The following is a 144,179-nucleotide window of genomic DNA, read 5'->3' as shown; positions in this document are numbered from 1 at the left end:
GGTGGATTGGCGATTCTAAATTGGCCCTAGTGTGTGCTTAGTGTGTGGGTGTGTTTGTGTGTGTCCTGCGGTGGGTTGGCACCCTGCCCAGGATTGGTTCCTGCCTTGTGCCCTGTGTTGGCTGGGATTGGCTCCAGCAGACCCCCGTGACCCTATTCGGATTCAGCGGGTTAGAAAATGGATGGATATTTGTTTGTCAGGGGATAATATAATTAATTCACTGAAGCTCCTTATTTTTGAACATAGCTTACCATTTTTTAAGCCCACTTAATCCTGAGCAGGGTAACATGGAAGCTGATGCCCAACCCAGCAAGCACAGGGCACAGAGCAGGAACAATCTCTGGACGGGGCATCAACCCATTGCAAGGTGAACACACTCCTACACAGCACCCAATTTAACGTCGCCAGTCCGCCTAACCTGCATGTCTTTGGACTGTGGGAGGAAAATGGAGAACCCAGAGAAAACCCCAACAGATGCAAAATAAAGATGCAGATTCCATGCAGGAAGAACCTGGGACATAAACCCTATTCTCCTTACTGTGAGGCAGCAGAGTGCCACCGTGCTGCCCACTCTTGGACATGGTACATACAATTGTACATAAGTAAAATATTCCTGCTGTAGATCACTTCTTGCTTTTCCTAGTGACTTGACTTTGCAGATAGTCATTGCAAAACACTATATTAGAGGAAACTGTATATTTTTAAGTGCAAACAGTTAATTAGTAGGAATAATTGGAATTCTGGGTATAAATAGAATTTCATCATGAAGAAGAGTCTGTAAAAGTGGTAGCTTCAGTAGGATTTGAATGTAATGATTTGATATGTAATCTTGTACAGGGTTTGGAGTGTTTAGGTCAAAAGCACTATAGACTGAATTATTGTTTCCTTTAACTTATTATATACGATCATAGATGTTTACAGGCTGGACATTTACACATCCCATTGAATGAACTGAACGGTTTCAGCACTGTACAGATAAGAATAGGTTTTTAAAAAAAAAATTAAAAGAATTGTGAACTATAGTATGTGCAGTGTCCCCCAGCTTTATCTGTTCTGTCAGAGCTTGACCCCCTTACTGAACTCTACAAGTGATTAAAATGACCTTGGCATTTCTGTCTGTGCTTTGTGAAACAGAGAGTAGCAACACGTCATGATTGAACCTTGAAGGGGACACCACAGCTCTTTGTAATACTGCATGTATTATACCATTAAGGTGCCCCCACCTTCGTTGAAGTTAATATATATGAGAGGGCTCAAGAGTACAGTCCAGCTTGAGGAGTAAGGCCGGGTTTATACTTCATGCAATGCGTGCTCCTACAGATGCTTTTACACAAGCAGTGTACTGTTTATACTTACATGTGTACTTGACAGAAATCTGCAAGATTCCACCAGGTGGCAGTGCGAGATATCATCATGGTGAGAAAACAAAATTCAGCTTCACTGTGTTGTGAATTGCCCAAAACATCCATTAAATTCCCAGAACACCTTGCCACAATATCTCTGAAAAGATGGATGTTTAATGATTACATCTATCAATCCAGGGATGCATCAATTCCTGGATGCATCGGGTGCAAGGCAGAAACAATCCCTGGATGGGGCATCAGCTGATTGCAAGGTGAAAACAATCACACACATACAGTAGCGTCATTTTAGCATCACCAAATCCCCAAACCTGTATGTCTTTGGAAGAAAACTGGAGCACACTGAGGAAACCTACCAGGAAAACATGCAAACTTCAGGCAGGGAACACCAGGGACATGATTCCCTGCAAGGCAACATCGCTACTGCTCCGCCACTGTGCCACCCCCAAATGTGTAATTATTAACTGTATTCATTATTTAAAATTAACTATTTATCTGTAAAATGTAATATACATAGTTTAATGCATTTTATCATGAAAGTGATATCTAGTATAAATTTAATGATTCCAAATGTGCAGAGAGCTTGAATATCATAAATTTAATGTGTTCTGTGTGGCAAACGCTGCCTGCTGCTGCTGTCAGTTCAGGAGGAATCCCCAGAAGCACATAGCGATTAACAACTGGGTTGGTTATAAGGTAACGTTTGTGACACTACTACTTTAATGTCAAAATAAACTACGAGATTGAAGCAGAAATTTTCACTTTAATCACAAAACAGACCTTTTCACTGTGTCCCTAATTTTTTTTCTCTGTGACTCAAATATGCTGCCGTACATTCTGATGCATATATAAAATATGTGTATGTATACTGTATATGCACATATACTAATAGAGCCGGTTTAAGCGTGTACCATAACGAGTTTGTATGTATAATATGGTGAATAGACAAATGTTTAAATTAAATTTTGAGAAATGTGACACATATATTACAAGGTATCGCTAATGTAGCCATCCCTAAATGTTAGCTTGTACATCCATTGACACTCTTTAACATTTTGACTCAAAATTCCCTTTTTATTTTAACCAACGTCTATTCATACATCAGTTTTCTGAACCTGCTCGTCTAGATTTCAGGGTTGCAAAGAGCTGGATCCTATCTTGCCAGTGCAGTACTCAAAGCAGGAGTTACACCTGCACAGTTAGCAGTCCAGTGCACCAAATTGACTTTTACATATGTTTCCCTTTCTTTTTAGGAAGAAAACGAGAATGGTTTAAAGTAGAAGATGCAATTAAAATTCTACAGTGTCACAAACCAGTTCATGCTGAATACTTGGAAAAACTCAAATTGGGCTGCTCTCCTACCAATGGAAATTCAGTTGTTCCCACCCTATCGGATGACAACTCCTCCCTGTATGTGACCTCCTCACAGACTCCAGGAAAGCCTCCAACAGTGAGATAGGACAAATACTCGTCTGTGCTTGCAGAAAGCCTTCTGCATTCATGTGCATTTAAGGGTTAAAAAGAAAAAAGACTTTAGCGTGAACTCTTGCAGTGTTGACACTAAGTTGTTATTTGGGGAGGGGGGTTTGGGAAGGTGTAATTATTATTGGTGATTGGGTTTATGATTTTTTTTATTGTAATTTGTAAAATAGTATTTAAAAAAGAAAACAAAAACCAAAGCCATACCTGACATTAATTGATACTTTGCCTTATTTGGCCTTTTTAAAGGGTGCTTTTTTGGGAATTTGTATACTCCTGCTTAGCATTGCAAGATGTCAACAGCAAGCAGACTTTTTTTAGAGTAATAAGTATTGTATTCAGAAACTGGAAGGCCTGCAGTTAAACATCCGTTTACTCCTAAGTACAGAGCTGTGTGAAATCATAATATTGGGGAACACGTTTTGCTAAGAGGCATCAAAGGAGCACTATAAACATAAAATAAGTAGCTTTAAGGAAGTTTGTATTTCTTAATTACTTTACTACGACAGGCTGGTTTGGAGAGAATTCATTTTGTTGCTGTTTAGCCAGAAGGTTGCGTAAATGTGGTTCACAGCAAGCTGCTCTATGAACTTAGGTAGATAGAGATCTTTTTTATATTAGAGAATGTTGGCTTTCTTCTTCTACCTCACTATGAGTGCAATCAGCTATCCATTTGATTGGCATATAAAACCATAAAACAAAGGTAAACCATAGTTAAATTTAAATTTAATGTAACTGAAATGGCAAATATTGTGCCTACAAGTTTTTTTGTAATAGTATAAATAAGATGTCTGAGATATGGAAAGACCTAGAATAATGTGTGTAGTTAAAGCTTCGCAGAAGTAGGCACACTTCTAAAACATGATCCTCTTGAACAGCAAATGTAACACATCAGGTGCTATGTATGTTTAATTTTGAAATGATGTCTGGCAGGTGATTTAATGAGAGACAATGTATCCCTGATGAATAAATCACTATATGCTCCTGAAGTGGTGTACATTACTGTAACTATTTGGCAAGAGCTGAAGTTACAGCAAACTTCCTAAAGTTGTTTATGAGCTGCCATGCTTTCTGTGATTTATGAATTCAGCACTTAGCAGATATTGGGGGGGAGTGTTATCTGAATTGTTTCATTTGCACCCTCTCATGTTGAGTGGCACGTACTAATATGTGTCCTAGTTGCATTTTTACAATGGACAGTGGAGCTTGTAAATATTTTGAATCGTTGGACTGGAATGGTTTTGGCAGTTTGTATCTTTAATATGAAAAAAAACAGAAACCTGTTGAATAGTTTTGCATTTTTTCTATTTCTTTTTTTATTATTGTATAATTAATATTTTACTAAAAATGCTGCTGTAAAAAAAAAAAAAAAAAAAAGGCCTAAACACACAGTCGTGTTTCTTCACCCATCCTACTTGTCCCTCTGTCTCCCCTTTTGCAATGAGTGTCACTTTTGGTGCAACTCTAGAGCCACAGTGCGCTGGAAGGAAAACACAGCCATATTACAAATATCATTGTGTGTTTATTTCTGTGTGTAGTCCTACTTCACAACTTGTGCTTGTAAAACAGTATGTCATGGTTTGTTTTTTTTATCATAAAAATGCCAAACAAAAGTACTAAACTAAAGAAAATGAAATGAAGGAGACTGAGAGTGTTACTCAAGGGCTGAGCAAATTTGGTTTTGAGAAGTTGAAACAAAGACCAAGGATACATGGATATGCTGAACTGAACAGTTTGCAAGGAAAAGAAAAAGGTTTTTATTTTGTATTCAAGAATGTGCTTTCTGCAGAAAGGTTAAGGTGACGCATGCAATTTTTCCTTTCATAAATGCCATTACATGTGTATGTTTTCTGTATGGTTTTGTGCCCTTCTTGTGGGGGAAAACTGTTAGGAGAATTTGATTCCAGTTGAACTGAAAGTCAAGCTGTCAATGAGTAACACAATTTTATTGGCTTTAGGAAGGACAAAACTTGCTCACTGAGAGCAATTTACACTGAAATCAAGCCGAGTGAAACCCCATCCAGCACAAGACAAAAAGTGAGCTGTTTACTAGTAAAAGGCACCTGAAAGCTGCAGAAGGCAAGAGAGCAATTGTGGTCATCTGAATTGTTGGCTGGACAAATAAATGAAATCAAAAGTATTTGAAATAGCTTATTACTTTGAGCTGATCAGGACAAAACAAGTTGTCTGTGGGGTATAAGAGAAATATGGTTAACTCCTGTCTGACAATATTGCCTTTATAATTCCACGTGTAGACATCATCAACAAAAAGACAATCTTGTGGTTTGCAGGAAAAGCAAATGTAAAGTCTCCTTTCAAACGTTCAATATAGTGTACACCTAGGGAAACCACAAATTAGCATTATTAATAATAATAATAATAATGATAAGATTAAAAATGTATCACTGCACGCCACCAAATCTTACAAAATTTTTAGTGGAATTTTTAGTTTTTTTGTGTTTTTTTTTTTTTTGGATGTTCCTTTTAATTTTTTGTCAAGCCACGCCTGAGGTTATATAAATTTCAACAAATGCCCCTTTATTTGTGACTGACTATTAAGTGATGTGAACATTTTTTTTTTATTTTTTTTTTAATTCACTTTCTTGGATGGATTTCTTGTAAATATATACTGGCCTTATGCCACAAGGTGGCAGTGCACACTGCACTATGCTTCTGTTACTGCACCACAGCTCATCTGCTTGCATTTCTTGGGAGGCTTTGAAATATTGTACTATAGGCTTTGTCTCATACTGTCTGGAAACTCAAGACTGACTGTGGTTAACTTGGAGAAGCTGGGTATTTGCAAATGTAACTGGATTTGATGAAAATGATAGTTTTTTCTTGGTTTGGGTGTTGCATGCTTACATATATATTTTATGTATATAAGCAGTTCCTGAAATTTGCGAGGCTTTGTAAAATTGTGTTACATCTAGAAGTCAAAAAGATGCTGATGTGCTGATTTTTTATAAGACAATATCATTGATCTTGGGGATCAGATGTTATGAGTTATACAGAAGGAAACAGTTACCTTTAAAATACTATAGCCTGTTGTATACTTAAAAGGCTGATTTTAACAGTATTAGGAGACCACTGTGCCTCTTTATTATTTTTTTTTTTCCTCCAAATTAATATAACTTATTGATGTGTTCTAAATCTTGCTGTTTTTTTTAAGCAGTGTGCAGGTAAATTGCTTTCTTCAGGCAAACTTAAACAATTACAAACGTTAATGAAACCCTGCCATACAGGACTCCGCTAAGACTGGTGAGAGTTTTTCCACAGCACATGACAAGTCTGTTACCGAGCAGAGCTGGACTGTCTGCTCAAATCCATGCGTTGCCGCTGCTTTTTTAATTTCAATTTTTAGAGCATTGGCACTAAAGAACATGGGTGTATTCTTTAAATTGTAATGTGATATGACTGCATTGCATGTCTTGTCTTTTTTTTCTCCATTTTAAAATGGTTGGTGTAAGATACTTTTAAATTTTTATATTTGAAATATTCAAAAAATAAAATGAACAAGTGCAATGAAACATGTCTAAGGATGTGATTTGAATGGGAAGAAAGGAGTAACTTTAATTGTCTCTGCAGATTGAACTAAAATGGTAGCATTGCCAATTGAAGGATTGTGTCAAGGTGAAAACGTTGTTCAGAAATGAGGAACGTCAACAATTGCACTCTTAAAGATGTTTTGCAGTATTCCAAGCAGTCTCTTGTGGATTCCACTGATGCATGACCTAATTTTTTACCTTTTAGCTACTTACTGCAAGGAGCAGGCACAAGAGTGTGGTAGTCAATTACCTGTGAAGTTGTCCAAAATGCATGTTGAGCTTACAGCAGGTAAGATTAAAGTCCTGCTACACAAGGTAACATATTTTATTATTTGATTATTTCATTAGATTACGTGAATCAGGCAAAACAATACATATCTGAATGTTGTAATCTATTGGTTTGACCTTTCTGTGTGCAGTGGTACAGAGATTCTCACTGCTAACTCATAGCTCTACAGTACTGTATTTGAATGCTGTGTGCCTTTTGCACGTTCTCCTTTCTGGTTTCCTCTCACACACCCAGATGTGTACATGGCACAAAGCAGATGGTAAATTCACTGGTGTCGCTGCTCTGTGGATACGAGTGCCCCTAATGATGTATTGGTACCATGTCAATAATCATTTTCTAGTCTACTGCCCAATTTGGCCAGCTTGCTATGACCCTATAATAAGTAGGGAAGGTAGTGTGAATGGCATTGAAACCTGATGACAAATTGGATACAACTTCATGTTATGCAGTTTTAAGTGAATGATACTTTGTAATATGTTAAGTACCCCATGGAGTTTGTAATGGTGCCCAAGAACAAAGTACATTTACAAGCACAAAAATACCACAAAACTATGATGCTAACAGTTGTATATTGAAGTTTGGGCACTTTTTACCACATTAATATATAACCAGTGTATGATACCAAATTTTAGTTCTTCACACTTTTAATGCTCAATTAGACTTCATGTATTTGCTGAATTGGAACAGATTTTAAAAAATGAAAAAAACGTCTCAGTAAGGATTTGGTAAGACCCTCTTTGGAGGATGCTGCTTACAAACACTTCACTTATGTACAGGCGTTTCTGTACTTCCTTTAGTCATTTTTTCCACCTGCACTAACGTGCTGAAGTCTTTTAAATCTGAAATATTTTTGCATGCACTTCATGTCTGAGATCTTCCCACACAATTTTCAGTCTGAGACTGTGGAAGTCGTACCAAATCTGTAATCATTCAACCCAGTAATTACTACATTGTTGATATTTAAACATTTTTAAGCTCTGTTGCTTAAATACCAAAAATTAGTTCAGCTCTAGTCTTATCACTGAATCTGAGGCGTTAACTTAAAATAATTTACTGATTTTTAGTTGAATCCATTCTTCCTTCTAGTGGATGCCACTCAGCTCTAGAGCATAATGCATTCATAATAATTTCATCCTGATGCCTAACAGTTAAGTTGTGTACCTTTTGCAAATTTGGCCAAAAGTTTCTTTCATCAGTAAATTTTCTGGCCTACCTAAGTGTTGCTTTGCATACTTATTAACTTTTGTGATGAACTCAAAGGAATGATAATCTTCTGAACTGTTTTATGGAAATCATTTTTGTAGGCAACACCATACTGTAGGGCTGTGCTCTCATGTCATCTGAACCTTTCTTGAAGTTGTCTGGGTCCTAAAAAGTTTGTTAAATGTGTATAGCCTTCCCATACTTTGTAAGAGTGTTACTGTTCTCTTTGTTTCCATGTCCTTGGTTAGATACTTTGAGAAGCGTAGTGATATTGAGAGGAAGATGATTGTTTTGGAGGATTTACTGTACTGTTTTTGACTAAACTGGAAAAGATAACCAAACTTTTAGTTCTTCTAGTTATTGAGCATTAAGCCATAGAGGAATATGTCCTGTTCAAAAAATTCACATAATTTTTTTTTCAATTTAAAGATGCAGCACAATGTGCAGCTTAATTAATTCATTCATTCATTCATTCATTCATTCATTCATTAAACTCTCTAGCTTTTTGTAAAATGCATATGGCTAAAGTCATCAGTAAAATGCCTGGCCCTCCATTCATCACTTGAATTTGAATTCATCATGAGCTCATATGACAGTTTCATGTTAGTGTTAAATTATAACATTCTAGTAGGTGTAGCTTTAGGCAGCACCATTGGACAGCATTTTAAAAACGGGCTCTGCGCAAAAATGTTCTCAGGTACCTCATTGTCTGCCGCTCTCATTCCCCATTTGCTTGGAAGCCACCAGAAGCAATGGTATCTAGGGCCCTTTGAAATGTTTTATTTTTTCACATTCCTTTATTTTTTTCTTCTGATTTTCGGCTTCTCTATTTTATTTTACTTTGATTCAGATTTCAGTTTTAATTTTTATTATATTTGTACTGTAATAAAGTAGAAATGGGTAATAATAGTGAAATTGCACTTTGTATTCATTTTATTAAAATGGCACACAAGCACAACTAAACTTTATTATACTAAACATAATGGATAGAACTTCAAGGCATAAACTAATGAATTAAAAAAAAAAAAAAGTTCAAGGCATAACTGAACAAATACATACTGTGGAACGGGACCCGGACACAGACAGGCGGACAACAGTTTCTCACCCAACACACCCATTTATTCACCACAACTATATACAATATTTACAAATTAGTGCACGTCCCAGTGCCTCCAGCACCGATCCCCCAAAAGTCCAGGCCTCACAGTCCTTTGTGCCTCTTCTTCTGGCCGCCTCCAGTCCTCTCTCCAGCTCCGTCCTTCTTCCAGCCGACTTCAGCTCTCTAATGTAATGAGGCGGCCCCTTTTATTCCACCCCGGATGGGCTCTAGGTGTTTCCCGGCACTCCTCCTTGGACACGCCCCTGTGTGGCAGAAGTGCTGGCTGCGCACCTGGAAGCCCTCCGGGTGTCTCCTGTCATCTTCCCCCCCCAGCACTTCCTGGTGTGGCGGAAGTGCTGGGCTCCAGGGTTCTTCAGGCACCAGGGTGCCGCTTTGTGGTGGCTACGGGGCCCCCACAAGGCTGGGCTTCCAAGCCCCCTACCCGAGGCCACCAACAAAACCAAGGCGGACGCCACCTCATGGTCGGGAGGAGGCACCAGCCCTCCTCCGGAACCCTTGGGCGTCCCGGCTGGGCTTCACCCCCAGCCCCCTGTGACCGTGCCCCACTGCCAGCGAAGACCCGTCCGTTGGAGTGACACATCCCGAGAGGGCAGCACGTCCCCAGAGTGGGTCCTACTCCGTACCCAGGGCCCACCATGGCACCCTGGGACACACTACTTTGGTACCCCCTCCTAGGCCTTCTCGCCCCTCTGGTCTGCACCGCTCTTGCTTCTACAGTCTCCACCAGCCGGGGCACCATCCGCTCTGCAGTGGAGAATCCTCCCACGAAGCAGCCCGTTCCAGGAGGGCAGGTTCCCAACGGGGCAGGTCCAACGGCTCATCGGAGCTTCAGACCTGTGAATAAAGAAAAGGGAGGGCCAGAAGCGCTGCCTGGATACCCGCACCGGTTGTCCCTCTGAACTCTACACCTGCAGTGCTCCCCCCTCCCATCGGTAGCCCCCGACTTGCCTGTTCGGTGCCTCCACCGTGGGTTCCATGCCCATCCGCTCTTCGTTGTCGGGACATCTCTTGCAGGTGGCTCCTCCACCTGCCCAGGATTCTCCGTCTGCCTCCGCAGAGGACGGCCCTTCACCGGACATGCGCACCCAGCAACACGTCCGTTCCTGTCGGAGGAACCGGCATACACCCTTCGGCTCCTCCTTTCTCTCTTGGACGCCCTGACGGTCTGGGTCTGAGCACAACGAAAGCTCAAATCCAGCCCTGTCTGTGTCCATGCAGACCGACAGGAGACAGCTGCAGGCTTGGACAGCAGGGCGCTAGGACCCGGGGCATTTGTCGGCCCTTGTCCTGCCAGCCCCTGCAATCTCGCTGTCCTCGCTCTGAGGGCCACCTGCACCGCCGCGTCTGCTGTTGGAGAATCGTGTACTTGTTGCCGGTCATCGTTATCACAGCCGTTTTCGGCGACTTCTCCCCTATGCTGTACGGGGAGGGCAACACTCACCTTTCCCGCTGTACTCCTCCGGCCAAAGGCTCCAGCGTCGCACCGTTCCTCCGCAGCCTGCCGCGTCCCAGATGACGCGATCGCCGTCCCCCTCAGCTTCTCCAACTCCACGGAGATAGCACGTAGCACCTGTAATAAAGGCGACTCTGCGGGCCGAAGGGACTCCTCCGGCTCGCGCAGTGCCACAGGCAAAAACAGGGAGACAGACGTTGGTGGGCTTACCTGTCCGTCAGCCGCACATGTCGCCTGCCTCCTGTGGGCCACTCCCTCTGGCCCAATCGGGTCTCTCTTGGGCACAAGACTGACATTCCTTGGTCCCGCCTCTATGCACCTATTGGCGGGCACACAAGACACACCAGCCAATCCCGTGCCTGTCAGCGGGTGGGACTTCCGGTCCGTGGCCATCTTGTCTTGAAATCTCAACTTTTATCTCTAAATTTCCACTTTAATCACGTAGTTTATCTTGTCGTTTAAAGTAGAACATCAAAAACTTCATTTTAAAATATTTAATTTACTATTTTCTCAAATCCAATCATAGTTAAAGTAGCAGGTTAAATGCTTTGTTTTGTATTTGATCTTCTGTGTGCTCTAAGTGTGTGTGTGAATCACTACGTGCTTCTGGGCTTTCTCTTCCTCTGACAGAACACAGAATCCATTACATTTGTGATATTACAGCTCTCTGAATAATTAAAATCCTGAGATGTATACGTGATATCATTTTCATGATGACAAGTGTTAAAGCACATTATTAAACATGGGAACACGGTGGCGCAGTGATTGTTCATGTCTCACGCAAGATGCTGCTGCGCCATGTGCGACCTTCGATGAAATAATTTATTGTAGCAGTACTGTCTCTTTCAAACGTACTAACCTCCAATTCCTGTCCTTACTTTTCTTTCCACAAATACCCAATCGCCACACAGTCAGCTCTGTAATAGACGTTAAGCCATCTGTAAGCTTACAGCGATGATTCTTCAAAACGTTTAAGGAACATTGAAATATCTTCATAGTACGTGTTTAATTATTCCATCCATCTATCCTTCCAGTGTCACGTTGGCACCAGCAAGAATACAGCGCAAGGCAGGAACAATACGTGAACATGCAAGTGCTGCGGCACCGTGTCCTCACATGTTTAAATATTAACATTGCAGATTATTTAAATGAAGTTAGTTTTATGTGTATAATATAATAAACATATTTTGCTGCATTTCATCTTAAAATGATATTGTCATCATATGTAAATACGCGCTTTATAAAGTGGCTCAGGTTGTGCAATATTATAAGCACAATTACCTCACTGTAAACTTGCAATACAGTTATAAGTACAAAGCATTCTACAAGGAGCACTTGATGGACTGATTGAGTGCATTTCGAGTTCTTGGGTTGAAAGGCTTTCTGAACCGCGAGGTCAGTACAGGAAGGGTTTTAAAGTGTTTGCAGTATGAGAGCAGTTCAATAGACAGCATGGCTGAGGCAGCGTGTGCTTGATGCTGTATACTGATAATTCTCTTTCCAATCAGCTGCTGTAAAGCTGTGATTCACACTCAGATACAGTGATATAAATACTCTGAGTGGTGCAGTGAGAGTAATATGGAAAAAGATGATACGCTGTGGCAACTCCTAACGGGAGCAGCTGAAAGAAGAAGGTGCAGTGAGAGTAACAACGCTTAAGCAGTTATGGTATTTAGAATAGTTAGACCATTCTGTGGACCATAATATCGTTACAGGTTAATTACAATCAGACGCATTAAACTAATACACTGAAATTGACAGCATATTGTTTATTTATAAAGCCGCATTAGGGATGTGGATCTGAAAAAGAAAGGGTAACCACACAGGAACAGTAGCACTGCTTTGACGCTGGGTGCCGCCAGTCTGCAAAACCGAGCTCAGAACTTGCATAAGCCAGGGTATGAGCTACCGTGGAAATGTGCGTGACTTTATACCAAGTTTAGGTTTTATACACCGCGATTTCAGCGTGGAAACGGGCTTATGCAACATTTTTGTGCGCCCCAGGTGAAATGCATCATGCAAGTCTTCTATCACTTCTCTCCTCTGTTGCACACCCATCTTATTCAACAGCTCATCAATTTTGATACCAAGTCCATTTTTTGCTGTTCCATTTATCAGGTAGAAGCCTAGACCCTCCATGATGTTGTATGCCGAGACTGCAGTAGGATGGCGAGTGCCATCCAGAATTGTAACTAGCTTGATGCAACCCACTGAGTTGAAGGTTTACTTCCTTTTTTTGTTACACTCTGAGCTGATGAGTTCTCAGCCAGAAGGAAATCTTTGTAGAAATCAATATATGTTCAGTGTGCTTCCATACCGATTTGAGCCTGCAGTTCCACCTGGTGTTTCCTGCCTTGGGAGGGCCTTTGTCTGCATAGCCTCCTTCAGTGACAAGAGGTTACCCATCTTCTTACCTTGGCAGGCTTTATGAATTGTGACAGACTTCACCCACATCACTCTCATTAAAGTATTTATAGTGCTCTCCCACCAAACTGATGACATGACACAAGCACATTGAATGCAAACTGTTATGCATAACCCCTTTTAAAACTTCCTGGTACACTTTTCAGACAATATAATGCATTGTCTATAGCCACTATTTTAATTGTCATTAAAATTTAGCTGGTTGTTTTGAAAGGACTGCTGTCTTTGTGGAGAGCTGTACCTTTTCCACTTCCTTCCAGCCAGTACATCTGCCAGAAAGTGGTGGTCTTCAGTACCTGGAATTGTTAATTCTGTCATTTTATTTCTAATGATTGTAAAACTTTAAATGTTTACAAACTGAAAATGTCCATCATAACATCTGTAGCTTAAAAATCTTTACATCTGTAGCTTCGTCTGCTATACATGTTAAAATAACTAGAAAGCATATGATAACTAATCTGAAAGAGCCTAAATCCAGCAATTAAACAGAAAAAAGAAGTCCTGGTTGTAAGAGCTTTTTGTGTCTGACGAGAAGTCGGCACTTCTGCCCAATTTTGTAAGTGACGAGTTTATAAACCGAATAAGCAAATGTGTACCTTGTATGGCTCGTCACCATTAAGCAAAACATTAAATCCAGAAACATTGCTCTTAATTTGCAAAAGGGAGCCTTTTAACAACCAATGCAGTTCACTAAGAACATTTTTTCTATATTAATACCTGTTAAATACATCAATAACTTACAGTAAATACTGTCTGTACAATCAGAACTGCCTACGTAAGAAAATTACTATACAGCCAAATGTTTTCTTGCCTATCTCAATGCGCAGAATGCTGTGGTCTCGGTTATGGGTGGTTTCATCAACTACAACAAAGATTTTCTTGCCATGAATCTTTTGAAGAACGGTATCCATTTGTTGTTCAACAGTGCTGTTCGAAGCCCATTTGTTGACCTGTGCAGGTGAATAGACATCTCCCCTTATTGTCCATGGCAGGGAAATCCATATTAGACTTCGGCAACCTGTGGGGTGCCTCCCTCGATGTCTGGAGCGTGTGGCCCTTTGTGTATACAACATGGACTTTAAGAAGTGTGTGCACGTTTTTACTTTCATAAATGGTATATCATCTGTGTTGGAATGAGGGGGTATTGAGCCTTAACTTGCATAAATGGCATCCCTCAGATGATGGCACCTACAGTATGTTGCCTAATGGGTTGACTGGCTCTGCAATTCAAAGACACAGAGCAAGTTAAAGACTGCTTTCTTTTTCTGGTTGCGTGCCTCCCGTTTACAGTGCTTAATAGATAGAAGATGCATCTTCGTTACAGTTTCAAGCAGTATTTCTGACTATGCACACAGCCACAAAATCCTCTTCAAACTGGTGTGTTGCATCTGACAATTTTATTTCCTCGATTGTTACCCAAAGGGATACATCCATCCATCCTCTTCCGCTTATCCGAGATCGGGTCGCAGGGGCAGCAGCTTGAGCAGAGATGCCCAGACTTCCCTCTCCCCGGCCACTTTTACTAGCTCTTCCGAGGCGTTCCCAGGCCAGCCGAGAGATATAGTCCCACCCGTGTGTCCTGGGTCTTCCGCGGGGCCTCCTCCTGGTTAGACGTGCCTGGAAGACCTCACCAGGGAGGCGTCCAGAATGCATCCCGATCAGATGCCCGAGACATCCATCCATTCATTCATTGATGTTAATTTCTCCTTGTTCTTGAGATGGGTTTTGAATTTGACGTGGTCATTGCAAGGCTACGGTATGTTGGTAAAACTTGGAGGAAAGTTGGTGTCCAGATTTGTAAAGGTCACCAAGACCTTATATTAGGTATACTCTTGGACCTTGCGATATTGTTGTTTCCTGAATTGTGCAGTTCAGCTTTGTGTTTCTTAGGTTTTTGGATGTAGTTTGGGTATCTGATGCTACTCACTGCGACATTTTTTGCCCGTCTCATGCTGCCATCTAACCTGCAAGTCTTTGCTGATGAAAAAGCCTACATAAACACAGGCAGATAAACGGGCACGACAGGTCGAAGGATTCCAAACTAGTATCTGGATGGTAGAAAGACCGATTACTCAAAGTGTTTAATATATTGGGAAGTTTTGTAATAGTCACTCCTTTTAATCTCTTATTTCCACACATTTTCATGTTTAAGTCTAAACTTTTTTTATGCATGAATTCTGTGACTATGTCCATGCTTTTAGCATAATGGAAATCATAGTGGCCTAGTTCTCCATATTTGAAACTTCATATCAATATTGACATGTATTGGAAGTCACTAAAGGGGATGTCAGGCCCTTCATTGAAGGAGGTTGCCCTGCTGGTACACGTGACACAAAGGAATGGTAGTAGAAACGGAGAACACAATACTCTGTTGAGCCAGTCTGAACCCCAATACAGAATAGAATGGCAACCGTTTCTGTTGGGCCATCTTGTTAATGCACTGCCGACAGATGTGCATTTTTTTAATTAGTATTTTAACACCGAGGGTTTATTTTAATCCTGTCTGATACATGCTAAACGAAACACATTGCTTCTGAAGTTCCTTAGATGGCACACAATGTTTTATTCCCCCTTGAGAGAACTGAAATATCCTGTGGCATTTTTTTCTTTATTTGTGTTAGAGGAGTGATGGCAACTGCTAACCTTAGCATGGCTGCACACATTTCAGTACAAAATGCTTCATCCATGTACAGTTCAGCCTTTTTGGATCCATTATTTTCCCCCACAATATGAAATGCAAGAAGTCCTCCACTTTCAGACATGTCTTACCCTACACATGCTATGTAACATTACAGTATTTTGTGTCACCTTAGGCTGTCCTTGCAAGTGATTTCCTATTTGTATTTTTATGATTAATGAAATGGGCCGCCGTCCGTCCAGTGAGCAGACAGGCTTTTTAGTTTTTCTAGAGGAGATGGCTGGTGTCTGTCTCCCTTTTAGCTGATGAGGTCATTTGATTTATACTTATTAAGGAGAACATGTTCAGATTCTCTGCATGCTTAAACTGATGTAATAAAAAACACACACACGTTGGGTCTCTTTTCAGGAACAACAAGAATTAAAAACCCTGCAGATGAAATCCCCTGTGACACTGCAGTGCTCTGTTTACCTCTTCATGATCAGCGACAAGTTGCGCCCTCATAAATTGTAAAAGCAATGCGGCAAACAAATACATTCTGCTATGTAGAGTTTTTACAAAGAATAACTGCAGAATTAGGGCTGGGTTTAAATTATCAGTGGCCTCATTTCTGCTACTAGTGTGATCTACATCTTTACAAATCTGTGTCACATTCAAAACGAAGTTCATTTTGTGCCAGGTTTGTTTTATTTAAGGCAAAAGCAAATATTAGTGTCATCATTTAAAAAAATTCTTCATACCACTTTCAAGGTTAAGTTTTGTAATTTCAAATTCACTTTATTACTAGGGTGTTGTACCGTGTTAGCCATTATGAATGTAGAGAAAAGCCAAGCAAAATGACACCTTTTATTGGCTAACTAAAAAGATTACAATGTGCAAGCTTTCGAGGCAACTCAGGCCCCTTCTTCTGGAGCGATAGCACTGCTGTCTCGCAGAGAGTTATGTTGCTGGTATTTCCTGCTGGTATTCCACACTGTGCTCTGGTTTCCTTCCAAAGATTTGGGGATTTGGTGTCGCTAAAATGATGCTAGTGTATGCGAGTGCTTGTATTCACCTTGCGATGAGCTGCGGCCTCGTCCTGGGATTGTTTCTCACTCGTTCCCGATGCTTGCTGGAATGGACACATCCCTGGATTAATGGATTTAATCAATAAACCTCCTTTGTCAGAGATATTGCGGTGTCATTGGAATTTAATGGGTGTTCTAGGCAATTCACAACACAGAGAAGACACAGTGATGATATCTCGCACTGCCACCCGGTGGATTCCTCCAGGTGCGTATAAACACTACAATGCTTAGCTGGAGCGTCTGCTGCAGCATGCGTCGTGTCGCGTCACGTGAAATATAACTCCGGCCTAAGTCATCTTGACGTCAGTGGTTCACCGTTCACACCCACCTTTAAAATCACGCTTGCTCATCTGTAGTTGCTCAACTTCAGAGATAGCAACTTAAAGTGGAACTCCAGAAATCGAAAGAAAATTTGGTTAATTCTTTAATGAAACACCCCTTCATAAATCATTCACTTGAAGAAACAAAAGAAGGTAATGGAGTTTGGACTGAACCGACCTGACTAAAGAATTCAGCAGTAGGCAAGTGACAAACTGAGTTGGCTAACTGGCTGTAATGTAAGTAATGCCTTTTTTTCCTATTTTGCCTTTTCCTGTTTCAAAGTGTTGTTACCGAAGCATTGTGGGCAATGACAGGGGTCCGAGACCCTCCTTAAATGCTATAAGTCACCTTGGATAAAGGCATTAGCCTTTAAAGTACATGGAATTGTAAAAACTGTGGTTAATTGGGTACCCCACTTTGCACTGCCGCAGGGTGGCTTAGGACACATTGTGTTATGCCAGTGTGATCTCACACACGTCATTGCAGCAGGAAATCCAGGACATGCTGGAGTCAAACAAGATAAATAAGCATGTATCTTATCAGACGGTGTCCATTTTGTTTGTGCAGTGCTACAGTAGTGCCAGTTTACTTTGAGGCTCCTGTGTCCCCCAAACTGAATGAATGCCTTAAAAAGGCCGCTCCAGAACTGCAGGCTTAATGATGGCCGAGACCTCCTCACTAGTGATGAGCAAACTCTGCAGTGTTCGCTTCGCCTCGAAATCACTAAAGCATTAGTGAATATTGCTGATTTTGTTGAACTACATTAAAGTCAACTGAACTAGATTTGACTGGATTATAATGGAGAAGTTGTCTTTAAAGTGTCCCTAAGGGCCTGGGGAACATCTGCCAACTATACCGGACCGGTTATTGTAGCCAAAAAGGCGACCTGAGCTTTGCAGCAGTGGTGCCAATCACTGCACCACCATGTCTCCATGATATCAAAGAAGAAGGTACGCAGTCAGAAATGCATAATCAGAGATTTTATCAAAACAAAATGAAAATACAGAAATGATAGTCAAAAGTCTGAAAAATCTGTAGGTCTTTTAAAGGCAGAAATTTCAAAGTGGCGTGTCACGACTGAAGCAGAACGCCAGCTCGTTCTATTAGCTGAAGTCGCACTGAAGGCTCTCCAAACTGTCTGTGCTGATTGATGCTTTGCACTTTTCCTTCTATCAAAAAGACAGAAATGTCTTGTAAATAGTAGTAAGTCTGTCATTATCATTATTGTGTTGGGGTGGGGGGGTATCAGGCTCCTTCAAGGTTTGTTTTTTTATCTGCACGTGGCTTAATTATGCATCATAAGGCACGCGCCTCCTTTTCTTATACTGACGTGGCACTCGAAGATCGACCTGCACATTTGACGACAAGCAGACTTAACTAGGTATTTATACATCTTAAAAATCTTCATTATTTATTTATCTGTTCTACCCCAAAGTAAGTGCAAAAGCATCTGTAATGCAGATGATTAATATTGTATACTGGGGGGCAGTCCCATCCAATGCTGGCTGTTACAGCTCTGGGAAGATGGTGCACTGAACTTGCAAAGCAGTATGGGGCTCTGGGGAAAAAAAATTCTCCTAAACCGGCCGAATTATCCTTATATATAATTTGATAATATCCATATGTATGGTGTTCACGTCAATACCTCGACTCAATACAAGTTAGAACCATGCAATGGGACTCTGCTTCTGTAGTCAGAACATAACGTGGCAAACGCGGACGCAGTATTGCATGATTGGCTAAGTACGTTCGAATGCTTCAGTGACGCCGCTGGATAGGCGAGTATAGTAAGTCGGTGTTGGTTCGGGTAGATAACAGTAAGTTCGGTTGGTTTTGGGAACGTTGGTTTGGTGGGGTGTACTTTCCAGGACTAACATCGTCGACTGACTTAAACCCTTCGACAGCTCCGGAACCGTAAGTAATTTAGAACGTATCACCATTTGCTTGGTACGTCGAAATCTATCTTTGTGCAGTTCGGTTTTGGCATCTGTCCTTCTGATATCTATTGGCAAACTGAGTAATGACGGCTGGGTATTAACAACAGTCATTGTTTAAATTTTAGCCGATCTCCGATCTAAAATGACCACGCCAACATAATTATTACTCCAACTCTGATTAGAGTCGTAAAATACGGTTTGTTTTGAAAATTTGTTTGCCAGAAAAAATCAAATGAGGTGCGTCGAAGAGCTGAGTTCACGTCTCGCACCCTCGTTTAAACAGGAAGCTCTTCATTACATCAGCCGAAAAGGTCTATTTTAAGCACAAATCAGTGCCATGATAACAAAATCATTTCAAGGACTTAAAAAAAAAATAATTCTTTGCAGAAAAAGTATGGATTTCACAAACGTAGAATTTGTTGCTCCCAGTCAGTAGTCAGTAAATAATTTGACAAAGAAGGGTGAACGTGAACGCAGCAGCTTCGCTGCGAATAACACTTCAGTGAAATTCACTGATCAGCAGTAACTGAGTGTTAGGTGTATGCGCCGCACCCAACCTGGAAGTGATCAAGGGGCAGCAGTTGCGGGTCTTGTTCTGTCACGGCACAACCATTCACAGTCCGTGACTTTCCTTGGAATTTCCCACCTGTGCCTCACTTGTCACTCCAGCTCAGTCTACCCCTTTGTCTTTCATTGGAAACCATCAAAGATGAACATATGATTGGTTTTAACAAGAGCAGGTTAAAAAAAATAAAAGTATGGCCAAAATGCAACATTTGTAAGTTTAGCTTTCTGAAAGAGTCCAGGGGGTCAAAGGGCACTACGTTAATGAGGTCAGCACCTGCTCGTGTGTGCACAGTCTCGGCGAGTGGCGGTCTCTGCTTCACTAGGTGGTGCAGCTTTTGTGCTGTTTCTCAGAATTGTAAACTGAAATTACATAACATCCCTAATCTCGCTTAATCTGTCCGTCCTGGCAGCATATGGCACTAGTCGCATAACCCACCAAGACATAACAGCAGAGTCTCAATTTACTTAACATACAAAAACACAAAACTCCACGTAGACGACAACTAAGCCCAGGGTGCAAACCTGCGTCTGTGCAGCAGCAGCAGCAGCAGCAGCAGCAGCAGCGTCGTCAGCCACTTCACATCTACACGTGTCAAGCAGATGAAGCAGACACCTTTGGGCTGTGCCAGGATGAGATGCTGGGCCAGCATAACCATGAGCTAAATCAACAAGACTGATGGACTGGACAGTCTCCTCTCATTTGTCAAATTTCTTATGCTTGTGGAATGGCAGGACCACGGCTTAACAATTATTTTAAATAAATAACTGAATGGCCGGCTCGATCTCCATGGGTGTGCGCCCACGCACCGCGCAGGGAGTTGGTGTGGTAATTGGGGCGAGACGTGAGGGTGCAGTCTGTCTCGATTGCTTCATTGGCCTTCTGCGGTGTGCGATTGAGGGGGCTGCTGACATGAGAAAAGGGGGAAGAAAAAAAAAAAGAATGAGAAAGGAACAGCACTGGTGGGGGGAGGAGGCAGGACAAGGAAGCCAGCCAATGTGTGAGTGGCGCTCAAGGGGCGGATCATCCTGGCACCGGAGTGGATGTGATCGACAGGGAGTCCTACCCCAGGGATCCGAGGTACGCCAGGGGAGTCAGAAGGGAGATGGGAGGACGGGCGATGCCGCTCGAGGCAGCTAAGATGGCAGTCTGCAGCAGGTAGTGTCTCCGCCAGTCGAGCGAGCAATGGGTGTGCTGGCCTCATCTGTCCGAGCACATGGGACCCGGTGCCTGTTGGTTTACTCTCGTTTTTTTAAAGTTTTCATTTTAATCCCATGGATAGTCACCTGTTTTTAAGGATTATTTATTGAAGAGAGCGCTGCCCTTTTTTGGACACTTTGATTTGGATTGTTTTTGATAAAAGCACTGGAGCACCCGTCCCTTGCTATGTCTGTATGTTACCTTTCTCATCCGCTGGTTCATCCCTTGTGGACGTTGGCGGCGGTATTGGGTTCAAGAGGCTCCCAGGAGGCAACACTATCACAATATTCTTATCCCTTTTTTAAGTTTCATTTTGTGTTTGTGGCAAATTAACACATCACTTGATCTTCAGGGGGGAAAAAAAAAAAAACAGCCATAAGTTGAAACTAACGAGATTGTTTGTTAGGCCTTTCCTATCCATGGGCCGCAGGTCTGTCAGTCTCGAAGTGGCGCCACTCGCCAGCTCTTTGGTGGCTTTCTCCAAAGTTTCTCCCCATTGTGCGCCTTTCTTGAAGTTGTGCTCTTCATATGGAGACTCCTGTCGTCAGGCTGAAATGGTTCCTGAAGAGCAGACGTAGGCATATGTGAGGGGAATCGCCAGCCCACCCAACACAGCAGCGCTGACGTCTTTCAAATGGTGGCGTTAAAATGAAGCAACACGTCTCTGGTTATTTTTTTAAAAGTGCCTGCCGAGTTCACAGACGATGAGGCCCTAATTAAGAAAAGGTTTTAATTAAATGTCGGCTTTTGAAAGCCCTCTCGGTTTAGTGTTCTGCAGGTTTACATTATTTAAAAAGCTTAAATGTTACCAAAGGGAAGGGATGCATCCATAAGGAGGGTACTGCATTGTGCTAGCAGCCTGGAAGCCGAGCCTTCTTAACGGATGGGCACTGGCTGGGGGTCTGTGATGTTTTAGTTTTGCTATCAAAACAGGGGACCAACACACTGCTTTACCTGGGGGTCTGTGGTGCTAATAAGACAGCCCGTCCAGGAGGAGATGCTCAGCTTGTCTTGGCTGCCGCAGACATAGTGAGGCAAAATTTTAGCATCCATATTGTAATAAGTGCATTTAACCCTACAGGCGGAGGCTACCTGGTTACAGCTCGAAATACTTACTGGCCATCATTTGCGGAGACGTGTCACAACCCAAAGATGTTTGTTACACATGGTTGCAATCAGAAATAATTGCCCATAACCCCCAAGATTAAGATTTACCAATTCCGGTTTATCAAACTTCTAGATTTTGCCTGGGGTGTCGTCTTTAACAGCCGAGTGCTGCATACCATCAACAAAGAATGCGCGTGCCGTAGTTAATATTCCTGAGTAACAGAACATTTTGGTAATGTAGCCAGGTCTCAAATATTCAACACCAGTGGAATATTGCTCTTTTAAAACCTTCAGATAGTTCTTCATGGTATAAAGCTCCATTAAAACACAGCTAGGCCTTTGGGAACTCATCAATGACCCTTCATTAGCTTCAGGTAGGATGCATAAACCAAATCCCACCCAAGAGTTTGTTCAACGCGAGTCACAATAACGGTTAACACTGACAAGCTTTCACAAAAGCACAAAGATGACATCATTTCATTGCACCAAAGGGCATTGGTATAAGAAGATTTCCCAGACCTGTAACATTTCATGAGACACCATCAGGAGCAGAATAAAGAAGTTTAAAAAATGCTGTATGGCAGAGCAAAACCTGCAAACCTGTCTGGCCATGAGAGAAATCCAAAGTTTCCTCAGGAACCCTTAGCAACTGAATCAAGAAAAAAAATCCCCAAGCCCCTGTAAAACCCTGACAGGATGATCTGATGAAGACCAGGACAAGTGTTTCAATGGAAACAAATAAGAGCCGCACACTGAATAAACAAGGACTTCACCGAGGACTCCTAGAAACACTCCACTCTTGATCAAAATGAACAGCAATGGTCAACTTGAATGTGCCAGGAGGAATTTGCAGAGTTTTGAGTGACACTTGTATGGACTGATGAAGCTAAACTGGAACTTTTTAAACACCAGGGGCCTCAGTTATAAACGGTGCGTACGCACAGAAATGTTACGTAAGAACTTTTCCACGTTCAAATCACGATGTATAAAACCTACACTTGATGTAAAGCCACGCACTTTTCCACGGTACCTCATACCCTGTCATACGCAAGTTCTCTGCTCGGTTTTGCAGACTGGCAGCACCCAGCGTGAAAGCAGTGTTACTGTTCCTGTGTGGTTACTCCTTATTTTCCTGATGCGGTTTTATAAATACACTGAAACTAACCGCATATTGTTTATTAGTGTAATGCATCTGATTGTAATTAACTTGTAACAATATAATGGTCCAGGGAACAGCCATAGTATTCCAAATACCATAACTGCTTTAGCGTTGTTACTCTCACTGCACCTCCTTTTCCTTCTTTCAGCTCCTCCCATTAGGAGTTGCTACAACAGATCATCTTTTTCCATATTACTCTCATTCGGAGTATTTATATCACTGTATCTGAGTGTGAATCACAGCAGCAGCTGATCGGAAAGAGAATTATCGGCATACAGCATCAAGCACACGCTGCCTCAGCTACAGCAAAACGTTTTAAAGCCTTTCCTGTACGGACCTCGCGGTTCAGAAACCGTTTCATCCCAAGAACTATAAACACACTCAATCAAGTGCTCCTTTAAGAACTTTTTGTACTTATAAGTACAATCACCCCACTGTAAACTTGCACTACAGTTATAATATCGCACAACCTGAGCCACTTTATAAAGCGCGTATTTACATATGATGATGGTATCATTTGTAAGATTAAATGCAACAAAATATGTTGATTAAATTATACAGATAAAACTTTAACTTCATTTATATAATCTATATTCTTCACTGGGAGTGTCGTAAAGGATAGAATAATTAAACATGTACTACGAAGATACGAGGTGTGGCAGAAAAGTAATGAGACTGGCATCACTGCAAGCGATCTGGCAACGCTGCGCTGTTGTCCTTGATAGATCACGTGTATCAGTACCCTCCCATAGCTCAGTGCGAGTTTCAACTCCTTCCGTTAACTACGTGATTTTTGTGACTGCTATTAGCGGTTGTGTTTTTGGTTGTCGCCACGCAAAATGGAACAGCGGAATTTGGAGCAACGTTGTGCCATTAAACGGCAAGTGTGATGTTTGAAAAGTTAAAACAGGCCTATAGGGAACATTCTTTATCCCGAGCTCAAGTTTTTCGCTGGCACAAATCATTTTTGGAAGGCATTTTTGGACGTTGAAGATGAACACCGTTCAGGGAGGACTTCAACTTCGAAAACCAATAAAAACATCAAACGTGTGAACAATCTTATGAGATCAGACCGTCGTTTAACATTAAGAATGTTGAGTGAACAATTAAATTTGAACAGATTTACCGTTCATCAAATTTTGACTGAACATTTGCACATGTGAAAGGTCTGTGCCAAAATGGTGCCGAAAAACTGCCCTCTCCATAACAGAATTTTTGACCTCAAAACGCATTCCTGTGGTTCCACAGCCCCCTTATTCACCTGATCTCAGTCCGTGTGACTTTTTCCTAAACTAAAAAATGTCCTCAAAGGACGTCATTTCAGGACTTTAGAAAACATCCAAAAGAGTGTAACGGACATGCTGAAGACCATACCAGCTGAAGACTTCCAGTGCTGCTACCAACAGTGGGAACAACGTCTCCATCGGTGTGTAGCTGCCCAAGGGAACTACTTTGAAGGGGATAACATTGATGTTTAAAAAATAAAACTTTGGTAAATAAAAAATCAGTCTCATTACTCTTCTGCTCTTCACCTCGTATTTCAATGTTCCTTAAACGTTTTGAAGAATCGGCGTTAAGCTTACAGATGGCTTAACTTCTATTACAGAGCTGATTGTGTGGCGATCGGTTACTTGGGGAAAGAAAAGCAAGGACTCCTGGGGCGGCCACGCCAATATATATTGAATATAAAACAGAAAGAGAAAATAACAACACAGCTAAAAATGCAGCGACAAATTTCGACAAAAGTTAAATGCTTGTGTCATGAGCACGAGGCGGCAATGCAGTGTCCGCAACAGACGTAGCCATCCACCGTGCATAAACTACCTTACTGACATTGGCGGCGAAGGAGCCACCAATTCTTCCTCTGCCCAGTGCCACCACAAGCCTAGAGCCGCCCCTGAGTACTGCTGCAATAAATTATTTCATCGAAGTGAAACCCATGTTTAATAACGTGCTTTAACTCCTATCGTCATGAAAATGACATCACGCATACATCTCAGTATTTTAGTTAATCAGAGAGCTGTAATATCCGATATAATGTAATGGACTCTGTGTCCAGTCGGAGGAAGAGAGCCGGTTTAAGAAGCAAGTAGTGATTCACACACATAGAGCACATAGAAGATCAAATACAAAACAAAGCATTTAACGTGCTACTTTAATTATGATGTGATTTGAGAAACTGGTTAATTAAACGATTTTAAGATGAAGTTTATGATGTTCTACTTTAATGACAAAATGAACTACGTGATTAAAGTGGTAATGTCGAGATTGAAGTTGACATTTCGTGCTTTTTCCCCACTGTGTTCCTTTTTTTCTCTGTACCCTAATAAGCTTTCATATGACACTCAGACAGTGGGCTGCAACTCACCTTTTCACGGCGACTTTGATATGTGACTTCTTTTTTATTTCCGGCACTGTGCGATTTTGTGAATGTGAGCTTTCAAGTTTCTCCAACACACTATGTCACTCGATCAACTTCATTTTGTTGATTATACCACGGTTTATTTGAACAAATAGTATGTTTTTCCTTTGCCTCCACTTGGTATTCTCTGAAATTCTTATATTTTCCCCGTGCTTTTCCCATTGTCTTTTCACAGAAGGCTGCGCTTAAGGGCGATTTATATTGATTTGCATATTCAAATAGGCGTAATTCTGGGAGGAGTTGGGGCTGTAAATAAAGCGCGTGCACGAGCGTTAGTTTTCACGCTGATCGGGATTTATGTAACGGAAGAACATGGAAGTTGGAGTACGCACAGATTCCTACATCTGGATTTTTCTGTGCGTAAACACATTTCGGCTTTTGTGCTTATGCCATGTTATGGTGTGAGTTCTACGCACGGCGTTATACATGAGGCCCCTGGACCAGTGGCATGTCTGACTAGATAATACCATGCCTATGGTCAAGCACAGAGGTGCCTCCTCGATGATGTAGGGATGGTTTTCTACTGTAAGAACTGACAATCATCAACTTGTAACTGGTTTCATGGATTCCCAGAAATGCCAGGCCATTTAAAGAGGAATTTGGTGCCTTCTGTTGGGAAACTGACCTTAGGTGATCAACGGACTCTCCATCAAGCAACAAAAGCCTGGTTGAGAACAGACCCTGGAATGTTCTGGAGAGGCCTTCTCAGTCCCAGGATTTAAATCAAGTAGAAAATCTTTGGTGGCATTTAAAGAAGGCAGTTGTAGCACAGAAGACAACAAGCATCAATGAGCTGAAGGCCTTTGCATGTGAAGAATGGGCAAGAATTCCAATGGAGGGGTGCAAGAAGCCAGTCGCAAACTTCCTAAAAACACTTGTTAGAAGTTACAAAGGCACCTCCACAAAGAATAGCCGCGTTCCAATGAAAAGCGCAAAGTCAATTTATGTTCTCAAAATAGATTCAAATATGTATCAAGAATTATTTTGAGGTTAATGAGGCTTTTTCTTGCATATTCTACTCTATTAACATCACTATCTCCACACACACTTTGTAAAGCCATTTCAAGCTACAAAATAAGTGGTTTTTTTATTGGTTTGCAGGACAATAAAGCAGCTTTGAAAATTTCTATCTTATGGACTGTGTTTGGAATGGTGTATAAATTGTGCTCCAGTTTCAAATGAAGGAGCGTTTAAACTGCGTGGTGTGTGCCGACGGCCCAACTGTAGCAGAGCCGTGTACAAGTGGAGGATCAGATGATATCACATGCTGCGCACCACCCATGGACCTTCCTTAAAGCGGGCAAAGCCGAGCCTCTGAATCAGAGGTGCCACCAGTTCAGCTTAATGATAAAGCCATCATGGGGATGGGATACACACATCACTAAAGCTTCATTAACTCCTGACTACTGACCACCAAGCTAAACAAAAGTCACTTGATTTAGTTTATTATACCGAGTCATCAGACATTTAAAGAGTTGACAACTTTACAGTTGCTTTTTGGAATTTTGTTAATGTTGGGCAGAACAAGTTTTTATACTAACTTGTTTACTACCTTTCCAAGGATTTCTTTACACATGGGCAAGTAAAAAATCATCAGTACAGTAAAGGTACAGATCCAATCTTCCTATCTTGGTTTACATGAAACTTCTGCGCACCAAGTCTGCCGTGTTCTTTTCATCACAAAGCCAACACAGTTGAGGGCTCCAGAGTTTCTGCACATGGAAAACCCACCTACCAGTTGGATAGCAAATGCTGAAAATAAACCACAGAAACACTTTGGGGGAACTTGAATGGCCTGCATGGACCCCTGACCTCAGTCCTATTGAGCACCTTTGGGATGAATTGGAATGACCACTGAGCCAGGTCTTCTCATCCAGCATCAGTACCCAACCTACCAAATGCCCGTGGGTTTGGAATAGGATGTCCCAAAAGCTCATATACTGTAGGTGTGAAGGTCAGTTTTGGCCATAGTGTACATAAGTGATCTTGAATTAAAGATGCATGACGACAAGTGCTGCCATATCTTGTAATGGACGCCCCTCTATTTGTACTCTTAACCTCTGTATACTCTCCATGTAATTTAATTAAAATCCATGGCGGGATTTCGTTCACGTGTAGCGAGTGATAAGTGAATTTCACCAGAGCATTATTCACTGCAAATTTGCCCTTGTGGTCAGAATATTTACTGATAATTTGGCTGGTTTAGGAAAACTTTTCTACCCATCACCCCATAATGCTTTGCAAGGCTAGTATCAGTCAACACTGAACACCTCCAACACCCATATTAGTAAAACAGGCTGATTATTTGCATTACAGACTCTGTGGGACTTTGTGGTAGAACAAATAAGTAAATAATGCAAGTTCACAAAATGTCATTTGTATGGAACATATACAGCATAAATGTGTCACCAATGTGCAGGCCGATCTTCAAGTTCCACGTCATTATAAGAGGAGGACGTGCCCTATTCATGCATAATTAGCCACGAGATAAAGAAACAAACGTTGAAGGACCCTGACGTTAAACCACAAAAGATATATTACTGTTTATAAGACACTTCTTTTTGATAGAAGTGCAAAGGAATCAGCAAAGACACTTTGGAGAGCCTTCTGCACAACCTCAAATAATAGAACAAACCAGCTACTTCAACCATGACTTGCCACTTTCAATTTTCTGCCTTTACAAGACGTATTTTTTCTGACTTTTGACTATGATTTCTGCATTTCCTCTTTGTTTTGATGAAATATATGATTGTGTGTTTCTGACACCATTTTTTCTTTACTCTCACTGAGGTGCAGTAGTTGGCACCGCAGCCGCACAGCTCAGGTTGCCTTTTTTGCTACAATAAGCTTCCCAGGCCCTCAGGGACCCGTTAAAGATGATTGCGCCAGTCAAATCTAGTTCAGCTAGTCCTTACCCATTGCATTTCGCTGAATTCTGCGAAATTTACAGAAACTTCCATGACTTCTCTGAACTCGAGGCATTTGCTCCTCACTATTTAGGTGTAGTGTTAAGAAGACATCAGTTACTTCTGTGGCCCACTCAATGTCAGTTAATTGAAACCTCACATTCACAATTCAAACACGGAGTCATCCAGACATCTTACATAACATGTTAGATGCAAGTATTCTTCACCCTTTAAAAAGCTTGCATTCCTCTGTCATCACATTATTATTAAACAGTAAGCATGCGGGTGCTCCTGCTACTCAGACACTTACTTGTGGTCTTGCTCAGTGCATGATGGAACTATAGAGATCTGCTACATGACACTATTAAAGCTGGCACAATTTTAGAAACAAATAAGGCGCAATTGGGTGTGGAATTCAATTGTTTTTTGTAATCCAACATGTATTACATTGATAGACTGCAAAATAATACACAAACACTCAACCCTGAAATCCCAGAAAGACAGAGTAACAATACCTATTATTAATCAACAGTTTATTTACAGAAAGAACAAAAATATGAAGGTGGATTGATGCTTTACTCATAACAGTAGGAAACAGTTATCTCCTGTATGGATAGAAATGTATGAATTTACAATCATTAACTTCTTACATCCTTTTCCTGCACCAGTCAAGATAGTAGCAACGTCCTTTACACATGGAGAAAGGCTTTAGATAACATCAGTCTCATTATAGATCTTTCCAGGTATTGCTGACATTTTAAATTTGTAGCTTCAAATTTTATAGTAAATAAAATAAGAAAATCCATCTGTGATGTGCTACGCATTTCCAACTTATATTATGGCCTTTAGAACCAAATTGTATAGCAATGACAGTTAAGAATGAATTCAGCAGGCAAAATAAAATACTAAGACCAAATAGCATAACAACAAAAATATTTTACTAAAACATAAGATTTACAGGATTTTTTCCCCCCCAGACAAGCCATACAAAAGTCACAAGCCGTTTGCAAGATCTACACTCAACAGCAGTCACAAAATTGATACTGATGGCTTTTCTTTTTGAATGGATTTTTAAAGCCAAGCTTTTCTTTCCTTTATCTTGTTTGTCATTATTTTAAATTCAAGGATTCCAATGTATAGCTCCTAAAAGGTTAACCAGACCTGGCTAAAGGGCAAAACCTAACATGTTCAAGTTAGCTGTATAACAACTCCATTAGCATTATCAAAACAAAAAAAGCAACTTAAAACAACACTGTGCCCGTGGTCAACTCTGCCTACCTTCACTCACAGTGCTTGTGCAGTCAGACAATACCAGTTATATGCAAATTAAGGCAGAGGCAGGACAACATTTCAGAGAGAGAGAAAAAAAAAAAAAAACAATTATTTAAAAAAAAAAAAATCAATAAAATTACAAGTGGTGTACTTTCTTGCCTCTGCTCATGCACTGTAAAATGAATAAGGACAAGACAAATTTTTGCTAATGTGCATTTAAATCACCAAAGGACTGATGTTGTCTGGTTGGTTAAATTTTCTTTAGTTTTTATCCCCCTAAGACTGTCCTTAAATGCAAACGAAGAATGAAGAGATCTTGGCAGAACAGAAGGAGACGTTTTCACACTTGACTTGGGATTCTGTTTAAATATTGTTGACAGCATATAGCCTAGTCCATGCTCTAGCTGAAAAACACAAAGGATCAAGTTAGCAACAAAGAACAAACAGCCAACACTGACACCATGTTACAAGTCATTCACATTATCTACATTTTCTTCAAGACGGACACACACTTTTCACTTAAAAACAGGATGCAAGTCGACTAACTAGTTGCGCAGAAACATTCAACACCTCTAGTCATTTATCACTTAAACGTGCCATCTCATGCTCGATGTTCCCAATAAATAAGCTGAATTTAATTCAATAAATTCTGAGCATTAACTTTTTTTTTTTTACAATCACATATCTGAGGTTAGATGCAGTGATATATCCATCTTAAAAAATTGAATATTAAAAAATGTTTAAGGTTCCTTTCAGGTGGAATTGGATATATTAAGAATAACTGATATAAAGTAAAGTAAATAAAAATCAGAATTTTAAATTAACGGTTGATGAATATGGGAAGAGTGGTATGATATTGAGATCTGTGCCATGTTATGGAATGACTGTACTGTTTCTAACAGGAAAGAATTACAAGTAGAACACTAAATATATGGGGGAAACAAAAAATTTAAGTTAGACCTTTATAAATATAAGGTACCACATATAACAGTAGAAATGTTAAACTGCCATACTGCAATACATGGTGCCTCAAATCTTAATAAATTGCTCATCATTTTGCCTTAATATATGTAATTTTTTTATATTATTAGATTTTAACAGTCTTATTTGATTCATGTTTCACATAAATATTGTCAAGTCAAAATAACCTCTCTTTGAAATAGAATTTGATGGAATCTAGTGTTTTCTTACAGCTGGGTACAATTTCATTTCTATTCTAAATCCAGGTAGTGAATTGGAATTTAACATGCATTCTCAACCATTTATTAATGGCCACAACCCTGTTTGCATCACTCTCTCCTCATAAGAGAAAATATATGATTAAATCAATAATATATGTGATGTCAAACATAAAAGATCTGTTCCAGACTGACAGTTATCACTATATAATCACAACATAACTGTTCACAATATTCTGTTCAAAATAAAACAAACCACACACACACACACACACACTACAAGAGGCACAGATTTCCTTAATGCACGAGTGCTAACATTTCATATTAATGTCTTTCGTGGGTCCTGGAGTGTTCAGTGCCATTATACACATCTAGAAAACCAGAACTGGAAGATCACCGCACAAACCATCTGAAAAGCTTAAATTTTACTAAGAATAATGTAAGTTTTGTGACATATTTTGTATGTAATTGAGGCCCAGAACCTGAACAGGTTACACAGAGACATCAATCTTCGTCACCACTGTCCCATGAAAACACAAGATCACAAAATGGTCCTTTCCAATACTTGTATGTCTGTATTGTCATCTTTGTGTTCTGTTCTGTCTTCATTTTGGAGCTTTCCTTTGAAAGTCTCAGGGAGGGTGGTTATAAATTATTTTTACAAAATTAGGGAAAACTGCATATGCTAATGTGTCACAAAGGAGACATTTATGTATTAATTGGGAGAGCTGCCAAAGTAATTTTTGCATCTAACCAAATTTAACATTTTCTATTTGACCTAGTGTCTTCCATATTGGGTATCTAACAGAATAAATCTTAAAAGATTATCAAGCTATTCATTTCTGAACACGAAATAACTATACCTGTTTCTATGGCTTGAGCTTCGTTGGTCTTCCACTGCTCCGCTACATCATTTGCTAATGGATCATCTGGATTGGGAGCACTTAATAAAGCCTGGATTGATAGCAGGACTGTACGGATCTGCAAGGCTGGGGACCACTTATCTACAATTGGAGAAATAACGCAATGTAGAGCAGATTATCTGCTAAAATGGTATTTTTGAATCAAATGCTGCTCCAGTTTTCAGTCAGTTAACACCTTTTTTATATCTTAAGGAAAAAATAATTAACAAAAAGACAATATACCTGTGGTATTAATCCTGTTAGTTTTAAGTTGTTAATTTAAAAAAACAAAAAGTAAAAACATCTTGTTACAGCAGCAAAAAAGTTTTGCCTTAAAATCTAAATAATTGACCTGTACAGTTTAAACTATTTTAAATACAAATTTTTCACATTTTGTAAGATAAACACATATTCTAAAATAAGTATTAAACCACAAAGACAAATGATTCTCCAATTATAAAAAATAACCATGTGCACAGATACACACATGTCAGATGTTTGTTAGAAATGCAACTCCAATTATAATATTTCTGACAATATCAGTGTTTAATAAACAGCTCATTTTTTAATGGATCACTACACTCCAGAGCTATCATCCAAACCAAAAGTGACAGTTTGAATATTTAAATGAAATTCAGTACAATAGTTTTCAATGCATACATTTGAATTTGGGTTAAGAATTCTGGGCGCTTTCAAGCTTGTTTCCATCAAAGTTACAACACTAGCAAGAAGACTACTATGAAAGTTGTTAATTAAGTCAATTGATCACTTACTAAACTATCACATGTTCACTAGGTAAAATAAGCAAAATGTGTTTGAGCAGAGTGCTTCTCAACAGGTCAAACAAACAGAATAAACAAGACATAAGATTTTGGCTAAACTTAAGTTTTAATTTAGTCTTGTCTAGTCCTGGGCGGTATGATCAAAATTCTATATTACAGTATTTTTCAAAATTATTCCGGTTTCATGGTATTCAACGGTATTTTTTTCCCATGCATGAGTGGATGTTAACCACATTTTCCATTGCAATTACTGCAGTAGACTAGCTAAGAATAAACTATTCCACTGTCATGAGTATTTTACATTGTACAAAAAAATTTTAATATGTATTAATACAGGTTTGCATGTCCCCATAAAGTGATAGTTTCAAGGAGGGGGGCACTAATGAAGAGAAGGAATCACACTGCATTACAGTTGCACTCCTTTTTATTGAACACATTTTGCAAACAACTTAAACTATAATTTTGACAACATATTTTCAACCATCCAAAGAAGCATTTAGATTTAGTAAAATATCCAGGGTGCTTGTCAAAAGTTGTATTGCACTGAACATATCTTAGAAAAGGAATAGTGAATATTTTTTGTAAACCAACTATACTTTCTGTTAATGTTAACAACCTCTGTCCACTGACACGTTAGCTATATGGATTGTAATGGCGTTGGTTATCTCGATCCACCGCTTGCTTTTTCTGTCGCAGGCAGTACCTCTAGCAAACGTGTCTACAAGCGACGTCTGACTCGAGTGTCCTCTAGCTTTTTCAGTTTTACCTGAGAACATGGAGGGTGCCAATCTTGGTTCCATACATTCATGGTACTCCAAAGCATCTGTGCAGCTAAGATGGTGCAGCAAATTGCTTGTGATGCTGCCTCCATTTGCAGTAAATAGTTGTTTGGTCCACATCCAACCTTCTAAAACCAAAATATCTCCAGACAACAGACACAACTCCTTTTTTTGGAAAAAGTTCTTCTGTGTCATCATATTCAACTGCATCGTTCAGTTTAGGAATGTTTGCTGTCCATTTTCACCGCTCAAAAGCTCCACTAACACATGTACTCTGTGGCATGCATGTTTAGCCGTGTAGCCTCCTTAAACAGTTTCATGCTGCGCCACGTTCCGAACATTGTTTAGGCTATTTAAACCGGTATTGCGTTATAAGAAAAATGCATATCATAACAAAAATAAAAAATGGTTTTCGGTATGTAACGGTATACCTCCCAGCACTAGTCTTGTCTAAATGTCCCACAAAAACATCTTTTACTCTACATTACATTTTTCTTCTCCATCGTGAGAATTCATATTTACTAAGAATCTGACTTAGTACCCTGTTTTGAAACATAAGGCATCTTGTTCTGGGTTACAATGCCAATAAATATGGATAGCCACTTTGTAGCTAGATGGCACATGCTGTTCTTATTTTAGTTTGTACATCATTTCCATAACAAAAAAAATTAAAACAAAATTATGAAGAAGCTTGAAAAGCTATTCCAAGAACTGCAAAGCTGAAGCTACTTAACTGCATTAATAAAGAATGGCTTAAAAATGTGATCTACAGTATGTGTTAACATTTATCTTCCTCTATGGTCAGCAAAATATACAAGCAACTAACTATTCGGGTGCTTACATTACAATGGAAAAAAATCAGAACACGTCAACAATCGAGAAATGATGGAATCCAGTGAACTTGGCAACTCTTCCTCTTAATGTATTTGGTACATGCATTCCATCTCCCTCACCAGAACATTAATGACTACTGACATCACTATTGCTGCCTTTTTACTTTTACAATACATGTCTAATGGTTCATTAAGTGTGCTATTAATGGCACCGTATTACTGATTTCTTTTGTCTTTTTGTGATCAATTGCTTATTTAACATTATACGACACAACTGTAGAGAATACATGCAACAAATCCAACACCCTAACTAAACTGCCAAAGAGTTGAGGAATAAAACAAAGGGGCTAAAATACAAAGTAATAATAGAACGCTCTAACAAGGATGGTAAAGCCTCAGTAGGCAGGTCTGAGTGAGAAAAAATTAAAGGGGCGGCAAAAATCCATGATTTAGAGGACTGAACAAGTGGTAGACCAGGCCTTAATGGTCTCTGTGGATGCTTTGGCAATCTGAGACAAAGGTAACTTGATTTGCAACATACTGCAAAATGAAGATACCCAATAATCACTTGTGACAAACTCAGGGGATTTCTAGTGTAAATGCAATAGATGTTTAGCAGCAAGGCATTTCTGAGAGGAAAGCTCTAAAAGGTTTACAGTTTGAAACAGCAGTGGAATCTTGATAGTCAAGTAAGAGGAAGAGCAGGATACAGAAGATCCCAAGGGAAAGAAACATGAGAGCATATGCAAAGGATAAAAGCGGAAGGATTTGGTTCCAGATGCATCAATGATAGGGAGCAGGACACAACTTTTATAAAGGATTTTAAAATTGGATTTATTAAGAATTAGGATGTCAGGAACACAGTTTAACTTTCTAGTATATGAGCTCCTAGGCCTGAGGAATAATTTAATTTTTTATTCTGTTATTAAAAACTGAAAACTCTGCATATATCCAGTAAGTAGTGTCTGGTGAGTAATTTATAATTGAGTTTAATGTGAGTATTTTAACACATACAGTTGTGTTAATTAAAAAAAAGTGTTAAAGTGAATAAAGTGAAATATTTTTAATAGCTTTTATTTCAAATGTAGTGGAAACATTACACATTCAATTCTATATCAAAGCTTTAACAAATTTTATCAAGTCTGCATTATTCTTTTACAGGAAACAAAGAAAATGAGTATTAATCTGATAAAAAATAGTGTTGACCTTTTTCTCTTTAAACTCAAGTTCTATAAGTCCCTGTGAATTTTTTGGTTTTGCTCCAAAAATTGCATTTTTAATGTCTCCCACAAGTTTTCAATGGAGATGAGGTCAGGGAATTGAGTGGGTCACTTCATTACCTCAATCCTTTTAGTCAGAAACCAAGATGTTGCTTGCTTACTCATGTGTTTGAGGTTGTCTTGTTAAAATACCCATTTCAGGGGCATTTCCTCTTTGGCATACAGCAACATAATCTCTTCAGGTATTATGATGTATTGAAACGGATCCATGACCAGTGGCATACAATAAATAGGCCCAACACTATAGTATGATAAACAACCCCATACCATCATTTTTGCACAACCATGCTTCACTGGCTTCAGTACTCTGTTTGGGGGTTCATCTGATGTACTTGTTGATGACCACTCGACCCGAAAAGAACTATTTTACTCTTGTCAGTCCACAGAAAGTTATATCATTTTTGTTCGGACCAATCAAGTTGCTCCTTGGCAAATTTGAACAGATTCTGCATATGCCATTTTATTCAACAATTATACGTTATGAGGTGTTCTTCATGATAGCTTTGATCAAATGTCTGACTGTGAAGTACATGCACGTAATTTTACACTATCTTTGATCTTTCTGAAGGTCATCACTGACTGAATCTTTACCATTCTATTAGTTGCTTGCTTTCAATGGTGTGTTTTGCCGTTTTGTTCCCATTTTAAAGCATGTGAGATCTGTTTAGCTGAGCATCCTATAATTTGTTGCACTTGTTTATACATATTCTCCTATCCAATCAACATTTTAATCAACTTGCGTTATTCCTCTGAAAATGCTTGGAATGGCCCATTTTACTTAGCAGTTCAGAAGGAAATATATTTTATAACAATGTGTAAAACATTTGCTTCCCTTTCTCCATAATAAAGCATAATTAATGACACCTGTTTTTTTTCACAGGTTAATTAATTATTATTTTGAAAGTTCCCCTTTCAATGAATGAGTCAATTACTTAGAACAAGCAGTGTGAGTGTCATGACAGTTGGGTCTGTAGTTTTTCAATTTATCTACAGGTAAATTATCTGCCAGGCAGAAATATCACTACTACTAACAACAGTGGTTCATCAGGTTACCGATGTTGTACAGTTTATTTTTTTTTTTTTACCACAAGTCTAGATAAGCGAGTTATATACGGTTCTGAAGGTTTCCACTGATGTGGAGGGATTGGAGGCGGAGTATCTGGGGATGAAGCTATTGGGTGGAAGATAGAGGGGATTTGGTGGGGAAGGGGGTCATGCTTCTACTCACTATAATGGGCTCCCAAAGGCATGTGTCTCTTTTTAGCCACAGATACTGTGGTCCAAAAGTTTATACCCATATCAAAGTCAAAATTTTAGTACCAATCTGACACAACTGGAGAGGACACCACAGGACTGACTTGTGTCACAGACAGAACATAGGAAGCATCAGTTACTGTTTATTAGCCTTATACTGTGTGGCCCCACGAGCTGCTTCTGATGGAGGGAGGGATTTGTTTGTCTCAACAGACAGCTACCATCCACATCAATGTTGGCAGCCCCAAGCCAGTTACGTGCTGTCACATCACAGTCAGCTTTCCTCATCTGTGGCATGGGGATTTTAAAGACATACCCAATCTGTGACACAATTTGCTGAGCTATCCTTACTTATAGGTGGCATCACATGGCTTTATATCACTAATGGGCCTTTTTCATAGCAGCCATATTGACATGACACAGTATTGTAAGCACAGGTGTAAGCCATTACATTAATTAAGGCTCCAATTATGATACACTGAAATTGAGCAGAAGCTTCAGTAATGTTATTAGTGACAGCTGCGCTTGCCATAATTTTTCATGTCAAAATGGCTGCTATGAAACTGCTCCATTTCAATGTGGCTAATGCCAATGCTCCGCCTTCAATTAATCAGAGGGGAGTGAGATGTACAAATCAGTCAGGTGTAATCAATCAATAGCAGATGCTGTCATTTACCTAATGGAGATAAAAGAATTGCTTTTTCTGAATGTCTTTAATAGAGCAGTTGCTTAAGACTCAACCAGAAATCTTGTTGTGACCCTTTCAATGCCATCTCAAGAGGAGATGTGCCTGAGACAGCAATACAGGATCACTCAAGTCTCAATTTAAGGTCAGGTCAGAACATCTGTTGAAACTGCTGTATGAGACTGTCAAAACTCACACCCGAGAACAAACAGATCTGTCAGTTTGACTCTACCATTAGTGATATAGCAGACCCTCCCGATCCTGAACCTACTGCTGGACCCTCAACATCTGGAGATAAAGGTACAGTAACTAGGATGAGTTCAAGAATTTATGCCCAGCACTAAAAAGTTGAGACTGAACTTTTTACATCCTCACAGACCATCTCCATCCTACTCGTTCTAATACCATCTTGATAAACTTGTCATTGATCATTGGGATGTGCTTTTATTAGTTGAACCTGTGACGGCAACAGGACGGACATACATACACACATAATTTCAAGCAAAGACACAATCACCGCATCAAAGGCTGTGATAGAGTATAAATTGAAAAGTTCAGCCACTGTTTATGTTCTACAATTCTCACCTTACCGTTCAAACAGTAGAGGTTGTACGTAACTTATTCATGATTCCACCAAAGTTGGATTTCTTTCCTCACTTTATTTTTCTAAGAACCCATCTAGTTTCAGTTTAATTTTTGTGTTAATTTTTCAGATTTATGAGGAAGGGCTTGATCTACATTTTCTGAAAATATACAATGAAAGAGTTCATGATCTCAAATATCATTTACTTAACTCAAGGCCCTTCTGAAGAGAAAAACTACAACATTTCTGATTTTGTCATTAAGTCTATTTTTTTTTTTTAGTTATTTTGGCATTATAGAGTTGTACAAGAGCTTTAAAACAATATGGGAACCATTTCTGTGCAAATTGTATTTAGGGAGATATAGCCAGTCAAAGTCATATCCCCTAACCCAAAATATGTTCAAAATTTGTTACCTCAAGTCTCCCTTGATATTGATATAAGACACATGCAATTTCAGTTCCATGGGTTACTCATAAGACCAAATCAGCAGGCCAAGTTTCGTTAAAATCTGTGACATTGAGGTCAAAAAGTGTGATGATTTGACATGGAATTCCCCAGCCTTGTCTCTGTTAGTACATGATGGCTTTGAGATAATCTAATAAACTACTGCAGTACAATACAAACAAACAATTCTATAATTCTTGTCAATTGCCATTTCTGGTTTAGTTTACTGTAAAAGTAGTTATGCTAAAAGCACTTCAAACAACCACAAAATTATAAAATTACCCACAAATTTTGGACATAACATTTAAAATTATCTATAAAGATATCACTGTTCAATCTTTGCTTTAGTGGAAATTTTACACATTTGCATAAAATGTGAAAAATATAGATAACCGGGTAAAATCCTAAATCATCACACATGAGACAGACTTAAAAACTAGTATCTCTGCATGTCATGAGCAGAAATAGATAACTACAAAACCAGGTATGCCTTCCCAACCTATCAAATAAGTTTCCGCTTGGCATTTTACTCAGCGTAACTGCATCCTTCATAGTTACATCTCCATAGGAATTAAATCTGTTCAGTATACTTACTGTTATAGTACATCCTGATGGGCAGATCAGCTACTATAATTTCTTATACATAACAGAAAATCAATAGATGTTACTGTTTCATTGAATAAAGTCTTGGAAACATTATGTCTCAGGTTTTTAAAAAAAAAAAAAAAACAGAACTAGTGTAGGTTATGGGAACTGCTAACTATTCTCTGGACAGATGCCAGCCAAAGTCATTCAGGGGCTCTTCAGGACTAACCTTGCCTAATCCTCCACAGGGCTACAACAATTAATCTGTAAAGCAGTGGAAAGTTGTTTAATTTGAAAGTACTTATGAACTGTCTTACATAATAGCCACTGTAAAATATTTCTTTCAGTTTACAATATACACCACTTAAAACCCTGCAATTTTACTTTTTTAAGCAAAAATATTAATAAAATAAATAAATTAATGATTTGCCAAGATGACCCTATATAAAGCAGATTAAAAATTCTTAGCACCAAGGGTACTTGTGGGTTACATAGCAGATATTTAATCATCAACTGTTACCCATCTGTTTCAGTTTTATTATGTAACAGAGAGAGAGAGAAACACTCACCTTTTAAAATATCTAAGCATATTCTTCCCAATTTGTCTACATTAGGGTGATATATTTTGGTCATGAAACGTACTTTTGGAGCTGCCATAGGATATTCTTCAGGAAGGAATAGTTCAAGTTTAAAAGTCCCTCCCTCAAAAGGGGAATCTTGTGGGCCTGCAATGACTACATGAAAATAGCGTGCGTTGCTTTCATCTGGTTCTGCTTTTATCCCAGGTACAGGCTCAGCCAGCAAGCGCTGAGTTTCCTACAGAGATAAGAAAGCAAAATCTTGAACCTCCAAAAAATTGAAAACATGAATAGATCTAAAATGTGACACAATAGAAATTACATTTATTAATAGTATTGAGTTACTTGTCAATAATGGAAAACTGGTATATACAGGGCTTAGAACACACATGACAATGACCAACAATTATCTTGCCCTGACATAGGATTGTGTCTGTGATATAACCGGTATCACAATTATGACAGATACAACAGAAGACTACAAATACAAACAATGGCACAGTATTACAAACAATGGCACAGTATTATGGGTAAGTGTCTTTCCCGTTTATTTTGTACAGTAATTTTCCAGACCGTTGGTGTGTTTTGAGCATACAAATGGATAACGGAAATGTGGGTAATGCAGCAAGTCCTGTTTTTTGCTTTGTTTCCCTGAACATTTTTTAAGATCATTTACCGTTATCCAGCACTGGTCACTATTGGGTCTAGTTCAATCACAATTTTTGCCATGTACCTTGTCCACTCTAAAGTGAGAATAATTTTTTTCGCAGCCATCACTACAAATTTACATGGGGTAAGTAACAATTTATATTTATATTTATATATATATATATATATATATATATATATATATATATATATATATATATATATATATATATATATATATATATATATATATATATATATATATATACAGTAATCCTCGCTATATCACACTTTGACTTTCGGTTTCACTCTATCGGGATTTTAAATGTAAGCACATCTAAATATATATCACAGATTTTTCGCTGGTTCGCGGATTTCTGCAGACAGTGGGTCTTTTAATTTATGCTACACGCTTCCTCAGTTTGTTTGCCCTGTTGATTTCATACAAGGGACGCTATTGGCGGATGGCTTAGAAGCTACCCAATCAGAGCATGTATTACATATTAACTAAAACTCCTCAATGCTATAAGATATGCATCCCGCGCGGAGCTTGATTGTTTGCTTGTCTCTGCCTCTCTCTCACCCTCTCTGACATTCTCTGCGCCTGACGGAGGGGCTGTTTGCACAGAGGCGGTTTGCTTAAAAGATACTGACGCTCCTCAAAAAATGCCGCTTTATTGCGGTGCTCGGCATATTTAAAAGCTCAAAAGCACACGTATTGATTTTTTGATTGTTGCTTTAATCTCGCTCTCTCTCTCTGACGTTCTCTGCGCCTGACGGAGGAGATGTGAGCAGAGGGGCTGTTTGCTTAGAAGATACTAACGCTCCTCTAAAAATGCCGCGGCAAACTTAAAAGCACAAGTATTGATTTTTTGATTGTTTGCTTTTCTTTGCGCTCTCTCTCTCCCTCTGAAATTCTCTGCTCCTGAAGAGAAGATCTATTTGCATTCTTTTAATTGTGAGAAAGAACTGTCATCTCTGTCTTGTCATGGAGGACGGTTTAAACTTTTGACTAAAGGGTGTTATTTCATGTCTAGAGGGCTCTAATAATGTTAACAGTGTGGGAGAGTTTATAAGGGCTTAAAATATATAAAAACTACACAAACATATGGTTTCTACTTGCGATTTTTCTATCGCGGGGTTCTGGAACGCAACCCCCGCGATCGAGGAGGGATTACTGTATATATATATACTAGCAAAATACCCGCTTCACAGCGGAGAAGTAGTGTGTTAAAGAAGCAATGAAAAGAAAAGGAAACATTTTGAAAATAACGTAACATGATTGTGAATGTAATTGTTTTGTCACTGTTGTGAGTGATGAGTTTTGTTGTCATATATATATATATATATATATATATATATATATATATATATATATATACACATATCTAAACATATATATATATACATATACATACATATATATATATATCTACATATATACACACATATACATACACACATACATACATACACACATATATACACACAAATACATATATATACATACATACACACACACATATATAAACATATATATACATATACATACATATCTACATATATACACACACAGCTATTTCGTATCAGTGCAATACGCTGCTTGTTAAAACTCCCGCTCTTACGTGCAAGTCTGCGTGGATATTATGAACTATCGATTTGTTCAAGTTCTATTTAAATTTTAAATAGAAGGAATTTTTATTTAGTCGACAGAAATATCTTTGGTAGGAATGGTAAAACAGACAGGAATATTATTCTGAATAAATCAACTCAAACCTTAAACAACTTATAATATTTTGCTCTCCATAAAAATATATCCTGTCTAAATTATGCAAGTTAGAAATAAAGTAAACGTTAAAAGAACAAACATTCAAATTTCTTTACTCTTATGTAATTTTATATAAAAATAAACTTAGATTTTAAATATCCCAAAAGATTTTGCTCTCCATAAAAATATATCCTGTCAAAATTATACAAATTCAAATATGAACATGCTGCATAACAAAACCTGGAAATATAAATAAAATGTGTTCCTTTCAGCAATAACAAATCAAATCATTCAGTTGTCTTTGCTCATATGTCATTTTAGAGCTGGACGCCTGGCATCTTTTTGGCAACAAGTTCGTTTCTGTTTGGTGTGAGGTTCTGTGTTGTGGAGATTCTCAGGATGGATTGCAGGTGCTCATCAGTGAGGCGACTCCTGTGTGCTGTTTTGTTAGTCTTTATCACTGAGAAGAGCTTCTCACACAGATATGTGCTACCAAACATGCACAAGGTTCGAGCCGCATGTAGACGGACTTTTTGTTCTTCAAAGTCACCAAAGCGCCGTGCAAACTCAGTGCGCGCTCAGTTTATCAGCAAAGTGCGATTTGGGAACACCGTAGTGACGACTTGGTTTAACATTACTTGGCAACAGGGAAAGTGGGGCAAGGTGCATTTGTGTCTCCCATAAAAGCAGCTTCACTTGAAATCACTTTGTGATTGTGCACGGTAAAACGTCCGCTGAAGTGTCAGATTCTTATTTAATTATTCTGCTTTCTGTATCTTCTGCATTGCATTCAGGTTACCCTGATGTTTTGTCTCATAGTGCCGCCTTAGATTAAATTCTGTAATTACAGCCACATTAGCTCCACAAATGAGACACACGGGTTCAGTAAACATATACTCAGCCTCCCATCGGTTTTAAAGGCTCTATTTTCAGAATCAACTTTTCTCTCAGCATCGTGTGAGCTAGCTTCGCAATAACTTGCAGCATCATAAGCTAGACTTGATTAACGCGTAAGTGTTCGCAAGGCAGCTGAAGCGCTGCATTATGGGATCTGTAGTTTATTGTGTTACCAGCGCTTCATATACCCGGCCATTAATAACAATAATACAGTATATAAAATGATCTCGGGCCGGATATAATTACGCCGGGCGGATGTGGCCCGCCCTTGAGTTTGACACATATGGACTAAATAGAACTTGAAAAGATATATTTTTTCAAATGTGATCGCGCAATTCAGATAGAGTTGACGCGACTACAGCCTGCATGCCTCAATAAGTCATCCTCCCTCGCTCTTACTTTTTACCGCTCATCTAATGAATACACTGAGTATGGCTTTACCAAAACAATCATTGATGGCTAATAAAGTATCCATTATTCGAGTATGTAGATCGGGATATATATATACATATATATATATACCCGCGTATATATCGCAGCGAGAAGTAGTGTGTTAAAAAGCTAGAAAAGAAAAGGGAACATTTTAAAAATAACGTAACATGACTGTCAATATACAGTATTTGTTTTGTGAGTGTTACTGAGTGTTGCTGTCATCAAGGATTTGATTATCATTATTTCTTTCAATCAGGTTCGTATTTGTAGGATGTGTTGTGTTCAAGTTACATTCCGTGTTTGTCAATCGCTGTAAAGATGACAGGTTTCATTCATCGATTCGCTTCTTACTGCATCAATAAACAGCTCGCCTTCTTCTTTATCTGAGACCTGACACACTGCATGCACGGGTTTTTTACACTGTCTTCCTTTAGCGGGACATTGACTTTTTCCAACGTGTGCTTTGTTTCCGCAGTAGCTGGATTTATGAATATGCTTGTATGTATCAGACGCTTCATATTTTTGCTGCCTTTTCAATTGTGTAATTCGGTTTTGTTCAGCTCTTTGGAACTGTTGCTTTTATCTGTGCACTGCGTCAGTTCACGTGAGCCGCTTCGGTGTACATGCATCGAAGGTTCCCAGCTGTGCTGGTGCCATCTCGTGCTATGTCCATGGCTGTATTTAATGTTACCTTAGTCCTGGCACTTAAAACTTTCTCTCGCAGTTTCGCTGAGTTTGTGTCAAACACCACCCTGACCATCTCATCTTCCTCTCCATAAGCACAGTCCTTCACCCGTGAATATTTAGTGGAGTTTGCTATTGGATTGCCGCTGACGGACGGCCTTATATGGGCAGGCACTAAATTACAAACGCCAGCGGCAGCCTGTCTATGAACTTAATTTAAAGTGTAGGTTTACATCGTGCTTTGTTTCCGAAGTAGCAGAACTCATGAATATGGTTGTATATGTCACTCGCCGCTTCTTATTGTTTCGCTGCCTTCTCAATTATATAATGCATGTTTTCTTCAGCGCTTTTTGAGGTCTTCCTGGTTTTCTATGTACTGCGTGATTACGTGAGGCGTGATGATGTCACACTAAACTCCGCCCCACGGCGTTCAAGCTCATCTCCATTACAGTAAATGGAGAAAACAGCTTCCAGTTATGACCATTACGTGTAGAATTTCGATATAAAACCTGCCCAACTTTTGTAAGGAAGCTGTAAGGAATGAACCTGCCAAATTTCAGCCTTCCACCCACACGGGAATTTGGAGAATTAGTGATGAGTCAATGAGTGAGTGAGGGCTTTGCCTTTTATTAGTGTGTGTGTGTATATATATATATATATATATATATATATATATATATATATATATATATATATATATATATATATATATATATAAGCGGTCGGGATTGTCCTTCCGTCCCGTGAGTGCTACGCAGGCGCGGAGTTTCACACACACCCCGTCCATTTTGCAATGCACGATGGGATTTGTAGTTACGTTTTTCCAGGTAAAAGATGATTTTTTTACTCCAGACTGTGCGATATCTTCTTCTTCTTTCTTACTATATAAAAGCGACATGATGTGAGCAGAGTTCTGGTGCTCCCATCATTCCCTTGCTTTTGTGCGCGATGCGCTGGAATAACAGACAAAATTATGTCTCTGGAAAGAATTAATGTTGATGGAGTACAAATGCCACACGGCGTAGTATATGAGGGGGGTTCAAAAGGGCGACCTCAATATAGAAAAAAAGATTAAATTTCATCACAAAAATAACAAACTATGAGTATTAAAGTAATACCGCTCAAATGCAATATAACCAAATTAATGAGTTTGTATAAAATACCAAATTGATCTACATATTGAATTGCCTTAAGAAGTGGTCAATTTAAAAGTTGGTCGCCTTAAAAGGCGGGTCAGCCTAGTGTATATATATATTGGGTGTAGTAGCTGTAGTATTCCTTTAATCAAATTCCGGTTTATGAGGAGCCAGACATTATCCCATCAGCACTTGATCACAGCTGGAGGGACAACAGGACTGGGCTCCAGTCTATCACAGGGCCTTGTCAAAGAAAAAAAATTTACCCCAGTCCAATTTGTAATAGCCAATTAAAGAAACATGTACATCTTTGGGGTTGTAGGAGAAAAACCAAAAAGCAAAGAGAAAATCCAACACAGAAACAAGGAGAAAGTGGAAGTTCCACCCAGACAACAACCTCACATGGGATTAAAGCCAAAGTTAATAAATTCATTGAGGTCACAGTACTAACCACTGCACCATCATGTTGCCTTTATCTTTCCAAATCATAACCTAAATATTAAATTACCCCCACCATCCCACTAAAACAGCAACTCAGATTAGCAAATGCAGTGCATTTAGATTTCTTCATATTGTCTAAAGTAAAATCTCCAATGCTGCAAATCAAATAAAAATATAAGTTGAAGAAAAAGTGTCTGAGTAAACACCTGCAGGCAGCAGTACACTGTTTATGCTGCTAGCGGAAATACTTCCGTTTAGTAACATGAAAGCGGCAGTGAAGTGTACAGTGCATTTGGTTTCTCATCTTTCTTCTAGAAACAGCTCTTCACAATTTATGTATTGCTTGATAAATCATTTTAAATATTGTATGAAATGCTGTTTCCCATGCCCATGCCTAATAAGCTCAAAGCAACCATTCATGAAAACAATTCCCAAATACATTTAACAGTAAATGCAGGTGTCTTGATCAGTAGTTGCCAACTATTCAGATCTTTCAGGCACCACTGTCTGATTGACGCTGGGGTGCTTTTTACATTATAATTACAGTGCATCTTCAGAGCAGAAGACTTCTTTACAATGAACAAAAAATGTAAATATTAAAAGATTAAAAAGAACAAAAAAAGCTAACAACACAAAAGATAGGAGTTTAAAAAAATACAAATGTATAAATACACTAAGACATATACTGTATACACAATCACATACGGAACAAAGTTCAAATGACTTAAACAATCACAGCAAGCGTAGTATTTGACCAAAGCAATGTATCACCTCCTCTCACAGTTTCCAAAAAAATCTTTTCTTGTAATTGCACATATTTGAAAGCGCTTGTTATTTTGAATTAATTGTGTCATGAGAAGCTGAAAAGCAGGGAGAAAGATACTTTGAACTCACCAGAAAAATGCTATCATTGAGAGGTAAGCTTGACTTAATAGCCAAGTTTGACAGGCATCAAGATAGGAAGTCTGATATGACAGTATCATATATCTTTATGCCTTCACAGAGAATAACTATAATTTGATATATGTGTATATACATATATGCTAGTTTGAGACCATTTGTTGTATTTTATTTCAGTCTGCATCTTTTGTTGTTAGAGGCACAGTGTTTAGCACGGTTCCTTCACAGCTCAGATAACATTTTTATGGCCCCCAAGTCCAGCATAGTTGGCAGACACTTTCCCTGCCCCCTGGAACACTTAACAGACCCACTGCATGCACCTTTACAATCCATTCAAAATTTCAGATCTTTTTTCCTCCACTGACTTCAATGAATTTCACAAAATTCTGTGCAGTTCCCGAACATTTAAAGTTCCACTGTGTTCACTTATCACTACTTTTTAGTTTTCCTTATTATTTAAAATGCTATCTAAAAAACATGTAATATATTTTTAAAACTTAAAAAAGTTACAAAGTAGTATGATACATAAGTGACAAATAGTGGACTTATTTTCAAAAAAAATAAAATAAACAAATTGCATCTGCAGGATCCTCTGACAATACACTGATTAATATAACCCAAAAGCGAACATGCACTGTGAAGCATTCCACTGTCCCTGATATACAGTAATGCCAAATTACAGCACAACAGAAAATAACTACAGAATGTGCTTTTTACAAGCTACAGTACTTAAAAAATTTCTGCTTAATTAATAAAAACTTCTCAGAATGATATGGTTCCAGGAATTAAGACATTAGTCAACTGCTAATATTATGATTGAAAGACATGCCCCACAAGAGGGAAAAAATGACATAAAGCATGAAAATGCTAGATAAAGTTGTAATTCTTTACCACCTAATGGTGAAGGAATGAATAATAAGCTTTGATGGTACAAATTCACCATCCTATTAATTAAACTTTATAAACAATTACTGTAGCAGCCGAAAAAAAAAAAATCACTGCTATAATGACAAACATGAGTGATTTGGTTAATGTCATGTTACCACACAAAATAATGTATTTTGTATAAGAGGAAATAGCATAACGTGCAGCAGAGGCATAAATAACTAATCAAATGAGGGGTTAATAAACATCAGCAGTGAGTGATTACTAAATATGCTGTAAAATCAGTATGTAGCAGACAGAATAATTAACAAACAGACAATACATGTAGCCAAGGTACAGAAAGGTTACTAATAATAAATCAGTTGTACAGGTGGGGTAAAAACTAAGTGTGGTGGTACAACATGTTGTTAACACCACTTGTTATATATCTGGAGGGTCAAGTTTGTTGTTGGGGTGTATCAGAGTATCCACCTTTGAAATACACAAAGAAGTGTTCAATATGATATGGCCAAATCAAAGGTTTTGTCCTAAGAATGAATTGATTACATCTAAATAAAGTACTCAAATGGAATTTTTAACTGTGATGCTGCAATAAACTTGAATGACTAAAGCTATAATAAACAATGCTCAAGAATATGTTGAGCATTATGAAAATTGAAGGCTACCATGTCTCTATCTCTGCAAAAAAATGTTTTATCAGAAATTCCAATGCTTTCATTAGGATACCACAATTCACTTTTACATTCTGTTATGGCTTTTTGGAAATTAACATTTAGAGAAACAATTATGTTCACTGGCAAACTAATAATAGTAATAATTATTCTCAAACCCACTCTAATTCAGAGAAGCAGGGAGCAAGAGCCTATACAGGCTGTACTGAGCACAATGCAGGAAAAAGGCCAAGAGAGATTACCAGTCCATCACATAGTCCACTAATGCACACATACAATCCAAAGCCCTGAGTCAGGGTAACTGGTAGACTAGAAGTTCACAGTAAGACCTTGTGTGGGTCTATGCAAGTACCTGGCCTTTGATACAGCATTATCTTAAGACAAGTTCCTGTTCTGCATGCTCTGATGCTCAGACACGCACCAGCTCTACACAAGCAAGATTTAAAGAAACAAATGTCTAAAACAGAAGATTTAAGCAGAAACTTCTGTTTTACCGAATGGTTTGGACGCTGTAGGTAAATTATACACAGAATATGCATAGCTTTTGTCTAGCTTTGGATGCTTTTACTACTTAGCAAAAACAAGCAGTAGTATAAAAGATGTATACTAATTCATTTTTATAATAGTTTAATTGCACAGTAACATTATTTATATGAAATATTAACTGCCTTTACTTGTGAAAGTTATAAACAAAATGGCCCACTTAAAAATTACCTAATTAAACTTATACTTTGATTGTCACTATGCAGACAAGCAAGTGGCCAAAAATAAGATTTTTACAGATATGTGATTATTTCATAAAATATATAAATACCTAAATATAACTATTTCAAACGCCAGCACTTTGCAATGTACCTAAATTAAGCATTGCGGTTAATATTTATTAATTAACACACAGACTCTTGCAGAGAATAATGTTACATAGTTTTCAAAGCTAATATGTGGGGTTGAATACTGTAAAACTAAGTGGTCATTACCACTTTTTACTATCCTTTCAATGGCACACAAAGCCTTGATAAAGATGCAGAACCCCTTCCACTAGTTCAAGGAGGACAATGTTCAGTGGATCAGATATCATTTTGTAGATTTATTGTTAGCTAACTTGTTTATGTAGCCATAGGAGTTTCATCTAAACTACCAGCAATGTTAAAGAGGGATTAGAACTCTCAATATTTCACTACAAAGTGGTGCCTTGAAGGGAAGTCACAAACTGACCTTCTATATATTCAGCAACTGATAAGCAAACTTTGACATATACCTGTAAGTACATATGTATCCAATCAAAAGATATCAAAGTGCTTTTTAAACTGTGGGCTTCAAAGATAAAAGCAAGTCTCTCATACTATGTTTTTGGAGGCTGAAAGCACTCTCTCACTAGAGCCCCTTCTGGATGAACACACTCTGTAATCACTCTGAGCTTTTTCAAGGGATCACTAGCTCTCAGATTAGCTACTCCAAACTCTGGATCTATGCCATAATTGAACTCAATCCAAGAAAAGAAACCTTACTTCTTGATGGGATTCTTAGTAACCAAGCTCTTCAGAAGATAGCTATCACATTAGCAGGGTGCCCATAAGAGTTACACGTTCGTTTATAATGAAGCAGTGTGCACAAAGCTAAAGGAGGAAAACACCACACCATACCATACTATTATGTATTAGGTGATATATAAATTGATTTTTAACTTTTTTTAAATGCCTTTTGTGCATATAGTTGACCTATGCTCAAATATTTTCCAACAGAAAGTGAGAATGACAAAACACCAATGCATCTAAAAACCCAACATTTAATATGTATATGGACATCTGATAAACATGTATGAAATCTCAAGATGCAGATCAATAATCAATTTTTTAAGACAAGAGAGTTAATTATTTGTCTCTTGATTTCATGTTTAGACTGGTCCCTCTTGCGCCCTATTTGAACCACAGAAATGCAATTTTTTAATTTATAAAAAAAAATGTTTTATTTTGGACCACAATTTCATGTGGCAAATGAATATGTAACATGACTGAAAAATTATTTTGACTTTAAAAATACTGAACTTATCCTTTAATAAGCTGTCCATTAAATAACTACTTTCTTATCACATCTTTCTCTGAAAAAATCTTTTAAATCAAACCTCAATATTAAGTGACTCCTTCAAAGTACCATCTGCATTTTCTATGTCTAAACTCTCTCAGTAACAACAACAAAATTTATTTATATAGCACATTTTCATACAAAAAATGTAGCTCAAAGTGCTTTACATAATAAAGAATAGAAAAATAAGAGACACAGTAAGAAAATAAAATAAGTCAACATTAATTAACATAGAATAAGAGTAAGACATACTGTGCTAATTTTCCAATACTCAATTTCAATAGCAAAACCAATATATTACTATTTACATTTACATATAATCTTACAATTGGCTTGAATGTATATTAGTTAGCTGCAGACCGGAAATGAACATTGTGGTCCCTGGACTTAGGCACAAGGGTACACTGGCTGTCAGAAAATCTTGCATTTTATACACAATGATCCATGGTTTAAGTCACTAAAGTTATACTTACCATTTGTGCACCAGATTCTAAAACCCTTTTGGTTATTAAATTACAACTTTATGTCATAGCTACAATCATGACTACAGTAATACACCATATGTTTTGGCTCTGTGCCAGCTGATTTGAAAATAGCTTCTGCAACTCTAAAAAGGCTTGTCTTGACAGTGGTAATCTCACTAATTTTAGACAAATCCCCACTTAATGTCCTCTAGAATATTTGGGCATCTTAGCTCAATCATTATTTAACTTGCAATGACTTGATTAAAATAGTTTCTGACCATCTTAAGAGCTCAGCAGAACTATTAATTTTGGTACCAAAAGTAACTAGTGCTTTCCTTATAGAAGCTGATTTGGTGCTTATCCATATCACTGTTAGACATCAGCACATAATCTTATACAGCTTTATCTAACATTTTATTGGCCAGAATGAAGATCATCCTGGATGTGTATTGAAATGCTCACCAGTGATTCAAGTTCAATCTCTGTGACAGAAAAAATGTTTATGTCTGGCATATGCTGGGCTGATAAAAGAATGTTAAAGCTCTGTATTTGGTGTTTTGCTATTCCACATCTACTCTTCCCCCTTGTTGTGTGATATTGCACAAAATTAAGAGTTAAAAGTCAGTGATCAACACAGATATTAAAGCTTAGCATATTCTTTATACATTTACAGTACAATAAAGTAGAAGTTTTTAAAACTAAATAGAAACTTTTCGTTTGACATAAACACTCTTGAAAAGGAAATAAACTTTTTCTGATATTAGGAATTCTGATACAATACTTACTAGGGTCTGTTCTACTGCCCTGCATTTGAACTAGTTACAACAGTTTATTACTTAGCACTGATGAAACAGAATTGACAGTAAAGTTATCATTTTAGAGGACTAGGACTTAACAGGCATATTTTAACTTTTCCCAACTATCTGAAAAAAGGAATAAATTACCATTACACAGACAGCATTAGTATATTTTGGTTTAAAACAAGACTTAAGGAAGAACAATGTACAATAACAGATATGCAAATATTAATGGTACATGCGTCAATTAACCAGAGATCAAAATTCAACATCTTTGGCCTTTTACTGCACCATCGGCAATCAGTCTGCGAATTTTGTAATACTAAATATGTTAAGACATATTCTGCAAGCAGAGTATCAGAGTATTGTTCTAAATGAAAAGGGTCAAAGAAAACACTTCAAAGAGTCTGAAAGTTAAAAATGTGTCATCTTTGATGTTAACAATGAAGATGTGTTTTGTAACTAAATTATATACATTTTATATGACTAATGTGATAATACTCATGCTGAATAAATCAATCGATGCTTAGCATGCCAACTTTTATCAACATAGTAAGAACCACAAAACTGCTAATGCAACACCTCTGTCTCAGCCATACAATATGTAGGAGTGAGTTTGTTTTAAATCATTATTAGCCCTTTCCGTGTTGAACAAAATCTAAGATTACATAAATAGCTGAGACAGACAATATATTCTGCGAAGCAGACTATTCTTTTCAGATGGGACACTCTTATAACAGCCATTCTCAGGAATGTGCAAAATACCCAATACCCAAGTTTTACAACTGACAACTGGAAAAAAAAAAACATTCTATGAATTGTACTTCCAGCTGAATGTTCATAGGTTCTCAGCTCTCGCAAGCGAAGAGCTCACCCCTCCAACCAAATAGAAAATCAAATGTTTGATTTTAACCTCATCATTTACAAACTGGTAGGTCTTGATCATTGGGTATATCACATTAGTTGATCGGCATTTGGGTAGCACTCCTGGCTGCCACCCACTGTCCAAGATAATCAATGGAAAAGTCATCTAATGTGACATAGACTTTAGTTAATAAATTCATATGTATTTGCAAAACACATAAAATGCACAGTGCTTCTAAATTCAAGAATAGGATATTGAAAAACATGAGAATAGGGTTAGTATTTTTTAGGCTAATTCACAAATAGTGAGGCTTGCAAAGAGCAATAGGATGGCTATACTTAATATTACTTTACATATAATTGCATTATTTGTTTTTGTTTTTGGATCTACGTTTTGATGTACTGATTTGCAGTGTGACTGAAGTGTGGAATGTATTGATTATATTTGTATCAGAAAATATTAAGACAGTTATTTTATCAAACTGCTGTAATATTTTCCATTTGAAGATAATGTAGACAGGCTGCATCTTGTCAAACATGGCTAGCAATATTTAATCTGTACTAAAAGTGAGTGTACTCAATTCTTGTCATTTGTATTGAATAAATAGCTTTCTAAGACACACATGTATGTTTTTTTAAATCATTTGTTTCATGCCATTCCTAGGATAAAAAAAACACACATACCAGTGCAAAGGACAGAGTGTCCTAAGCAGGACCTGTTAAGTCAAGTCTACAGTATGCATGCGCTATGCTTCCAGCAGCTGCTTAAACAATTCATTATGTAAGTAAAGGAAAAAAAATCTAATTATATTCTGATAATCTTCTTTATTGAAATTTAGGGCTGTGGGGGTTAGCAGTTAGTTTACCTAACATGCACATCTTTGGTGTTGTGGCAGGAATTAAATGAAAATGAACCTGGAATGCTGAACCTGGGAGGAGGCAGAACTATCCTCTGTGCCACTGTGGAAAATATGTAATTTGTTACATATAATACCTTGGCTCAATCAATTCCACTCATTGGTTTTAAACTGTGACAGTAAATTTCAAATATTTCAGTAATTTTCATACTAAGACTAGGAACACAACACACATACAATGTATATATACAACATAAAACCTACATTGTCTGCTAGGGAGAATACTTGCGAGACTGATTGCACTGTCAAATGGGAACAGATATTTACAATATGATTACATGTGTGAATATTTACAATATCAATATATTTGAATATACATATTTCCCTTGAATTACCCACAACTGGTTTGCAAACATTTAGGTTAGGTATACAGACAAAAAAAAAATTAACCTTTTTTAATTTTAGGAAATGTAAAGCCAAATTTTTGTGGTTGTGAAGACATAATCTGGGGTGACGTGTGTGGCGTAGTGGTGCAGTAAGGGGTTCATGTCTCAGGTGTTCCCCGCCTGGTGTTTGCAGGTTTTCCCCCTGGGCGTTCTCACCATTCTCAGGTTCCTTCCAAAGATATGCAGGTTAGTTGATTTGGTGATGCGAAACTGACGCTAGTGTGCGTGTTTTTGTTTGTATTCACCAGGCGATGAGCTGGTGCCTCATCTAGTGATTGTTCCTGCCTAGATGCCTGCTCCTGACCCTGTATGCATGAATGGAATAATTAAACATATAACACAAAAATTTTTCAGTGTTCCTTAAAAGTTTTGAATACAGTGTTTTATCTGTTTTTACTTTCCCGAAGACATTTATTGTGTGGTGATTGGTTATGTGGAGAAAGAAAAGGGACGGATAGGATCTGGGGATTTGAAGGTTTGATAGAGACAGTATGGTTGCAATAAAGAAAGCCCACCCAAAGGAACATCCATTGAATTCTCTGTCTGTGTCTCTGACCACCAGGTCACAAACCCATCATTCACATGCCAATTAAAACCAGTGGGATACACATTCATATGATCAGCCTCATCATACCTGCCATAAAGGTTCTTTATATATATTGAACATACAGCTGCTTTTGCAATCACTTTTTAGAGATACAGAAGCAAGCAGTCTTGGGAAATTTAATGGATGTTCCGGATGGGCTTTCTTTCATCCCTGGCACAGTGGTTATGCTGCTGCCTCACAGTAAGGAGATCATGGATCCGCATCCCGGGTCTTCCCTACTTGCAATGCAAAGCTCTTTGAGTAATGAAAAAAGCACTATATAAATGTAAAGAATTTAAAATTATTATTATTGGATGTGAAAAAAAGCATTCTTAAGTAAAATGTAAAAGCAACAAAAGAAAGGTTAAAATGGAATCGATTTATGTTCACAAACATCCATTGACAAAGTACACTTTTTAATAAATATGTATACATATTTGTATTTTATTCAGAGTCTTTCTTTCAGGGCAGATATCGATGTATATTGAGTGGCTGAGGGCGAATGTTGACGTTAGTTGGCATCCGGAGTAGAGGCTGATAATCAACTGTAAACATTGGCAAAACCTGCTGTTATGTTGAAGTTCAAATCTCTTCACTAGAAGGAAAGTTTGCCTTATTGATTTGAAATAGATTAGCAAAGGACAAACAACTGCAAAAATGGTATCAACATCTGAAGTTACAGGTAAGAGAATGTGCAAAGCAAAACACTCAGCAGACAACATTTTGTGTATTATAGTAGAATCAGACTCTGACTGGTTAGACTCAGACTTTGATAAGAGTGATCCAGAGATCAAGGTTGATAAGGAAAGCGAGGTACTGGCATCAGCTAATTGCTTCCCAGCTGATCAGCTACCAGGTGATTGCAGTGCTGAACACACTTATTTGACTAAAGCACCTATGGTAGAGCTCATCTGGGAGGACTACCCAAACATCGATCAGTGGAAGGCAAGCTGGCTACTGGACTTCACAAGACAATGTGGTATGCTAGTGAACACAACAAATTACAAGCCAATCGATTACTTCAAGCTGTTCTTTCCAGAGGCTGCCTTTCAGCTCATGAGCGACGAGACAAACAGGTATGGCAAGAAAATTTTAGATTCCCCTGCTGAGCTGTCACCGCATTCTTGTTACTCAAAGTGGAAGACCATGACTAAAGATGAGATGAAGGGCTACATGGCCTTGTACGTAGCCTTAGGCCTTACTATGACAATTTACAAACAAATCTGTGTGTGGACAGAGTCAATGATAAAGTAAAAGGGGCATCCGTTTTTCCTTCAGTATATACTGGACAAATCAACAAAGTATGGTATAAAAGATTGTGTTGGCAAAAGCAAACATTGGTTTCTTGTAAAAGTTCATGTATTGAATGAACACCTCTTGTTTATCATCATCTTAGGTTCGAGCCATTTTAGATGGAAATTCATACATGTGTACACAAAGCCAAAATATATATGCCAAACTTTCTAAATGCTAAATACTAAATAGATAACAGAAATCAAGAGAAAACAAGTGTGCACTGCATAAAAGAACATAGGCAAGTTTTACTTTTAATAACCCCTGGAAGTAAAATTTACCTAAAGTTGATCCACAGCTCTCAAAAACACACAAGACAAAAGCTGCCTGAATGCATTTAGAACTGCACAGTGGAAAAGACAGGGAAAAAAAACAACTACAAACTCCCAACCACTATTAAGAATGATCTCCTTGCTGCCATACAAAGGATAAAACACCATCAATTAGTTTTGAAGATCTTTTAATTTTTTTTTTTTTTTCGATCAATTGGAGGTTCATCCATGGAGCTAGACAAACCAAGGCTAGAAGAAGAATTTAAAATTGAGGCAGACAGCAAGAGTTTTAGGGAGCGATTTGATTTCTTAGCTTCAGAAAAGGCAGTGATGTAAACTGAACTGGCTGTTATTAGCATCTCTGCATTGCATTTGTCAGGTCACAACTGGCAAAGACAGGGAAGAATTTTTTATTTAATTGTCCCCAGCCCCACATTTTCCTTTAAATTTGAAGTGAAAAGAGAAAGGATGCAGTAAATGAATTAAGCTTAACCTAAACTGCTTCAAGCACTTAATCACGAGATTGTTAAAAGATATGCAGTATAATGCAATTCTTGCACTAACAATAGACAGAATATTGAACAAAACCTGCTGTAAGTCTGCCTATAAAAATCAAATTTAGAAATATTTTGTATGCATGCATGACCTAATTGTGATTTGTCTTTTATAAAGCTGCATATGCATTTTTCGGGGGTTGGGGGGAGGTATGGGGGTTAGTTTGGGATGGTCATCAGTTCCACACAGGAAAATTCAAGCAGCAGCAAAATTTTGCACTTGGCATTTTCATGGATTATAAAGTCACAGAACTATTCTTGCATTTATTCTCAATTTAATTTTTTTTTTTTTTGTTCTCTCAGAGCAAGGGCACTGTAGACATTTTAAAATAAACATTTACAGAAATAAAAAAAACACTGCTATAGCAAGTGATGCATTATGCTATGTTCAAATGCTATTGAAAAAGCAATGTTATCCAAATTCTCACTCACAAAAAACAAAGCTAATCTTTTACAAATCAATTGTAACCTCGCATTTCTTGCAAAAATCCAACTGGAAATTGAAGTGAACATAAACTGGAAGGGTGAAACATCACAACTGGGAACTCCAATACAACAGAGATATAGCATTAGCCTTCACAGCACATTATCAATGCTCTATAATCAACGATGGATAAATGCCCAGTCTCAGCCTCCTGTATACTGTATATTTTGTCTGACCATGCAGTGTACCAGGTTTTAGAAACTAGTTTTAATTAAGGTATTAGGGACGAACTATATTTCTGTTGCAACAGCCATTTAATTTCCCACGCAACATGCTTCTAGAACATAATTTGAAAGTTATTACAAAAGTTGAAAGTTGTAAAGCTGTTAAGAGGAAGTCTAAAATTGGCCGATATTAGTCTCTTTTCAAATACCTTTACAATTTTAATATATCCCCAGATGCAATTATATCTACTCAGAAAAAGCCATGGAATGACAATTATGGACCAGGTCTCCATGATCTTTCTTAAACCTCATACCACAGAAAGCATCTTTTCTCCTTTTCTGTATTAACAAATTACTTAAAAGTTTTTATGTATATATGAATATAGGACTTCAATATTAAAATATTATAAACTACAGAACATCCAAAAGATTATGTACATGCTAAAATCTACTAAATGATTTTAAGCTGCAATAATTCCTACAAAAACCAACAAAGCAAGAGTTGCTTATAATTCATGACACAAACATTAGCGAGTAAAAATTAATGACAGCCAATAGAAAAATTAAATGAGACTACATTTAGAGAATAAAGCAAAAGTTCTTGATTTTTTTAAATTTGATATACTTTATTAATCCCCATGGGAAAATTGTCTTTTCACATTAACTTGAGATAGTACCATTGTATTTAAGTCCTAATATGAAGGTGTGAGTGATCGGCCAGTTATGGAATCCACATTCTGTCCTTACTGCTGCTCCAGTACAACAGCTAGCAGACTAGAGTATTAAACAAGATACTATTGGACAAGCTTGCACAGGCCCACTTCTCTCTGTTCATTTGCATTTCAAGTTTGGGTTTTGGGAGAAATGCAAGGTCACTGTTTATCTACTGTCCAATCCATTCCATATGAAAAGAAATGCATTTTTTAAATAAAAAGATTACACATTAAGTAGATGCTGCATTGATCCAAAGACAACAAGGCCAATAAATGATAGTTCAGGATGATCTACTCTTTTTTTTCTTATAGTTAATAAAAAATAATGTGAGCAGCTAGTGCTGCGACAGAACCCAATAAAATCCTATAAAAAATTATCTCCACAATGCCCCATTGGTATCTAACATTCAGAAGGGCATCCACTTAAAATTTCTCCCTGGAAAGTGAATATTTTCCATTGTATGTGAACACGGAATATGCATTCCTATATAGCTTAACCTTAATGAGACATGAACTTTAAAACTTACTAACAAAGAAGTCACTTACACATTCACATTTACCTCTTCAAGTCATTATTAAAAACACAAATCAAACATTATCTCTGATGTAAAGAGTAAACAAACCTCTAAATTTACAAAGTGGCAAAAATTCCATCCATCCATTCATTTTCCAACCCGCTGAATCACATTAGCCAAATGTTTCATATACCTCTTGATCTCTCCTACGTATCAACTTTTAGATATTAAATTAGATTATATGTAACTGCTTCAATTAATTTGAGATCTTTCAAGTGTCTTGCATGAACTACTCATTACACTTGTAACATTAACTACAGGTGTCAGGAATCTAGCCCAAAATTAAAAATGTATTTTGCTTAATATTGACAGAACCATGTTTAATTTCGCCTCAAGTACACATTCTATAGCAGAATTTGTGGTACAAACAAGATCCAAGTGCAGACTTGGGATGTCACAAGAACCTGCACTTCAGTACCTAGTCAATACCAAAGCTCTGAAAATGTAACAGCACTTGCCTGTTCACAGAATCAGTACTACCAAGTGAAAATCAGTACTGCACTCATGAATGACTGCCAGGTAGACTAGGCACAATAACATATGGACAGTGGTGATGACACAGCACCACATTAACACATGTCCAAAAAAACAAAAAAAAAAAAAAAACAGCTGTAGTTGTGTCTAAAATGGCTTTGTCCTCAAGGCAGAAGAATTTCAGCACGTGATAGGAGGCAGTTGTGTTTATTATTCAAACACACACTGGCTTTTGTTATTGTCACTTATTTTTTATTATGAAGTTAGCTCAAAAAACAACTTGTGTTTTTCTTTGAGAGAGCAATGATTGACCAGATGCAAGTTGTAATTTAACTTGCAATGTCACAAATATCCAAGAGAAAATGAAACGTTGGTGATATTAATGTATATTAATACATTGTCTACACAGTCCTGAGAAAGGAATGAAGTTTCTACATTAATTCACTGTTTAAAGTGAGCACATTAACGGATGCCCATCCTGCATGAATCCATCTATTTTCTGTCTGCAGAGTACAGTACAGGGTTGCAGAGGACCACCACACAAACCCACTTCAACATCTGCAGGACAGTTGTAGCAAGTAAAAATCAGGGCAGGTTTCAAATGATGTAGCTATTTGGCTTTTCTACCCTGGAATAAAATGAGTAGCTCTACTAGTTAATACTAAAATAAAACATCTAATCACTCATGCAAGACACCTTGAAAAAAATCACACAACAAAGGCTGTTTATTTAAAGTACAGAAATAATGGATTAACGTTAAACTGACAAGCTTGATTTCACACAGGAAGATGGGGCAAATGTAAAAAAAAAAGGATGGGGAGAAAGCACAAGAAACTTGTGACATTTGAAACTTGAATCAATCTGACTTGTCCATTTAAATACTACTCTTTAGTATGTTTTTTTTTACCACCTAGTAATGCAAATTTAAAAATTAAAACAGCAAATGTTATAAACCTAACAGAATGATTAGCTAACAAACCTGCTTTAATTTGTTCATTTAAAAAAAATATCCTAATTTATCTTTGAATTCACAAATGCAACAGAACAGATAAACATGCATGAATTATTTTTTATAATGATTTTAAGCAGTCTTTCTCAGTTACTAGAGACATGTCAGAACAAATTTAGTTACGTGCGCATGTGGATAACACAGGTCATCCTTGATGAAATTATTCTTTAAAAATCCTATACTGAAAAAAAAAATCACACAAATTTTCAATATGACTATTACAAATTTGTATTTCAATATTTATGAATGCCAACACAATATTAGTTAAATGACATGTCTATACACTGAATGATCCTGAGCTGGTCAGGCTGGAATCTTAACACTGACTCCATATGCAATATCTGCAACAGTGACTGACATTTGTTCATTTACTTGTACATAATTGTGTAAGTGTATTTGTACCTTGTTAGCATATTTAAGATTATTGTAAATCTTGTTATATGTATAGTTGTGTATGTTTTTGTCTACTGTTGTAACTCTGCAATTTCCATCAGAATTGATACAGTTTCTATCTATCTATAACTATGGAAAAACTGATACTTTAAAGCTGCTGTCACTCTTAGTATATATGTCTTTTACATTCTATTACAGAAAAGGCACTATATTATTCATCTGAATAATGGAGGTACTTTTAATAAAAAATAAATTTGAGTTCTGTTTTTGTTGTGGTATTAAAATAGGTATCAAGAATAGTGAAATGTCACTGGGATTGATATCAAATACAAAAATTCTGGTATCATGACATCACTTCCCTAGACTATAGTTAACTTGCTTCAAAACTTGTAGAATACGGAGTTCCTTGCCTGCCAACCATGATGTTTCTTAATTCTAAACTATACAGAATAATTCCAGCTTGTTTCCCTTGATCCCTCCCGACAGCCACATGAAAACCTTAGACTGCAGTTTTCATTTTGAGTGATTATGGTTATACGAAGTTGGGTGGCCCTTGCTGATAACAAACAGCAACCATGATGGTCTGTCTTTTTGTACACTATCTGACCATGGGCTAAAGTAGAACAGTGTTAATTTTATTTTTTGAAGAAAAGACTACTTGTCACCCCAGGAAAGGAGTCTTCCAGCTCAACTGGCCATCCTAGAAGGCCTGATTATGGTTTGGGCTCAGGAACATTTTGTATGAAATAGAGAGAAAATTGAGTGTACATTTTATTTTTCCTCTTCTTTAGTAGAATGTTTTTATTAGGATTTTGAATATCAACTCAAACGTTTCATGAAATAAATGCTGGATTATGGATAACAGACAATGCTCAAAACTTTCTCTCCAATATGACGTTAGCAGAATCTCTTTTTTAAACATTTACCAGCATTTTGACAAAAGATTGGTTAGTCGATTAAATAAAAATAACCGAATTTCAAAATAAGACAAGCACTCACAGACGATATAAATATCCCATATATTTTAGCGTATGGAAAGATCTAGCTCAACTAGGCTTCACTCGCTCCTCAGTGCCCCCTCGCTTGTGCCAGCGTCTGACATCTCATTCATTTCAATGGACTAAGAACGAAAGCCCGCCCATTCTGAGGCCTTCAATCTGAAACCTACCTGCAGAAGCCTGCCTGCCGGCCTGGCTCACAGTAACTTGCGGAACGTTCAGCTCTTTACAGGACTTTTGCGTTGTAATAATAACGCCCATATGTATACAACTGCACACGTGAATTTTATTGAACGGTGTTGCCGGACTGCTCGATAAGCCTAGTATTTAGGGCAAAATGAATATGCTCGCAACAGCACGATTTTCAAACTATCAGACCTCAACCATCCACCCTTCTGGATATCTGCTCACTGTAGTTTCACCATGTTTAGCGCAGTCTAGATGAAATGACATTTTAGATCACCGTGCTACATCACTTGCGCCATGTGGGTGGGTGTGTGTCGTCGTGGGGTTGGTGGCTGTAGGGGGTTCTAATTCACATCACCCCCATTCCCCCACCCCCGGGAGACTGTAACGATTAGCCGGAGAGGACGAGGACCTAACTTCACCGCCATTTTAACCCGGGCATGAGGCATTTTTAACCCATCCTCATTGGGGGGGTTTGAAGAGCCCTTAATAAGCGGAAGTTGACGAAAAAAAAGAGAGTCACTTATTTGTATGAAAAAGCCGCCCGAGAGTATCTAGCTGCAGGCTTCGCCCTCTTCGGCTTTCCCTCTCCTCGCCTCCTCCTTCCATTTATCCTACGGGATTTGGGCAACCCTAAACACAATAAAAGAGATTCGGAACATTACCTTAATAATCCTGCGGGGCAATCCTGCCATTTTGTTTGAATGCGGTTTTTATGGTTTGCCTCTCCCACTCGACTTCTTTACTCGCTCGCATACGCTGTGCGACGACGCAGCCGCAGATACTTTCCGGTAGTTGGCTGCTACATCCCGCACTATGGAATGATGGGAAACGAAGTCTTCCTGTTTGTTCCAGAAAGTGTACTGTAGAGCGGCGTGACTCTCCGCCTTGCTTGTTCAAGAACCGCTCCCATGCGAACACAGATTAGCAGAAGAACCAAGCAGGCGTCGTTCTCACTCTGCTGTTATTCATGTTAGCAGTCTTTGTGCCATACATTCGATAAATGAAGGAAACTAAGTCGGCCAATGATGTGCTGGATACATTAATAGCAAAAGGTTCCTATAAACTTAAACGTTTTAGCACGCAGAATTTTACAAAATAAATGTTTTCTGCACGTTTTTTTATTTTTTGAAGGAATTAAATAGCGCATTTGTTACATATATTGCACTTCTTTTAATTTCGAATACGATCATGTTTATATGTACAGCACAAAATCAGTGGCTGATTTATGAGAGGAGACCCCTGGATTTTTAAGAAATGTAATAATTTACTTCATGAGGTACAGGTACATAATAAACAAGAATAGTTGTGTCAAATATTTAAAATATTAAACTGTGTGCATCAATTTACAGTAAATATTAAAGTCTACATGGGCGGCATGGTGGTGCAGTGGTACCACTGCTGCCTCGCAGTAAGGAGGCGTAGGTTTGCTTCCCGGGTTCTCTCCATGTCTGCATGGGTTTCTTCCCACAGTCCAAAGACATGCAGGTTAGGTGTATTGTCCCTAGTGTGTGCTTAGTTTGTTTGTGTGTGTGTGCCATTGCCCTGTGGTGGGCTGGCACCATGCCCAGGTATTTGTTCCTGCCTTGCGCCCTGTGTTGGCTGGGATTGGCTCCAGCAGACCCCTGTGAACCACCAGGTTGGATAATGACTGACTGACTGACTGATCAAAGTCTACTATTCTCTATTGTAATAGAGATTTGCCATTTTTACTCTCTGATAGAGATTATAGAGAGCAAGATCCCTAGTAAAGGATGAAAAAACATGATATTAATAATCTCTGACTTTGAAATAGTCTAAAGCAGTACCTCACATGCTTAGGTTTGAAATTTGCTATTTTTAACCTTCTTTTAGTGGCTCTCAGAGTTTTTTCCAAAGTTTTGCGAAAAGGGGTACCATTGAATAACTTTCATCTCTCGTATCCCAGCACTTGTTTTGGCATGTATAACTTCAAGATCATCTGATCATTTTTGCTGGGGACACCCATTGGTTTACTCTTTATTATAAGTGTGTGATTTCCTGTACAAAATATGTTCCACAAATCGCCTCAAAATTTGACTTTTTCAGGTCAAGATGGCTAAAAATTGTGGGGGAACCCAAAAAGCTTCTTCCATAACTAGACACTAAGGTGAGTAGAACACTATATCTTATTTGGGGCATTTCTCGTACAAGTGAGTCAGAAGACACTAAAGAGATTTCAAAGCAATGATAAGTAATGCTTAGAAAGACAAGACTAGTATGTGGTGCCAGAGGTTACCTAGACTTGAATAGCCACTACACAAGAACAGCAAGTAGTACGAGAGTAGGCAATAGGTGTATACTGTAGATAGCCACAACTAACTAATCAGTCAGGCTGCAAGAAGGGCCATTGCTCCAAGATAGTGCTACTAACAGCTGTCAAAACTTTAAGGCAAGCTAGAGCTGCCCACAAGTCATCTATGCTCATAGTGCTGGAGCTCCTCTGCCTTTGAGACAGTCAACCACCAGATCTTTATTGCCACCCTCTTTGAACTTGGCATATTGGATCAACCCTAAGGTGGTTTGAGTCCTACCCTTTGGGCAGATCTTACCATATGTCCTAGCATGGAGAGATGTCAATGGTGCGCCAAGCAAGCATGGTGGTACTCCAGGTTATCAGTGCTAAGCGCTGTTCTCTCTATATATCAATTCACTAGGCCCTATCATTCAGTGCCATGGTTTCTCAAATTAGTGCTTTATCATTGATATGCAGCTGTACCTTTTATTCCTTCAAGAGGACCACAGGTATCAGAATCTCTGTCTATCTTACTGAAATTGCAACCTGGATAACGAAACACCATCTCCAGTACAACTTGGCAAACTTGTACCTTCTTGTTATTCCAACTCTTCCGTCTGTTCAACACCCCATCTCTGCTCAGCTTGGATCATTATTGCTAACACCTGCCAAGTCTGCAACCTTAGAGTGGTGACTGATGTCAAGCTATCCTTCAGGGACTATGTTGCTATGGTCTCATGGTCTTGGAGATTCACACTATACAATATTGTGGAATAGTGGGTTTGTGGCTGGGAAATTAGTGGCCCATTTTTAAATAAATAAATAATTGAATGTCCAGCTCAATATCGGTGGGTGTGCATGCATGCACAGGTGAAGGAGATTGGTGAGGTAATTAGGGAGAGATGCACCTGCACGTGAGGATGTGGTCTGTCTCAATTGCTTCATCGGCTTTCTGTGATGCACAATTCAGGCTCTGTGCCCATGGAGGCCTATAAGGGAGAGCCAGCACAAATCAAACAAAGAACAGGAAAGAGAAATGATGGAGGTTAATGGGCAGAGAAGGCTGGCAGGAGTGAGTGATCGAGCCGGTGCTGGGAGAAAGGAAGCAGAATGACAGGAATGGACTCCCAGGAAGGAGCATGTGGCTGACGCTTAGGAGCAAGCTGAGGGGTCACTCCTGTAGAGCAACCATGTAGTAGGAGTTGCCATTATGCTCAGGGTATGAACTCACCAGGAGGAGCCAGGTATTGGCAGTGTTGTGAGAGGATGGCTTGGCGATCCCTGTGGAACACCATGGTATTGACAGCAGGGACACTGGCTGGGAAGAAAAGTTGTGTGCTATCTTCATGCTGTGGAGGTTGATTAGGGTAAGATGGAGAGATGTTAGTTTTATAACAAAGGCACCAGGGTTTGGAGTGGTAAAGGACTGTTTACTGCCTGTGTTTTTAACCTTGTTTTTAAGGATATTTATTGGATTTTAACATTCACAGAGACCCTTAATTTTTATAGGATTATTTATGGACTTTTGAGCACTGCACTGTTTTAGACACTGATTTGGTTTTGGATTTTTAGTAAAAGCACTGGCGCTACTTCACCCACTCCTTGCTATGTTTATGTGTTGTGTTCTCATCTGTCATTTCATCCTTGGGTATGTTATCGGCAGTAGCGGATTCAAGTGACCCAGTTGCGTGAAGCCGACCCACACTGTCACAAACATCCACAAGATCAGACCATATCTGAGAGAGTATGCAGCACAGCTCCTGGTCCAGGTTTTGGTGTTGTCATGTCTGGACTATTGCAACTCCCCGCTGGCAGCAATACTAGCAAGCATTCTCAAGCCACAGCAGATGATTCAAAATACAGTGGCATATCTGGTGTTCAATAAGCCGAGATGGACACATGTCCCTTCTCTTTTCAGATCAGTACATTGGCTTCCTGCAGTGGCACATATTAAGTCTAAATCCTTAATGCTTGCCTATGCATCAGCACCTGTATATATGGAGACACTTGTGAGGTCTGATGCTCCTTCTTGAGTACTCAGGTCTGCAGATCAACAGCATCTGGTGGTGCCACATTTGCATGGCATCAAACATCAATCCAGACTCTTCATGTGCTCAAAGCAGGTGAAATGAGCTGCCCACCTTCATTTGACATTCAAACTACCTCAATGTGTTTAATAAGTGTTTGGAGACTCTCTTGTTTGGTGCATTCCTATCTAGCCGATATTAGCTGCAAGGTACTGTAGTCTAGGAATTATAACTAGCTTGTGTTTTGTTCAATGCTCGTCACTTGTGGTGAATAATTTTGTGCCCTTGTGCTGTATACTTATTCCCAAACAATACCACAGACTGATGAATACTCAATTATAAGAGAAAGAGCATGCAATGTCAAAGTTTAAAATTGTTTGCTAGCCATGAGAGCACAACACAACAACAGCATGTGAACCCAAAGCAGAGTCAGTATTCCACGTCAAATGTTAAGAATAAACTGCGTCTGTTCCTTCAATTATCAATTTTGAGAGAGAATGAATGAGGGAGTAGTGAAACATATTTAAAAGAATTATCTGGGCCCCTCATTATTTTCACAATTTCAGGTATTTTTAGCTGCAAAGGTAAAATTAAGAAAAACATAAAAAGTAAAAAAAATACAATAAAAGTAAATTTAGCAACTTAAACAGAAAAAATGAAACTCACTATCAGGTTTAGTTTTTCACCAGTTGGCGGACTCAACACATTTTTCTAAATCAACCAATAAACCTTACCAATTGTCCAGTAGAGATACTGCCAATTAAGTTATTGTACAAAACATGTATTGCTTCATTATCAAACATCCTTTCCAAAATATGATTCCTCAACAGCAACATTCTACTCAGGAATGTGAACCCTAGTGAATATCTGTATTAGTGTGTCAAAGAACAGTTTCAAAAGGATGTCTCACTACTATTTGTCTATGAAATGCAAACTCAGATGTAAAGTGTTTTTACTCATGGTCTATGCTTCATGTGACATTTCAAGTTGTTTTTTTTGGCTAGCACATTTCAGATTCAGGCTTTAAATTACACCTTGCTATATGATGGGTGTACAGAAAGCCAGCAGCTTGTCATTACTGACCTCAGACCACATATGCACTGTGTATTTTGGTTTCAGTATGTGACGGTGGATCAGTTCCCTGTGCCCATCTTTTGGGGTCAATCTGCATCTAATGTGCAATCACTTAAGATAAGTGATCCTGTGAATCTAATGCATCTACTGTATGTTATGCCCTGAAGATAAAGTGAACAACAGCTCTGTGATACTACACACATTCAAGTGGTGTCGGTTTACCATTTGACTGACTTCTGTCTAGCTGGTGCTCACCAGAGGAAAGTAAACCCAGGGATGACAGTGTGTGCGACTAGCTCTGGAGGAGCGATCTCCAGAATAATGGTGAAGAGGTTAAAGAGGACTTGATCATTCAGTCTAAAAGCAGGAATACTTCTTTGAAAAAAAAGAATAATGTCTTCATTAATTTTGGCACCCCTGCAGACTACAGGGACATGTTTTACGTAAGCATAAATCCAGCTGTGCACTATATTAGACTGAAGCAAATTTATACAGCAGAAATACAAGCAACTAAAAGACATTTTAAGAGAGCTGTGGGAATTCAATTTGAGATCTTGTGAATTTCCAGGCCAGTAGACTTGCTTTGTGCTATGGCGAGCAGCATAGTTTAATTCAGGCAGTCTCATTATATTGTGGCAGCTAATGAGAATCAGACAGTTTATAACTGGAATGTGGTGGCACACAGGTGACATTTTTCATTGAAATGCTTTAAGGCTGAAACAATGATTAACTCTCCTGTAGTGTGCTTTTTGTGGCCGCAAAGCACACCTCTAAAACATTACACATAGGTTGATGTGTGGGTCACAGACTTCCACAAGAGAGAAGGGGGCGAGTCCAGGTTTCCAAAAAAATCAGCTTTATTGTTGTGAAGACAGGAACATTTTCAAAGCACTTATTCAAATGGTAGCTATCACTTACACATATGTGGCATACAAACAGTGATGACATTGTCCCACATTTGCTTCCTTCAGATTAAAAAAAACAGATAGCCTTCCTGCACAAGAGAGAAGATGGAAAGTGAGCACATGGCCAGGTCCGCGGCCAGTTTTAAATGTTCCCAACTTCAACCAAAGAAGACAGATGCGTTGCGTGATGAGCTGTTGAATTTCTAGTTACATTAGCAGCAGACAACCAATTCCTGCCCATTTTAGTGCACAGTGCAGTTTGGGGTGGGGGTTGCCATGGTCATAAAAAAAATCACTATACAGTATATATATACACAGGTGCTGCTCATAAAATTAGAATATCATGACAAAGTTGATTTATTTCAGTAATTCCATTCAAAAAGTGAAACTTGTATATTAGATTCATTCATTACACACAGACTGATGTATTTCAAATGTTTATTTCTTTTAATTTTGATGATTATAACTGACAACTAATGAAAGTCCCAAATTCAGTATCTCGGAAAATTAGAATATCAATTAAGACCAATGCAAAAAAAGGATTTTTAGAAATATTGGCCAACTGAAAGGTATGAACATGAAAAGTATGAGCATTTACAGCACTCAATATTTAGTTGGGGCTCCTTTGGCCTGGATTACTGCAGCAATGCTGTGTGGCATGGAGTCGACCAGTCTGTGGCACTGCTCAGGTGTTATGAGAGCCCATGTTGCTCTGATAGTGGCCTTCAGCTCTTCTGAATTGTTGGGTCTGGCGTATTGCATCTTCCTCTTTAAAATACCCCACAGATAGATTGGCGAGTTTGCTGGCCAATCAAGAACAGGGATACCATGGTCCTTAAACCAGGTACTGGTAGCTTTGGCACTGTGTGCAGGTGCCAGGTCCTGTTGGAAAATGAAATCTGCATCTCCATAAAGTTCATCAGCAGCAGGAAGCATGAAGTGCTCTAAAACTTCGTGGTAGACAGCTGCGTTGACCTTGGACCTCAGAAAACATAATGGACCAACACCAGCAGATGACATGGCACCCCAAACCATCACTGACTGTGGAAACTTTACACTGGACCTCAAGCAATGTGGATTCTGTGCCTCTCCTCTCTTCCTCCAGACTCTGGGACCTTGATTTCCAAAGGAAATGCAAAGTTTACTTTCATCAGAGAACATAACTTTGGACCACTCAGCAGCAGTCCAGTCCTTTTTGTCTTTAGCCCAGGCAAGACGCTTCTGACGCTGTCTCTTGTTCAAGAGTGGCTTGACACAAGGAATGCAACAGCTGAAACCCATGTCTTGCATACATCTGTGCGTGGTGGTTCTTGAAGCACTGACTCCAGCTGCAGTCCACTCTTTGTGAATCTCCCCCACAGTTTTAAATGGGTTTTGTTTCACAATCCTCTCCAGGGTGCGGTTATCCCTATTGCTTGTACACTTTTTTCTACCACATCTTGTCCTTCCCTTCGCCTCTCTATTAATGTGCTTGGACACAGAGCTCTGTGAACAGCCAGCCTCTTTAGCAATGATCTTTTGTGTCTTGCCCTCCTTGTGCAAGGTGTCAATGGTCGTCTTTTGGACAACTGTCAAGTCAGCAGTCTTCCCCATGATTGTGAGACCATTTAAAGGCTTTTGCAGGTGTTTTGAGTTAATTAGCTGATTAGAGTGTGGCACCAGGTGTCTTAAATATTGAACTTTTTCACAATATTCTAATTTTCCGAGATACTGAATTTGGGTCTTTCATTAGTTGTCAGTTATAATCATCAAAATTAAAAGAAATAAACATTTGAAATATATCAGTCTGTGTGTAATGAATGAATCTAAGTTTCACTTTTTGAATGGACTTACTAAAATAAATCAGCTTTGTCATGATTTTCTAATTTTATGACCAGCACCTGTATATATACATATATAATATATCTATACTAATAAAAGGCAAAACCCTCACTCACTCACTGACTGACTGACTCACTCACTGACTCATCACTAATTCTCCAACTTCCCGTGTAGGTAGAAGGATGAAATTTGGCAGGCTTATTACTTACAGCTTACTTACAAAAGTTAAGCAGGTTTCATTTCGAAATTCTACACGTAACGGTCATAACGGTCAATAACGGTCGACAACGTACGCCATGTTGAACTTTCTTATTTATGGCCCCATCTTCACAAAATTTGGTAGGCGGCTTCCCTGCGCTAACCGGAACCAATGTACGTACTTATTTCGATGGTATGACGCCACTGTCGGCCGCCATATTGAACTTTCCAACGTCACTAATTTTCCAACTTCCTGTGTAGGTAGAAGGCTGAAATTTGGTACTTATTTCAGTGATATGATGCCACTGTCGGCCACCATCTTGAACTTTTCAACAGTCTTTATTACTTATGGGCCCATCTTCAAGAAATTTGGTATGTGGGTTCCCAACGCTAACTGAATCCTACTTACGTATATATATATGTCCATAGCCTGCAGCTCAGTCACCGTGTGAGGCGGCATTGGGTCCCCCATCCCAATGCCTCCCATGTTGTTGGCTGCCTGCCTATATAAATCCGTCCGTCGCTCCGGTCTCTTCATTCCCTTCCTTGCTTCACCACAGGATTCACGTCTCCCTGCTGATAACTACAGCCTTTTTATTTAATCCACGGCTTCTCCGCTGTTTTATTGTTCATTTATTACGATTATAGTTATTGTGTAGGTATTTTAGACTTACTTTACATTGTTCAGATACCCATTTCCTTTATCATTCCAACCGTACCCCCATTAACATGTCTATCGAGGTGATCACCATCGATCAAATAAATGTAATTTACCGAGTGGTTTCCATGCCCGGAGATGGCACCTATCTTTTCCATTCTCTTTGTTACATATTGCACGGCCATATCAGGCTCACTCTTGATATCCTGAGGAACATTGTGTCTTATGTATTGAATGACTGGGACAGGTTCAAAGTGTGGACTCATGACGGTACAGGAGATAATTATTCTACACAGGAGCACTAGAAGAGTGAAATGCTTAAGCCCTTCACCTATGCATCTGCATGCGAGTTGATGGCTGCCGCTGAATTGTTCGGTTGTCGCTTTCAAGTGTACCGAAATGGCCAAATATTTTACACCTTTGGGCCACCGCCAATGCCTCTTAAACATCTTAGATTCACAGGTGACGATTTCAGTAGTGGATACTTTGATGCTTATGAATGTTTAAACTCTCAAAAGATGGATGTGAGTTATCGATGAAACTGGTTGTATACTTACAATGCTTGACAGATGCCGAATGTCTCTTCAACACAAGTCCTACAAATATTGTCGTAATTGAAACAAACCATGAAACTCAAACCGATTATGACAGCAGCAATCCAAGCTGTGAGATTTGAAACAAGATTACTTTTCACATGGCCAACTGTATGTTGCATGCTCAAGAGTAAGCTCAGTGCACAGCTTGGTCATATTACAACCGGAGGGCCGAACTCACAATGTGGTATACAAAGAGATCCTTAACAAATAATTATTGGTATATTTTCCCTCAGTTTAAAAAGGTTTAATTTTCTTCTTAATAAAATTTTTAAGGCAGTACTTTGCTGCTGCTATGCGCGAGTATTTTGCTATATATATATATATATATATATATATATATATATATATATATATATGTGTGTGGTGTGTGTGTGTATATATATATATATATATACACATATACAGATATACAGATAGATAGATATATATATATATATATATATGGTGTGTATGTACAGTATGTATGTATATATAGAGAGAGATATAGATATATATATATATATAGACATTAGATATATATATACTGTATATATAATGTGTGTGTGTATATATATATATATAAATATATATGTATATATACTGTATATATATATATGACAGCAACACTCATAACAGTGACAAAACAATTACATTGACGATCATGTTACGTTATTTTCAAGATGTTTCCTTTTCTTTTTCATTACTTCTTTAACACACTACTTCTCCGCTGAACATGGTATTTTGCTAGTATATATATATATATATATATTATATATACACACACATATATATGCACACAAACACACAGAGTATATATAATTTTCGTGCTCTTCATTCTTTTACTCTCACTTCTTATATGCTTCCATACCTAGATCCTAAGATTTCTTTGTACCTGCTCCTCTCCATCCACATTCTAGCACTCTTCATGGTCACGCTTTCCCCTCTAACTCTTCTTCTCTCTGACTCTTCTGGATGTGCTCATACTACCCCATTAAGCAATACTTAAGCAACCCAGAACCTCTTCTAAAAAATGTATGCTCTTCTAACACGTGTCGGAAATTAAAATCCGTTTTCTGAATTTCTTTTATTTTGCACAATCTCACCAATATTAAATTTCGTTCCCCCATGTTTTATCTTGGTACTCTACTTACCCCTATTGTATTATTAATATGTAGCCTTAAAATGCCTAATCTCACAGACTTACCATTGTTTATAAGGTATTATTCTATATAACTTATCCCCACCTTCCCTTCTACATCTATAACCTCAGGCAATTAGATGTAGTAAAAAGACAAGCAGGAGTTAAGTTACACACAAAATAATGTATTACTGATAATATTCATAAATAATAACAAAATGCAAAGTACATTTGAATATTGGCAACCATACAACCTGATAAAATGGTGATGTGTAATTCAGGTGGCACACAGACTTGTAGTTACTTAAAATTTCTCTAGTTAAGGCATCAATGGTGCTCAGCTTTTAGCTACATGTCTGTTCAAAATGGCTGAAGCTGTGCTCTTAATTGTGTTGTCTTCAGTTCATGGTGTGATGGTCTTCATCAGTTGTTAACAAGAGAAAGATACTTCTACATCATCACAGGTTAGCAAGAGAAAGGTACTTCTTCATCATATGTTGGTTAGAGAGAGAGAATGTGGTTGAGCCAGCAAATTTATAGGTTTTCTGTCCAACTCCCTACAGCCAATAGGATATCATGGTACTTGAAGGTCTCTGAGACAAGTCAATTCCAAACAGAAATACCTCGGACCAAAGGGTGAAATAGAACATCTTATCTCCTGACCCCCCACCCCCAATACCATATATTAAGCTAACCTGGCTTTGTGTGGGGGATGGGAGAAAAGACTTTAGCAAAGAAATACTCATCAAACTGGTTTAAGACACATCCCCCAATTCCTGTCGTAAAATTACAAAGAAAAGTCATAAACTGGTTGGGGCAAACACGAATACTTCTCACCAAAGTAACACTAAATTACATTGCCTCGCCTAGATTACAAATAAAGACATACAAAACATTTATCAAGTTATATGCAAAATCTTACATCACAAAACCCCAAAAAAAAGTCAATGAATGTTTGGTTAGTTCAAACTAAAACTTTTTAGACTCCACGCAACAAAACAAAACAAGCTCCAGGTGTAATTCAAAATAAAATATACCAAGCCATATAAAAACAAATAAATACATTTTATCAGATTAAGACTGGTGGAAGATTTGGTTTCCTGCATGTTCTAGAAGGATTCTTCCCATCTGGTCATAGTACGTTTTTGACATCTCCAGTGCCTCCAGTATCATCCAGCCATTCCTATTCAAGAGTAATGGATTATCTGTCGGGCAGACCACAGTTTGTGACACTCAAGGACCATGTTTCTGATTTTGATGTGAGCAACACTGGGGCACCTGTCATCTTTTCCGTTCACCCTGTACATTTTAGGCTAGCAATATAATACTAGGTCATATGACTTACAGAAATTCTCTGAAGATTTATTACTAATGGGGTGTATTGACAAGGGGGATGAGTCAGAGTACAGGATACAGGTGGAGAACTTTGTTTCTTGGTGCAAAAACAATTATTTTCAAAACCAAGCAATTGGTTATTGATTTTGACGGCATCAAAAATCCTCAATGTCTAATCACTATTCACTGCTGCAAGTATTTGGGGATCCATATCAATAACAGGCTGGACTGGTCAAGTAACACAGATGCATTAGACAAGAAAGGGTAGAGCAGACCCTCTTTTTGTTAAGAGACTGCAATGCTTTAATGTGGATAGTGACATCCTTGACATGTTTTATAACTCTGTGATAGCTGTAGGTCATTAGCCAAGTCACAAGTTTTTTCTTCTTTTGTGTCATTTTTGTGTGTTGTTTTTTGTAATATTTTTGAACTTCTGTAAAAAGCTTAAATTTCCTTTGCAAAAAATACATTTCTCTCCATCTATTTATGAAAGAAAATGTACGTTTATGTTAATCTCAGAATGGCATCTTTCTGTATATTCCTGCTACAAAATACTGGATAAATGAAACAGTACTGACTTGACATAGCAAATCATTTCCTAAATAGTTTGTAGTAATCACTATTAGAAACATATACTGAATGGTGTAAGTATGTTATTGTGGTGTACTGAATATCTATATGACTGCATTTAAATTAAGTATTTAGCTCCCTTTTATAGTGACATCATGCCAAATTAAAAAAAAAACAAAAAAACAAATTGAATACCTTTTAACAATTTTCTAAAAAGAAAGAATCAGGATTGTGAAATTTAAAACCTGCTGTTTAGATTGTGCTTCTTTTAGAACTCAGGATAGATCCATCTTTCACATTTTGTTATAAAATATTTAAGAGAGGAGGAAGCTGACATTACCTCAGAATGTTTTAGGGCACCCAACTCAGGATGCATGATCTTCTAACTGACAAAATGGAGTCCTGCAGAACTAATAGGAACCACATAAACCTCTTTCAGAATAATATGTGGCAGTAGTGCCCCAACCCCGCAGATGAGGACAAGAACAAGAAAGAAAGTTATCCAAAATGTTATCTTGAAGACCTGCCCTTTACAGGCTACTCAGTGTTTCACGAGCTCCAGGCACTGCAGAAGGGCACCCACACCAGATGGAGCTGTGGATGATTTTTTTTTTTTTTTACTCAACTATGGAATGGATTCCTGGGCTTGTCTTGGAAGTAATCTTTGAATGAGGTTTATATATTATTGCTTTTTCCACAGCTCAATCATACCTTATATTATTTCAAACTAACAAAACCTTTCATGAGAACAGTGCAAAGCATCTTCAGTATAAGGAAAGAATTAATTAAATTTGTAAAAATGACCTGCTGGGCCTTTGCCTCCATTTTCTTTTACGGAGATGTTTCAATATACTCATAATGAGCTTTTGGTTTACATAAGGTGTTACGTATTGGATATGTTATGTATTTAAATTTTTTGGGAGATTGTACTTATGATTGAATTGTGTTTTGTTTCATGTAGTGTGATTTTAAGCTGAATTTTTTATGTTCTTTTAGAAAGTTATAGTGTCTCAAATGAAATTATATTAAGTTATTTAATAGTAAATGCCACAGTTTAATCCTAACTCAAAGGAAATACAGACTGGAAAGAAAGAAAAGCCATGTTTTAACACTAATATCCAGTATGTCAAATAAAATATCCTGTTACAAAAATGATAAAGACTAAATGTTACCAGACAGCTAATTCGAATAGTTATGATAAAAAACACAAGTTTTTTAAAATCTAATAATCAATATGACAAAAACAATGGGTTATTTTACTATGAGTTGCAAGCTTTCTACGTTTTTGCAAAATTTAGGCTTATACTCATTGAGCTCATATCCTAGTGTTTATCAAGCAGGTTGTTACTTTTAGCAACATACATTTATGGAAATAATAATCATGTCGAATCAGATCAATTTTAGTAAAACTTCCCATCATTAGACATTTAGATTTTCCAAATCATCTTTTTTTTCCAGTTTCCAAATCTACAGTGTGGATAACAGTTTTAAATGCAAATGTATATGCATTGATGGCTGAAAATTACTAACCAATTTCCTTCCTTGAACCACAGAAATGGGTATTTTCTGAAAGGTATACTTTAAATTGCATAATATCCCAGTATGTTGCTCTAAGACATAATAAAATTGGGGGTTCAAAGTTAAGATTAAAGTAAACAAGTTTACAATAAAGAAAAATCTATTCAAAATCTTACCATTAATACAAATGCAGTAAATAAAAACATGGCTAAAAGGTAAAGAAAGGTTTTTGATACCTTTATATATGATGACTACAGTATTGTGACTGCAATACATTGCTACAGCTTTGCTTAACTATGGTGTGTCTGGATGATGCCTTTACTCAAGGTGGCTTACAAAATCAGAGTTTGCTCAGGGTCATATTGCAAGTCTTAGATAGAAACTGAATTGCTTACCTTCTGTCTTTATTCCTGCATATGCAGAAATCATATACACAAAGGAAAACAATTGCAATGGAAGAATTCAGATGTAAATCTTCTAACAAATTCATAACAGGCTATGTAGAAGTTATGTAAAACAATGCTTAGAGAATGTCAGAAAAATTACAGAACTATGTGCTGTGAAAATCTTGTTTTTGATCACAATCGTAAAAGGTTATTTTGGAACAAGACAATTGAAACATTTAAAAAAACCATCACCTTTTGGATTTAATATGCTTATATTTCTGTGGCAGCTCATGATAAAGTATCAAAAGTGTAAGGAAGAATAGATTCATGTAAATAAACTAATTCTAGAAGCAAATGTTCCAGAATCAGTAAAGACACTGAAGTTGAAAAGAAGCAACACAAAGATCCTCATAAATAAAACTTGTGAGTATATGCAGAAACAAGAAGATTTTGTCATTCATGGTTCTCATACTTGAAAAACAAAGTTAGTGAGGAGATCTCAAAGCTGGATTACTTGCATGATAACCAGTCTATCTTTAAACTAAGAAACACATTGATGCAAGTAACAGAAAGACTCTTAATTGGCTATAAGAAATGAATTTGGCAGATGTTGCTAAATAGAGACTGATGCATATTCACACATAGAATATTCTTGGCTTTACTTTTAACCTGTCACATTCAGCAGATAAAGAATATAAAAAAGTGTAGAATTCACTGTCAAATTATATGTAAATTTTACCCACTAGGAATAGTATTACGTTTTGCTAGGCAATAAAGGTGAAATGTATATATTACAAGCAGAATATTTTATTGAGATGGTAATAGAGGCACACCATAATTTATTAATTCTTACAGTAAAAGTGTTTTGTGACCATTAATTAAAAAAAAAAAAACATACTGCACATAAACACTTTCAATAAGTATAGTACACTGGTTAAAAATTATCTGTCTTTAGGAGTACTGGTTTTACGCCGTCGCCTGTGGTACCTAAAAAAAACAACAAAAAAAAAAATCTCATAAAAACCCTCATCTTTTAGAGATTAAGAAAACAGTTATTGTCTGTAATGTAATTTAGGACCATTTAACTGGTGCCCAGTCAACAACAAAGTTTTAGACTTACAAGACAAAGTGCATTCATTTAGATTTGCATTAAATACATTAATGAAATAAAAGGAACTGGCCTATACATAAAATTGTCCTTGAAGTATAGTACATCTACTATATCTCAGCAAAAATGATTTAACAGAGCATGTAACTAAATCTTAAATTAATTTACTAATAAAACATTAAGTTTTTCATCTTCCCATTCAGCAATTTTGTGTTTAAAAGCATTTGCTATATTAAGCAGAATATAGTAACAGCTTGGTGCCTTTAAAAGGCAACCTCACAGAGGAAAAAAGCATTTTATTTTAAAACAATGGATCAATTTCAGTCTTCACTATTACAAAATTAATGTATGCTAATTTATATACATTATGCAGATTTTATGCTAAAACCACATGACAAATGGCTGGTAGGGTGTTCAGAAGGAGACACAGACACAACAGAAAAAACAAAATCTAATAATCGAACTTTGGTGGACACAACTTATGTCCACAGTAAAAATAAATCAGATTCTGGATTGTATTCATTGAAAACTGCCCAAAATGTTCTTATTAACTTCAAGGTTTTGTGAGATGCTAAATAACAGGGCTTTGCTACTCTCAAATTCACTTGGGTTGAGGGAATGTACACATCACAAGTGTGGTAATTTATCATATAGTGCATTTTTTTTAGTGATCACATAGTGATCAAATTTACAGAAACAGAAAAAAAAGATGCATTGTATATGGATTAAAATGTCAGTAATAATCACTCAACACCTTGTTTTATACGAGAATGTGGAACACATTATTTACTGTATTACTACCAATTATATAATGGCATAGGTCAAATAGTGAAAACATAGTAAAATAGCAAAGGAAGATTTTTAAATAAAAGTTGACCCACCCTTCTATAGTAGCTGATTCATTACATGGTCAGGGCCATATCGTATCTTACTGTTATCAAACACAAGGCAGGAATAAACTCTTCATAGAATACTTGTCAATTAACAAGGCTGCACCAGTTCAAACAGAGTCAGTTTGCAGTGGCCCAGTAACTGAAAGGGTTAGATCTTTGTGATTTAATGGGGGAAAAAAACAAGGACTAGTCAGCTGAGGCAGCAGTCCCAGTTAATGAACTATCATACCACCCCAGAAATAAGCACACAAAAATAGAAAAAAATATACCAAAAGATGTGGCAATGCATTTCAACTTTCTCACAGCAGAAACACAAAACACTTAGTTATACCTTAGTTTAATATACTGTTATTTCAAAAAATGATCAGTGCATAGCCTTAAATATTGCATGTGTAAAGAATTTTTTTAGCAATTTTAAAGTTGAAATTTAATTGTTTTAATACTGAAATTTTTTGTTATTGCTTATTTACTCATTCAAAGACATTTCAAATTCAAGGATAAAACAGTCATATGTTAAGATTTTAATGATAAAACAGATAATACAGGTATGTTATTCCCATGCTAGAAAAAAAATTAAAATAAAAATATACTGTATATAGAGATAACATTTTGGTTGTATAGTCTTTATTAGGTTTGTGTGCCCCAAACACCCAAGGTCGGTTACACAGCCAAAACATTGTATCTATTTTATTTCTTCAGCATGGAAATTACCTTCATTTATTTTGTTTTTTTCCTTCAATAACTAGCATACCTTCCTAATTAATTATAAAAATTATTATTCAAGTGGCAATTGTTTTTTTTTTTTATAATGCATCAATGTTTTCTGATTTATCAAAGGTAACTACTTATTTCTGACAGATGGCTGGTGTGTCATGTTGTATGTCATGTTTAACAGTGTTAATGATTAGTGCCAGATGGCCATAAGGGGTCTTGCAGAGGTTTCAGAGTTTGTCACCATAAAGCTGGAGTGGGGGGCAATTTTAAGCCAGTTTAACTGTTATTAACCCGTTGTGTTCCAAATGAGGCACATAAAACCTAGGGGATGTACAAGGATTTCTTCCCATGATAAATCCCTCATTTAGATGATTGGGCAAGAGCTGTCAAAATATTTTTGTCAAGTCTCAAAATAGTTCTTTGATTTCAACAGTTACTTCTGCATTTATCCTGTGTTATTGCTTGCCTCCTGCATTAGAAGAAGAAGAATGTATGGATAGAATATCTATACTTAAAGTCATTAGCCTTACTTATAATACTGTTTAAGTATCATGGACAAAGTAAAACAAAACAAAGTGTTTACTAACTCAATAAAGCACACTTACTGTCCAACTGGGTACCACCGATGTTTTGTAGTATAGAACATTTTGCTAAGTTGTTCGATGGTCGGAGCTTGCTTGTTTTGTAAAACATCCATGTTGAGATGAGCTTTCAGCACTTGATCATGGGTTTCTTCAAAATTTTCTAAAGGATCTGGTCTTGGGATAGGCTGTAATAAAGTTGTGCATAAACATGAGTCTTCTCATTAACCAAGGTTGTCACACATAAGTCTCAAACCTTATTTCATTTATATATTTGCAAATGCATGATTTAGTGCTTAGCATCAAAAGCCTCACTTACCAAGTTGTCTCTATAATTCTTAAAGATTTGAATGTGAGGAGTTATCATACCAAGTTATGATATGCACACCCAATGAAAACCAATTTATTAAAATCTGACAGTGTAGAAGAGACTGACAAAGTTATGACTATGCTTTAACCATTTTTGTCAGTCCAGTTTTAAGTATTGATATACAGTACTGAATTACAGAGTTATGCCAACTTATATCAAATTATATGTGAGAAAATTTTAGTTCATAATGACATTTAGTTGTGCAAACTGAAATCAATGCAGGCATCTTTATGAAGTAGGGGAAACGTTGTATATGTTACTTACTTGCTAAAATGTTGGACTATACACAAGCCAGTGGTGCATTCACCACCATTGATCCCACACAGCTCAAACAGTATAAACATGAAAATGAACTACTAAATATTTAATTAGGATAAAAACCAAATAAATAAAAAAAATCAAACCACTTTAAATTATACAGGTTAATGAAAAGTGTTAACAAGTATCTCTTTTTGAATTAATTGCTAACTAGCAGACAAAAATGTATCAGAATCTACTGAGATGGACGAATCCTCACTAAGTCATAACATCCATGTTGAAACTGAAGACCAGAATATCCCTTGAAGTTTAGGCCTTCAGTTCCTATATCCAATTTAATTGGAAACTATCTAATGAATTGTACTATATTATGAACATATATATATATTAAATTAAATCTCCTATAAATGCCATGTTTTATATTCAAAATACAATCCAATCATGCAAAACAAATAATACTATAGTGATTTTTTTTTTGTATTTATATATAATGCAAATCATGCAGGTACACCTCCTTTTTTAAAATTAATCCTTAAATAGAAAAAAGTTACTGAATACAATTTTAAAATATTTAGAAATCACAGGTAAGATATATACTGTACATTTTTGTAAACATGTTCTAACCTGTGAATACTCATATGCAACTTCCACTGGTGGATGATAACACACAACTGTTCTGTCATCAGATGTCAAGGCAAGTTCCACTGTGCTACAAAAAGTGAAAGAAATGTCAAAGACAGGAAAATAAACTAGTAAAAGCTTTAAAGTCATGTTTTGTGATACCTTACTACTCTTAACCCTACTCCATAGATGTTTAATGCAATAGTGAAGAAATATTTTACAACTCTACTCTTAACTACTTGACATATCAAGTAATTTATGAACAGATTTGATCTTAAATTTTTAAAACATAAAATTGACATGAAAATATTTTTATGTATGCAAAATGTACATATGTACAAGTATGAACCCTTTTCATTCATGTGCACCTGCTTGCTCACTCCCCAGTTGGAGTCTGGAGACTTACTCATTATGGTGCAAGAATTACATAAAAGCAATAGCAAAAAATACACACTAGAGAGTCAGCATACATGAAGTGCGAAAACTTTAAAATATAAAGAGGGAAAAAAAAACATACAATACTAAAATGTGTTTTGATGATTTTGCTGTGGGATATAACAAAACACCCATTGTTTGCATTTCAGAATTTCAGTTAAAATTAGACATTCACCTCTCCAGTTTATTACTATTAATCACCAATTATGGTAGCGTGTTCATTATACACACAGACAGAAATCTTTAAACATTAAGGAGCCTTAACTGCAATTGTTCTTCTGAAGGATTTCACTAACTGCACATTATACAGATTCATTTTCATAGATTAGAAAGTAATAAGTCTAGCCAAAGTATAGGGAACTGATGTCGAGATTTTGATGATTCTCGACGTTTAAACCTCATTGACTTTCTCATATACGAAGTATAAGGGAAAAGTACTGGAATCCTCCAAAAATTCTATTTTGAGAGTTTGAAGAATCTCAATGTTTTAGATCTCCCCAAGTTCGAAAATACTATTTTTGGAATTATGTCTACATGTGTGTATGTAAACCCGATAACTTGAGTACGCTTTCACTTAGGTCAACCAAATTTTGTATAAAAATATTAGGTACAAAAAGTAGATTTCTATCAACCTTTGGGATATTTTCGTTAACCGGAAGTGGTACTTTACCTTTTATTCATGCAGCTGCACAGTCCAATTTATTCAACTTTACTTTTATAATTATTGTTCAATATATTATTAATTTGATTTGTTGTTGATAGTTTAATGTACATAATATAAAAATATAATCATTACTCCTCAAATATCCATCCCCATACTGCATATAAGTCTAGGGGAGACCACTGCCAATGTTTTTTTTTTTTTTTTTTTTAAGATGAATGGCTGTTGAGCCATTATCAGCTACCAAGACAAATCTTATGGACCTCTGCCAGCAGCTAGGTTCCACCGTTGATAGTTCTATTGTATGAAATAACGCTATGCGAGTCAAGGTTCAAGTTCCCTCTATGCATTGTTTTTAGGGAATCTTAGAGATAACCTTTAGAGAGTTGGGCATATCTCAACCTACTCTCAGACAAAACTTGTCTGCTGTTGTGAAGATTATCATTCACATTTCTCCAAAATTAATCAGTTTCCTCTATGATGAAAAGACAGGATGTCTGAGCAGAAGAATGGGATTCCCAAACAATATTGTTTCAACGTGTTGCACCCATGTTACCATATGAGCACCTTCAGCGAATGACCACACTTTTTTGAAATTTGATACTTATGTTCATATAACATTCAGATCACCTGCTATTTCACTTGTCACGGTAACAGAGTTAGTTATGAGTTATTTTTTGCCATTTATATTGCATTATACTACTGTATAAGCATGTTTGATGGTGTACTTTGGGCAGAGATGTGTTTATTCACGAGTAAAAATCTAAGATGATTTGTAGTTTATAAAGAGCCGAGTGTGTGAGGGATTTAAAAATACATTTTCGTGCATGCAAACATTTTATAAATTATTCATAGGAACTTTTATGAAAAAATCTATGCATTTTTCCTTCCTAATCCAGTTTTTTTAAATCAGAAACTAATCATCATTTCTTGCAGCAATTATTCCAAAAAATTGCTGTTCATTTCAGTCTTAAGCTAATTTATTAGCTTCTTGATTTCTTAACCAAATGTCATTTAAAAAATCAGATTTAAGTATGCAAGAACTAGCAGGTTACTATCTAACTTTGTCTCATTTATACTTACAGTATAATAAAGGATCATTATTGTCATGTGTGGGGTACAGTAATCATCACAAAGTATCTGTTTTAATACAATGTTTGGCAAAGAAATGGAGCAGAAAAAATGAATGACTTAGAATTAATAATTTTCTCTATTCACAAATTATATGAATAATATTTCTGGAAAAGAAAAATTTTAAAAATAATAAGAGTGAAAGTTGCAAAGTTAAAGAACAAGTTCTGTTATTAGCAAGCCAATAACTGATTTTGAATAAGAAACTACAGCCAGTAGCATATCACAGAAATACGTAATCCCTCATCCACGCCTAAAAAAAAAAAAACAAAAAAACATGCATTTACAATAAAACCCCAATTTAACATTCCCATATTTAGCATTTTCATACATGTGTTTTTTGGAATGCTATCATTGACATAAAAAGCTGGTCTCAAAAAGAAGAGTTTTTTAAGAAAATGTTCTTAACAATAGAAAAAAGTGAATATCCAGATTCTGTCTATCCTAATTTTTGCTTCATTTTTTTGACTGCTCAGATGAAGTTTGCAACAGATCCAAATCTGTCTATCCTGAATGTGTCAAGGATGCTCTAAATAAATAAGAGTTTTGTCAGACAGATGTAAACTAAAAGATGCTGATGGCAGCTCTACTTCATATCATTTACAGTGGTGTGAAAAACTATTTGCCCCCTTCCTGATTTCTTATTCTTTTGCGTGTTTGTCACACAAAATGTTTCTGATCATCAAACACATTTAACCATTAGTCAAATATAACACAAGTAAACACAAAATGCAGTTTTAAATGATGGTTTTATTATTTAGGGAGAAAAAATCCAAACCTACATGGCCCTGTGTGAAAAAGTAATTGCCCCCTGAACCTAATAACTGGTTGGGCCACCCTTAGCAGCAATAACTGCAATCAAGCGTTTGCGATAACTTGCAATGAGTCTTTTACAGCGCTCTGGAGGAATTTTGGCCCACTCATCTTTGCAGAATTGTTGTAATTCAGCTTTATTTGAGGGTTTTCTAGCATGAACCGCCTTTTTAAGGTCATGCCATAGCATCTCAATTGGATTCAGGTCAGGACTTTGACTAGGCCACTCCAAAGTCTTCATTTTGTTTTTCTTCAGCCATTCAGAGGTGGATTTGCTGGTGTGTTTTGGGTCATTGTCCTGCTGCAGCACCCAAGATCACTTCAGCTTGAGTTGACGAACAGATGGCCGGACATTCTCCTTCAGGATTTTTTGGTAGACAGTAGAATTCACGGTTCCATCTATCACAGCAAGCCTTCCAGGTCCTGAAGCAGCAAAACAACCCCAGACCATCACACTACCAGCACCATATTTTACTGTTGGTATGATGTTCTTTTTCTGAAATGCTGTGTTCCTTTTCGCCAGATGTAACGGGACATTTGCCTTCCAAAGAGTTCAACTTTTGTCTCATCAGTCCACAAGGTATTTTCCCAAAAGTCTTGGCAATCATTGAGATGTTTCTTAGCAAAATTGAGACGAGCCCTAATGTTCTTTTGCTTAACAGTGGTTTGCGTCTTGAAATCTGCCATGCAGGCCGTTTTTGCCCAGTCTCTTTCTTATGGTGGAGTCGTGAACACTGACCTTAATTGAGGCAAGTGAGGCCTGCAGTTCTTTAGACGTTGTCCTGGGGTCTTTTGTGACCTCTCGGATGAGCTTTAGAAATGGCTTTATAACCTTTACCAGACTGATAGATCTCAATTACTTCTGTTTTCATTTGTTCCTGAATTTCTTTGGATCTTGGCATGATGTCTAGCTTTTGAGGTGCTTTTGGTCTACTTCTCTGTGTCAGGCAGCTCCTATTTAAGTGATTTCTTGATTGAAACAGGTGTGGCAGTAATCAGGCCTGGGGGTGGCTACGGAAATTGAACTCAGGTGTGATCCTCCACAGTTAGGTTATTTTTTAACAAGGGGGCAATTACTTTTTCACACAGGGCCGTGTAGGTTTGGATTTTTTTTCCTCCCTAAATAATAAAAACCATCATTTAAAAACTGCATTTGGTGTTTACTTGTGTTATATTTGACTAATGGTTAAATGTGTTTGATGATCAGAAACATTTTGTGTGACAAACATGCAAAAGAATAAGAAATCAGGAAGGGGGCAAATAGTTTTTCACACCACTGTAAGTGCATGAAGTGTGTGAATTCATCAGCTATGATGGCAAGGAAGAAAAGCAAGAAATGGAAGATCAGAGCTGGTCTGAACACATTTAGCCCTACTAGCATTCTATAAATAAAAACAAGTTGGCCCAAAGGATGGAAGAAGGAACTGGTGAGACGATACGAACGGTTTGGATGCAAAACAATCATTATGAGAGAAGTACAAATACTTTCTTAAATGTTTTTTAATAATCATACTTCTCTTAGATAAAAAAAAAACAGATTATTGTCACATGAGTGAAAAATGGGAATTGATTTGCAGTGTGAATGGAACATATTTGGTTTTAAATATCAAATGCAATGTTGTTCGCAGTGGTTTAACACAACAGTGCAGTTGCTCTCAACAACATGGCAGTTTTCATGAAGAGGAATAACAATTGGAAATAACAAAAATGCCGATAATTCAACAGATTAATAGATCGAACAATGACACTTAATACTAGATAACTATAAATCTAAAAATATAACGGCAGTGAAAATATTTTTGGTGGTGAAGAAAGATTCACTGATCTCAACTTCACCGGCGATGCCGTGATCTTTGCGGAGTCAATAGAGACTCCAATAAGGATTCTCGAGAGACTTCTTGAAGCTCTTGATATCATTTTTAAGATGAAATGCATTAAAGTATGCATAGTACATTATACAGATACATTTCTAACTTCATTTAAATAATGTATACTGTTAATAATTAAACATTAGAGCACGGTGGCACAGCAGCGGCAGTAAGCTGGCACTCCATTCAGGGATTATTCCAGCCTTAGGCTTTATGCTTGCAGAGACTGGTGTGACCCTGGATGGATAGATGGAATAATTAGACATGTACTACGAAGATATTTCAATGTTCCTTAATAGGTTTTGAAGAATCAGCGTTCTAGATTACAGATAGCTTAATGTCTATTACAGAGCTGATTGTGTGGCAACTGGTTACATAGAGAAAGAAAGGAAGGACTGGAATTTGGGGTTGGTGCATTTGAAAGAGACAGTACTTGCTTTAAATTATTTCACTGAGAGTTGCGCACGTCCCAGCAAGCATATTGCGGGAGGAAGGAACAATCTCTGGATGGGATGCCAGGTCATCACTACCAATGTGCTCCCATGTTTAATACTTGAGATCATATTCATGATTAAATTAATTAAAGCAAGTATACATCTTAGCAGTTAAATTGTTCTGGCAGCTGTAATATCATGAATGCAATGTACTCTGTGTCCTGTCAACATAAGAGAAAACCATTTAAGAACCACATAGTGATTCACACACATAGGACACATACAGAGATCTGAGAAAACTAATGTTAAATTTACTAGAGTTTAAGATTAAGTTTACAATATTCTACTTTAATGATAAAATAAACAGATTCAAGTGGACATTTCAACCTTTTTTTTTTTTTTTTAAACTATTTTTTTGTTTTCTCTTTACCCTAATATGCTTCTGTATGACACTCAGATGGTGGGCTATGACTTACTTTTTCACAGCGATTTTGATATCTAATTCTTTTTTATTTCGGGCACTGTGCGACTTTCTGAACTTAAACTTTCAAGTTTCTCTGCCACTCTGTATCACTCGATCAACTTTCATTTGTTGTTTATACCACTGCTTGAGCCAACAAATGGTACGTTTTTCCCTTGCTGCCACTTTGCATTCGCTGAAATTCTATTTTTTCCACATACTTTTGCCATTGTCTTTTAACCAAACATTGAACAGGTAAGGTGATATTTATACTGATTTGCATATTAAAATATGCAAAATTATGGAAGTAGTCAGGGTGGGACTGCAGGCTCGTGCATGTGTGTTACTTTTCACACTGACCAGGATTTATGGAGCTGAAGTGCGTGTAAGTTGGCTTGTGCACAGTTTTGTGATCTGAATGTTTGTCATGTAAACACATTTCCACTTTTGTCTGTATGTCATGTTTTAGTGTAAGTTCTATGCACAGCGTTATGCATGAGGCCCCTGGTGCTTCTGGCTTTGTTATAGGGTTGTGAGACAATGGACACTAACCAGTGACCTGAGACAGAGACTGGACTCCTTTGGGACTGTGTCTCTTCAGAGAATTGGTTTGACTTTGTGTTGAATGCATGGTTGCTAATGGACTTTCAAATGAGGCCAGTTGCTTGATTTGGGCGGCACTTAGTTATTTTCTTTTGCTTATCATGATGCATTTCTTCATTGTTTACTAGCTAATTCATGCAGGTTTTTTCTAGTTTGCATATCTGTTGCCTGAAATATCATGCAATGCAACACACTAGCTTTTCATGGTTTTGTTTAGTTCAAAAATGCACAAAATATTTTTTCTTTTTGCAAAAATTAAATATATTTTTTGTGGATGACTTTGCGTTGGTCTGACAAGTAGGCCCTATGGGTCTAACCCTGGAGGCCTTCCCGCCTTTTTGGGGCATCCTCTACACCACTGCCTACCGCCATTGTGGTACTCCAAGACTGAACTTAAACAGCTCTGCTCTACACCCTTAATGATAGATTTATAATATTATTAAAAACATTTAAAAGTCCTTTCAAGAAATATTCACATAAAGTGTACAAAGGCACAAAAGTCACAACTTCTTTGATTAAAAAAAAAATGAAAAGATTGTTTTAAAAAAAAAATACTAATTTAAAAAGCTACTTGCACTTAGACTGTTGGAGCCATTTACCAGTTATAGTTGTCTGGAAGCGCTGAATAGGTCGACTTTCTGTGACAGCTGATAGCACGTGTACCTAAGGATAAAACAGCACACTGTATGACTTAAAGACAAAAAGTTATCAGTACTACACTACATTTCTCCATATAAGCACCATTTTCCAATCCATTATTCAATATTTTGCCAATATACCGGTTGTGCAAGAATATCGTTTTGTTATTCTACAAGATACGAACGCATCCAAGTACGTATAAATTACTTAATACTGTATTTGGTTTGTCTTTATCCGAGTTGACCAACAACGTTTGATATAAAACGTGTAACATTTCTTTTTGTTTTTTTAATTGGAGAAAAAAAGGCAGGTGAAGAAGGGACTTGTTCTTTGTCACACAATTGTATTCAAAACATACTCTGTATTTCATAAATAAACCTTACTATACATGAACATCCTATTTCTACATGAAATAGATGTATTTTAGTACAGCTAAATAAGGCATACGACTTAAATATACCACTACTACATATATCATAGTAAGATATACGGAACAGCTGCTTATAGCGATATATTGTAGGATACAGTGCCACCCTACGTCATTGAAATTACACGTTAAATATTACTAGTCAAAACATGGAAACGACGTCAGAAAACAGTTCGCTAGTAAAATACAAACTTTAGTGTCATTTTTCAGTGGAAGAAAGGTCAATACTACAAATTTAAAAATAGATCACGAACCTATATAAAATTACGAGCACGCAAAAGTAATAAAGTATATTTCACTAACCGTAAAAAGCGTCTAATTGAATTGCTTTCAAAAAATGTGTGGCTAGACATCTTAAACTACACATTCGTTCCAATGCCATGTTCGCGTCCGACGTCTAATTGACTGCCGAGCACCGGAAGTTGGTTCTACAAAAAATGTGCGTCGTGGGGCCAAGCGATCTACACAAACGTTCCGAGCACAGCTTTTAAGGAGAAACGTTCTGTTCTGGTCATTTATTATAATATGTACCAAGAAAAAGCATTTCAGCACATTTCTATTACATTGTTAAAGCAATTCCAGAAATCTATCCTCGACTATAAAGTTAATATTACTAAATTATTCAATGAATAGTTTTTCTGATGCTTGAAAGGGTGGAATGAATTAATTCCAAGTGACAGGAACATTTAATTTTCAGCTACGATTGTTTCAATCGTAATAGAAGCCCCTGGGTTTTATGGTGGCTGCAAACCATCCATCCATCGTCTAACCCGCTGAATCCGAATACAGGGTCACGGGGGTCTGCTGGAGCCAATCCCAGCCAACACAGGGCACAAGGCAGGAACCAATCCTCGGCAGGGTGCCAACCCACAGCAGGACACACACAAACACATCCACACACCAGGGCCAATTGAGAATCGCCAATCCACCTAACCTGCATGTCTTTGGATTGTGGGAGGAAACCAGAGAGCCCGGAGGAAACCCACGCACACACGGGGAGAACATGCAAACTCCACGCCATGGCTGTAAACCATCCATCCATCCATCCATCCTCTTCCGCTTATCCGAGGTCGGGTCGCGGGGCAGCAGCAAGCAGAGGCCCAGACTTCCCTCTCCCGGCCACTTCTTCCAGCTCTTCGGGAGAATCCCAAAGGCGTTCCCAGGCCAGCCGGAGACATAGTCCCTCCAGCGTGTCCTGGGTCTTCCCCGGGGCCTCCTCCCGGTTGGGCGTGCCCGGAACACCTCACCAGGGAGGCGTCCAGGAGGCATCCTGATCAGATGCCCGAGCCACCTCATCTGACTCCTCTCGATGCGGAGGAGCAGCGGCTCTACTCTGAGCCCCTCCCGGATGACTGAGCTTCTCACCCTATCTTTAAGGGAAAGCCCAGACACCCTGCGGAGGAAACTCATTTCAGCCGCTTGTATTCGCGATCTCGTTCTTTCGGTCACTACCCATAGCTCATGACCATAGGTGAGGGTAGGAGCATAGATCGACTGGTAAATTGAGAGCTTTGCCTTACGGCTCAGCTCCTTTTTCACCACGACAGACCGATGCAGAGCCGCATCACTGCGGATGCCGCACCGATCCGCCTGTCGATCTCACGCTCCATTCTTCCCTCACTCGTGAACAAGACCCCGAGATACTTGAACTCCTCCACTTGGGGCAGGATCTCTCCCCAACCCTGAGAGGGCACTCCACCCTTTTCGGCTGAGGACCATGCTCTCGGATTTGGAGGTGCTGATTCTCATCCCAGCCGCTTCACACTCAGCTGCGAACCGATCCAGAGAGCTGAAGATCACGGCCTGATGAAGCAAACAGGACAACATCATCTGCAAAAGCAGTGACCCAATCCTGAGTCCACCAAACCGGACCCCTTCAACACCCTGGCTGCGCCTAGAAATTCTGTCCATAAAAGTTATGAACAGAATCGGTGACAAAGGGCAGCCCTGGCGGAGTCCAACTCTCACTGGAAGCGGGCTCGACTTACTGCGGCAATGCGGACCAAGCTCTGACACGGTTGTACAGAGACCGAACAGCTCTTATCAGGGGTCCGGTACCCCATACTCCCGGAGCACCCTCCACAGGATTCCCGAGGGACACGGTCGAATGCCTTTTCCAAGTCCACAAAACACATGTAGACCGGTCGGGCAAACTCCCATGCACCCTCCAGGACTCTGCTAAGGGTGAAGAGCTGGTCCACTGTTCGCGACCAGGGCGAAACCACACTGTTCCTCCTGAATCCGAGGTTCACTATCCGACGGACCCTCCTCTCCAGAACCCCGAATAGACTTTTCCAGGGAGGCTGAGGAGTGTGATCCCTCTATAGTTGGAACACACCCTCCGGTCCCCTTTTAAAGAGGGGACCACCACCCCGGTCTGCCAATCCAGAGGCACTGTCCCGATGTCCATGCGATGTTGCAGAGGCGTGTCAACCAAGACAGTCCTACAACATCCAGAGCCTTAAGGAACTCGGTATCTCATCCACCCCGGGGCCCTGCCACCAAGGAGTTTTTGACCACCTCGGTGACTTCAGTCCCAGAGATGGGAGAGCCCACCTCAGAGTCCCCAGGCTCTGCTTCCTCGTGGAAGGCATGTTAGTGGGATTGAGGAGGTCTTGAAGTACTCCTCCCACCGACCCACAGCGTCCCGAGTGAGGTCAGCAGCGCACCATCCCACCATATACGGTGTTGACACTGCACTGCTTCCCCTCCTGAGGCGCGGACGGTGGACCAGAATCTCCTCGAAGCCGTCCGAAAGTCGTTCTCCATGGCCTCTCAAACTCCTCCCATGCCCGAGTTTTGCCTCAGCAACAACGAAGCCGCGTTCGCTTGGCCTGCGGTACCTATCAGCTGCCTCCAGAGACCCACAGGACAAAAAGTCCTATAGGACTCCTTCTTCAGCTTGACGGCATCCCTCACCGGTGTCCACCAGCGGGTTGGGATTGCCGCCACGACAGGCACCGACCGCCTTGCGGCCACAGCTCCGGTCAGCCGCCTCAACAATAGAGGCACGGAACATGGCCCATTCGGACTCAATGTCCCCACCTCCCTCGGGGCGTGGTTGAAGTTCTGCGGAGGTGTGAGTTGAAGCTACTTCTGACAGGGGCCTCTGCCAGCCGTTCCCAGCAGACCCTCACAACACGTTTGGGCCTACCAGGTCTGACCGGCATCTTCCCCACCATCGGCCAACTCACCACCAGGTGGTGATCAGTTGACAGCTCCGCCCCTCTCTTCACCCGAGTGTCCAAGACATATGGCGCAAGTCCGACACACGACCACAAAGTCGATCATCGACCTGAGGCCTAGGGTGTCCTGGTGCCAAGTGCACATATGAACACCCTTATGCTTGAACATGGTGTTCGTTATGGACAATCCGTGACAGCACAGAAGTCCAATAACAAAACACCGCTCGGGTTCAGATCGGGGCCATTCCTCCCAATCACGCCCTTCCAGGTCTCACTGTCATTGCCCACGTGAGCATTGAAGTCTCCCAGCAAAACGAGGGAATCCCAGAAGGTATGCCCTCTAGCAACCCCTCAGAGACTCCAAAAGGGTGGATACTCCAAACTGCTGTTGGCATATGCACAAACAACAGTCAGGACCCTTCCCCACCCGAAGGAGGGAGGCCACCCTCTAGTCCACGGGGTAAACCCCAATGCACAGGCTCCAGTGGGGGCAATAAGTATGCCCACACCTGCTCGGCGCCTCTCACCGGGGGCAACTCCAGAGTGGTAGAGAGTCCAGCCCCTCTCAAGGAGATTGGTTCCAGAGTCCAAGCTGTGCGTCGAGGTGAGTCCGACTATATCTAGCCGGAACCTCTCGACCTCGCGCACTAGCTCAGGCTCCTTCCCCTTCAGAGGTGACATTCCACGTCCCAAGAGCCAGTTTCTGTAGCCGAGGATCAGACCGCCAAGGTCCCCGCCTTCGGCCACCACCCAACTCACACTGCACCCAACCTCCTTGGCCCCTCCCATAGGTGGTGAGCCCATGGGGAGGAGGACCCACGTTACCTCTTCGGGCTGTGCCCGGCCGAGCCCCATGGGTGCAGGCCCGGCCACCAGGCGCTTGCCATCGAGCCCCACCTCCAGGCCTGGCTCCAGAGGGGCCCCGTGACCAGCGTCGGGCAAGGGAAAACGTTGTCCAAAGTTTTTGCTCTTCATTGGAGGTTTGTTGAACCGCTCTTTGTCTCATCCCTCACCTAGGACCAGTTTGCCTTGGGTGGCCCTACCAGGGACATAAAGCCCCGGTCAACATAGCTCCTAGGGTCATTGGGACACGCAAACCCCTCCACCACGATAAGGTGACGGTTCAAGGAGGAGTGGCTGTAAACCGGTAAGTGAAAATAGTTGTTCGCGAGTGACCTGACTGACGTTTATAAGTCCTTAAGAGACTTTATAACTGGATTAAGAGCATTCTATGGAAGGGGCTCCGTAGGATTCGATTAAATGGATTGATAGATAATATTGTAACAATGATAGAATGCAGCCCTTGTGAGAAATGTAACGTTTATTAATATAGAAGCTCGCTGTTTTTCTCATTTTTTCACGCTTTTTATTGCATCACTATTAAAATACATTGGTAATACAGTTTATTCGTTAACACGCTGTAATATACAAACATTAAAGAAGGTAATTTACATACGAAACTCACAAGAGTTAAACCATTAAGTAAAAGAGGGATTCAGAAATCTACCATTACAAACCGCCAAGAAAAGACCTGAGAATATTTCTAATTTGTATCGCCTTTGTGTTTTTACTGTTTTTTTTTCTTTCTTAATGCTATTTCTAATATGTTAATGTCTATACATAAAGATGCAATAGAAGGTCTAACATTTTGAATTTGAAACTTACGTAAATAATATCTACTAAGGAAGAAAAGTACACTGACTATATAATATTATCGTCAGATTAATAAACGGAACAATCGAATTACATTTAAACCGACTGGGAGAGATTTTTTGTCATTCTAGAAAGCAGTACTAATCATTCCAAAATATTGTAGAATACGTGCAGAAGTAAAAATGTGTGAAAGAGATTAACCTTCTGTGCAGAAACTACACTTTGGGGATGTATTATATTTCTGAATGAACTAATTAGTTTGATAAAATGAATTAATCATTTCTAAATTGATTACTTTAACATTGTTTGGTAGAAAAAATGAATATGGCATAGACCAAGCCATTTTCCTGTTTATGTGCCCAGCAGTGGACGGGGTTCATAAATTGGACCTGCTGTTTCTAATACTGATTTGCAATTTGCGATGTTTCGGATGAGACCCAAATGCACCCAGCAAATTTCAGGTAAACCAGGTGATGTCTTTGGCAGTTCTGTATTGGTCAAGTATGAGTGCATTGCTGCTACCAAACATTCCATGTCCCTTGCAAAACTGATAAGAGACTGACTCAGGAAGGGAAGCTGCCTTGGCTGAACATGGATTTTTCTTTAAAGCCCGTGTCTGTTTCAGTTCTTCTCTCACATATCTAAAGGTAGACATATAACATTAACTGTCAGTTCTGAATTAGCCCATGTGCGAATGGGAGTGTGTGCCTTGAGATGGACTGACACCCTGCACAGCGTTGCTTCCTACCTTGTTCCTATTATGCCCCTACAACACTGAATTGAATTATAAGGCTTTGAGAATATTACATGTTATGATCCTCCATCTTGTAAAATGACAGCAACAGATTGAATGTGATCTCAGACAAGCACATAATTAGAACAATAATTAAATGTAATGAATTACATTTATATATCCTTTTTTTAACCTATACTCAAAGTGCTTTACATAGACAGTAGGGAACCACTTCAGCCATCACCAATGTACAGAATCCACCTGGATAATGCAATGGCAGCCATTCTTGCACCAGTACACTCACCGCACTTTATCTATTAGTTGGTGAAGGGGTGAGAGAGATAGTTAGCCAATAAGTGAGAGGGGATGAATAGGAGGTCAGAATGGATGAGGCTGTGGTGGACAATTTAGACAGGACATTCGGAAACACCATACTCTTTTTAAGTGATGCCCAGGGATTACTGAGTGTCATGACCTCGGATTTACGTCTCATACAAAGGACGGTGTCACTTTATATAGGTCATTGACCCCATCACTGCACTTGGCCATTGGGATCCACACACTTACCACAGTGTAAGTACCCTCTGCTGCTCTCATCAATATCTTTTCCAGCAGCAACCCAAGCTTTGACAACTGCACAGGTATTAATTGAAGAGTAATGGAGAAATGAAACAGGAGAATGAAAGCTGAAAGAGAAAATAACACTAGGCACTTGAATTTTTTTTTAATTGTAAAACATTTGTACGGGTTCACCAAAGAAAGCTTTACAAAAGTATAAGACTTTTAATTGTGTGCCCTGTCACTAATCTAAAGAGTCAATATGTATTTTTGGTGTTAGGATCCTGCCTGCACCTTTCCCTAAGTCCCACTTTTTTCATTTCCTTTAGCTTTTACCTTTTGTTCTTCTTATTTTTTACTCAGGGTCTTGTTTTACAATTTAAGTGATTTGACTTTTTTTTTTAGTTTTAGACCTGCTTTTTTATCACACCATACCATTTTGTTTTGTTAAATAAGCTAATTCTTTGGCCAAAATTCATGTGACATTATTGTACGTTTCCAGCCATTTTCAGTCATAGTTTCATTTACATAATCTTAGAAAGTCAGAAAGAGCAATCATGTAGTTTGATATTCCCAGTGACTAAATCCAACTAGTTTGCAACTCAAGCTGAGAAAATCAAACCGGTTTCATTTTGTCTTAAATCACAAGAGTGTGTGTGTGTGTGCAAGAGTTGAGAATCAATAAATGCTCACCTGGAAAATAGAAAGAATATAATACAGTAGTGAGGAATAAGGAATGTGGATGTTATGGACCACATAAAGACAAAAGAGGCTCATCTGTCTTATGACTCATGTCTTACGTACCACAACATCATGGAAAAAAGCCAAAAAAGGACTAAGGTTTCGGATGAACTCACCATACCAAGAAAAAATTCTTAGAGCCCCTGGCTCTGGCAGGCAGCATATTATTGGCTCATGATACTTTGGAAATGTGAAAACTGTGCTAGAAAGTTGTCAATTGGACACGCCCTGCAATTTGTAGTCATGTAATCCGACAATGAGACTGGCAACTGCAGTTGTCAAATTTGACATCCCCTCCAACTAGTTGTATAAGGTGACATAGTTACTAGCCCTTCCCCTTTATTTTCCCCAGATAGATAAATAGATACTTTATTAATCCCAAGGGGAAATTCACATAATCCAGCAGCAGTATACTGATACAAAAAAACAATACTAAATTAAATAGTAATAAAAATGCATGTAAGAGCAGACAATAACTTTGAGTAATGTTAGCATTTACTCCCCCGGGTGGAATTGAAGAGTTGCATAAGGGGAGGAACAATCTCCTCAGTCTGTCAGTGGAGCAGGACGATGACAGATGTGACATTAACTGAGAATGCAGTCATCAAGGATTGCAGGCAACTTTATATCAGAACTTTTTAGTTAAGCTGTGTAGTAAGCTCAAGTGGAGGCCACATTAATATATACATACAACTATCTCTGCTTCATTTTATGCTTAACCTTATTTTCTTGACAAATTAATGTTGGTTATTACAACAGCATTTATTCCTAAAATACACTATTTGACGGCAATCATTAATTAATGAGTTGCTCAGTTAAAATTAGTTACCAAACTACTGAGAGCTACAGCTGCAAGTTTGAAATAAACTACATCAATCACTGCATCTTTATTTTCTTTGTTTATTTAGATATGTTATTACTAAAACACTAAAAAGACACATACTAATGATTAGTAAATAGTTTCATTTTTTTTATCAGAACTAGCAACTAAACCTCTGAACTAACTTGAAAAATATTGTTTATCTGACCATTTAAATAGCTAATTTCTCCAAATAAAGATTGCAATTTAATTTCATGAATACATTATACTTTTTTTTAATAAAATTGCAGTAATAACCTATGTTATTAAGAAGTGTGGTGTGACTTTTCAGCTGTTGCTGTTTTAGTTTTAATTTCACTCATATGTATGTCTTCCAATTCCTCCCTAATTTTTACCTGAAGTTGCTTAAACTTAAACAAAAACGAAGGTTTATTTTGGTGCGTTGTTTTTGTTACCTCTAGAGGGCAGCAGCAGTTTATTTTTTGCTCTCTTGCTGTTGAGAACAAGTTCTGCAAAATATGCCAGTATTATCCTAGAGTTGAGTTTAGAGTGGGGTGCCAGTTAGTCTGTAGCTGCCTACTGTACTATGTACTGATTGAACTCCCATTAGTTCCCTACTTCTCATTCATAGAAGATCACCCCTTAAGTCAGGAATTTAGCTGTTGTGCTTTGGTATTGGTAATTTGCAAATAGTTCGATTTTCTCTGAATTGTTTAATTGTTTAATTAAGTATTTTAAATTTATAAATTAGTAATTGAATAGATTTTATTGGTAATTTGGATGCATTTTTAGGATTTTGGCCCTCCATTTTATAGCAATTACAACATTTTAGGAATAAAACACGCTGGGGTATGGAATTCACATCTCAACTTCATTATTTTTTTGGTTACAAATGAATATTTAAGGCATTCACATTTGTAAGTGAACAGATCCACCACCATTTATTTCTGTGGCAACCATGATTCCCTACTGCCGCTAGATATTACCATAGGGAATGCCATTAAAACAGTTCTGTAACCCCTCTATGATAAAAATCAGGATCAGAATCGCTTTTATTTGCCAGTTCTTAATATACAAGAATTTAGCTTGGTAGCTTTGGAGCAAAGTAACAAAAACAAATTAACATACAAATAACAAAATTAACATAACTAACATGCTTTATAAACAGTTGCACAATGGTACAATTATAAAGGTAATGTTCAAATGAGGATGTACAAGTGAAGGTGTGAGTACGTAGTTTCTAAACACACACACATGTACAGTACATACACTGTAGATATTTACACCTTCATATAGCATATGAGACAACACATTAGTAAATGAGGAAGACAGGCTAAATTACTGGTTTATGAGGTCTTTGGGAAAGAAACTACTGAGGTATCTAATAGTTTTGTTTTTTCATTGCCCTAAAGTGTTTAACCAGAGGGGCGTTTTTTGGAGCGAGTGATGTCCTGGATGTGATGAGACCGTGGTGATCATTTTTGACATGGTTAGTGACACTAGATTCATACAGGTCTGCAACAGATGGAAGAGCACCACTTATTATTTTCTCAGCATTCACCACAATATGCTGTAATTTATTTTTGGAATGGACTGTTGCCAAACCAAACCAGACAACAACCAGACAACAGACTTCCTACTGTGTATCCTGCTATCTAGTTTACGCATCTAATGATGCCTTCAATAGTTTGAGCTGAAGCACACGCACTTTGATGCAGCTCTTCTCTGCCAACAAAGGAAAGTGTGTAATTGCAAAATCTGTTATATCACATCATTCATTCCAATGCTTGTCACAGTATTTATGCCTCTGTTAATACTGGAGGCATGACAAGTATTGTATCATCATCAGACATGAGCCTGTGAGACTTTTCATAAGCATTTAGTTTAAGCAATACTATAGAGATGCCCAGTACTGTATTGCTCAAGTTGAAACTCACATTCATTTTCTTCCTCTTCATCTCTTTCCGCTTCTTTGTGGGGTCGTTGTACTTGATGAACCTTTTCCATATAGCTCAGCCCTGCACCTTCTCTCCTGTAAGATCTTCTTTTACTTTATCTATCAAACTCCACTTTGACCTCCATTGCTTTCACTTCTCCTTTATTTCTACTCCTATCACTCTTTTGCCCATGTATTCATTGTTTCTCCTCATCACATGTCCATATCACTTCAACCTACTTTCCTACACTTCCTTAGATATCTCTGCCTATGATTCTCTCATTTATTATTGTGTTCATCTTTGCAGCTGGACATATCCATCTCAACATTCCAATTTCTGCCTCATCCCATCTTCTTCTCCTGTGCTCCCTTTACTCCCCATGTTTCAGCTCCGTAAATTATTGCTGGTCTTACCAGTGTTTTGAAAACCTTACCTTTATCCCTAGCCTTGATTCTGCAATCACACGATACTCCTGATACCTTCTTCCAGTTGTTCTATCCACACTGCACTCTATGAGTTTTCTCTGGACCCAGTTCTCCACCTCGGGCTACTACTGATCCTAGGTATTTTTTACTATTATTTATTTTACAAATAAATTTAATCAAGGCAACTTAAAACATTTGAGAGATACAGTTGGTTACATTTCTTTTATTTTTTCAATTGGAGCACAGGCAGGCAGATGAAGTGACTTGCTCATGGCCATACAGTTAGTAGTTGGATTTGAACCCTCAGCTTCAGGATTTCTAATCTAAGACTTAAAACGTTACACCACTGTTTTCAATAGCTTGTTCTGCATGCTAGCTTGTGAGTCCTGATCATCATTAAACCTCAAATATTCTATCTTCATCCTGTTTATCTTCAATACTTTATTTTTCAATGACCTTCTCCATTCTCCCAACTTCCACTCTTCTTTCTCTTTTCTGGTGGTACACAACACAATGTCATCAGCAAAAAGCATACACTGGAGAAATTGATCTTTTATGCCATGAATCAGCACTTTCATAACCAATCAAAGAGTTAAGGGCTTAAAGAAATAATAATTTTATTTATGTGTTTCATGTTTAATTGAACATAATTTTTCTGTATTAATTATGATTAATTTTGGACTATTGTATTACCAGTAATTTATAATACAACATGTATTAATAATATTATCTACCAGTAGCTCATCACCAGCCTCCATGCTGACAACACCGCCCTTTTGGTTTTGGGTCATTGTCATTCCTGTCGGTGTAGGTTGTGTTATATTTACAAATCAATTTTACTTGTACTTGGATGTTATAAACTTGTGATACGCTGCAAGGTAGGAACTCTTTTACTAGACTAAGGAGTTTTAATTTCAGGTCATTCAAAACACCGTTAGTCTATTCAAGAGGACTGACTGAGATATATGTAATTATACAGCTTATTTTTTGGTTATCAAATAATTTAAGGTTTGCATCAAGACTAAATTTACTGGTTGCCCCACAACAGGGATTATGGGTAACAGCTTCAGGATAGTAACAAGTGGGATAAACAACAGCCTGTGATTTAAGATCATATGACTGCAGCCTGGATGGTGCTCTAATCAGTCAACCAGGCAGTTTTGCTGCCATATTTTGGGATAATACATAAGATCCCCTACAGTTAGGATGAAGACCATCTCTTTTGAAAAATTCAGGCCTTTCCCAAAAATCATCCCAATTGTTAACAAACGCTATGCTTTTATTTGCACACCAGGTTTCTAGCCAGCAATGAAGGGAATGCAATCTGCTATAAATCACATCCCCTCTATATAATCTTGGTAAGGGGCCAGATACTGTACAAATATGGCTTCTGCCTAACCAATGTGCTCTTCCCAAGTCAAATATCCTCAACAGTTCCCAGTATTAACCATGAGTGAGACATTTTTTCTATTTAACACATGCTCTCAGAATTTTGATTCAGTTAATCCAGGATGTCATATTATTTTTAACCGAAAAATGGCAGCTAATACATTCATCGGTGTTACAGTTAAGCTACTTTTACATTGTGTGTCCACTATGACAAGTCACGTTCAGAATATTGGGGTGATGCATGTTATTGTGCTCATGTTCAAAGCATTTATAAAATGTAATACTGTATCTTTTAAGCTTTTGAAATCTCTGTTTCTTAACCTATTTACCAAACTGTTTTTTTTTTTCTTTTTTAGGGTTGTTGTCATTTGTCTGTTCTATTTTACGGGTACTTGCTGATTTCTTTATCTTTCTTGCTTCTCCGAATTGGTGGTATCCTCTTCTCTTCTCTCTGACCTTGTTGCTTCTTTGAAAAGAATATTCTGTACTTTAGTTTACCCTTGAATTATGTGCTATGAAAATGTTTTGTAGGCAGTTAGAGGGCCTTTATAGGAAAAAACTTACTGCAGTGCACGATGAATGATATGAAGTTACCACTCATTTGTAGCAAAGTAGTTTTTCATTAATTCAACATGTTTATCCACTATAAATAATAAATAATGTTCAGTCCTTATATCAACAGCTTGTACTGTGTGAAAGCTCAGCTATTTGTCCATTTCTAGTCTGATCAAGTGTTGCAGCCACTCCTGACTTCAGATGTGGTGTGATTTCTTCAGGTGACACTGCTTCATTTGCTAGCTTGTTAAATAAGGTAATTTTCCTAATTACTCATTCAACACTATGCCTGTTACTTTACATGTATGTCTGTCCTGTCCTTCATCATATGTACAGTAAATACAGTATATTACTTTATGTGTATAGTTTTAAGTTAACTGCCAATAGAAAGGCAAATGCCTAATAATTATATCTAGAAAGAGATGCATTATGGGATAATTTTCTTTTTTAGAATTCTTAGGAATTTGAGTTGCTGTCATCCTGCTGGTCAGTTTGTATTTGTTGTTCTTTTTAACACCAAATAATTCTGATTTAAGCTTTTGTTGTAGCTTAGATTAGATGTCCTATTGCATATGCAGCTCTGCACCCATCTTTTGCTGGTATGACTTAAGACCCAATGAGGACTGCTCTTTTTAGACTATATATTCTGCCTATTGTGCTCTCCTCACTTGCTTGATACAGTGTATGAATCAGCAGATCCTCCATTCATTCCATTACACATAAATGCCATATGTTATCATTGTACCTCTTTAGTCTTTCAGTGTTCACCCCCACCTTCCCCCAGGAAAACGTCTGTTAAAAGTTTTCTTAAAGTAAGATCAGCAAAATTCTACTTGTATAGACCTACTTACAACCATGCATTTCTTTAGCAGACGTATGCAGTTATCTCACAATTAGTTACTCCTAATAGCAAACCAGAAGACATTAATAGGCAGGTTTCAAAGAGTGAGCATGACACTGAACCTGCCGTGTTCAAGGCAGTGAATAATGATCATGTTAATGTTGACAATAATAATTGTTCAGTTCGAGAACAGTAGGAACTTTTGGTGAGCTCTGATATAGTGCCTATTCTTAGTCAGCATCTTGACTCATATTTTGGTTCTAATGCAATGGTTCTCTCTGCAATGGTTTCAAACTTCATATCATCTCTGTTTGGCAGACAATGGTAACAATAAGTTTTCACCTAGCCCCTTTACCCTCCGGCCCTGGAGGGCCACAGTAGCTGCAGGTTTTCATTCTAACCATCTTCTTAACTAGTGACCAGTTTTTGCTGCTAATTAGCTTCTTTTGCCTTAGGTTTAATTAACTTGACTCAGGCCCTTTAGTTGTTTCCTTTTCCTTAATTAGCAACCAGACAATAATGAGACACAAAAGAAGCCGCTACATGACCAGCTCACCTATGTCCATCATGCAATATCTGAAATTAAAGAAAGTTGATGGTCTCAGTAAGGTTGATCACTCAGGTTACCAAAACATTTTGATGGTGTTCTTAGAAAAAACAGAAAAATCAACCATTCTGGAAATGTCTGCTCTGGCAGAATGAGAGCAGCAAAAAGCCATGGAATTAAATAACAGGTTTAATTAACTACAAGAATCATCTTCTCATTAAGAGATTGGTTGGAGTCTAAAATCCCAGTTTAGCTGGTCAAATGTTGGCTCGTTTCATATCTCATTTCTGTTTGGCTGTCATTTAATGAAGAAAGGAATACATTCAGAGGACTGAATCCTTAAAAACAGGGCTATTAAAATGGAGGGAAAAGTAGTTAATTAGCAGTGAAAACTGCTCACTGATTAGAAAAAGGGTTAGAATGAAAACCTGACGCCACTGAAGCCCTGCAGGGCCGGAGTTCGACACCGCTGACCTGTGGTATTCTGCAGAATTCTTGGACCAATACTTTTTGTTGTTGATTCCCATCTAGTTGACATCAAGACAGCAAGGCCTGAAATTCAATTTCTTTGCTAACAATGCTCAGATGTTCATGCAAAAGGATACTTCTGAATTTCTACCAGCTTTGTCAGTTGACAGTCTTGTCCAAGTCAATTCCTACATGAGCCACACCTGAAGGTTATAGTGAAGCATCACTTTGTAGGCACTAAAACACAACATAAATCACTACACCCTTTCAGCACAGATAGAATTGACCCTACTATATCTGGCTCCTTCAAAGTCAGGACATGGGGTGTCACTTTAGATGCAAACTTGTCACCTGAAATACAGTACAACCACAATTTTACTTTTCGTTCAAATCACCAATAATTATCAACTTGGACCCTGTCTCAACAATCAGGGAGCACATGTTTCTCACTTCCAGTTAGGACCAATGTTACTCAGTATTTTTTGTAGCATGAAAATAATAAATAGATACCAGTGTGTTAAAAATTCAGCAGTTAGCTTGCCCCATACTAACCTTTTAAGTAGATTACAGTCTCACTTATTTCTTATTGTTGGATGCCAATTAAATATAATTTCTCAGAAAACTATTGTTCACATAACCAAAACCTTCATGTTATTGGTCACAGGTTACCTTTTTGATTTTCTACACTCCATGTCACAGTCTGAAGACCTTTAGCTCATTGGACCCGACACTAAATACAAATCCCTGGGCTACTGAGCATTTCAGACTGCTGTGCGAGGCTGGAAAATTCCATTTATCTTCCATTTCACTATTTCCCTGCAGTTTTTAGAAAGACGTTTTCTGACTGATGACTACATTCTTTATAATGACCTTCCTGTGTCAAGATTTCAGTCTTACATTTTTTAAAATACTTGTGAAGTATGCTATTGCGCTTTAAGATGCTTTTAAATTATTATTATAGAAGTAATTTTCAAAAAGACCTACAACGTTATTGCTTGCTTTTTCAGTCCCAACATTTTTAATTAACTCGCCTTTTTTCTCTATTCTTGGATATGGTCAAAAAAGGTGTAGCAAGAAACTGAAGAAATTGATTCTGTTTTAGTTCAATAATAATAATAATAATAATAATAAAAACTTTTACAGAAAGTAACAAACAATTGAATTTATATTTTACACTTTTGGCTATATAGTGTGGAATGGTGGCACTCAAATTCTGCAGACTCCACAAGTAGAACAATCTCCTCTCCCCTTTCTGTGATTCCTACCGGCTGTAGGTTTTCATTGAAATCAGTCTCTTAATCAGAAGCCCATTTCCTTTTTTGATGGAACTTCTTAATGAATGTGCTTCAAATTTGCACTCCCCAGAGAAATCTGAAAACTCCAAGTGAAGAAAAAAGTGTTTAAGATATTTATTTTAAAGAACCTTTGTCCCCGATGCATTCATTAGAACAGAAACTCTAATGAGTTTTCTAGAAACTATTTTTCAATCTGATTCATTGCTAGAAAGGATTTTGTTCTGCACAGAATAGACACTATTTTAAATCATTAAGTCCTTAGCACAGGCATGATTGAGTGATTCATTTTTAAGTCAGGCCGTTGCTTGTTCACTGTAAATTGCCTACTATTTTAAAAGATAGTTTGGAAAAATAAAACAAAAATCATAGGATTCATAAAGGGCAAGGTTTGAAATGTAAGTTTGTTTGCTTACTGGTACGACCATAATGAATGTTTTAGTAAATGACACATTTTGCTGGGTACACATACTCAGCTGTGATAGTAGAAAATAAGAAATTTAATTTATACCAGGACTTCAATAAAATTTAAAAGTTAGCTTCTCATTTACATTAATTAAAAGACAAGTGTCTGTGTGTCCGTCAGGTTGCTATATCTCTGTCAATCTAACATATGGTGCATGACAAACATTTGTAGTAATAAAATGCATTGCATTTGTCATTTCAACAAATGCTGCATAATATTAACAGTGCTTTCATAAATCCCATACCAAATGGTATATAACATACAGTAGTCATACTGTATGTGTTACAGTTGTTATTCCAACAGATGGTGCATCACAACAATTTGTTACTGCAAATGCTTGTAATGTGCCATCTGTTGGAATGATAAAATGCAGTTCATTTATTGCCACATGCATTGCAAAATACATTTCAATAGACAAATAGCAAACATTAATGCTGAGGTCTATGTTGATTACTTAGATTTCAACCTGTCTTGGATTGGTAGCACAGCTAGTTAATACATTAATTGCCTAATGACCTTAGGCCATTGCATCCATCCAGAATCCTGACTGGGGATGCATAATGTAGATGCTAGAAGATGCTAGAAGGGCTAAGTGTGTGCCAGCGGAGTTTGAAAACCAGGAATCTGAAACAGTAAGGCAGCAATATTAATCACTTTATCACTTTTTCATGATCTTTTTCTATAACATATAAGAGATACAGCATAAAAAAAACTTTTCATAGCACAGTGTAATGTGATCTGTACATGCATTCTCAAACCCAATTAATTCAGGGTCACTGAGAACTGGAGCTTTAGCTGGCATTATTGGACAAGAGGTAGGAACCATGTCTGGCTGGGGCACCAGTTCATTTGAGAAGAAAGCAGTGGTGCTCGGAAGATAGCAGTGTAAGTCGCTTTGGATAAAAAGTCAGCTAAGCCATGGTGTTTTATTTAGTATGGTATATTTTGCTGAACAAGAATTCAATGTTATCTGTCAAAATTGTACAATTATAGGTATCTTCCAGCAGATTGCAGGGGAAATACATCTTATGTAGCAACTGAGCAAAATGTTGTCAGTCTCAGGGAATGTAATAAACTTAGGGATGGTGCACCCTACGCAATGGACAAGCAATTTAGATTTATGTAAAGCTTACCAAACCATTTGTAAAGATTTTCTCAACACTTTAAGAAACATTGCAGCCATAAGAGTGCAAGGGGCACAAGCACCTTAAAAAGAGGCAGAAGAAGTGAAGGTTAGCACAAATCTCTAATTCTACTAACTGTTGACTTCTTAACTGTGTGTCTTATTTTAGACTGATACAAAAAACAGCAGTTAGGTAACCAATTTGAACCAACACCTTGTGATAATCTGCACTGTTGCAGTTGTTATATTTATTGTGTGGCATGTAATGTTCACTTTATTTTTTTATTAAACTTTTTGTGAGTATGTAAATGGCGTATGTTAGTAACTTTAACAATCCTCTCACCAAGGTCAGCTGCAGTTTATGTAAGTATCTGAACAGTTAATGCAAATGTTGCCCTAGTAGTTATACTACTAGTAGTAGGGATAAGCACTCTCAGAAACATTTTTTAAAGGTTGACATTAATGTTGATATTAACTTGTGTGTGTGCATACTGTTCATATATTTAATGAATACAGGGGAAAGTACTATGGTGGGCTGAACATTTTGACATTGAATTTTCAACAGATTTATATATTTTTGGCAATTCTGATCATGACCTGCTCATTTTCAGAGCAATCTCTCCCTGTGTGTCTTGACGTGTCTTGACGTGAGACACAATAACGAATTACTTATTTGAGATTAAATGGGCAAATAATTAATATAGCCAGACACCTCTTCAGTGTTTTGAGATACTTACCTGCTTTTTCTTGTGCTCCTTGGATATGAGTGTTCTAGAATTTTTCAGGTAAGGAAGAAGGAGTTTCCAAGGTAGGATAGTAAAAGTCACTGATGATGGAGCTGGAGAGTGGCAACCTGCTGAGTGTTGCTAACACGTGCAAATAAGAATTTCACTGTCACATCTTTATGTAAGCAAAGTCATGTGCTGGACATTTGAGATTTTTTAAGAACTGCTTTTATTGAGCAGTTATATTACTTCTGTTGAATGCTTACAAATAGTACTTATGAAAATCTCAACAACAAATATTAACGTTTTAATGCCATAAACTGTTAAATAACATTAGAAAAATGTTTGGACTGAGTTGAGGAGTTAATTGGCACATACTGTATGACTAGATATATTGGCACATTTCATTGACATCAATATAAATAATTCTAATTAAAAATGCATAAAATTCTTTGTTGGCTAAGTGTGCGTAAAATAGTAACAGCAATGAGGATGTGGATGACTATAAAAGAAAACTGTATCAAAGTTTCTAAATTACTTAGATAAACTGATTGCTTTTAGTAAAACAATCTTCAGATAAGCTTATGAAACATTTTCAATCTGTTATACTTCACAGCTTGCTTGCTTTCACATTTTATAGGACAAACTCAAGTGATGTGAAAAGTAAAAAAAATAAAAAATAAAGAAATAAAATAAAATCTCCAATATCAAAGTCATAAACACTCCACTACTCACTGCAGGAAAGTTAAGTTCAAGGCAATATTTTGGCATTTAATGCTATTCCTCTATAAAAATACTGCCACATTGCCATTTGTGGCACAGGGAAATGAATGACCATAATTGTTTGAAATTACATTTACATGAAGTAATAGCGGGTCATTTTTATAAATGTGCATAGCACTTGGTGTCTCTGCTAAATCTGTATACCTGTTAAACAGCACGTTTTCATAACATTTTGCTTTAGAAACCCAAAGTTACTTCTAACAGCCTACATCCAACAATTTTTCAGTACCATAATCTCAGTCTTGAAGTTGAAATTAAAATGGAGACTTTGAAGGCAGTTCCAGTGTTAACTGTAATCTTGAAAGTCAGTTGTGGAAAGTTTGTAGTCTGTTAAGAAAAGTTCATAACTTAGTTTTTTTGAATTTTACATTGCATGGGATTGGAAAACTGATAGCCCTTCTTTATGATGCAAGTGGAAATGTGTCCAGCAGTAAGACTTTGAATGCAGAGTTCATTGAAAATGTTTTGCTATAAGAAATTGTTCCTTGAAATCCTCAAACTCATTTTGCTTGTGGCCTTAGCAGAGGTTATGTTTCAGCAAGGCCCTTGATAGTTCATCCATGATGGCAGTCTCTTGTGGTTCAAGAAGTTTAAACTCCTGACTGAAGCTTATAAAGTGAAAGTACAGGGTGTTAAGGTGGGGGTGCAGTTCAAGTCGTGCTATTTCCTGAAAGTGTGCCCAGTAGAAATGAGCCAAAATGTGGAACAGGTAAAGGAAAATCTTCTGGGCCATGAAGATAAATCCAGGAGGAAATGTGGAACCTGCAAAAGAAGATAAATAATAAAAGAAAATGCATATATGCACATATTGCGTTGTTTCAAAAAGAATTACTGCTTAGCACTTGCCGAACTGAATGTGAATTTAATATCTGATATTAATTAGTACAACATTTGCTTCTAATTGTGTTGGATTAGGGCTGGTGGGAGCCAGTACCAGTCCATCGGTTTTGGGCTTAAAGTGGGAACCAACCCTGAACAAGTTTAACGTTTTTTTTTTTTTTAGTCATGTTTACACAAGAAAACATGAAATTTGCCTTCTCAGTTGCATCTAATAACAGACAGAATGAAATAAAACAGACAAATAGAAACAAGAAAGGTTAAGGTAAGGCAGTTAGATAATACATATTTAAAAAAAAAAAAAAAAAAAAAGGTTACAGGATATCTATCAAAACCTTAATCATTATCTCCGATATTTCTTATTGAAAAGTTGTATGGCACTAGGAAGAAAGGAGGTTGTGGAGCGATTTGTGTGGGTTTTCAAAGCGACTATCCTTCCTGATTTACTGAACTTTAGTTCTACATGTAATGGATGTCTGATGTCAGTTGAGATGATTTCCAGTTTCTTTAACATTGCCCTCTGACACACACTACCAGTACGTCGCTGGCAACACTTAAACCAGCACCCACACTTGATGGATAGATGCATTGAATGATTTTTTTGTTGCGATTGTGTTGAGAGGAATGTTATTCTCCTTTCTCAAGTCTTTCTGTAAGCATTTTGTATTTACACCCAGACTGCATTTAGATGTGAAGTATAGTAGTTTATCAAGGGAAGGGTATTTCTAGAAATTCTTAGATTTCATTAAGCGTATGAAAGAAATGGATGGATATAGGGGTTTTTGCATCTTATTTTTTCTTTTAATTTTGAAAATAAGTTTTAAAACAGATTTGCTTTGGCTATGGAATTTCTTACAATATGCATTATAGTTAATGCTTGATACTTTGCTGTATATGTAGTTGTACAATTTTGGAAATACTGCAGAAATGTAGCTGCAATTATAAATGCAAATGATTAATCACATGATGTGGTCAAATAATATCCTTTAAAGACAGTTTAATACTCAGTTAATTTATAGTTTTGAGAATACAGTTTTGATTTTGGTAGTTGGAATTATTACAGTAGCAGGAGACTGTGTTCCAAATCCCGGCCCAGTCACTACCTTTTCTGGAGTCTGTGTGTTCTCTCAATGTCTGCCAGTTTTCCTCCCACGTCTCAGCGATGTGTTTTGGATTGACTGCCCGCCTCTGTCTATGAGTGTGCCCTCTTAGGGTTCAATGCTCTTTTCAGGACTGGTTCTTGTGCTTCATGCTACTTGAATTGGATTTGACCTCTCACAATCCAGTAAATGGATTATCTAGCTGAATGAAATTATAGGTGTTTGTGGCCTAGTGGCTAAGGCAATGGACTGTAAAACACAAGGTTTCCATTTTTGATCCTCATCATTAAGTCACTGAGTGATCTGTTTAAGGAAATACAGAAATGATTGTATTACACTCCTTTAAACATGCACTCTTCTGCACATACATTCTCATTTTTAATCTATTTAAGGGTTGTAAGGATCTGGAGCCTACTGTATCTTGGCAGCACTGGGTGCTACATGGGAAACAACAGTGAACAGAGAGCCAGTGTATTGGAGGACCCACTCATTCACATACTCATTTAGGGCCCATTTGAAATTGCCAGCCTAAAATGAATGTGTTTATGGTTGTGGGAGAAAAACCAGAGTACCCAGAGGTGAACCGACATAAATTTAGTGAGGACATGCAAACTTGAAACTGATGAAATTAAACTGCAAGATTTGAACACAGAATGTTACTGTGAAATGGGAGCAGCACATTCTGATTTGCCACCCTGTTGTAACTTGACATTTGTAAATTAGTTTGAATGAGCATGTCAGCAATATGGTCTCACTTTATATTTTACATTGGTAGTCTTATTCATAGTAACATTAAACCAATCCATTTTTCCTAGCCCTTATCTATTTGTGATGTTTCTTCAGTTTGAATGATACGTTAAATTATAAACCTCTGTTAGAACTGAGATGCAGACTGATGTCTTCTCCCTCACATTAAGTACAATATCGCCATCTGTACTGTGAGAAAAAAAGAAGTACCCAACTCAAAGTGCAATCAACATGCAAGACTGCGGTCAAATTCAGGGAGTAACTAAACCATAGTCATGCCTTGAGAATTAGAATGTCAAAGACAGGAATACTGTAAATTGTGAATAGAAAAAGTTTGAATTATGAAGGGCAGAGCTGGTCTGTGATAAAGTCAATAAATGTAGTTGCCTAGGGTGTGATTTCATAGCTGAGTTGCACAAACACAAAACCAACTTATGGCATAATAAATTTTTCCAGTTTACTTGGGTGTGTCTCTGGCATGCAGTAGTCCATGGTGTAGAGAATTGAGAGAAATTCTGAAAGTGGACCAACATTTATAGGTCGTAAATGGCAAAAGTGCTACCTGGTCTGATGCCTGGAGGATTTCAATCTGCATGATTGTGCTTTAATTGCTGTTCATTAATCATAATCTTAACAAACTGTATATCACGACACATGACTGCTGTGCTTACATAAGAATTTCATACTATAAGAATCTTAAACGTTCTCTGTGATAGCATGCCATTTCTCTTTTTTCATAGTATGCTTTAATAGTAAAATATGCTGGTGTTTTATCAGTTGCTATAACTGTCTCTTTCACCAAATGTAAAAATCTGCTGTTGGTGTCACTGTTTCACAGGATGTTTGTCCTTTGTTACTGTGATGTGTGCTTTGAGTGTGTACCCTAGAAAGTTTTACTTTCAGCATGCTTAGTTTCATCGGTGGCTTCAATGTGATAAATAATGACCATATAAACCTGTAACTGATGATGATGTGAATGGAAAAGTGAAGATTCCACAATGGCTTCAATCTTTGAAATGACTCACCAATTTTAGTGGGAAAAACATTTTCATCTTCGAGGAGCTCCTGAATATAAGACATTGCATAGTCTGTATATAGAGGGGCAGAGCACTTCAGCTTTTTCCCTTGCTCATCATGCCAGTAATATATTCTGTAGAAACAAAGATGCAAGTTAGATAAGTACTTAAGGCCAGCACCCATTAGAATAACACTGTTAGCTTATCTTCATCTGTCCATTTACTAACCCTCCTCTATCCTATTTAGGGACATTGGGTGTTATTCCAAACATCTTAGTTATGTTTAAATATTGTAACTGTTACACAAAGTGGTGCGGTGCATAGTGCTACTGCCTTTTGTTTCATTTGTGCTGGGTTTGGATTCCTGCACCCTGTTGTTGTCTATGTGAAGTCTTCCTGTTCTCTCTGTGGCTGTCTGATTTCCCTCCCACATCCTACTGAGACATGAATGTTCGTGTTTTTTTGTTGAATCCTGATGGGTGTGTACATGAGTGGGCCCTGCGATGAATTGGTGCCCCATCAAGTGCTGGCTCCTCCTTTGCACTGTATGCTGTCAGGATAGACCTTCACAGTCCTGAATGGATTTCATATGGGCAGGCACTAAATTACGTGGGAGGCGTAACTCCACCTCCCACGGGCATCGAGCAGAAGTCTATTATAGTATATGGATGAAAAGATAGGTTCCAGTTATGACCATAACGCGTAGAATTTCGAAATGAAACCTGCCCAACTTTTGTAAGTAAGCTGTAAGGAATGAGCCTGCCAAATTTCAGCCTTCTACCTACACGGGAAGTTGGAGAATTAGTGATGAGTCAGTCAGTGAGTGAGTGAGTGGGTCAGTGAGGGCTTTGCCTTTAATTAGCTATAGATATATCTGAAAAAATTAAAGGTACACTTTTTATTCAGACAATAGCTTCAAGTCAGTGATACTTCTGGGATTTTGATCTGGTGAGTTAAGTAGCAAAGGGAGTTGTTAATCAGTTTCAGCTGCTTTGGTGTTAATGAAATTAACAAAAGGTGCACTAGAGGGGCAACAGTGAGACGATCCCCAAAACAGGAATGGTTCAACAGGTGGATTCCACTGACATTTTTCCCAGCTCATCTTTTCTGACTGTTTTTTCACTAGTTTTGCATTTGGATACGGTCGATGTCACTACTGGTAGCATGAGGCAATACCTGGACCCTACAGAGGTTGCACAGGTAGTCCATCTTCACCAGATTATACAGGTGGCTGCTCCAAACCTTTATATGACTCTGTCTCGTGTTTGTGACATTATGTATATATATAAAGATAGATAGATATATTTAGATAGATAGTTATATAGGGTGGCACAGTTGTAGCATTGCTGCCTCATAATAATGAGACCCAAGTTCACATCCTGGGTCCCTCCTGAATGCAGTCTGCATACTTTCCTAATATTCAAGTGTGTTTCCTATGGACACTGTAGTTTTCTCCCACTATCTAAAGACATGCAGCTTTGGTGCATTGGCAGGGCTATATAGGCCTTGGTGTTTGCAAATGTGTTCACCCCTTGATGGACTGGCACCCTCTCCAAAGGATTGATTTTGCCTTGCCCCGTTATGCTTTCTGGGTTGGGCTCCAGCTCCCCTCAGCCCAGCTCAGGATTAAGTGGGCTTAGAAAATGGTATGGTGTTTTTATACACATATGTATTTAAACATGTATATATAATAATGGTCTAAGCTCATTTGTTATTTTTTTGGACATTTAAATTTTTGTCACAGCATGCCATTAAAGAAGAATATCTCTTGCACATCATTTATGTTTCTTTACTGCCCCAAAATTATTGTTGTTAGAAAAATTAAAAGGATAAAAAAGCCAGTGAAAGTCCAAGTAAACTGGGCACATGTATAGCAAGACGAGCATTGGCTCCCTGAAAAATTGCACATTAAAGCTATTCAAACTCCACAACTGAACAATCAAGATAGAGTGATATTACTAAAGGCATGAAGCACATATCTCCATCCACTCATGTATTATCTGACAGACGGGAAGAGCCAAAGCAATGGGCAAATTTAAAGTTCCAGAGTCCATGGAGTAAACTGACAAACACAAAAGGCACTTGCAAACTCTCCACAGAGGAATTAAACTAGCATTCTGGTGCAGAGTGTGTGTTGTGCGTATGTGTGTGTGTGTTTGGTGCCTGACTCATACAGCCACCACCCTAACTGTGAATTCTAGCTGAAAGTCTTAAACAGGATGTAAACTTGCATACCATTCTGTACATGGAGTGTGAAAAAGCAACTAACTCAACCAGTTGTGTAATGCAACTCCAGTTTCAAAATCCTATTTTGCATGCATCACCTGCTTGATGCTGTGTGCTATCATATTTGTGTATGTGTCACCTAATTTGCTTGCATTACCATAAGTGTATGTTGGTTTAAGCAAAATGTGAACCAAAACATGACAGTTTCACCACACCCCAGCTCAACAAAGAATCTATATATATAATTCACTAAGGCAAGACACCCATGGAAAGCACACTGGAAGGGGCGTGGATTCACTAAGCCACCGACAAGTAAGACACCTATGGCGCACGCAGGAAGGAGCCACGCCCACCAACTCCAAGACCATTGGATACGACGACAACTCGCAGAGCCACGCCCACCAACTCGGACGCGACGACACAGAAAGAACGGCGTCATTTATATTCGTCTGTCGTAGAGGCCACATGCAATTCTGAGGCATGTTTCTCGCGGAGGTGAATCGCCATATGCAGCGTGTAAAACGGTTTGCGAGGGGTATCCCATGGGATCCTTAAAACATTCCTTTACAACTGAGGTTAAAACACAATGAAGTAAGCAGTCTTTAAAAATTGACTTTTCAGTTACGATGCACGACCGCATGCACCATAGCAAACTGTTTTACACGCTTCATACAGCAATTCGCGCTACTACTGTGGTCGGGTGTCTTGGTGGATTATATATACAAAAGCAGCCAAAACCACACAGAGCAATGAAAAGTCTACGTGAGTCACAGGTGCATGTGGACTGCGCAAAAACGACAACGACTCAAGTGCCGAGTTAGTGGTGGGCACATGAGCAGGCAGGGCACGATGGCGGTCCGCCAGTTTTCAGTCACGGACAATTGTGTGTTGGTTCGTTCCGTGCATTATTACGATGTTGCTTTTCTTGCTGATTTATTACATTACCAATTTTTCAAATGTTAATTTTCTCCCTGTGCTTAAAAATCATTAAAAAACCGGCCTGATTATGTGGCATATGGTACGTCGCGGGTTGGCTAGTAAGATATAATTTGTATTCGTACGATTTTCATTGTGTATAATAACTCACAGCTAATTAAGGTAAAGCTCTATACATACTGTATGTCTGTCCATATGTTTTCATAGATTAGATCAGACCTGTTCCATGACCAGAACATATAGTATACACCATTATAAAATAATTTTAGGTTGTAATATCAATTTTAGACATTAAACTGTGAAACAAAATGTGAACAGAGACAAGTTAGAAAAGATGACTAAAACTGAAAGTCAGACAGAAAATCTTTCATGTAGCCAATGACTTGCTAGAATATTTTGACTAGAGAGACAAGACAAGAAAGAAGACATGTATATAGAATGCTTCTTTTATTGAGCTCATTTAGAAATAATATTTAAATTAAGTATACAAAGAGCAGGCACCTTTGCCTGCTGTTCACTAGCTCATGGATCGTCTGTCTATCACATTAGGTTAACATTTGAGGGCAGTCATATTGGAAATATTCAAGCTGTCTAAGCTTTGGAACTTTTTGGATTTGCTTGGAGTTGTACAGCAGGTCAGTGCTAAATAATGAACAGGCAACCCTGACGCCTGGCGTCATTTACATGCACATAGTACGAGTCTTTCTTTGTTATTGTAGTAGTATTGTCATGAAATCTGTTGGATGTAATAAGGCTATAATTTATCATGTCCTCATTTAAGCCTAATTATTACTATTGTGAAATTTTCTCTGATTTTTTTCCCCACAGTTACATGTAATGGAGGAGTATAAAAATGGTAAAGAATTACAATAGGTAAGCTAAATATTTTATTATATTTAATAAAATAGAGTTATGTATTTTTTATAGGGCACTGAAGATGACGACATGTTGCATGTTGGTTTTGCTAGTCCTGTTTTACTGTCATTTGTCTATTGGAGACACATAAGTAAACATTTTTATACTATGTACACAGGACAATAAAATTATTTGTGTTTAAATTGTAAAAAAAATATAAATATAAATAACTACACTATGATTCTGTACTTGTAAAACACATATTTAGTGTATAGAGGCACTATATTAAAATATACTTAGTTTTTGTCTATTTGCTTCTTTCTTTCTTTCTTTCTTTCTTTCTTTCTTTCTTTCTTTCTTACTTACTTTCTTTCAGTCATCCACATGTTCTGCTGCAAACTCCAGTGCAGAAAGGTAAAATGTTGACAGGATTACAAATGAATGGGACTCATGACAAATCAATTTAAAAAAATATTTTCTGCATAGTTTATTTCTTACAAGTACTTCAGTACAAATTTTCAATATTGACTAATCCAGTGTAACCAGGGAAATGATATGGATCCTCTGAAAACAAAAACTACAATCTTATTTATTCTCCTATTATCGGTACTTTCAGAATACTTAGCTGCCTTTATGGTAATACTTGAGTAAAAAAGACTAGAGTTTTAAATAATATATGTTTGATTGTTTGAGCTCAGCTTTTGGAAGGGTCAGTGTTTACAAATTATTCATTTTCATTATTAAAATGTGTTTATGTTGTCAGCATTTTTAGACAAATACATTTTGTAAGGTGAAATTCATGATCAAAAGTAAAAATTGCTTGGAATTTTCTAGTTGTTATTATGCTTGATATGCTAGTCACAAGTATTTTTCGGAACTATCGTGTGTGCAGAGCTGTTTTTCTCTATTTTGCTGTAGTGTATTTTGAAAACAGATAAGGGTTTTCCACAGCCAAGTAAGAGAGAGATTACTGCGAGTGGAAAAGTATCCATATGTCTGTATGTCATCATAAGCTTTGGCAAGTCCGGTCCAAATTCTAGGCAAAAGCAATAAACCCAATGTGTAAAATTAATTTAAGTCTTTGTCGCAGTCTATATTTACTCAACCCTTTTCGGTATTGCAGATTGCATTAGTGTAAGATCTTTTTTTACATTTTAGAATCTTTCAAAGGTGCATTAAAATATGCAAAGGCTTGGGAAAGAGTCGAGAAACTTTTTTTTTTATACTTTTGTGCAAATTCTTTGAATTTCAGAGATCCAACAGAATCTTTTGCAATAGCAGAGACTTAAGGGGAAGACCGTCTATGTGTACTAACTCAATAAAATAATGTCAAACTGTGAAACCCCTGTGATTTATCAACAATTCATCTATAGTGCCTTGCAGTACATAACAGAATGCATACACACAGTTTTGTGTAATTTATCACCGGTATTTGTTGTCAGATATTTTCTGCTCCCCAAAATACTAATCTATTTTGGGTTAATTTCCTCATAGCATCCATTCATCACAAAATTTTAGTCTAGGTAATCAAGAATCTTTCTTATGTTTAAATCAACTTGACCATTTACTGCCATTCACCACAAAATCTGTAATACACGTCAAACAGATTCAGTTTCAGAATCAACAGGGATAATATAAAGACAATAAAGGATGTAGGAAGTTTGCATTTTGAATACATACTTGTTTCCGGCAGCATCCGTGACTGGACAGCTTGTGCCAGTGCAAAATTCTGACATTGCACTTGAAAATATGTTGATCTGTTTAAAGAATCCAACTGCTGAGAAGAAAAAAAAGTAATTTAAGGTTGATTTCATAATAGAACCTTCACTTGCCTAGTCAAGTTTAAATATTATAATAATTTTTACCTAAAGAGTTTAAAAACTTTCCAAACTGACCATTACCAGCAGTTGTGCCAAAACTTATGGGGGAACACCTCTGACTGCAAGAAATGATTGTGACATGAATCCTAGGTGAAAAACTGGCCATTGTGTCTATGGAAAAGATCTTACTATACCAGACCTGCTTTTAGAGGTGCAAGCAAGTTGAGACAATTCTAGCTTCATCAAAAATACCTTGATTTTAGCTAGCTGATTTCGACTTAGCCTGGACTGCACATTAAGTGAATGGTATGGAGCAGTAGTTCACCCTTTCAGTCTAGGCTGGGGTTATACTTAATGCAACATGACGCATGCTGCAGCAAACGCTCCTGCTACGTAAACGGTTTACAGTTTATACTTGCGCACATACTTTACATAAATCTGGAGGAATCCAGCAGGTGGCAGTGCAAGATATCATTACGGTGAGAACAGGTTCGGCTTTGCTGTGTTGTGAATTGCCTGAAACATCCATTAAATTCCAATGACACCTTACCGTAATATCATTGTAAAGAATGTTTAACTCACTCCATCAATCCAGGGATGTGTCCATTCCAGCAAGCATTGGGCACGAGGCAGAAACAAACGCTGGACGGGACCTCAGCTCATCACAATGTGAATACAAGCACACACATACACTAGAGTCATTTTAGTGGCACCAAATCCCCAAATCTGTATCTTTGGACGGAAACTGGAGCACGCTGTGGAAACCCAGCAGGAAAACATGTAAATTCCACGCAGAGAATACCAGCGACGTGACTCGTGTGTAATTATTAACAGTATTCATTATTTAAACGAAATTAACGATTTATCTGTAAAATGTAACATAATGCATTTCATCATGAAAGTGATATCAAGTATAAATCTAAAGATTCTAAATTTGTAGAGAGTTGGAATATCATACATTTAATGTGTTCTGTTTGGTGATCTATGCTGGTCATAGCAATTAAAAACTGGGATGACGTTTACGACGGTCTGCTTTAATGATAAAGTAAACTATGAGGTTAAAGTGGACATTTCGAGATTAAAGCCAAAATTTCCACTTAAATCACAATATACCTGTTTTCACCATGCTCTTAATTTTTTTTCCTCTGTGGCTCAAATACACCGCTATAGATTATGTTGCTGTTGTGAAGTTGCAAAAAAAAGAAGACAGCACAAAAGTTGGCATGTGACACTTTTAAAATGTGTCGTGTCATTACGATTAGAAATATGTGACGCTTGAATATAAAAGCACCACAAATGCATCTGTATGTCGGCATTTTGCTTCACCACATCGAACCATTCATCAAACAGCGAAGCGCGCACATTGATCTCGTAGGATCCACATAGAGGCTTGCTGTCACATGTAGATAGTAAACAGAGACTCTGACGTCACGTTCCGACTTTTAGCACACTGCGCCCCCTGACTTTTTGCTGGTCCTGCAACTCGCGCACGCGTTGCGTTAATTTTGAGGAGCTGATCAGAGGACGCGTCAAATGAACGCTGGAAACACGTGGCAGCCATGATGTGGGCGTGTAGGTGTTCTGAGTTTGAAGTATAAATGAGCCCTTATGGGGTAGGCAGTGCCTGGGCAATGCTTTTTATGCAAGTGTGTTAAGTCAACAATAAAGTCTTGTTGTGGCAGAATACTGTAATTAACTAGGGGTATAAGGATCTAAAATGATGTCACCTGTGATGTCACATTCAGAAATCTAACTCTTACATACAGGAATGGCTTAAGGGTACATTGTGCACCTAGGCAGAGTTGGTTGCAAGCACCCAAAAAGTGACATCCAAAAGAGAGTCCTGTGTGGATCTATAACAGAAACTGAATTGTCCCGCATGGAGATCGGTGCCTTCACCTTTTGCCTACTTGGCCTATGCCTAGAGCCAGCCTTGCTTACAGCCTGTATCTTAACAGTGTAATAATGCAGGTGGCTGTAGAGACTGAAACCACCAAAACTGGTCAGCACAGGTCAAAGCATAAAATATTGAAAAAAAATGATCTAAATCAATTTCCATTTACATAAATCCATGCAGGTTTTCCCTGTAAAATCTTGAAGAGGAATCCTCCAACATGATATATACTTTGAATAACTGAGTACAGTGAATCATTATCTCATTGAAACCCTCTGCTGAAGTACAGTTCTAGTGAGGTGCCCTTTCTAATACAGCATGTGAGAAAGGAAAGATTGTGAAAAAGTGGTTTGAAAACAATAACATTGGTACCAGCGCATACCCTGATCTCAAGTAGATGGAGAATTTTTATGGAGAATTAGAATATTAAAGTAAACCAAGGCCAAGGTAGTCCTCTTCAGCAGCAGAGTAGATTTCAAAAAAGTATAGCAGAAAATACAACCAGCTGGGAAGAAATGGATCGAACATCCTCCATGACACATTGCAGCAGCCATTAAAGGCAAATGTTTATGTTGTTTCATCCATTTAATGAATCCATTTATCCAAGTCTCTTTAAATTCTAACCTAATAATGTTTCACATGTTTTTTGGATTATTTTGATTGTCTGCAATTTCTGTACTGAAAACATTCACCCAGTTACTTTTTTTGTCCAAATTGTCCAGTTTGAAGTGTAGATCCAGCCCTGAGATTGTGAACTATGAATCGTCCCTTCTTGGATATAGTTTTTTTTTCCTTAATGGCTGAAGGTAAGTATACCTAACAGTGTTATATAGAGACAGATCTGAGAATGTGAAGGGAAAACTAGAGGATAATGTCAAGGGAAAACTAGAGGATTTTGCAACCAGAAATAATCAGAAACATAGCAAAAAAAGTGAAGATTCTGGGGTGAATCCACAATCTTGGACAACCAGAAAATGTACAACATGGCATATACACTGTCACAAAATGACATCACACATCACAAACTCCCAGTTACCCAGCCTAGCAACAGTAAAACAACCATCAACAGAAAGGTCTAAAAATGGTGGCACCATAAGTTTTTCACATTGTATAAAACAGCTACTATAGTTGGCCCATAAGATGTATTTAATTTTTAACCTGATTAAAAATGTGTTCAAACAAAAAAATGCACTTTGCCAATAGATTCCTTGTTCTCAAAAATTCCAGAAGCAATGTTCAAAAAATTTCATATGACCAAAGAACAGTTCAAAATGATATAATTTGCAGTTTTAATTAACATGCAAATGAAATGGCAAAAAATCTGGACTGATCAAGTATAGAAACTTTGGAGCCTGAAGTTTAGGACAAGTCAGATTTTGTACCTACACATAAATAAATAGACAGTATTATTTATAGAAATATATTGGATAACTTTGAAATTATGAGCCTACCAGTTTGATTAAAATTGTTATCAAAAATAAAACAAATGAGTGGGAGTTTAATGTCACTACACATATTAATGATTCAAGCTATCACAGAAACCTGACTAAATACTAGAGATGGGAATGAGTGTATCACAGACAGGAGCACATTTCTTAGGAAAGCAAGACAGAATTGTAAATTTGAGGAAACAGCCATTTATGCAGAAGAGAAATTAAGCGTGTGTCTGCTTCAAATGGGTAGTGACAAGCTGCATCTAATTGAGAACATTTGGATACAACTTTAAAACCGTAGGGATTGAGATCTGATATTAGAAGCGTGTCATAGCCTCTCTAAAGCAGGCATTAGTTTCAATATGCATGTACTTATGATATTAAAAAAGCACGTTTGGAGGGGGATAATATAGTCAAAAGGGGCTTTAATTGCACAAATATTAACTGGGCTAACATTATAGATGGTGGAGCACAAAAAAATGACTGTTTTTTAAGTATGTTTACATGCCAAAGAGAAAAGAAGCCTCTCTAGATTTACCATTTTGCAATTAAACCCAGGGGTAGAGGTAATCAATCCATTGGGATCCCATGATCATATTATACATTTACAGTGTTTTATCAGAACTCATATTCAAAAACTAAAACTGTTACTTTAAGTTTAGCAGGGCAGGTTTTGACCAGATGTGGCAAAGTTTATAAAAGGTAAACCAGTATAAGCTTTTAGGTGTGAAGACGGCTGAGTAGAAGTGGTGCAGGTTTTTGAAACTTTTTACATATGTTACAGGGCTAATTCATTGTGAAATTTGGAATAGTAAGAGAACACCACAGTGACTAAATAAGTATCTGTGTGGAGGGCATACAAAGCAGGGAGAGAAGCATTGCAGAAAATTCAAAAGATGATCCAAAGTGATTCTTTCAGTGTGTTAACGAAATGTCAAGGAGGAGGTGATATATATTAGGAATGGTAGACTGGCTAAAAATATATAGAAAGCGAAATAGTGAATGCTCTAAATTTGCATTTGTTTTCACATGGCAAGAAGTCAATAGCGTCCTAACAGTTACAGAGACTACTAAAGTGGTACTTAGTCATTTGAAATTGCTGAGACAGAAGTTCTCCTTAGATTAAACAGGCTGAAATCAAACAAATCACTACAACCAGAAAACATTTATCCTTGAGTGCTTAAGACCTTGATTTATTTTTTATTTATAAATGACTCTGCACTGGTGGCATTCTTATAGACTGGAAGATAGCAAGCATTTTCACATTGTATAAAATAGTACTACTATACAGTAGTTGGCCCATAGTTAACTTCATTCAAGTAGCTATGGGTCAGCAAGCTTAGCATACATCATTTGGTAAATTAATGGAAGCAATTATTAAGGAATAGACAGAGCAATACATTTCAAGAATAGGTATATTAATTAATATACAGCATGGATTTAAATGGGATAGATCATGTTTCAATAATATACTTGACTTCTATGAGAAAGAAACAAAGCATTCATTCATAGAGATGCATATGATATAATTTATCTGGAATTTCATAAGGCCTTTGATCAGGTCTCACATGAGAGGCTACTGATCAAACTACTACAACTACAAGTTCAGAGGCACAGTGTGCAGATGGGTGCAAATTGACATTAACACCAGACCTAAAGGGTTATGGTTGAAATAACTTTTTCAGAATTAGGTGAAGTTAAAAGTGGTGTTCCTCAAGGTTCAGCATTGAGATCACTAACTCTTTAAATTACCATGATTTCAATATAAATAACAGAGTGGTTAAGTCTGCAAATGATATCAACCTAGGGGGAAGCGTGGATAATGTAGAATCAGCTGAATCATTAAAGGCCTGGACCTGGCCAGAATTCAAACTTGGGAGACATGGCCTATAAAATGTAATATGAATATGTAAAGTATTACATGTAGGAATAAAAAAGTTCAATTTCAATACATAATGAAAGGTTTGAACCTGGAAAGTACCCCCTTTATGAAAAGGACTCATCACTCTCTACATCCAGACAATGTACAGAAGCCATTAAGAAGTCTAATAGGATGTAAGGTTATGTAGCACGATATGTAGGGTACTGTGATGGTGCAGGTCAACTCCATGCCCCCTACTACATGCCAGAGCTTCTTCGACTCGCAACCATCAGTAACATAATAGGGACGAGCCAGGCAGATGAGGACACTTACACACTCATAGCAAGGGGTAGATGAAAAAGGTACAAGTGGTTTTATTAAAACAAAGTCAAAAACAAAGTGTCCAAAAGTGCAGTTCATTAAAAAAGCAATCAATAAATAATCCATTTAAACAGTGGTTATCTGTGAGATAAAAATCTGAGTTAAAATGAGAGTAAAACACAGTCACTGGATCCTTAATGTTCCTTCTACTCCTGGACAATCCCAACCCAAATCCTTCTTTGTCTCCCAGCTCACCCTTGACTCACTTAGCTGGCGGTCCTCATTGCCTGACCCCCATCTTGGCTGCCTGACATGCGTCCCACAAGAACACTCAGGGTCAGTTGTCCTCTCATCTTCCTTCACGTTCCCGCAGTCATACCTCAGATCCCTGGGGATGACCCGACCATGTTCACACCCACTCCACATAAATAATCAGTGGGGCAAACTTGATTTTTTCTCCCCTGTTTTTGTATATACACTAGGGAGTGCTGAAGGTGCAATCGCCTGATTGCTGCCCCAGGATGATAACGAGACAATCAGGCTGCACGAGCCAACAAAGCAACATACTGTCAGCTGAATGCCTCGCCCCAACAAGGATACGAGCCATCTTTGCTGCAGATCGCCTGCAACTGCTCCACACCCCAGCGTGAGCGAGTCAGTTATTTATTTACTTTAAAGATGCCAGCAAGCCGCAGACCTCGTGTACCACAGTTACAAGTGCAAGGACATTATACTTACACTTTATAATGCACCAGTAAGTCATAATGTGGAGTACTGTGTGGAGTTAAAGTCGCCATATTACCAAACAATGACACAAGAGAGCTAGAGAAAGTCCAAAAGAGAGTGACTAGGCAGATTCTAGGAATAAAAGGTATGAACTGTGAAGAACTAGCAAAGGAGCTGAACCTGTTCAGCTTTATCAAATAAGAGGTGATACAATTGAAGTGTTTAAAATTATGAAGGAAATCAGTTCAGTTGATCTCAGAAGTTATTTAAGAATGACTTCTTCAACAAAAACGCAGGGGGAGTTAAATAGAGAACAGCATACTCATAGACATTGTCATAAACTAGAAGAAAGTGATCAGTAATAATGATAGGAAAGAACTTCTGCTCTCAAAACATTGGTTGAATCTGAAAGATTGAGATGCTATTTAGACAACTTAACCTTTGCGTAATTATAACAATCTGATAGTCTGAATAGTCTCTTTTAGTAATTTTTGCTCCCCAAAGCAATTGTACATGTGCAGTCCCATTGTTGTTACAACTGATATGCTCGTTGTTGCTGTGGGGGTCAATACTCACGGTTGGAGTTTCAGATTTGATTGTATATGCTCCTCCCTAGCATTCAGGTCTAATTGCTTACAAATATTCACAAATAATACATTATTATGCTGCTATATAAATTTAATGATGTTTATTGACTTAATATATTTTAAGAATCAACTTTTAACTCTAAAATGCAAAGTAAGGAATACCACTATGTACATACTGTTGGATGCAATCCACTCTGCCAGGTCCAGGCCATCTGGGAGGGAAACCAATTTCTTAAAATCCAGCTGTAAAATGTTTTCTGAAACATATCCAGACTGCAGGTAGAGTTTTTGGTATGAAACAGAGCCCACATTGATGTTGTTGTTTTCCTTCCTGAGGAGAGAAAGGGGACTGATATGAATTAACAGCCTACTAGAAAGCCACAGTTGAAATAAACTGTCTAATATCAGAACACGTCTATACCAAAACAAACACTGCTATGTAAAATCACTATGTTAATCGGCATGTTCGTTTTTGTTGAAAAATTGACCTATGAAGTCATCAATGGTAAATTTTACATCAATACCCCCATTCCCTTTTCCAGGCAGTATTTGGAACTGATAAGTAATTCACTGTGAGAAAGCTGTCCAGGTTAGCAAATCTACCTGTGAGCCTGTGGCTGGTTGGAGTGATAACAGTAATGAAAAGTGATTTAGCAGAGCGATGGTACCATCTGTTGTCAAGGGCTAGTGAGTTCTCTCCCTGGCTTTGGTCTCCATAATCTTTATTTTAATGTTTTTATAACTTATTTTGGAAGATACATTCTTATAAATATTCTCATTATTTTTTTTTTGTTTTTTAATCATTTTTTAAATTTCCTTTGCATGTTTTATTTATGTCATTATTCTTTGTCGTTCGTATGGTTTCTTGTTCATTAAACCGAAGGGAAGGTGCCTCCCTGATTCTGTAGAGGTGGAACATCCCTCAGTCCTCTATAAGGCCAGTGTTACTTCAACAGTTTTGCTGAGGCATATTTTGCTATTTCACTACCTTGTTTGGCCTCTTGTAAGTTCTATTTTTTACTCTTTTGATAATGGAATGTTTGTTCTGTTTGGATTTGACTTTTGGATTTTGTATTGGACGCTATTTGCTTTTTAATTACTGTCTGTACAATTATATCTGATCTTTTTAAAATTTTCTTTAGATTTCTCTTTTGAATAAAACTTTATTATTTTTTTCTTTAGGCCAGGGGAATTATGATTTTGACACCAGTGAATTATTTAAGACTCTATTCATGTATGTGTAGTAGTTTTTTACTTCTTTTGTTTTGATTTAAAAGCATATTTTTCAGTTTAGTAGACATTTGCAATACTGACTTGTACCTTTGTTTATGTCCGCATTTTGTCAGCACTTTGTATATCGTTCAATTTGTCATAATTTGTTTTCTTAGTGGCAGCACAGAATACCTGTCACATGTCTTCACATGCAGCTTGCTACAGCATCATTATTGTGAGCCTGTGTATTATGACAGCTAGAAGTCGGCAACAATATGGGCAATCATACTATTATTTTTCCTAATTGGTAAGTTTTCCCAGTTTTCAAATTCTTGTGCGATCGTTCTTTTGACACAGAGTTGCGTCAGGCAACTTTCCTTTGTCTCCTTAGTGAACTCAAATTTCTAGTTACAGACTTTTTTGGCCATTTTAACGTTGATCTCTTGGCTCCATCTCTGGGGGCCTCATGCATAACGGCATGCGAAGAATTCACACTATAGTATGGCGTATGGACAAAAGCGAACAAAATCCAGATGCATAAATCTGTGCATTCGCCAACTTACAAGTTCTTCCGCTACATAAATCCTAGTCAGCATGAAAAGTAACGCACGTGCACACGCCTGCTGCCACTCCCAAACTCCTCCCAGAATTATGCCTCTTTGAATATGCAAATAAATACAAATAGCCCTTAAGCTCAGCGTTCTGTGAGAAGGTAATGGCAAAAGCATGGAGGTAAACAGAAGAATTTCAGCGAATACCAAGTGGAGACAAAAAAAACTTGCTATTTGTTGCTTTAAACAGTGGTATAAACAACTAAAGGAAGTTGATCGAGTGAAATAGAGTGTCGGAGAAACTCAAAAACTGAAGTTCACAAAGTCGCACAGTGCCTGAAATAAAAAAGAAGTTATCAGATATCAAAGTTGCCGTGAAAAGGCGAGTCATAACCCACTGTCTGAGTGTCATATGAAAGCTTATTAGGGTTCAGAGAAAAAAAATAGGCACACGGTGGGGAAAAAATCACGAAATGTCAACTTTAATCTCGAAATTTCCACTTTAATCATGTAGTTTATTTTGTCATTAAAGTAGAACATTATAAACTTCATCTTAAAATCATTTAATTTACTAGTTTCTCAAATCCCATCGTAACTAACGTAGCACGTTAAATGTGTTGTATTGTATTTGTTCTTCTATGTGCTCTATGTGTGTGAATCACTACATCAGATGCATTAAACTAATAAACAATATGCTGTTAATTTCAGTGTATTTATAAAGCTGTGTGAGTAATGTGGATCTAAAAAAGAAAGGATAACCACACAGGAACAGCAGCACTGCTTTGATGCTGGGTGCCGCCAGTTTGCAAAACCGAGCACAGAACTTGTGTACGCCAGGGTATGAGCTACAGTGGAAATGTGCGTGGCTTTACGCCAAGTTCAGGTTTTATACATCACGATTTGAGCGTGGAAACATTCGTACGCAACATTTTTGTGCATACACACCGTTTATACATGAGGCCCTTGGTCTTTCTAACTCATACTGTGTCTATTCAAACGACAGCAGTACAGAGGGTTCCCCTCTCCCATTTTTTAAGTTTATATATTTTGGCACCTATTCATCTCTTTAAGCCTGTTTTTTGTGTTTCAGGTCCAGGCCCATTTTGTTTTTCTAGGCCCAACACCTGTTAAAAAAGATTTCATGGCCACTAAGGCTTGAGTTGTGTTGACAGATCAGACAGGTGTCACTGCTGCTAAGTAGACCGGGACTCCAGCGGATTACTACTTAATTTTAAAACAGGACTTAATGTAATTGAGCTGCATCCTTTCATATTCCTGACTTACTTTTATCATTACAGTATATTCCAGCAGTTATAAGGCCAGAAACAGCCCTGAGAAGGAGGCCAATCTTCTACAATGAACATGTTATGATTACAGGTATTTTTCGAAACTTTTACTAGGTTTCATAATTTTTTCTGTGCAACTTAGCATTTTTTTTATAGTTTTGAATCATGTAGAATTCAAATTTAATTTTGTTTTCTGTTTTGTTTTGATGTCAGGCTTGTCACATTTACTTATTATGTTGTGGAGTTACTTTGTCACTGTTAAGATTGGTATTTTTATCCTGAAAAAAATCTGGCTAATTATATATCTGTTTTTGGGGTTTTGAAACTCGGGGATTCTGATTCTGAAATCAGATTTCATTTTTAATGCATTTTTGGGAAACTTATAATTTATCAGCATTTTACCATGACACCATTTTGTTTACCCTTTGATGTTGCCATTTTGTGGCTCTGTTCTCAAGATGCAGATCCTGATTTCTAGGGTCATGACTTTGAGGGTTCAATTGGTGAAAAGCTAAATTTGTCTCAATGGCCATTTTGTACCCAAGTTTGTGGGTAACACTCTCATTTTCTGTTGCGATATTTAAGACCTTTATTTTTTATTTCCCTGTTATAAGATCTTTTGCTGTTGTCCCTGACTTTTGCTCTCATTTTGGCTTCATTAATAGATCTGTAGATCTAGTGTCTCAGTTTTGACTTCGGCTATGTTTTTGACTTTTTATATCTCCTAGTCCTAGTCAGTAAATATGCCATTTTATTTTTTAGCACCTGTCACCATTTTAGGGAGTCTTTGCCTTGACACACCAACCCACCTAAATCAGTCATGTTCCTGGAAGATGCAGCAAGCGAGCTCATTCTTTCTTTCATGTTATTTTTTTCCTCAGTAATAGAACAGGGAAGATGACTGCAGCGGAAGAGAACTTAATATCATTGCTGTAAGACAGAAATGCAATCAGTCAAGTTGCTAAGATGAAGCACTTTTTTTGGAAAATATTGTCAGTGGTTGAGATTTTCTATTATTTGCCTGTTTAATAGCAAACCACACATTCCTGCCATTGAAACCCTTCCTGTGTTGTTTTGTAACATGTGCTCAACCAAAAGAGAGTACTGGTTTGACACCAGTTCCTGGTTGCAGTTGGCTGCCTGTTAGTTCAATATTTCTTTCAGCTTTGTAGGCCATTTGTTTTTATTAAAGCTTTTCTCTGTGGCTGCAGTTCCCTTGCTTTCTTTCGGTGTGAATCATCAGCATCCTCTTTTAGTTTTGTAAACAAAACAGTGGTAAACAATGCTGACTGATAAACAAATGCAAATATACTGTAAAAGTTGTTTTACTTTAGATTTCCCTTTTGTTTGTTTCAATATTGAAGCTTCAGTGCAACCTACTAATGGTTAACATTGAGCTAGATTAAAAAAGAAGTGCTTACACCATTGGTTTCTTTAGCAAGAATCTTTGGCTGAGGGTGACTTGCCTGGTCAACAGCTGAAACCTCCATCACCCGCTCTGCGCTGCCCCCTTGAGGCAACAAGGGGCCTGTTACTGCTACCGAGGTGGTGATGAGAATGTAGAAGAGGCAAGTGGATGTGGACAGGGTGTTGGCACATTTAAACAGATGAGGTTTAACCAATTAGAGCTTGTTCTAACTCCTGACTCTCTCCTATAAATACATTCATTTTTTTTATAAATACTTATCTTACATTATTTAATTGAATAGTAGCCTACAAGTAAATTAAAATGAGGTTTATGTTTCCAATTAAGGAATTATAAGATGGTCAGCATTGTGGCGCAGTGGGTAGTGCTGTTGCCTCTCAGTTAGGAGACCCGGGTTCGCTTCCCAGGTCTTCCCTGTGAGAACTTTGCATGTTCTCCGGGTGCTCCGGTTTCCTCCCACAGTCCAAAGACATGCAGGTTAGGTGGATTGACGATTCTAAATTGTCCCTGGTGTGTGGGTGTGTGTGCATCCTGCGGTGGGCTGGCGCCCTGCCCGGGATTTGTTTCCTGCCTTGCGCCCTGTGTTGGCTGGGATTGGCTCCAGCAGACCCCTGTAGTTAGGATATAGCGGGTTGGATAATGGATGGATGGATTATAACTTACTTACACAAATTAAATTGCTTCTTTAAGTTTTAGGAAAGAGCTTTGGGTAACACTTCACTTTAGTGGCTTGCTGTAGTGTATTTATTAGTCACTTATTGCTGTTAGGTCAAACAAAGCCTTTGTTGAGCTCTTGTTACACAGAAATGAGCAGCTAATAGGTGCATACTAGGTAATCCAATTTTAACTTGTCATTGGTGCTTTATTAGTCTATTTGAGAACAAACAAAGTGTCTGTTAAGCTGTTGTTACATAGCAGTAACTGACTAGTAGCGCACCTTATTAGCCCCATTTCTAAAATGTTAGCAACTTTTATATCCAAGGACAATTGTGGTAGAGCTGACGCAGGCTGAATAGACTTCCACATGTCCACATATTCACATTTCCAGTACTGAAACTGCCAGTGTGCCAATATCAGGCCTACCTTTTCCAGCCCAGGATTGTATTACTGAAGCCTATTGTGACAGCATTAGGGGCAAAGTAGGACTAAGGTCTGGATGAGACACATCCCAGCACTCACTCAAGGCAGCTATGTAGCTGGAGAAACCAGTGCCTATTCCAGTAGCATGAGGTGCAAGGATTGAACCAACCCAGCTTGGGATGTTTGTCAGTCAGAGAGCGCAGTCTCACATATACACCTGCATAAATTTACACTGGGAGAGTATGGTTTCACCATTTAAGTTTGGGGTAAACCACAGTGCCTGGAAATAAAGCCAAAGTACTCTGTTCACAAAGACAGTGACAGGGTCAGGATTTACACCCAGGTCTCTAAAGCTATGAGGGAGCAGTGCAAACAGTTCAGCTGGGATTTGCCAGAAATGATTTTATCATTATGCTTGAATCACAGTAACTGTTTCCATGTTTTAATAATAATAAATAATACTTTTATTTATATAGCGCCTTTCCTAAGCTCAAGTTTTGCACTATATTGCAATGTATGATGGGATAGGCTCCAGCTTCCTTATTACCCTGCTCACGATAATTGGGTATGGAGACTGAATGAACACAAATGAATGTATCCCCTTTTCTTGTCTGAAGTTAAACTTGAAAATATATCACAAGAGGCAAAATGTGTCAGTTACACTCGAATCAAATCTTTTCTCTTTTAGTTGTGGAAATTGATTTTAAGCATCTCAGCAGTCATTATGTCTGTACATGAGCCAAACCGAACAATGGATGAGTCCTTGTGAAGTGATATGTTATTTTGGTAATAGGGCTGTCAGCCAGTAATAGAAAATAGAATTGTTTCAGACTTAAAAGATATTGTTTGAGTATACTGCACATACAGTATATACATCAGAGAGGCTGAGGTGGAGAGAGTAAAAATCTTCAAATTCCTTGGAACCCACATCAGCGAGAACCTCACTTGGTCTTACAATACACAACAACTCATTAACCGAGCACACAAAAGCTTGTTCTTTCTGAGGAAGTTGAAGAAATTTGGCATGCCAACCAAAATTCTCACCAATTTGTACAGGGGTACAATAGAGAGTGTTAACACCTGCTCTATTATTGTATGGCACTGTAACTGCTCCTTGCAGGAAAAGAAGGCACTCCAGCGTGTAATTAAAACTGCACAGCACATCTCTGGAGCAACCTTCTCCTCCCTACCGGACATCTACACTAGTAGGGTCATCAGGAGGGCGCACAGCATAATTAAAAGACAATACTCATCCTCGGCACACGTTTTTCACACTGCTTCCCTCAGGGAGGCGCTACAGGAGTGTGAAATCACGCACCACAAGACTAATGCATGTTTTTTTTCCACAAGCAATCAGAGTCCTCAACAATGCTAAAAGTTAAAGTCAATCCAAACCACAACTCATAGCCTCATAAATGCCACTGACTGCTGCGGTATGTCATCAGACACTGTGCACCTTATTTTGTAATCTTATAATTGTAATTGCTATTTGTTTTTATACTTCTTTTGTCTTTCTGGCTTTGTATATGAAGGTAAGCAAGCAAAGTAAGAATTTCATTACATGGTTTTAACATGTGTTTTTACTGTGTATATGACAATAAACGTCTTGTATCATGTACTTAAAATTCTGTTAAATACACATGTCCTCCCTGTCATATGGATGAAAGTATACAGTCATATAAAAATGATGCTGCAGTTGCTATTTAAGATAAGTATCCAAAAGCAAGTTATCCCTCGCCTGTGCAGCTTAGGGAATCCATTGGTAGCTTGAATGTCAGTCAGCCATTTGCCACGGCTGAAACATATGCATGCTATTTGGAAGAAGCAGGTAGGAGAATGTTCAGACCAAAGAAAACTTCACTTTTAACTGAGTTATCACATAATTGCAAGTATAAGATATGATTATGCATAAAGCAAAACACAAATTAAGTTCTATCTATCATTCTGAGATTTTTTAGATAAAGAAGATTCAAGATAAGATGGCAGTACTGTACTCACTAATTCCAGAGAGTGATGACTTGTTACATGTTGATTAGCACATACACATAATAAATTCAATAGCTTTGTACATGTGACAATAGTCACTCTCTGAATCTGTTGTACATGTCAATAGACCATTAATGTCTTGTTTGTACAATAAATTGTTTATTCAGGATACGATGTTCAGTGAGCAATGCAATAGAATGTGACAGCTCAGGATCCTTTGCACAAAGGCAACACAAAAAGACCAGGGGCCTCATGCATAACGTGTGCATAGAATTCACACTATAACATGGCGTGAGGAAAAAAAGCGGAAATGTGCTTATGCACAAAAAAATCCAGATGCATAAATCTGTGCGAACGCTAGTTTCCACATTCTTCCGATCCATACATCCCAGTCAGCGTGAAAAGTAACGCACGCGCACGTGCCTGACACCACTCCCCAACTCCTACCAGAATTACGCCTCTTTGAATATGTAAATCAATATAAATACCCCTTAAGCTCAGCGTTCTGTGAAAAGACAATGACAAAAGCAAGAGGGAAAATGGAAGAATTTCAGTGAATACCGAGTGGAGGCAAAGGAAGAATGTACCATTTGTTGGTTTAAACAGTGGTATAAACAACAAAAGGAAGCTGATCGAGTGACATAGTGTGTCAGAGAAACTAGAAAGCTCAAGTTCACAAAGTCACACAGTGCCCAAAATAAAAAAGAAGTTGTCACATATCAAAAGTCGCCGTGAAAAGGCGAGTCGTAGCCCACCGTCTGAGTGTCATATATAAGCTTATTAGGGTACAGAGAAAAGAGCTTCCGGGCTTTCTCTTCCTCCAACAGGACACAGATTCCGTTACATTCGTAATATTACAGCTCTCTGAATAATTAAAATACTGAGATGTATACGTGATATCATTTTCATGATGACAGGAGTTAAAGCATGTTATTAAACATGGGAACACGGTGGCGCAGTGATTGTTCATGTCTCACGCAAGATGCTTGCCGTGCCGTGCGCGACCATCGATGAAATAATTTATTGCAGCAGTATTGTCTGTTTCAAACGTACTAACCTCCAATTCCTGTCCTTACTTTTCTTTCTTCAAATACCCAATCGCCACACAAACAGCTCTGTAATAGACGTTAAGCCATCTGTAAGCTTATAATGCTGATTCTTCAAAACTTTTAAGGAACATTAAAATATCTTCATAGTACATGTTTAATTATTCTATCCTTCCAGTATCACGTCAGCCCCAGCAAGAATACAGCGCGAGGCAGGAACAATCCCTGAACGAGGCGCCAGCTCCTCGCTAGTGCTGCGGCACCGTGTCCTCACATGTTTAATTACTAACAATACAGATTATTTAAATGATGTTAACATTTTATCTGTGTAATATAATAAACATATTTTGCTGCATTTCACCTTAAAAATGATATTGTCATCATTTGTAAATACGCGCTTTATAAAGTAGCTCAGGTTGTGCAATATTATAACTGTATCGCAAGTTTACAGTGAGGTAATTGTACTTATAAGCGCAAACAGTTCTACAAGGAGCACTTGATGGACTGATTGAGTGCGTTTATAGTTCTTAGGATGAAACTGTTTCTGAACCACGAGGTCCGTACAGGAAAGGCTCTGAAGCGTTTGTCGTTTGAGAGCAGTTCAATAGACAGCATGGCTGAGGCAGCGTGTGCTTGATGCTATATACCAATAATTCTCTTTCCAATCAACTTCTGTAGATCTTTGATTCCCCACTCAGATACAGTGATATAAATACTTTGAGTGGTGCAGTGAGAGTAATATGGAAAAAGATGATACGCTGTGGCAAGTCCTAATGGGAGCAGCTGAATGAAGTACAAGAAGGTGCAGTGAGAGTAACAACATTAAAGCAGTTAGGGTATTTAGAATAGTTTGACCATTCTGTGGACCATAATATTGTTACAGGTTAATTACAATGAGATGCATTAAAGTAATAAACAATATGCGGTTAATTTCAATGTATTTATAAAGCCGTGTCAGGGATGTGGATCTAAAAAAGGTAACCACACAGGAACAGTACCACTACTTTGATGCTGGGTGCCGCCAGTCTGCAAAACCGAGTGCAGAACTTGCATATGACAGGGTTGAGCTACTGTGGAAATGTGTGTGACTTTACGCCAAGTTTAGGTATTATACATCGCGATTTGAACGTGGAAAAGTTCTTACGCAAAATGTTTGTGTGTACACACCATTTATACATGAGGCCCCAGAAGAGGAGAGGCAGCCTTAGTTTCTAATTTACTTTCATTATGACTGTGATTGTAAAACACATTTTTCCCATTAAGTCTTTTCTTCCATGTAATATTGTAAAGAAACAAAATGAACACAAACTGTTCAAACAATACATACTGTATTAACTTACATATGGGTAGAGCAGTTTGTATTAGAATCTGGGCATTGTTGCTAACATTAACAATACACCGCTGGGTGAATGTTGAAACAACATGTCTTATTTTGCAAGTATTAGTAAAATGCATTATTTTGACATTCCTTTAGATGATGCCAAAAAAAAGCATCTCAGCATGTCATGTTACAATGGGAGACTTTTGAAAAACCAGGGCCCTCTGTAGCCAATCCAGAAAAGGCCTTCACCTAAGGCAGCCTGACCCCAATACTCTTGTAGCCAGCTTCAGTATACATGGACCTGAAATGTTAGGAAAAGGTTTTGATTAATTGTTTCTGTGGGTTTTTTCCTTTATCATTTTACTGGTGTATCATTCATTTTTTGTATCTCTAAAATTCAAATCTGTTATTAACTTTTTGATTCTGACATTAGTTTTGATTCTTCTTAATTATTATACTTACTGACCGTCATATTGACTGCTGCATTTTGTCACCCTGACGTTAGGATGTATTGCTATAGGCGCATCCTCAGAGGTCATAATGTTTTGGGAACAATACGATGGGATAACAAGGCCACCTCAAGTTTACTTCCTCATTTGAGTTTTGCCGATTCCTAAACGTTTTTTTGCCACACACAATTTTTTAAAACTAAAATTTTATCTTTAATCTTTTTTGGTTCTGACCCATGCCTGAAATTTTTGACTGTGATTCTCGTCCTTTGATTTGGTCTGGTGAAAATTCAGCTTGATCTCCAGGTTACAAAACTTTTGTATGACTATTGGACTACACCTTTTCTCTTGGTTGGTCTTTCTAATTGTGCTATCTTGTTTAGCATAACATAACATAAAAGGGATTTTAGTTTTGAAAATTTAAGGTATCTGCAGTTTTGGTATTTTTCTAGACACTAAAAACAAATGTCCTTCTAGGGAGAGGAACCAAAAAACCTCTGGAAAGTCAGGACAAGACCAAAGCAAAATCTTTATAACTATATAGTATTTATTTTGAAATACAAAAAAGAAGCACAAAATGGCAAAAGGGAAAAAATAACACAAAAATAATTTGCCTAAAAATCAATCCAGAGCACACACATCCCAAAACATTGCACTGTACAAACTCCAGTCAGTTAACTACTAAAGGACTGGCAGAGCTATCAAGGTGGCCCTGCCTCTTGGGGTTCCACCCACAAAACACATGGAACTAAGGAAAACACATGATGCATATATAGGGAATAAATTAACATAAATAAGCACATAAATACAAATACAAAGGAAACAAATACAAATAAGGAAATGAATACAATAAACACCAGAAAAAATAATACTTTACAATAAACTAAGAAGAAAAAAAAGAAAACATAAGCCAGCAAACACACCCTGACTGAAACATGACACGGGATTTGTTTCAGATACTCGGTATAAATGTGCACAAAACAGTTTGCCTCAAATCCTCTGCTACTTTGTTAATGTCAGTGTTGTGACATCAATATGAAAGTAATGTATTCTGTTAAGAAGTCCCAATAAAATGCTTTGAACCTGAAATCCAATAGATGTTGTAAACCAAATGAAAAACAGTAAACATAAATTATGACACTTGGCCTCAGATTAATTTGCCTATTGTGATATATTTTCAAAATTTGTTTAGGTAAAGTATAAATTAAAATATAAATTTGTGGAAGGAATCAAGCATGGTGATAAAGACCCTGATGGACGTGTCATACTCAGTAGCACCAGCTAGTGGTGTGGAATCCCTTTCTGTGGCTATAGTGGCAAGGGTGGGATAGTCTGACCAGAAACACCTAATATGCTGAATATCATTGGGGTGGATTGGTTAATGCATCTTTCCATGTTTGCATAACAGCTGAATAAAACAGCAGGACTGCCAGAGTGTTGATACACAGCTCATTTTAAAAAAAAATGGAGTTAGAGAAAGCATTCCAGATGAGAATCACACACCTTAGCTTTATTGGGAACAGAGACTCCAGCCAACTGGACAGTCTGGTTTTAGGGTGCAGGTTGTGGCTATGAGTGTGTAGAGAGAATGAACAAGTCAGAGGTTAGACCTGCGGGTTGATGTTTGAATTGGCTCATTATTTTAAGAGAGAACAGTGTTATGTGATTTTTTTTTGTAGTTGTATGATGCCAGCAATAGCTAATTATATTAATGATAATACAAAAAGTTGGCATAGTGATTAAGTATTGCTTCCTTTCAATATCTGATCTCAGATCTAATTTTCACCCCCAGTTCCTTCAATGCAGAGTTTTCCACATGTTCTTGTAATTTTTTTCCTCCATGCATACATGCAGTATGTATTGGAATTTATACACTGGTCTGATGCAGTTGCACAAACACATGTAAAGTGAATAATCCCATTTTTTCACTAAACAGTGCAAAAGAGATTATTGAGTACTCCCCAGTAATGATGACTAAAGCTTCAGTTGCCACCAATAGGGGTCATGATGGCACTCCATTTTATTCTATTGAGAGTGGGTGGGGAGGCGAGTGGGTGGGGAGGCTTTATGTTTCCTTGCATTTCCTGTATTTCTGATGTACTAGGGTGTTTTTACTTAGCCAATAAAAGGTGTCATTTTGCTTGGCTTTTCTCTGTATTTCTGATGAAATGCTCTTCACTGAGTAGATAGATAAGATCAGATCAGATCTGTCCAGAGTAAGTTCCTGCACAATGTCCACCACTGCAGCCTTAACTGTTTAGGCTATTAATCCTTTTTGACCCTCACTGGAATTAAGCGGATACAGGCAGGTAGGACAGATTGTATTTGTTCTTTTACATTATAATTATTTTTATTTTCCTCAACAGCAGTTTTTCTCTTGGCTGATGTCAGTGCCAACTGGGGACAAAGTGCCCTCCTTGACCTCAGTGTGGGGCCAATTATTCTTATCCTAATATTTGTACGAAACCAATCATACAGAAGAGCATCTTAAATGTTAGAAGACAAATGGCACTGGTAATTTGAGGGCTGCATCTCCAATTTCCTGGAATTTCTGTGATTCTGTACAGATCTGAAGTGACTGATGGGTACGTGTGTGTGTGTGTGTGTGTGTGAGTATCCTTACACTCCTTTTTAGACTCCCTAGAACCTTACATGGAAAAAAGTAAGATTTGAAAATGGAAGCATTTGGTCCTGTATGGTTGTTCTTTGCTGTTATGCTCTGCTTTAGGTTTCAGATATTGAAGTTGTATTTTATTTCATCCTACAGCACCCCAGGATTAGCTTCAAAAAACTCAGAAAATGAAGAATGTTTTTAAAGTTTGGTCAGCTATATGTGTGTAATGCATCACCCACAATCTCAGGCCAGTGTGGTTTAGGATGAAAAAGTAAGTTGGTGCTAATTTATTTTGATGAATTTCACTGGTGTCAAAGGCAAATGTTACTGAGGTTACTTAGTGCATCAGAAAAGAGCAGCTTTTAGCAAAGAGTCAGTCTTACTGTACATAGGATCTCTTATGAAGTTCTTTACAAGGTAAATATTTCAAGCTGTGCTAAAGGGTAAATTGGGTGGTGTAAATAACACAGACAGTGACGTCTGCAGGCCAGAACATCAAAGAGTTGGGGGTGAGAGAAGGGAGAAAAATTAACCCTCCGAGTTTAATCATTAGCCAAGGTCCCACCACAAGGCAGAAAATGCCATATTAAAAACACTGACTTCCAAGAGGTCTAGGAAAAGTGATGAATGGTGTAGGAGGACATGTAACAATTGATAAAACATTATGTATAGTGCCACGCCAAGGCACTTTACACAATTTTATTGATATATGTGCATATGTATACAGTGGGAGACCCTCAGCTGGCTGACTAAGGCTGTGCCCTTATGGGTTCCAGACCTGATCGTGGACCACCTATAAAGTACAGTGGAACCTCGGTTTGTGAGTAACTTGGTTTACGAGTGTTTTGCAAGACGAGCTTAAATTTTTAATAAATTTTGACTTGATAAACGAGCGACGTCTTGCTATATGAGTAGTATTTATACACTTTGTCTGCTGAGCATCATGTAATCACAACTGAGCTGATGGTTCTTCTCTGTCTCTCTCTCTCTCTCTCTCTCTCTCTCTCTCTCTCTCTCGTGGGCAATTGTCTCCTATTCTCCGTCTGAGTCTGTGTGCCTCACTCATATAGTCAACATCCATACGAGCGTATACTGTTTACTACAGCATTGTGACTGTGTGTGTGTGTGTGTGTGTGTGTGTGTGTGTGCTGTGACGTGTGATTCCCCGTCTTGCACCACCAGCATTATTCAGCTTGAAACGGCAACAGCACGGTTATTTATTATAGCAGGATCTGCCACTCTCCTATACACAGACACAGCAGTCAGGCAGGGTCGTAGCCAAGTAGTACTGTGTCCTGCGCATTTATAATGTCCCTTGTTCCTTGTATCACCCATCGACGGAAGGCGCTTATAGCATGTCCGTGATCTTTTCGGATTCGCTTTTATGGCGAACTGCTACAGCGCTGGGAGACTGTGATTGCGTTGGGACACTCTTCCGCATGTCATCCCATTGAGTGGAATCCCACAAGAGTTTAGAAACTCACTCACACCAGCCATGATTATTTTCAAAGGTAAAGTGCAGGTTAATTTGTTTTATGTATTTTTACTTTATATTTTGTATTAATCATTTTTATATGAATAGTTTTGGGTTGTGGAACGAATCATCTGAGTTTCCATTATTTCTTATGGAGAAATACACTTTGATATATGAGTGCTTTGGACTGTGAGCACGTTTCCGGAACGAGTTATGCTGGCAAACCGAGGTTCCACTGTATTAACAAGTAAAGCTGTTCCCCCTCAGTCCGGACTTGATTTGTTTTGTCCTTCCATTGGGATTATTCAATTCTATTTACTGTGACACAGCCATCCTCCAACATAGCAGTTACAGTAACTAAAACATTTACAAATTAAATACAGTTTTATTGAAGAATGTATACATCCTTCCATTATTTTTTATTCCATGATAGAGTTACAGGGATTGGGGCATTGGGCTCCGTTCAGGAAACAGATGTGCACAGAGTGCCAGTCTATCACAGGCCATACTCACTCATTGGAGTCTCCCTCACTACTCAACCTGACCTGCACGTCTTTCGGGGTGAAGTGAACACCCAACTAAATATCTACCGTACACCATATGCATTTAGGGAAACACTTTAAGGTCTAAGTGTTTGACCCAAATAAAGTGCCTGGTGATACCATATTTCTGATACAGCCCAGAAATCAAAATTTGTTTACACATTTATTGGTATACAGGCGGAGTGGTGGCTCTGAGGTAGGGATCTACACTGGTAATCAGAAGGTTCAAATCCTGTACTCTACTCCATTGGGCCCCGAGCAAGGACCTTAACCTACAATTGCTCCGTCCTGGGTATGACGTTAATCTGCATCCAGCCCTGAAAGTAGGCCCTCCAACCTGCAGGGAAAAATCTCGGGGTTTGTGGCAGAACTGGCACTCCAGCTACCATAAAAAACCTCACCCTGTTCCATTCCATCTAAACTAGTGTGGTGCTGAGGTGTCACCCGGGGCTGCACTCGGGTCCTAATCTGGGGATCCTGAGTTGATTTGTCATGTGGTGGGTGCGGCAATGCGCTGTATCAGCACGTGCTCCTAACCTCTTTATTGGTAAAATTAAAATTCCATTTTAAGGTAGTAAGCACCAAATTGCTGGTTCATTTCCTGCGTCTCCCTCATTTTGTGACCCTGGCCAAGTCACTAAGGCTGATCCAGCTGTAAAAATATCTAGAAACAGTTGTAACAAATTCTGATTTTGTAAGTTGCCTTGGATAAAGGTGTCTGCTAGATGCATAATAATTAAAAAGGTGATCTTTAGTGTCAGATATTACATTTACATTTATTTTGGCTAACACCTTTATCCAAGATGACTAACAGCATTTTGTTTTTCTACTTGGAGTACAGGCAAGTGAAGTGACTTACTCATAGTCCCACAATGACAGCAGTGAGATTTCACAGTATATGTGTAGAGCACACTGTGTTGTTCTCTAGTTGGTAAAATGTGAGTCAGTTGTGGGTATTAAACTGGCCACATTTACTCCCAAAGACCACTCCATCTCAAACAGATCAGCTCTTTAATTTTTCCCTCATGTACTCCGGCTCTGCAGGCCTCATTCAAAGCTGGCCGCCGTTGATCTGAGGCTCCTGCTCTAGGAGGCGTGCCGAGCACAAGCAAACAGCAGAAGCGCTGCTTGACTATTGTGCGCTAATGGCCACCTCCTACCGAGCCGCCACCCAAGCCGTTTAGGCCTTTGTGAGGAGTGACATGATCCTCTGGGGCGCACACGCACAGGCAGGCGGCTCACATTCCTCAAAGCTAGCTCTCTTTTTTCTCGATATGCTCTCAGAGACCTGGCATGGGTTGTTTTGTTTTGATCACGGCTTGGAAAGAAGACAACAGCTCGTGCAAAGCAAATACGCTTCCTGATTCTTTCATAAAAGGGCAGCTGGGAGGAATTCTAGGCACGCACCTCCTTCGGACAAGTTCAATCACCACATTTAAAATAACACTTGAGTTCAAAAGTACCGGCCGAAAGAAAGATACCAAAACAACAGGCACATATTCAATACTGCCTTATGTCTCTCCTTGCTACACTATTAGGAGTCTTGGCTGGATTCCTGTCAAACAAACGTGCACCTGAGGAAGCCACATGAAAGAGCACACAGCCCACCTCGTCCTCCCTCACACCCCCACTTCATACCATTCCAGGGTTCAAGTGGTGAACTTGCTGCCACATGTTGCCAGTACAAAGTAAAGCCTCTCAAAATCCCCAGTCAGGTGCCAGAAGACAACACTCATCCCACCAGCAAGGAAATGAAATCAACTTACACTTTAAGCCCCGAAATGTCAATGAAATCTGCCTTCCTGTGTGACGCTTCTGCAATCGTTGACCTGCTCACGCCGTAACATCCACCCATGGCCACAGCCCTAGAGTGCCCCTCTCCCCATATGGGATAAGGTGTCCAGGTGCTGAACAGCAGGACGGAGGAGAGGAGAAAACTGTTAAAAATGAAAAAAAATAAATAAAAAATGCTGCGTTCTGTCTGGAACTGTTGTTTGGGTGGAAACGCCGAGTGTAAAAGCTCCAAAGAATCTCTAGGGGGAAGTGAGCCAACTGATCTTAGAAGAGCCTCGGCCCGGCCATCCCGCTCCAGGTCAGCTCTCCCAGCTCCAGTGTCCTCCCTCTGTCTCGCTACACTCTTTTCTGCCTAGCTTCAGGGGAAGGGTGATTCCCAAAAATACTACAAAAGTCAGAAAGCAGGTTCCTCCAGTAGGCTGCCTTACAAATATTTGCTATTCAGATGAGGCTTGCTTATCCAAATGATCTCCCCCCCCCCCACCCCCACCCCCATAGCCACAGCCTACAGTAAGGCAGCTGCGACGGCTGGCTGGCCGACTGAGTATGAATGCTCACCTTGACAATGGGAAGGCGCCACACAGCTGGGACCATTCACCAGTGCCCATCTGAGGTTTCCTTTGCCCTGTGCAAAATGCCATCTGCAACCCCCACCGCCCCCCCGCCCAAAAGAATCAAATGGGAGATGACGAGAAGGAAAAAGACTGGGAGAGAGAAAAGCCACAGGGAGCTCTGGCCATTTCCTCACTCTGTTGGTGGTGGCTTGGCTGCTTGTTTGTTTCGCTGACTGACTATTGTGTAAAATTGTTTCAACTATTTGCAATTCAATGAGTGCCTGCACTTAAGGCTTGGAAAAAGAAAGAAAAAAAATACATAACAAACACCACCACTGCTAGAAGTGAAAATGGTCAGATTTCCAGTGGGTTCAAACTTGTGCTTTTAAAATGTCCTAAGTATGTATATATTTTTAATTATAATAATCTTTTCAAGTTTTTATTCCTGCTTCTACCTGGTCAGTGTGACAGGGGATTGTCTTCTGGCGGTCACAGGCGCAGGCCAGCTACTAACAGTGGAAGGGGCACCATTCAATTTTCAAATCTGCTTATCTCAATGTACGGGTTGTGAGGGTCAATAATAATAATAATTTTAAGTCATTTTCAAAGCATTCTCAAGCCCACTCAGTTCAATTTAAAGACTGGCGATTGTCGTAGTAGTACTGAGCACAACTGCAAAGTGCACATGGACAGCATGTGGGAGTGGATTTCGAACCCAAATCAATGGATCCATGGGTTCAATAATCATAATAACTGGCTGGTAGGCCTGCGTCAGATAGAGATTGGACAGATGGGTAATAATAATGAAATAACACTAACTGCACTAACACGGGTTGTAAATGACATTCTGATATCCTCTGATGAAGGAAATTACACTGTAATTATGTTGTTGGACTTAAGTGCAGCATTTGACACCATTGACCATTCTATTTTACTGCACAGGCTAGAAAATGATGTTGGGTTTACAGGCCCCGTGTTCGCTTGGTTTAGTTATTTATCAAATCGATTCCAATATGTACAGAAATGTGCTGACAGTACTCCATCATTATACACAGAAGTTCAATATGGTGTCCCGCAGGGCTCAATACTGGGACCTTTACTGTTTTCACTTTACATGCTTCCACTGGGATCTCTCATTAGGAAACATAATGTTAATTTTCACTCGTATGCAGATGACACCCAGTTATACCTTTCATTTAAATCAAATGAAGTTTCTCCGATGTTGTCTTTAATTAGTTGTGTTAGTGAATTAAAGGAGTGGATGAATGAGAACTACTTGTCTTTAAATACAGATAAAACAGAGATGTTAATTGTTGGAGGGAATGACGCTGATCACAGCAATATTTTGTCATCATTTAACTCAGTTGGAATCCCAATTAATTTTACTGAATCAGCCCGCAATCTAGGAGTTATCTTTGACTCTAGCATGTCATTTAAAGCGCATATTACAAAGTCGTCCAAAACATGTTTTTTCCATCTTAAAAATGTTAGGAAATTAAGGCGCTTTCTAAATAAACAGGATTGTGAGAAATTAATTCATGCATTTATCTCTAGTAGGACTGACTACTGCAATGCAGTGTTCACTGGCTGTTCAAACTGTTCTCTATACAGCCTCCAGTTAATCCAAAATGCGGCTGCAAGAATTATTACAAGAACAAGAAAATATGAACACATAACTCCTTACACTGGCTCCCGGTTAAATTTAGGGCAGATTTCAAAATCCTCCTTTTAACATGTAAAGCATTAAATGGCCAAGGTCTGGCTTACTTGTCTGAACTTATCATAACTTACAGACCTGAGCGCACATTAAGATCTCAAGATGCCGGTCTGCTTATGATTCCAAGGATTAATAAAATAACAGTGGGAGGTCAAGCTTTTAGTTACAGGGCCCCTAAACTGTGGAATGGTCTTCCTGCTTCTATAAGAGATGCCCCTTCGGTCCCAGCCTTTAAATCTCGGCTGAAGACTCGCTACTTCAGTTTAGCATATTCTGACTAGAGCTGCTGATTAACTGTACAGACTGCATCTCTTTTGTTAGTCATTAGCACTAAAAACATAAGTAACATGATTGTTATAATTTGTTAATAACCCTCACCTATTCTGTTTCTGTTCTCGGTACTCAAATGTGGCAATTGGTGCCACGGCCCACCTGCCAAGTTGTTTGCCTGCCTGTGGTAAAGTCATCCCTGATGGAGGATCACAGGAATCATGGGAAAAAGGGGTCCTTTCATCGGATTGGCTGGCCGAGCAACGTTTCAGCCGTGAAATGGCCAAATGGGGAGGCAGCTTGATGGATTTTTATTATTATGCTGTATTAAGGATTTGTTCTGTTCTGTGTATTGTATTGTATTGACCTCCTTCTTTTGACATCCACTGCATGCCCAACCTACCTGGAAAGGGGTTTCTATTTGAACTGCCTTTCCCAAAGTTTCTTACATTTTTCCCTACAAGGTTTTTTTGGGAGTTTTTCCTTGTCTTCTTAGAGAGTCAAGGCTGGGGGGCTGTCAAGAGGCAGGGCCTGTTAAAGCCCATTGCGGCACTTCCTGTGTGATTTTGGGCTATACAAAAATAAATTGTATTGTACTGTATTGTAAATAAAAGCATGAATGTATTGACTCACAGAGCCAGTAATGCCACATGTTCAGAGGGCAATGAAATTCATAACTTGCATGTGCTTGTTAGCATGCAACACGCTGGCCCTCTCCGGCTCCTCGACCACTGAGTATTTAGCGACCTTACTTCTAAACTTCTGCGTTCAAAACCTGAAAAATGTCACAAGGCCTTTGTCATTACCAGTGTGGCCAGTTGCAAAACGAAGAAATCAGGTGCCATCTGGGTCATCCTGTTTAATATAACAGAGAGTTCAAAAGCACCATGTGGTATTTAGGTGTCTTACCCTCGGGCTTTCAAATAAATAAAAAGGTTCGGCTTTAGCCACAGGGTCAGGGTCTAATTTGCACTTCACTTTAAAAAGAACATCCATCCATCCATTTTCAACCCGTTGAATCTAAACACAGGGTCACGGGGGTCACTGTAAATATATTAATATAGGGTGGTCCAGATCTAATTATGCAATTTTCATTACACTATAACTTATTAAGTTTATTACATAGAAAATCACCCAAAAAATCCCGGACCATCAAGAAGTGTGTGAACTGATGACATGAAGAATCGTCTTCACGCCGAACTGGAATCGTCCCCGCATTAATCAAAGTCATCCAGACGATCTGGATCTGCATAATTAAATCTGGACCACCCTGTATTGCCATTATGTTGTCTTCTAAGGAAAAAAATCTTTAAGAGTAAAAGAAATAAAAAGTATGCAACAACGAACTTTGGTAGCTAGTAAACTATCATCACTGAAAGAATTTTTCTGGCCGGGGAGTTTTGTTTCCCATTATATCAAACAGCACATGAATTGAAAGCCGTCTGCTTCAGATTGTATACTTCAGTGCGCCAAGTATGATCTGCATTCTCTTCATCAGAGCTTGACATGGTTAGTGTTATCTCGTGTGCAGAATATGGGGAAATTCTTACTTGCGTGTAATAATCAGCATGCAACACATCGCCATTCTCCCACAATGTGATCAGTAAGAATATACTACCTTACTACCAAACTCCAGTCCTCCTTATCTAAAAAATCTCAGAACAATATGCACACTCATACCTCATACTGGGAATTGCATGATAACCCTGTGGAAAGCGACGTTTTTCATAGCCTGAATATTCTTGCAGCAGCAGCTTCTCCCCACAGCATACATATGCAAGTGAAATGGCGAGTAATGCTGTTGTCACCCCACGTCTGCGTAGACTTTTCTCCTCATCCCAAAGACGTGTGTGAGGTGAACTGGCTAGTTGTGAGTGCGGGTGTAGGCAGTGGCGTCATTAAGGGGTCGTGCGGACCACATCACTGTAATGTTTATGTGCAGTGTTTCAAGCTGAAATCACCAAGGAGGATCCCCCCCATTATCCCCATTGCATCATTTAAAGTATAATCAACTCTCTGTTCCTGGGTTCGCTTCCTGGGTCCTCCTTGCGTGGAGTTTCCATGTTCTCCCCGTGCCTGTGTGGTTTTCCTCCCACAGTCCAAAACATGCAGGTTAGGTGGATTGCCGTTCCTAAAATTGTCCCTAGTGTGGGTGTGTGTCCCCTGAGGTGGGCTGGCACCCTGCCCGGGGTTTGTTTCCTGCCTTAGTGCACTGTGTTGGCTGGGATTGGCTCCAGCAGACCCCCGTGACCATGTAGTTAGGATATAGCGGGTTGGATAATGACTGACTGACAACTCTCTGTTAAGGCACTCTGTTCATCAAGTCACACAAGGTCTGTGGGGGGCTTTTTTCTAGCATTGGTTACTGCACTGGGTGACAACAACCCTAATGACGCCACTGGGTGTGGATTTGTGCCTCAGTGGCCTGGCACTTATTCTAGTGGGGGTACTTGCCTTGCACTTCATACATGAAAGATCCCCACAACCTAAGCGTGGATAAACAGGCCCACTAAGTGAATGGATTAATAATAATAAGTAGTAATAATAACGATAGTAGAACAGGGCATCGCAGTGCTATGGCACAGTCACAACCTTAAGTGTGAAACAATACGCGCACAAGATGAATGAATTGGTAAAAAAAAATGATGAAGGAGCTGTTTTCCAATGTGGTGTACTGCTGTCATACAATATGATTGCTGAAGTTGTGTGCTTGAAAGGAGTTATTAGGGAAAGTACAAGGTGACACGCACAGTC

At 38.2% G+C, this 144,179-nt stretch overlaps 4 protein-coding genes across 6 annotated transcripts in view; 1 reads left to right on the top strand and 3 right to left on the bottom strand.

Annotated features, from left to right (window-relative positions):
* The window catches only part of nudt4a (nudix (nucleoside diphosphate linked moiety X)-type motif 4a), a 72,104-nt gene extending 66,329 nt beyond the window's left edge, over positions 1–5,775 (top strand). For both annotated transcript variants that reach the window (XM_039761540.1, XM_039761541.1), the window contains exon 5: positions 2,615–5,775. In XM_039761540.1, the coding sequence (XP_039617474.1) occupies positions 2,615–2,820 (206 nt within the window). In that variant the 3' untranslated portion in view covers positions 2,821–5,775. The remainder of the gene's footprint in view (positions 1–2,614) is intronic.
* A 22,940-nt stretch (positions 5,776–28,715) lies between these two features.
* Positions 28,716–61,822, bottom strand: LOC120534180 (ubiquitin-conjugating enzyme E2 N). The gene is made up of 4 exons (XM_039761538.1): positions 61,694–61,822; positions 39,347–39,593; positions 31,513–31,653; positions 28,716–29,875 (listed from the first exon to the last, which is right to left on the bottom strand). The coding sequence occupies exons 1-4, from the start codon at positions 61,721–61,723 to the stop codon at positions 29,835–29,837; spliced, it is 459 nt and encodes a 152-aa protein (XP_039617472.1). The 5' UTR covers positions 61,724–61,822; the 3' UTR covers positions 28,716–29,834.
* A 14,452-nt stretch (positions 61,823–76,274) lies between these two features.
* mrpl42 (mitochondrial ribosomal protein L42) lies at positions 76,275–87,947 on the bottom strand. The gene is made up of 5 exons (XM_039761537.1): positions 87,807–87,947; positions 87,037–87,100; positions 80,036–80,120; positions 78,808–78,971; positions 76,275–76,474 (listed from the first exon to the last, which is right to left on the bottom strand). The coding sequence occupies exons 1-5, from the start codon at positions 87,883–87,885 to the stop codon at positions 76,429–76,431; spliced, it is 438 nt and encodes a 145-aa protein (XP_039617471.1). The 5' UTR covers positions 87,886–87,947; the 3' UTR covers positions 76,275–76,428.
* Positions 87,948–105,172: 17,225 nt separating this feature from the next.
* On the bottom strand, positions 105,173–139,538 carry LOC120534178 (MOB kinase activator 2). 2 transcript variants are annotated; one of them, XM_039761536.1, is made up of 5 exons: positions 138,857–139,538; positions 122,280–122,434; positions 115,142–115,235; positions 109,454–109,578; positions 105,173–106,506 (listed from the first exon to the last, which is right to left on the bottom strand). In XM_039761536.1, the coding sequence occupies exons 1-5, from the start codon at positions 138,943–138,945 to the stop codon at positions 106,262–106,264; spliced, it is 708 nt and encodes a 235-aa protein (XP_039617470.1). In that variant the 5' UTR covers positions 138,946–139,538; the 3' UTR covers positions 105,173–106,261. The 2 variants fall into 2 exon arrangements, with proteins under 2 accessions (XP_039617470.1, XP_039617469.1); XM_039761535.1 differs by having other exon boundaries at positions 115,142–115,238; positions 138,857–139,537.
* Between the last annotated feature and the right edge of the window lie 4,641 nt (positions 139,539–144,179).

Source organism: Polypterus senegalus, chromosome 8, assembly GCF_016835505.1.
Source record: "Polypterus senegalus isolate Bchr_013 chromosome 8, ASM1683550v1, whole genome shotgun sequence".
NCBI lineage: Eukaryota > Metazoa > Chordata > Cladistia > Polypteriformes > Polypteridae > Polypterus > Polypterus senegalus.
Note: the sequence above shows the minus strand (reverse complement) of the source record. Positions and strands in the feature narration are given on the sequence as shown.

Excerpts from the sequence above, each read along its gene's own strand:
- LOC120534178 (XM_039761535.1), bottom strand. The coding sequence starts at position 138,945 with ATGGGTGGATGTTACGGCGTGAGCAGGTCAACGATTGCAGAAGCGTCA. Across the intron at positions 115,239-122,279 it reads AGAGTGGATTGCATCCAACA|CAGTTGGATTCTTTAAACAG; the intron begins GTATGTACATAG and ends TTTTCTTCTCAG. Across the intron at positions 109,579-115,141 it reads ACGGATGCTGCCGGAAACAA|AATATATTACTGGCATGATG; the intron begins GTATGTATTCAA and ends TTGTTTCTACAG.
- mrpl42 (XM_039761537.1), bottom strand. The coding sequence starts at position 87,885 with ATGGCATTGGAACGAATGTGTAGTTTAAGATGTCTAGCCACACATTTT. Across the intron at positions 80,121-87,036 it reads CTTCCAGACAACTATAACTG|CACAGTGGAACTTGCCTTGA; the intron begins GTAAATGGCTCC and ends CACTTTTTGTAG. Across the intron at positions 76,475-78,807 it reads CGGTGGTACCCAGTTGGACA|GTACCACAGGCGACGGCGTA; the intron begins GTAAGTGTGCTT and ends TGTTTTTTTTAG.
- LOC120534180 (XM_039761538.1), bottom strand. The coding sequence starts at position 61,723 with ATGGCAGGATTGCCCCGCAGGATTATTAAG. Across the intron at positions 39,594-61,693 it reads TGCCCCGCAGGATTATTAAG|GAAACTCAGCGCTTGCTGGC; the intron begins GTAATGTTCCGA and ends TTATCTCTGTAG. Across the intron at positions 29,876-31,512 it reads AGCTCAAGCCATAGAAACAG|CTAGAGCATGGACTAGGCTA; the intron begins GTATAGTTATTT and ends TGTGTTTTTCAG.